The following is a 105374-nucleotide window of genomic DNA, read 5'->3' as shown; positions in this document are numbered from 1 at the left end:
GTGGCACTGTATGGGTTTTAAGGGCAGCGACCTTCTCCCTAATAGATGACCACTCAAACAGTCATCACTCACCGAATACACATCATTATCTGTGAATGAATCATTGGTTTATTCATTAAGGACACTTTCACCAGGGAAAGAGGTGACAAATTCAGCCAAAGGTCACCACTGTCTCTCACAAATTGACTTCTGGTTTTGCAACATCTGGTCAAGTTGATATCTTATACCTGGCATCTTTAATTATTAGGTGGTGTGATGTAGTGGACAAAACTGGTAACTGGAAGGTTGTTAGTTTGAGCACTGCAAAAAGAAAGCTAGAGCCATAACCATCATGCATTTGAGGAAGGTAACTCAAGGGAAATTGTAGGAATGCCTACAATTAAAAAAATTTATCAACAACATAACTGAATGAAACTTACAGTACATACAATCAAGAACAGTTTGTCGCCTATTTGTTGCATCTTTTCAGAGTGTTTTTCCTTTCATTTGTTCACTAGTTGAATGGCACAGTTTTCTCCAAACCTGCTTTGGAATGATATTTATTGTGAAAAGTTCAAATAGTCTGAATTGAAAAAAATGTCTCTTGTATTGTAGAAAAAAGATACAGTGTTAACACAAAGTAAATATTTTCCACATAATATTTCAATCATTTATTTTGGATTTAGTACAATGACAAATAAAAGTTAATCATTTAATTTAGGAAACATGCAACTATGTACATGAAACTGTCTTTCACAAAGGGATCATCGTGTTTAGAGGTTATTTGGGTTCAAACGTTTAAAAACCTCTATCCTAGGTTACTTACTTGCTTTAAAAACATACTAGAACTAGTGCTTAGAACTTAATAGAAAGGCTTTTTATTATATAGGTTATTGTATAGGTACAATCTTTGTCTCTCTCATATATATATATATATATATATACACACACACAAACATTATAATACATAAATACATTTCAGCTACACTTGAAACATCAGCTTTGACTGCTTTATTAATACTTTTTTACCAATCAACTTAACTATACAACTTATAAAAATGCAAATACTTTTAATACAAAGGTTTTTAAATTGTTTTCAAAATCCACTTGACTCAAAAATCTGAGCACACTTATGGTCTCATAGCCTGTCTCCACTGTCTCCTTCAAAAAGGTTATGTTTCAGTTCTGTCATTCGACTCTTTCGCCTGTCCAAGCAGCTGATAAATTCTTATCACCACTTTACTGGAGGTGCTTATCTGGATGGCTCTTTTAGTCCCTAGGGTCTGGGATGCCCACCCTCCAGGGCCACATCCTCACTCCACTGCCTCCCCAGAGCCTCTCTTGCCTTGTCCAAATCTGTAATTGTGGTCTAATGGCCGTGTTTGAAGCTGATCTAGCACATAAACAGGCGAAGGAAGTCTTTAGAGCCTTAATCACTCAGTCCCTCCCTCTCTCTCTCTCTCTCTTTCTCTCTCTCTTACGTCCTCCCTCCCTCCCTCCCCACTCTCTCCTTCTCTCCTTCCTCGTCTCCCCTTCTCTGGTTCAGCCGATCAGGCCCCTGCTTCCCAGACAACTGCAAACAATTAGGCAAATTAGTGGCTCCGCCATCACCATCAAGAGGCCTGCTTGTTTATATCTTAATTGAAGCGAATGTCAAAACAGTCAAGGTTTGAAAGAAACAAGATGCGTCCATGAGATGAAATTCAAACTGCCAGCCAGCCCAAATATTAAGAGTGTTTGTTTAATAGCGTGCGACCAACTGGGAAAAAGAAGGATATAAGAGAAAAGAGAGAGGCAGTGAGAGAGGGAGAAAGTAGATATAAAGAATACATATGGGGGAAATTCATGCAGACATTTTCCACATCTGTATATAAGATTTCTTTTATCTATTTAGCCCCTCTGCCCTCTCTTTTCGGCGTGTGTGCATGTACTTGCTCTCTCTGAGGGAATGGGAAATTTCAGATGTTGAATCCGTATGGATGCACGCAGTCATTGTGAAAGCTTTTTACTAAATAGAGAGAAAAAAATATGCACTATTCATTGGGCTTGTCCCCTCCCCCTCCTCCCGTACAATACATAAATAAACAGGAATGACCTGATTGAGATGTAAAAGGCAGGGACTCAGCTCTGGGAGCCATTCGTCAGAATGATGCATTAACCATAGTGTTTTCTGCAGGGCCTATGGCACTATGCACGCTAAACAGGGACCGCTTAAACTAATAGGCCTTTCTCATTACTACATATTCATTCGAGAGGCACGACAGAATATATTCATGAGGACTGGCTGTTTCTTGTTTACTTGTGACTTGTTGTGCAAGTACTGATAAGTGGCTTCACCACCTAGTGATGTGCCATATCACTGTAAAAAAAATTCCCTGTTAAATTACAGTAAACAACAGGCAGCTAGAGTTACCTGTACAATGCTGTAATTTTACAGTGTTACAATACTAACACTGTGTACATCTGCAACAACGGTTTATTACTGTAAAAAATATGACAGTACTGTGCTGTAGATATATAAATATAAGCTGTACAGTGGTTGCCATTTTACTGTTATTTTAATGTTCCTACTCTAATCTCCATAAAATCTATTACTATAAAATGTATTAAAGTACTGTAATCACTGCCATTCAAAAATGAAAACGACTAAAAATTGCTTGCAAGCAAATTACCTTAAAACATTATGCTTTTATTAAAGCTAATATTGTATCAAATATATTCATTAAATGACACTATTTCCACTTCACCGGTGAGAATGGACTGAGCAGAACACCATGCTGTGACTTAACATAAGCATCTGGTTGTAGAACAATGCTGTGACTTCAGATGACTAAATAAAGCTCCATTCAAAGTCCATTGGTTTTTTTTACATGGGGATTCACAGTTGCTGCCTTTTCTGCACAAGCTTCCCTGTGTTTTGGACACAACATTCACTAGCTAGCCTTTCTCCCCCATCTCAAGAGTTTACACTGATGAGCCTAAAATGCAATAATAGAGAAATATAAGATACTAGTTGAGGTAAGATTAATTGCACTTAAGACAGAAAAAAAAAAAAACTTACATTCACCATTGTTGCATTATACAATTATCTGAGTCATCTTCATCTTTAACTTCAACTTCGATTTGAGGCATTAGGAGACGTTAGTATCTTTGAGTAATGTAGACGGCAACATATTTCTTTGTCAGTAGTGTTAAGCAGACAGACATTTAGGACTATGGCCTGTAAACTTGAAGATAAAAATATCTGTTACAATGCTATCCTTAAATAAATTCAGAACAGTATTTTGAATGTGAAATAAAATTCTCTGTCTTTACCTCACTCTCTCACCTCTCTCTCTTTATTTCTCCCAAACACACAAGTGCCTTAAAGCAATGAACTATGTTAGTTGATTGGATTGTTCAGAATGGTCATGCTGTAGCATAGAGCTCTACACATGGCTGGTGCAATGATAGTTTAATTTTAATAGCAAGAACAGATCTGCCAGTGACAGAACCATGCAGACTATTGTCTACCAAACCCGTAAGACTTTTGTTCATCTTCGGAACAAAAATTTAAATATTTTTGGTGAAATCAGAGATTTCTGACCCTCCACTGACAGATGACAGCTACACTTTGGCGCTTCAAAATGTTAATAAGGAGATTGTAAAACTAATCCATATGAATTGAGTGGTTTAGTCCAAATTTTCTAAAGAGACTCGATCTCTTTATATGATGAACATTGAATTCAGTCTTTTATTCATATGGATTAGTTCTATGATCACTTTATGAACTTTTGGAAGCGTCAAATTGGAAGTTGCATAGCTGTCAATGGAGAGTGCAGAAAACTCTCAGATTTCATCAAAAAGATCTTCATTTATGTTCCCAAGATGAACGAAAGTCTGATGGGTTTTGAACGACATGAGGGTGAGTAATTAATAACAGAATTGTAATTTTTGGGTGAACTATCCCTAAAATGAAATGGCACAGCTTATAGTAATGACAATTCTAAATTCCTGAACAGAGCTGGGAAGAGGGGCAAAATATCCCAATAATGATATTTAATGATTAGCAGGGTTTAGGATTTACCTTTGAACAAAATTCAGATTTACCTTTGAACAAAATTCAATGTCCTTGAAGCTTCCTCTTGTATTGTAAGTTGAACACATAGTAGGTGGCAAGATGGCAAACCCTGTGATGAAGCTTTGCTGGATGCCTTCACAGATGATGTGGCTTTCAATACTGATGAAGACAACAAATACAGTTAATGAAAAAGAAAAATCTCTAAAGAAATATATTAATTAGACGGTTTGTTCAATACTGTTTTATATGTTCTATACTCCGCCTTGCTTATCTGACACTTACCCAGCATTATCAGTTGTGGACTGCAGGGTGGGCTCAATCTGATCTGTGCAGTGGCAGACATCTGTAGAACATGGACAATGGAATACTGTTTAAGAATTAAATTGTGCATACAGTCATAGCAGGCATAAAAATAACACACAAAAAAAAAAAAAAAAAAAAAAGAGTTTGCGTGAAACTATGAAAACTATGAGTTTGCATGTGCCTGACATATACAAAGTGTGTTGTTACAGTTCTTAGCACATATGTTACAAGTTATCATTTTTATACTGCAGCCTACAGACCTTAACAGCAAAATAATCTTACTAGTCCAACTCAATATTGAAGGTACTCTCTCACAGAATAATAAATTACTTGAAAACAGAGACAGCCAGTTGAGTAACTGTGAGCTACATAGTGCACATTTCTATAAATCACACAACAAATGGTCAAATAAGGCCCAGTCTCTCACGCAGATTTGACAACAAATCGAGATGAAAACATATACCTCAGACATTTGATTAGATTGCAAATAAATGCTAACGAACAAGCTATCTAACATAGTTTGCCGATTTGTTTACCATAAAGACCTATGGATATAAAATATAAAAATCTTCTCCTTTAATTATGCTTTGTATTCTTTCTTCTCTCTTTAATAAAATAGATCTGCAATTTTAAACATATCAGACTTAAGGCCTGTTGACTGTTGATGGGACTTGATGTTGTGATTTTCCTCAGATGAGTTATGAGCGTGCTAAGCAACAGCGTGCGCATGCCTGACTAAATGATAAAATACTGTATTATACCGTAAAGACTTAACAGTAGCTTGCTGTTAATAGTTTGTTCATGAAAGGTAATTGTATTCAACAGTATTTGAATATAACAGTATTCAACTCTATTTATGAAGAACGGCAAATTACTGTACAAAATGTCCTGTTATTTTACAGCATTTTTTACAGCACCTCTGAAGCTACACTTTGCCTTTCTGTGAGTAACTCAATACAGCAGTTTGCTCATATACATGAAACAAAAGCAATGGCACAATTCAGAGTCACTATAAACAACTAAAAAATGGCAAAAATCATAAGCAGATGTGATGGCAAAAGAAAGTGCCTTCAATGCTGTGCTTTATAAAAAACAAGATTGATATGTTGTAGGAATGCTGATAAAATACTATTATAATAAGAATATATATCTGTTTTAACAACAGTGAACACAATAAAGCAGAGGTCTAAAATTCAAATGCCAAACTCACATACTGTACATTAACAATGGCGCAAAAATATACAGTTAATGTAACTTATATTGTACATCTTTCTAACGTTTTTTTAGTTTTTTTGTCAGGTATACACATATATATTATACATACAATATATACAGGCTTGTTATATTATATATAAATACTAATATATTTTAATATATATATTTTAATAAAACAATCTCTATATACACTACTATTCAAAAGTTTGGGGTCTGTAAGATTGCTTAATGTTTTTGAAAGATGAGTTTTATGCTCACTAAGGCTGCATGTATTTGATCAAAAATACAGTAAACACAGTAATACTGTGACATATTACAATATTATTTAAAATAACCGATTTCTATTTGAATATAATATTATTTTCAAATGTAATTTATGACAAAGCTGAATTTTCAGCATCATTACTCCAGTCTTCAGTGTCACATGATCCTTCAAAAATCATTCTAATCTGCTGATTTGTTGGTCAATAAACATTTCTTATTATTATTATTATTATTTTATTAAATTCATAGCCTATAATTTCAATTATTTTATATATATATATATCGTTATATATCTAATTTAGTTCAACCTTTATTTCTAATTTCTATATTATATAAAAATGTACTTGTTTGACAGATTTAAGAATAAATTATTTTTCCACTTAGGCCTATACTTTGACTTGGCCTTTAGGTGGTAATAATTTATTTGATAATAACAACAATAAAGTGACACCCTAATCAGAAAAACAGTAAAATAAACTTACAAATAAGCCTAAAATGCTTTATTATCTTTTATTTACACTTAATTTTTATGTTTGTCTTTGATTAAAAGAAAACACAGCCTCGGAAGGGAACATATAGTCGAGTTGTGTTCAGTAAGTGGATTGATGTTTATGGAGCAGGTGAGCTCAGAAGTTTGGCTCCAGCATTAGGGGCCAAACAGACATATAGACTCTACCTATCAGGCACCGGTCTGCACAGAGCCCACGAGTATCAGCGCTCTAATTGGATCAGTGGCACGAATGTGATTACCGCTGGCGTATTTATTTACATAATAATTATTATTGCCAGCCCTGTGGTGCCAGTGGATGTGGAGGGGGGAGGGCCAGAAATACGGCTTATCCGTGTGTGTGTGTGTGCGTGTGTGTGTAAGAGAGAGAGAGGTCGCAGAACGTGCCTCCCCCTTCAGTGCAGAGCTGATATGATGGCATTATTCTATTAGTGCTCCAGTGTGAAGTTTGAAATGAGCTCTGATTGGATTAGTTAACGGCGAGGACTAGATATTGTGGAATGAGGTTAGTGGCAGCACACGCAGGCGGCCTCAGCTCGGGCGGCCGTAATTAGGAGTCTGTCCAGGGAGTGCGTTTGGAACTGTGCCAACACGCATCAATGACTCCTCCTACCGCAAAAATACTAGATTATAGCAGAATGTATTTAAAGCATCATTTTTCATTGTTATTAACTATTGTTATTTATTGTTTAGCTCTCTCTGTTCCAATTAGTACATACTATTTACATATTCATTCACTTACTTAGCCAGCTGTCTGTCCATCATTCAATTGATCGGTCTGTTCATCCATCCTTCCTTTTGTTTTGAAGCGTCATTGTTTTCTAACCCAGTTCTGTTGAGTGTAGTTAAAGAGTTTAGTAAGCATGTAATGGTGTTTAATCACAGTGTTCCTCAAACAGCTCATTACAGCAGTGTTGAGTGGCAGTATTACATGGCGCCTGCGGGGTCTGAACAAACCACCTTTTGTTAATAAGGCTCCATTAATCAGACCCATTACAGAAGCCACTGGACCACAGGGCCATGCCGTGCATCATAAATATCCTCCAAACAGAAACAATTTACCCACCCTGTCTAAACAAACCTCTATTATGTGTGTGTGTGTGAGCACGCAATAATACATGTGGCAATTGTTTCCGTGATGTTTGTTCCTCTCTATGAATATACTAATTACATTCTCCTTAAAACACACCAACTGTCCGTTTATGTGCCTATGAACCAGAACAATGCTTCATTGGCGTGTGTGTGTTTGTGTGTATGTGTGAACAGTGATCGGCACAGGGCGGAACAGGAACCACGCACTCTGGCTAAAGTGACCCTAAGGAGCAGTTGAGGTTGAATGTTGGAGGGCTGCCTGTGGGCCGACGTGTCTGCAGACGCGGCCGTGTCTCATTCAGTGCCGAGCGTGCGCTGTTCCCTGTCATTACCGCAACTCCTCCAGGACAAAACACTGTCCACCCAAACCAGGACTAATAGATTATGTGAAAAATGCAGCCTGCCCTTAATGGTTTGGTCCCTTTATTCATGTAAATCTGCTTTTTTGACAAATAGACTAATTGATTTATACATGCAGGCTGAAAAAAAAGTAACCTTTTACAATAAGGTTCAATTTGTTAAGTTATTGCATTATGTATCATAAACTAACAATGAAGAATAGGCTTTTACAGCTTTAATTAATATAGATACATTTTAATTTGAAAAAAAAATCTTAATTTTATATATTTATATATATATATATATATATATATATATATATATATATATATATATATATATATATATATATATTGTTCAAATTAACTTCCAATCATGAAATAACAATGAACAATAGAATATGTATACATTTATAAATTAATAAATAATAACTTAAATTAAAATGTTTCTCAATATTTCTAATAACTAATGCATTAACTAATGCTAGTAACTTAAACCGTATTTGAAATGTGTTACCGATAAACTGCAATGGTTCTTAAAATTGTTAATAATAACAATAATAATACAAAAATTATAAATATTTTTTTCAATTTACCTTTTTTTGTGAAAGAAATAGTTTTAGATTTTTAACATGATAAAGACTGGTAAAACAGTAGTTTTGTTTTGAAACTGGATTTATTAGTGATATATATATATATATATATATCAATTGGCATATACCTCACTTTAAAGTGTTACCTATTGTGCTCTATAATTCTTTTGCTATTTAATCTGTTTGAAAATCAGTTTACTTTATACATTTTTGTGAATTGTTTCTTTTTGTTATTTGAAAAAGGTATTAAACCTGTTAGGAGGACAAATTTCAATACTGTGATAAAAGCTATCATTATATGAAAATATGATACCGTCACATGCCATGAATTTGATATGATGTGATATGTGATATGCTATAGATATGATATTTAATTCTAATGCAACTTATAGAAGATTCAAAACAAAACAACACAAGAAATTAATTGTTTATTTGACCTCTAAAAGATTTAAACTACACGTTTTCTATTAAAGATCAACTCCTGAATAACTATGCATTACTATTATTGATACTAACAAATACAAAAAATATATATAATCATTTTGGAGCTATTCAACGTCCATAAACATATTTAAGCTGTTCCAAAAATGAATGGCCAATGGGGTCTCTGGAATGTACAAAATAAAGTACAGGGGAATTTTTGGAGCAGAAAAAAAAAATCTAAAAGCTGTGAGACGCTGGTTGAGTTTCTGACCGTTGTGTTAACATACACAATGCATAGTTACACTTTGTGTGTTCTAAATTTTAAAATGTCTAATTTCTCCACTGCTAAAGATGGCTTTGTCCTATGTCCTTTGTTATTTTTGTCCTTCTTGCCATGATGGAGACTCATTTGTTCTGTCAACTCCACTTTTCCTCTATTCCTTTTCCTCATTAGTGGCATTCTGTTCATTTTGGTATCCCACATTCTCAACCACCATCCCTTCTCCTGCCTTTTCTCCCTCTCTCTTTCTGCAGAGTGTCTAATTCCAGAGCTGGGATCTTCACAACAGATAACAGCGCTAATTTCATTAATTATAAGCCAATATGTTACTGGAAGCCTCCGGAGACTCCTGGCCAACACTGGCATCTGGTCCGCAGTGCGGGGGGGAATCGAAGAGGTTAGACATGAGAGTACACAAGGAGTGAGAAAAGAAAGAGAAAGATAGAGGGATTAGGGAGCGCTGCCCTTGTCATTAGTGGATGAGAGAGGCCGACTATGAGATCACGTCCCATTCTTTGTCTAAAAGTGGCGTATGGTTGATATTACTGTCTGTCACCATAAAACCATAAAACCCAACTCAGAACAGCTCATTGTCTGAGACTATCCACAGACTAAAGATCAGGATTCAAATCAAAAACAGTTGTGACAATTCTCTGACTGGTCAGGCCTTTTTTTTTTATGGTAGAAAGCCTTATCAAAGCAATAAGCTAATATTTTACCACAGAGTGCCTTAAAACGTATTTAAAATTGCACAGTATAGACAGACAGACAGACAGAATGACATATAGATAGAACGATAGATGGATAAGACAGAAGGACGGACGGACAGACAAGATAGATAGATTTACAGACCGATAGATAGATGGATAGATAGGTGGATTAATGGACAGATAAGTAGAATGACAGAACGACAGACAGATAGATAGATAGATAGATAGATAGATAGATAGATAGATAGATAGATAGATAGATAGATAGTCAGACAGAATGACAGACAGATAGATAGATAGATAGATAGATAGATAGATAGATAGATAGATAGATAGATAGATAGATAGATAGATAGATAGATAGATAGTCAGACAGAATGACAGACAGATAGATAGATGGATGGACGGATAGATAAAAATCTACGTGGATAAATGGATAGATCTGTAGAACGACAGACAGACAGATAGACAGATAGATAGATAGATAGATAGATAGATAGATAGACAGACAGACAGACAGACAGACAGATAGACAGATAGATAGATAATTAGAACGAGATAGTCAGATAGATAGATAGATGGATGGACAGATATAGAAATCTAGGTGGATAAATGGATAGATCGTTAGAACGACAGACGGACGGACGGACAGACAGATAGATAGATGGATGGACGGATAGATAAAAATCTACGTGGATAAATGGATAGATCTGTAGAACGACAGACAGACAGATAGATAGATAGATAGATAGATAGATAGATAGATAGACAGACAGACAGACAGACAGACAGATAGACAGATAGATAGATAATTAGAACGAGATAGTCAGATAGATAGATAGATGGATGGACAGATATAGAAATCTAGGTGGATAAATGGATAGATCGTTAGAACGACAGACGGACGGACGGACGGACAGATAGATAGATAGATAGATAGATAGATAGATAGATAGATAGATAGATAGATAGATAGATAGATGGAGATAGACAGACAGACAGATAGACAGATAGATAGATAGATAGATAGATAGATAGATAGATAGATAGATAGATAGATAGATAGATAGATAATTAGAACGAGATAGTCAGATAGATAGATGGATGGACGGATATAGAAATCTAGGTGGATAAATGGATAGATCTGTAGAACGACAGACAGACAGACAGACAGACAGATAGATAGATAGATAGATAGATAGATAGATAGATAGACAGACAGACAGACAGACAGACAGACAGACAGACAGACAGACAGATAGATAGATAGATAGATAATTAGAACGAGATAGTCAGATAGATAGATAGATGGATGGACGGATATAGAAATCTAGGTGGATAAATGGATAGATCGTTAGAACGACAGACGGACGGACGGACAGATAGATAGATAGATGGATAGATGGAGATAGATAGACAGACAGACAGACAGACAGATAGATAGATAGATAGATAGATAGACAGACAGACAGACAGACAGACAGACAGACAGACAGACAGACAGACAGACAGACAGATAGATAGATAGATAGATAGATAGATAGATAGATAGATAGATAGATAGAGGAACAGAAGTGAAGCAGCTCTTGATGAGAGGTGTACACTAACAGGTGTGTCCCTCACGGTTTGCTGCCTCCTGCTGCACACAACAGCACACAATCAGTCGCGCTTCACGTCCAAACAACGGCATTGTGGGAGATAAATAAATAAAGGAGCCCCTCGAGTCTTGGACATTAATAGCAATTGTGTGAGTGTAAACTGCTTCACATCGTCCTCTCCACTCACAGCTGCCCCATAATCACTGTTGGGCCATGCAGCTGATGAGATGTGTGTGAAACAGAATGAAAGAGAGAAAGACAGCATATGGGACGAAGCCATGTCGGTTGGTGAAGTTTCAATAGTGCTGAGAAAATTATTTCAAATCTGACAACATCTTGGGAGCAGCACATCTGGCCCACTCAACGTCAAATGATTTTCCCACCTGCTTTCAGTTAGGCAAATTATGATACAGCACAATGAGGGTGAGAGGAAAGAAAGCAAGGTGGAGACTAGAGAGAGAGAGAGAGAGAGGGATGGGAGGGAACATCAGGGGGGAAAATGTGGCCATTGATGGTGAGAACAGAGACGTTGTGACCTTGGAGGTTGAAGATGATGACATGACATGATGGCCACACCAAGCCACTAACAAGCAGTTTGTACAGAACAAGCGCCAGAGTGACTATAATCTGTAGTTCCAACATTCATTAACTACCTCTCAATCTACTACCATCTTGCCAAGAGCAGGGATAATTGTAACGCTCAATAAATGTAACATTGGTATTAACTTAATTCACAATGCACTGACTCACAGTAGCACAATTTTAAGGTCATATTTTTTTATATCATAGATCATTTTAAACAGCATTTCAGTAAATTCACATTTCATTAATTCTTGTCAGTATGAATGTAACAGCTGTCGCTAGGCCAGCAGAGATGACTGTCCATCGCATGAAGATAGATTCTGTTAATATAAAGTGTGGATGAGAAACAACTGTTTATTTCACTGTAGATTGTTTGTCATTTAAAAGCATCTCTTTGGGGTTTAAAATTGATTATAAATGTATTTTCAATAAACTTGTTTTTCCTGCTAGCTGTGTGTTTATTTAAATATATTACATGACTGTTCTTCATAAACAGAGGATGTGTGTTTTGTATTGATTAACAGTGTGTGTGTGTGTGTGTGTGTGTGTGTGTGTGTGTGTGTGTGTGTTGCCCCCAGAGGCACTTAACAGAACTGCAGAAGAAAATTCATGTGAACTTCTGTGCTGTTTCTTGCCATACATGTTGGTTGTTTCATGATTGACACTTTTGCTTTAGTTGCCAAATATTTATAATGAACGAGGGGAACATTCTGTATTTGCTTCTCTTTCATTATGATTGTTTATATTGTAAAATATTTTATGCATGTGCCAATTCCATTGTTTATGATCATTTCAGCTAAAGATCACCACACGCAAATTTACCTTTGCGGATTACCTGCGTCACTATCTGAGTGAGTGTATAATGCCCTGTCTCAATGACTGTAAATTATCTTTTAAAAGCCATTCAAATAAATTATCAGATAATATTTGATGCTTTACTGTTTTTATTCCAACTAGAAAACACAATAATATTTCTGATAATCATGTAGGTAATAGAACCAGACCTAAACAACTATTGAGTGTTTTCTAACTGATGATCCCTTTGGCTTTGCAGGGTGATGAACCAGTGGAGATGAAACTTAGAGACAGCAGTCATGGTGCCCTTTGGACTTCTGGATAATCCCTCGTCATAAACATCTCCATCTAACCCACGCCCACACACACACACACACACACACACACACACACACACACACACACACACACAGAGAGAGAGAGAGAGAGAGAGATTGCAAGACAGATAACGTTTTTAAAGCGATCAATAAACAGCAGCTTATCACACCTCAAACTGATAAAAAAATACTGATTGCTGAATAAATGCAACCTCATATCTAAATATATACAAGACATTTTAGGACAATCAAATTCGAATCATGAAAAAACAAGGGAATATCATTATTTACTGTCAGACATTTACCACTGGGTCTGACATTCTGGTGTAGTGTTTCATGGGATATAGGGCTCTCTCAATATGTTTGTGCATATCACGCTCTGTTTGTCAAAAGGTACCACATGTTTTTTGGTTGTTGTGAAGGGTGTGAGTTTGTGCGTATAGTTACCTCTAGATTGACTCTTTAACCTAAACGTCACATAGTTTTGATGGCAACATTATGTTTTTCATATCATGCACATACAGATCAACATTTAAATATCCACTCACATGATTTACACTACTGTTCAAAAGTTTGGGGTCAGCAGGAATGTTTTATGTTTTTGAAAGAAGTCTCTCATCCTCAGCAAGGCTGCATTTATTTGATCAAAAATACAGTACAGCAGTAATTTTGTGAAATATTATTACAAATTTAAAGTCACTTTTCTATTTGAATATGTTTTAAAAATCTAATTTATTCATGTGATGGCACGGTTAAGCAGACATTACTCCAGTTTTCAGTGTCAGAAATCATTTCTTTCTCGTTATCAATGTTGAAAACAGTTGTGCAACCTAATATTTTTGTTTAAACGTTTTTTTTTCTTTTTCTTAGGTTTCTTTGATAAAATTCTAAAAGAACAGCATTTCTATATTTGAAATATAAATATTTTGTAATATAAATGTCTTTAGTCACTTTTGATTAAATTAACGTAACCTTTCTAGGTAAAAATATAAATTTCTTTCTTTCTTTTTCCATTTTTCTGCATTGAAGGAATTATGGGGGGAAAATAGCCACACAAATTTATTTCTGACTTCTGATTTTCAGTGTATCCTGTCCGATTAGTCCTCTATAACATAAGACGGGCCAGATAGTTGAGGTCGTGGGAGGTTTGGTGGTTTCCAGGGTGGGCCAAGTTCATGATTAGGTGGGCCAGGCCCCATGGAGCCAGACCTAGTCTAGTATGTGTCATCATGGGCAAATGTAATAAATAGTAATGTAATTGTAGGGTTGAAAACTAAAACTACCGAAACTATTAAAACAAACTAAAACTAAAGTAAAATTGAAATTCAAAATCCTCAAAACTATAATACCTCCCTCTCTCTCTCTCTCTCTCTCTCTCACACACACACACCCAACCCGCCACTCTGTGATCGTGTCTGTTTTTTTCCTCTCTCATGTATTTTGTGTTTATGCTTTGTTTGTGTGCCTCAGTGCAGAAATATTTCACTGGAATCGACAGTGTTTGCAATGTAGGGCAGCAACACCCAATTATTACCCCAAGAGGAGCCTTCTATTTAGGTTTATTCTATGGCTGCTAAATTTATCCAGGCATGCCTTGATGGCGGCCGAGCCAAAAGCCTGACTTTACAGTTCAAAGATCCTGCACCCTTACACATTCCTCTCTGCCCATAATGGAGGACTGGAGCTTGCCAAGGGATGCACTGACTCCAACAATCAGCGTGAGGGCCGGCGTGAATGACTACGAACCGAGCTAAAACAACTGATTTGTATCACAACAATACTGTTTGATCAGCTGCTGCTGCTCATTTTGAATGGTAGCAGCTGAAATTAAAATAAATATGGAAAATGAAAAGTATCTCGACTACAACTTGGGTCATGGCAGAATATCCGTCATTGTAAAGAGCGCCGATGTGACCCAAAACAAAATCATCTAAGTTTGCTCTTTATTGCTAAATACTTGAGAGGAAACATACGTGCTGTCAAAGTGCTTGACAAAGCAGAACCAAATAAACCCTTGTTTAGTGTTGTTGGCGGTCACCGTGTCCTAAATAATGCAAAACACCTTGATGAGTGAAGCTTTATCGTCAGAAAGAGAGGACAGGACATTAGCACACACACGGAAAGAAGCAGAGAGGGATGAGTCAAGAAATTTATCATTTGGGCTTAAAATGCACTCATTCCTGGCTTATGAATAATTTGGCAACACAACACTAATTTTGCATTAGACCACCGATTCACAGCTCAGAAACACTCTCACAAACTCTCCAGGGCTGTTTACCCATGTGTCTGTATTTTTCCCGCCTTTTTTTCCCAGTTAGTAATGCTTTTTCCACCGGATGATCCTCAAAGTGACCTATATTCACCTCGAGAAGCATTTGATGTAAAAGCATTACTAACTAAAAAAAAGGGCAAAAATACCAAGGCACAGCTAAACAGTTCAGCGGCAGGGAATGGCGATGATGCTCTGCGGGTCTCCAAACGACCGTACGGGGAGTCCCGGTTGCATTGGTTGGCGCTCAGACAGGACGGCTTCTTGCTGCGCCACTATTAGTACAGCCTCCACTGGTTTAATATTTAATTGCGCTGATGGACTGCATCTGTGCTGCTCTGTGATGCAAACATTATTATACATACTAAGTGGCTTAATTGTAATTAGAGCTGAAAATTTAATTAAACCCAACAATAAAAGAGACCGTAGCTAGTTTTTCATTTGCTTTTCCCCACTCGGTCACTAATGGCTTGATTTAGTTAACTCTTGCCTCTCTCCGTGGGGAATCTATATTTCTCTTTTTTTACGACACGCGGTAATTTTTTATTTGCCATGTCTTTAAAATGCAAGAAACTGTTTTAAAAATGCTAGCTGATTTAGTTTGAGCATGAAAGGCAATGCTGTATGTATTTTAGTTCTGTGCAGGCGCTGGATATATTGGAGCACTGGTGCATTAATCTGCTTCATATGACAGTCAATGACAAGCATGTTTTAGGTTCTCTTAACAACACAGTGAAAAAAAAAAAAGATAAAAGAAAATAACCATCAATTAATTAATTTAAAAGTATTAAATAATTTTAAAAAACATTCTTTAAATTGTAATACATTTTTTTAATTAAATTATTTAAAATAGCATACTGCAGTGTTTCCCAAAACGCTCTTAAAACAATAAAAAAGTACAACGTTCATGTCTGTTTGTTTTTTGTTTTTTTGAGATCACAATCATGGTTAGGTTTAGGAGTTGGACCAAGTCATGTGATTTCTTACGGTTTCATCATCTCATATAAATGATTACACCTTTTCAAGTAACACAGCTTCATCAGTAAGACTCAAGTACCCTTTATCAACATAAACCAGACATTTATTCAAATGAACTCATATTACAGGCCTAATCATTTAACATTATGATAAATATAAAAAAAGTTACTTTTTTAAAAAAAATTTAAGAAAACCTACATTTCCTTAAAATTCCTTTTCCTTATTAAACAATTCAAACAAAATAACAAACACACAGGAGAACAGGAGAAACATAACCAACTTAACATAGACGAGATGAAACTACAACTAAGGGCTATAAATACACAGAGTAACACAAGAGCTAAACAAGGAGCAGGTGCACCAAATCAATTAAACTGAGTTGCCATGACAACAAATGAGAACATACTAGAAACCATGGAAACAAAAAGGAAACACCAGAAACAAAGGCTGAATCCGAAATCGCATACTTCCCTACTATATAGTATACAAAAAAACAGTATGCCAAAAGACTAGAATGTGCGAATAGCCTACGTATTTAAAAAACAGTAGGCAAAAAGTCCCCGGATGACATACTTTTTCTGCCGAGATTCTGAAGTGCACATTCGATGGACATTTTACTATCCCATGAGGCCACGAGAGAGGATTTATGAATGAAAGTAAAGCAACGCAACGCAACTAACGCTGGTAGTTCACGTGACAGTAACAACATGGTGGATGTAGTACGTCCGAATAAAATTTTCATTCATAGCCTACTACCCATATTCATACTATGTAGAGCATACTTTTTTAACGGTCACGGAACGTTACACATAATGAGCTACTTTCCCCCTTGTTTTATAGGCTTAACAAAGCAGTAAAGATCTTTCCAAGTCCACCTGAGTGAATCACGCTGTTAAAAGATGGTCCTAATTTCCAGTAGAGCAGGATCTTACTCACTGACCAGACAACTTACTTTCTTATTTATTCATGAATTCAAAATGACAGCCTGCACGTGAACACCATTAGTGTTGCATTTTGAATCTTCCCAAATAAATAGACACTCGGCTCTTCCAAACCCATTCCTACTTCTTTATTTACACACAAACACTGGTGGCCTCCCCCACCCGTCTGTTGCTCTGTATTATTTATTAGATGTTCGGCGTGTTAGCAGGGCTGCTGGTGGGCCGGGCAGTAAACAGCACTGTGTTAGGCAACATGATTTTGCACTCTGCTAGCAGACCCTGAGAGACTGATCAGGGCCAAGCAAGGCGACAAGCTGCCAAACGTCAAGTCTGTCCCTCGTAGCTGGCCTGACAGCCACAAATAAAGGCTATTCCATTAAAAAGTGGCTGCCAAATGAGATTCAACAGCACCGATCTCTTAAGATTAGATAAAAACCAATGTGTCGAAGGCTCTCTCGGTATCAATGAGTGGTTACTTCAATCTACCCATGGGCCTTTGAGAGAGGATACGTATGCACCTCTTTCCTGCCATCTGTTTGTTTGTCTGTGTCTCATCAATCAGGAAGCCTTCAGTCACTCAAAACAAGAATCAAAGTTAAACATTTCAACCCCACTAGAATAAACATTCAGCATTACACTGAGGATAAAAAAGACAAATGCATATCAATGAATATCTGTCAGACTACACTCCATTTCTTGCTGTATAGGAGGATTATGCTACAGTACTTTTTCTCTGACTAAGTAACAGAAAACCAGAGGCAAACAATTAATTATTATGGGGAGAACAAAAACATGTTCCAGTTTTTCATTGTCCAATTACAGATTATCAGATACAGATTCAACAGTAAATTTACTTGCTTTACTCTTTATCATAACTCCAAATGAAATATCAAACACATTATTTTTATATAAATTAAATACAAAATAATAATAAAAATTACAATAATAATTTTTTTTTTATACAATTAAGTTTATTCATTTGGCATTTTTACGCTCACCCAAACACTTACTGTTTGTAATTTATTTTCATCAAATGGAACTTAAAAGATTCTCAGCTTTTCCAAACACTCCATGAACATGCCTGCCATTGGTTACAGCTTTAACTGTATCAGTTATTATCTAGTACTGTAAATCAAAAAGTATCATTGTTCTGTGACTGTGTGAATGACTCTGAGCAGTCTTGCTTTAGTGTGCCCATACATTGTTTTAATAGTTTTATGCCCATCACAAAACATTATTATTGCCACATGATAGTATCTCAAAATGAGTTTAAGGTCAAATAGACAAACTCATTTGTGTGTATTGGATACAAAAGGTCAGTGCGACAAAGAACAAGCAATTCAAGAAGCCAAATATAAAGTGATGAGTAAAGTTTGTTCGCCAAATAGGTAATGCCGATTTTACTACCTTATTTACCGAAAGACTCAAACAGAGAGCTTATCTATAAAATATGAAACAAGCACATAAATGGTGTTCAAAATAACAGCCAGAGCTGAAGGATTTTAAACATAACAGCTTGAATGTGCCATTTTGGTGGCAGAACTGTGTACGACTGGAACGGGGCATCAGGGCACAGGGTAGCACATCTGTTTGCAAGCTGTGGCTTCATGAACCGCTCCTAACCGTGTCTGCACCTCTGAGCTGCCCGCATTAACCTGGGCAAAGAGAGAATAGCAATAGAACCTCACATAGGTTAGTTTACCTCGACTACTTAGAGAGATCCATCACTGAAGCCTTGTTCTCTCCCTGCCTCCATCCATAAAGCATATTATATTTCCTCTGCTTTGTATTGTCTTTTGGTAAACCAGAGTTCCAAAAAGGTTTTCTGCTTAGATACAAGGGACATGATTGTTCCTGTCTTAACCATAAATGTGCATTCACCCTGTCACCCCAGTCGCCATCCCCCCAACCATTATAAACCATCAGCAGATAGAAGAACAGACTTACACACCCAGAGAGACTTAAAGATGTGGGGGGTCTGGCCCACAGACAGTTCGAGAAGGCGGTAGGATGCGGTTGGGTGTCACCAGGTTGTCATTAGTTCAGCATCTGTTCCCATCACACATTCCACCACGTGACTCAATGGTGTGGGGGCGCCACATTTACAGGGTTCTTAATTAAACCGCTCCGGCAATCAGCACGGACACCCCCGCCGCCGGGACCATAGGGGCATCATCTAACGGAAGGTGATGGTCGTGTCTTTATATCTGCCTGTGGTTTCTTAATTGTTCCCATTTCCTCTTGCTTAGGTGACTTCTGATACTAGTTTAAAGCTCATTCAATTAGCAATGGTACGTGCACTTGCAAAACAACTGCACGAGTATGTACACAAGAGACGAGAATTAGGGCTCAAATTCCCAGTAGACATTTTTTCCCTTTGGGAAAAGTGCCTTTTGTTTAAAGTAGGACTGATTTTTCTTGATTCATCTATGGACATAAAATGGATTTTAAACTACATCAAAAAGGACCAATTGACGATAATGATGGTCTTGTGTGGAGCAACTAGCATTCACTTTTGAGAAGCAAAGCTATTTTCTACACATTCGCTGTGGCTTTACGTTTAATATTCTCCGATTTACTGTGATATTTGCTGGATCAAGCATACCACAGGGCATGGTTTGCCACAGAAAGAAGTTAAAATAGCATCCTTTAAATGTGATTTCCCATCATGCAAAAGGGTGTGATTGGTTTTGTTAATTTTAATACATTTGGACTCATAGTCTGTGGTGTAAATGTTGTTTTTATTGTACTCCATGTGGAAATCCTACTGATTGTACCCCATTAATTTGGAGTGCCTGTAATGAGTAGCTGTATTGTAGCTAGTCGCTCTTGCTGTGGTCACTAATCAAACATTTAAATGAGGGTGTGCTCTTTGAGTGGTGTCAATGATATATTTAGTTTTTTTTATGTTTTAGATTATTTTAGATACAGCATATGAAAGCACGCAGCAGATGTTGATAGAGTCAAGATAAACCTTGTTAAAATAACTAAACTACAGCAATGGTAGTAATAGTCAGAAAGACATTGTAATATATAATGCCTACAAAATATTGCCTGAACATAACCCTGTGTGCAGATGACCACAATACTGGCAGGGCAATATAGTGATTTGTTATGTATTTTTGTGTGTGCATGTCTGCCTATACTTAAATACCAGCTACTTATGATGGGTGAACTCAGTCATTGTGTGTTTTTTTGTCTAAAACAAACCTTCAAACCACACAAGGGCTCCAAAAGGGGATATTTATCTTACTGGTCACACTGAGTTTAACCCACTACACACGAGTACAAAGCGTTTAGAAGAAAAAGTAGCCTACATTAAATTACCTCTAATGTCTTCACTAAGCTCTGCCCAGACAGTTGAGCGCATGAATGCAGCAATCTCGTCATCGTCACTCGATTTCTGCACACTTACGAATGATTTTATCATAACTAACAGTACAAACACAATGTACACTGAACAAAGTTATAAACGCAACACTTTTGTTTTAGCCCCCATTTTTCATGAGCTGAACTCAAAGATCTAAAACTTTTTCTATGTACACAAAAGGCCTATTTCTCTCAAATATTGTTCACAAATCTGTCTAAATCTGTGTTAGTGAGCACTTCTACTTTGCCGAGATCATCCATCCACCTCACAGGTGTGGCATATCAAGATGCTGATTAGACAGCATGATTATTGCACAGGTGTGCCTTAGGCTGGCCACAATAAAAGGCCACTCTAAAATGTGCAGTTTTACTGTATTGGGGGGGTCCGTGGGGAACTCCCCCGTAAAAAAAAAAAGGTTGTTGATTATGGCCTGTGGAATGTTGGTCAACTCCTCTTCAATGGCTGTGCGAAGTTTGGTTGACAGTTCCAGTGATTGTTAAGGAAGTGTTATTTGATTGTTTTCTATGTATCATTTAATCACAGTTTAAATAACAGATTATTTTCATCCTACTAAGAGAAACAATGTGAATTTGACCATTTAGTCACTGCTTTGACTGTAGGCCTACATGAACCATTACATATCAGAAATTACTGGTCACTGGTGATTTTGTTTAGACATAATCTGTACATATCAAACAATCTGTAACAAAGCAATAGTGACACAGTAAAAATGTTTTACTCGCATAAGTGTGTTGCGCCGTTCCTGTTGGATCCAATATAGAAGGCACGGCATAGTTTTTTTTATTTCAGGCTCTCTGCAAATCCAATGCAGCTACTGTGTTTTTTTACAACTTGGCACTGCACAACATTTTGCACTCTTCAAATGCATGTTTATCACTTAGTTGCCCGATCCAGTGTTAGCGTCACGTCTGTTTACCTACTACTACTTGTCGTGCTCGAATCAGTGGGTGGGGCTACTGAACTGTCCATGATGTCACCAACCCGGGAAGAAGCTTGTTGTAGTCCCTACCTGTCGTTTGTTGTAGACCTTAAAAATAAATTTCTGTAAAAAGAAAATATCTCCCTTTGCATTGAACTTTGAGCGTTGTAACTTTGCAGATGTTGTTTATGCTCAAACAGCAAAATTACACTAACTAAAAGTTAAAAAAGTGAAATCATAATCAAGGACCCCTTTAAGTTAGTGACTTGCACTTGAGCAAATGTACTGTAGATTTTTTACGTGGAATGAGGGGTTAATCTACAGCATGCACTGCGCGACATTTGTTTAAAGATTTGTCAACTTGCATCCTCTCCAACAATGCTAAGGCAATTCTTCTTCTTTTTTCATGTAAATTTGCATTCAAATCCATCCAATAACACAGATCATCTTTGAAAAAGAAAAAGCTTGCCAGAGAAAATATTGAACAATAACAGTATCTAAGGTGGGAGTAGTCAGTAACATATTAAAGCGGGGCTTTGCAAAGATCAGCTGCAGAAAGAGAGATCTCAGATTTGAGAGTTCATTAAACAGCATCTCTTGTCATTGATTGGGTGTTGACATAATAATACAGTCCAGCTGGCAAAGGTCAAATGAAAACATCCATTGGCCATCCAGTTTGAGTGAGGCCAGAGAAGCCAGAGACACCCAGTACCACATGCCACTGGAATACATGTAGAGTTTAGCCACAGTCCTCACCACTGGTGGAAATGGTTTTCCCATCAGTAATATAGTGAGAAATAATATAGTTCCCATGTTCCACAGAGCCTGAACACCCTGTGGTTTGCCTGCGAACCTGCTGCACCATATAACCACAGAAACATTAAATTAGAATTGATTCAGGAGGGCAAACGTTGTGCTATTTGTCTAAATAATGAATGCCATGGCTATGTATTAATTTAACTCAATTTGTACCCTACGCAAAAAAAAAAAAAATCAATTAATATGATTCAAACCGCAAAATACACAGAAATGCATAATTTCATTTTATTTTAATAGGACTGTGATGGACAATGTTTTAAGTGTCCTGAAGTGCAATCAAAGGTCAGTCTGTTTAAGGTGCACCTAGCTTGAGTTAATGAGAACAAAGTATGACTTTGGAAAAGGATTTTTATTAGACATACTGGGTGTAAAATCATGTTTAAAAAATGCTGATAGCATTTGTAGCTCCTCAATGTTTATTGGGTGTTCAAAGTTTACCTGTACATAATAAGTGCATGTATGGTTTTATTACCATATGGAGCAACGTAATGAAGTTCGTCTCACTTAATAAACATCCTGTTTTATTGGCAGTGTCTCTGACTGGCATTTTGACCTCAGTCATCCCATGATAACAGCATCAAAATGATTCCAGCAAATACTTTATGATGTCATCATGCATTCAAATAATTTTTTCCAAACGCCTGATGACCCTGAATCAATATAACAAATAAACTTTGTCGAATCAATATAACAAATATGCCTTTCTCGACAATGTTTTCTAGCTGCCAGGCTGCCTAGAGTTAATGCTCGAGCATTAAATCACTTCCTTATGCACGTAGACAACATAATAAATGTATTTTATGTATTTTTACAACACTGATTCCACGTCTTGTGTGTACTTCATACATCTACTGCAAACATTTGTAGAGTCTCCATCAGTGTGGGATCATGGAATGCTATGATTGATAAATGATTACTGGGATATTGTGTTTTTAGGGCCTGCAATTTCATAAAGTGTAAATTATTATGGTCAGGCTGTAAAAACAGAGTCTTTTGGATGTCCATCTTCATCAGGTGCTACCGCAATGATCAAGCTGAGGTCAGTCACTGTCCTACAAAATTATATATACAAATCTACTTCCACAAACGTCTTTCGCATCAAATTAAACATGTTTCTATGTAATGTAACTACTCCAGTCCCCATATAGAAGCGGACAATGAGCTATCATAACCGTTAAGCACATTATTAAGACAAACCACATCACCTGTTATTACACAAGTCATATATATAATTGGATAAACAATGACCAGACCTCCCTCATAGTCCTCAATTAGCCATTTGTTTTAGCATGAAAGTCAATGAGGAAACAAGGCAATGAAAATCGATGGCTTTGCAGTGTGGTGCCTGTTGGCCTGTTGCGCTACCTGCTTGTTGTTTAATTCTCTATTAAAGCTGTAATGTGTGGGAGAGCATCATGTGCACTATCCACCCCATCTATTGATGACAGTCATACGTCTCATCACAATAAAACAACGGCATCATTAAGACTGAGAGACTGGGCTGTCTTGTCTTTTTACCGCAGCTTTTTTACTGCGACCGTAAACCTAACGAGTGCTTTATACGGCATTATTGTTTTTAAACAGACCCTGAAAAGAGGTAATGCTAAAGGTGAACCGACTATTTTATGGATGTCATTTTTGAGATGATGGGGTAAGAAAAGTCATTCTCACGCTAGGGCTGTCAAAAAGTGCTGATGAGTTGTGCTTTTAATGATTTTAACGACCTGTTAAAGCGATCAAGGACAAGCTACGCTGCCTGATGAGGAACAGCGTTTAATCCACCCCCTCCGTGTACAAGGCTTAACAAACATTAACGTCCAACCTCTGTCCTCACCTGCCATGGCCTTGGGTCTGATGGTCATAAAATAGTGGGACTGATGACAGAGCTCAAACGTCAATATCACAAATATTGTGATATGTCTCCAAAATAACCTTCACGATCGACGTCTTCATCATTAGAGTCTCCTAAATAAAACCACTATCCACTATTTCACAATCGACATGATCTTCAAAGCAAGGATGGAAATTAATTTAATAGTCTGTGGGGTCTGCCTTGAAGACAAAGAATTATTTATCAGTGTTTACTATTACTATATTTATAGTATCAAATATGATAAGTGCATTTATTAATATGTCACTTACGTCCACGATTTAGTGATTGATTGGTCTCATATTCAAAAGGAATAAATTAGAAGACACTTGTGCACGAAAAGGCGCATATTAAAACTCACATGAATAAATCACCAGCACCAGTGATCAAAAGCTAAATTCATAAGGAATGTATTAATAGCTATTAAGTTATTCATAACCATTTAAATTATTAAAAGGCATTTTAAAAACAACCAATATTCGTGTGAGAACGAGTCAAACAACAGGCGCAGACAGACGAGTAGCTGAGCCAATGAATGGATGGTCTGATAGATAAAGTGGAATAGCGCGCAGATAGGAGAGATAGAGGCTGGCCATCAGACCAAATAAAACCGGGACAAGCATTCATCCATTTAACAGCTGCTCACAGCTTTACACATTTGATGTTTTCTTAGAGACCTGGTGCAAAGGCCATCATTAATGGCCATGGTTATCTTCATCGCTCTGTTCCTCATCATCCTCACACAATTGCTTATCTTCAGGGATCAGAACAAGTATTTATGACATCATAAAACTCCCATAAGTCCTCCCCCTTCTTCAGCAGCATTTTACACGCACACACTTTCCGTTTGTTGAGTTTACTTGAATTGTTTATGGAAACCACTTTACCTTGGCTCGTTCAAGTCGCAAGAGTTAATTTATTTTTGCCTTGTTTACTCGAAACACAAGGCCCATAATATAACATACACAACTAAATTAAGTTAAGTATCGAGTCGAGGCAATCATTTTTCCCAAACTTTTGCAGCACAACAGGTTTTCCTATACCACACACGACTGCACACAAATGTTCCTTTCTTTCTCTCTTAAACACAACAACATGCATGCACATACTTAAAAATATTAATCTCAAAACTTCTTCGATACAATGTCACTTTTTTTTTTTGTGGCACTAGGGTGGAGTCGCCATATTCATAGCAACATGCCAGATCACCTGATTCGCTCACCTTTTACACTATGATCATACAGACAGGTGTCTTAGATGGTCCCGCCTCAAAAGAGACGCACAAGGCAGCCACCATTTTCCGGCACATTTGGATCATGACAGAACACATACATCCTCTCTCACACACACATTTTGCAGCTGGGAGTGAACTGTAACTGCTTAAAAAGATTTAGAGCCACAAGCATCTCTGTCACGCTTGCATTAATTAAGGAATGATATAGTGCTGTCGCTCTCACCCTACGCCAAACTCAGCACTAACACTACTCTATGAAACCTTACAATTTTTCAAAAATGTTTCAACTGGTGGTCAACTTAGTTTTTTTTATTTTTTTTTTTTTATAATGAAAGTCAAACAGCATGGGACCAAATATACTTTCATTTCATGGACATTGAGAAAATGTTCTTAATGAATAAATTATTTGAGATTTTTTTATTTTTGGATGAAATATTTTTTTAAATATTGCAGTCAGCAAAATGCATCTAAAAAAGGCTTTTTATATACACACACACACACACACACTACTGGTCAAAATCTTTATTAATTTCATCAAATTATTTATTTTAAATTTTTTTGGAAGTAGTCTTTTATGCTCATCAAGGTTTCATTTATTTGATCGAAAGTACAGTAAAAACAGGAATGTTGTGAAATTTTTATTACAATTAAGTTTTTTCTATTTTAACACATTTTAAATGCAATTTATTCCTGTGATGGCCAAGCTGTATCATTACTCCAGTGTTCAGTGTCACATGATCCTTCAAAAATCATTTTAATATGCAGATTTGATGCTCAAGAAACATTTCTTACTATTATAAATGTTTACAATGCTTAATATTAAGTGGAAACCATAATACACTACAATTGAAAAGTTTAGGGTATTTTTGATCAAATAAATGCAGCCTTAGTGAATTTAATATCCTTTTTTTTTTTTTTTTTTTTTTTAATGATTCCAAACTTTGGACCAGTAGTGTAAATATGTATTTTACATTTAACATATAATTATATATTATGAACGTATTAAAAATCAATATTTTATATATTACGTTTTTGCAAGCATGATAAGCAAATGCAAGTGTCCGTGGGAATGTGTTTTCCCTGTGGGCACCGAGCAAAACGTGCCAACTCTTTATGTGGTCAGAAAGATCCATTCTCTGTCTTGTGTCCTTCGTGGGCCCTGCTCTGTCCACTGTTTATGACCTCAGCTGGCCCGGAGAGCAGGCGCCTGTGAGGCCAGCGTGAACTCGGCGTGGTCACTATGGCCCACAGCGCCTGCCCTGCCCCTCTGAGACCAGACAATCAGGGGCCACTTGTCACCAGGGCGTGTAGACCACACGGGCCAAGGAGGCACATGCCTGAGGAAAAACAGCTCACCGCCATTATTTCTTTGCAACTTCTCTGGATTCTAATCTATTTCCAGAAGACCAAAAGGTAATGATTTTTTGTCAAGATTGCGTGAAATGGTCGGCCAGCCCAATTATTTGTGGCCGCTAATTTGATTTCTTTCACTGTCTTCTCTTCCCTTCAACCTTGCTGTAATCATGGGGATTGTGTTGTTTATATAGAGGCAGAAGCTCTTGGATGAGCGTTTAGGATGTTCGCTCAACTCTGTAATGGAGTGGAACTGGAAAAGCCAGGCTGGATTGTGCGAGGCTGGAGGTTTTTTTAGGGGAAGTGCACCATTACGGCGACTGTACACTCCCTGCGCCTAACCGCAGACTCCAGATCAGCTCTCTGCGCGATGTGTTCGTCCGTGGTTCTTGTAACCATGGTGGCCAAACTGGCCTAGGGTCAGCATAACAGGTTAGGGTTTGCTTTAGTGTGGAGCGTTCATGGTTTTTGCGGTGTTCTGATTATGGTCACAAAGTGTCACCTTCAATGTCTTTCCCACTTTCTCTCACAAGCCACACATGCAGACCGACCAAAACACACACACACACACACACACTGCGGAAACACTTTTTCAACACATCTGTGTACTCATAAAAACGCATTCCAAAAGGTTCCCCTATACTTAAGATAGCAATTACTGCTGCTATTTTACATGGATACAGAGTGTATTTTGATTAGTCTATAATTTGACGGGTTGCTGTTCTTGCGTGGCTGTGACAGGGCTGAGAGATAGTAGAAAACAACATAACCCACACTGGGTTTCACTTATTGTAACTTTACTTAAATATGAACGCCTCTGAAGATGATTGCATTTATCGAAACGTGTGATTTCCTGTTCATCACACTGAAATAAAATGAACAAATTGACACCAACGAAGACCACTCAAAAGCCTCTATCTGTAATATTTTATAATAGCCCAATTCTGATTGATGAAATAAGCAGAAACAAGCTTTTATCCTCAATTTTTTAGAGTGCAGCAGATACGCAAAGCAGGTGGCACAGAGTAATTTCAGACTCAGTTTCATCTCTTCTCTTTCTCTGCATTAAACACACACACACACATATGCAGCTATGTCAGTGGTGTGTGTCTGTCAGGGCTGGTTTCCTGAGCAGCGTTCGGCACACTGATGGATCCTTCACAGTACAACACCTCATGCTCTGCCAGTAAAAATAGCCGCAGACTCAAACACACACAGTCTGTAACCCACACAAATTTGCATGCACCTCTACATCTTCATATTCATGTTAGTGTCCAAACCAAGGACAAATTCATAAACACTCAACCCAAACCCAACCTGCTTGCATATATACAGTAGAGTCCAAAAGTCTGAGACCAGTAATGATTTTTTTCATTCCCACAAATTATATAATCAACAATTTAAATGAAAATTTGAGTTGAGATTCTTAGTATTTTTAGAATAGAATTATTATGTTATCCATCACAATTTGGGAATGATCCAAACGCAAAATATAAATAATAAGATTACTACTAAATAATTGTAAATGATAATAAATGTAAAATGTATATAAAAAGTATAGGCTAATTATATATATTACTTAATTACATAATATATAATGTGATTAATTACATGTATTTTAAAAGTGTGTGTGTGTGTGCATATATATATATATGACACACACACATATGCATATTAGTATTAAACACTCCACCATACAGTACTGAAGATGTTAATGTTTTGTAAAGTATCCTTTAGCTAAGTCTCTAGCTCCCTCTAGAGGTTACAAACAAAACAGCCATAATAAAGAGCACTGACTGATCCAGACCACATAACTTATCTCAAAGACTTGGATGTGAGGCTTTGATAAACCAAACGAGATCTCATCTGTTTGCTGTTTATGCTGTTGTGTACTCAGTTTGCTAAGATTACAGCGCACTCCATCCACCCACCATCAGCCCAATACAAACACACAATTCACTTCACACATATAATTACTATTGTCTTTCTTGGTTAAGATAAACTAGAGCCTTGAACTTGTAAACAGGCAAGCTTTCTCTGAAGTGTGCAGCACATAAATGAAAGACTTCCAACGGGGTGGCAAAGACGAGGATCAAAAGAAGACAGGATCTAGTGGTGATATTAATCACTTCAAGACACTCTGCTATACAAAGGTAATAGCAAAGTGCTGTTCTACAAATATTTGAGCGTGCAGTCATACATAAGCAGAGAACACAGTGTAGCCATGCATTCAAGGACAAAACAAGAGGTCCACATACAGAGCCTTGTGGAATCCCATGATGGCTTAAGCAATAAGCACTAACAACGGAATATACACTGTAACCAAAGTGTATAAGCATAAACACACTATTAGTGTTTGAATTTAAAAGATTGCGCCAGTGCCCGGTGCAGGGTTGTTGTTTTTTTGGGGGGTCTTGTGGTCCACTCCCTTTCTCCAGTGTCAGTCTGATTCAAATCAAGAAAAGCTTTATTAGCATGACGGTGGTGCCAGCCGTGTGAGGTCACTCTACATAGCTCCAAATAATGGTCACAGGCAGAAGAAACATAAGCTGCACTCAGTCAGCTGCTCACATAGCCTTTTCATTAGAGGCCTGTGTCAGTCTTTTGGAGGAGCACATTAAGGTTGAAAGGACAGTAAGGGTTAATGTGCTTCCTTACAGAGACTCAAGGATCAAATCGGAGAAAGATGTACCAGCCTGATAAATCAAGTATATAACATAATCCAACCTTCTCCTGATATACCGTATAGTTTAAGATCAGGCCTGGAACGTTCTGCTGTGGTGCGCAAAGGGTTAACTCAGAGTGTCTGATTAAGACACATGGGATTGGGTAGCACAGAGTGGGTTAATGCAGTCTTTTTGAATGAGACACTGGTGTGAGCAGTGTGGCGTGCAGCGCTACACAAACATATGAACATGGACTGCTTTCTTATCTGCATCTCTATCTGTGTGATCAGAGAAGAGGGAAAGAGAGGGATGGAACGAATGACACATACACAGGCCTTAACCCCTCTAACGAAGGGTTCTGTTACCAATGAGAGGAGGCAAAGCATAGCAGGCTGAGTGGAAGCAGGTATGTGTGTGCGTCTGTTTGAACGCATACAGTACATGCATATAGAAATCCAAGTGCATTAAAGGAAATGTAAGTGACTCTGTTTGTTTGTTTGTTGGTGATCTATGTATTCTCTCCCCAGTGGTGACATTTTCTCCATGTCTACTTTTCATCGCAGTGCAACTGGGTCAAAGTATGGGTAAAGTATATGTATGCTAACTTGTCAAATGAAAGGACTATTTCTGGTAAAATACAAGTAAGGCTCAATCGAAAGCATTTGTAGCAAAAATGTATTTTGACATCTCTCGTTTACTTAAAAAAGGGACATTTTTTAAAATGAATATAATGGAAGTGAATGGAGCCAATTTCTGGAAATGTGAAGTTTGTTTTATAAAAGCACTATTGATATATACATAAGTCCTAGTTATGCTTAATAGTGAGAATTGGAGCCTAAATTAAAGTGTGACATATATACATACAGCATATATATATATATATATATATATATATATATATATATATATATATATGAAGAGTTCAGATGCAAAAGCCTCTAAATGCCATCTGAAATTTTCTCATAGAATGATCATTTTTATCAAGCTCGTATATTTAAATTCAATAATTTCACTTAAATGGCAATGAAGATTACCTATTAACTGTCAATTAAGTGAAATTACTTAACTTAAATATACAAGCTTGATAAAAATGATCATTATATGAGAAAATTTCAGATGGCATTTAGAGGCTTTTGCATCTGAACTCTTCATATATCACACTTAAATTTAGGCTCCAATTCTCACTATTAAGCATAACTAGGACTTTTGCCTCAATAAACTCCTAATTACTCCTTATTAAAAGTTAGTAAAGTAGTTGTTAAGTTCAGGATTTGGGTAGAATTGAGGGATGTAAAATATTATCATGCAAAATAAGGCATTAATGTGTGTTTTATAAGAACTAATATAGTAGTATCCTATACCAATATCCTAGTAATACGCATGCTAATAAGCATTTGTTTGGCAGTGAGAATTGGACCCTAAACTAAAGTGTTGCCATACATAAATAACACAATTTCCACTCGTATTTAAAAGAGAGATCAGTGAGATCAGTGGGAAAATGTATCATGGATTCCACAAAAATAATAAGCAGCACAAAATTGATGATAATAATAAGAAATGTTTCTTGAGCACCAAATTAACCTATTAGAATGATTTCTAAAGGATAATGTGACAATGTATATTGGAATAATGGCCACTGAAAAATATATTAAAATAGAAAACGGTGATATTGTAAATGTAACAATACATGCCTTGTTGAGCATAAAGGGCTTCTTTCAAAAACAATAAAAACATCTTAACGATAGTGTAGAACGGTAGTGTAATTTTTACCATTATAACACAAAGGCTGTTGATTGAGCTTAAGTTCTACTGAACCCAGAATATTCCTTTAAGGATCACTACGCTGTTCGTTTTGTGTAAAACATAGTGACTCACAAACTGTATAACCGCAACTCAAAGTCAGAAAGAATTCAAAGGATGGTCACTGAAAAAAATGGTGGTAAAAAGGTAGAGAAAAAATAAGAAAACAGTGGTAAAGCAAGAGAGATGGACAGAAAAAAAGAGAGAGAGGAAGAGACACATGTGTTATTTATTTCCCGGGTAAACAGAATTCAAGGCAGACATAATCAATAGGAAACTCCAGATTGTAAATAGGCAGCTCTAATAGCCTAAACACTGGGTGCTATGGTTACACAGGCACATCAGCAGCGGTTAACGTCAGGAGAAACCAGCCGGGCAGCCTAGTACCCTTATTTACCAATAAAGAGCTCTGATGATAAGATAAACATATTGGAGACAGAAGCAAGGGGAGGGAGGGAGAGAGGAAAAGAGAAAGGGCAGAGCTTTCATCCTCTATTTGGGGCTGCAGAAGTGAGCTAGGAGTGAGGAGGCCCGTGTCAGAAGCCATCAGGGTGATGGTGCACGGTGAACTGGCGACCCCACACGCAGTCGCTAACACGTGGATATGAGCGGCGCACACACACACTGCTCGTAGGATGTCGTATGGCTGACTGGGCTGACTGGCTTAGCATTAAGACCAGAGCCCAGCGCTGTTGGTGGTCAAACTGTTGTCAAGAATCTGCTAAGAAAGGTGTCCGTCTCAGCCAAACAACACACACAGTGATTAAATGGACAATCTAAACAGATAAACAACTTGATTTATAATCGAAACAGCCTGGACAGGGTCTGGTATGACATGCACTATAAAGCCATATTTAATGCAAGTGAAGCACTATTTACAACTATGCATTTACAATGAAAGCTTATTGCGTACAATGGATGCCCCATTGACTTTATCGTACTGTAAATGCACTTTTGTTCAAGGGACAATCCTGTCACGCAGACCCTTAAGAAGTTTTAAACAATGAATATGCTTGTGTTTGTGTAATTTATGGAAGTATTCATAATTTAAATTACACATTTTTAATGTATTAATTATATGTTATTTACAACCTACCATTTAATAGTAAATAACGAGCTAAAGTTAACCAATGTTCAGTGAGGGATTGAGAGTAGCTTACCTCATGGTGTCCATTTGAGGTTCATTGTGATATTTTGTGATCTGCATTTTATATAAGTGGATGGAATATTTTAGAGTAAGTCCAACCTGTTAATAGCACAAAAACATCAAGTTAAATCAAGTTATACAATTAATTCTTGCTGAGCTCCTCTCCATTGGACACGCACCATAAGCGATTTAAAAGCGAGATGGCAAGAAAATGTGTTGTTGTTTTTTTACGTTTTGATTCGAAAAAGATGGTTAAAGAAAAAAATATTTTTTTTCTTTAAATATTGCCAGTTTTTCATGTTATTAGTGCACAGACCCTGGGTCCCAAAATTATAAAAGTCATTAAAATTCACTGAATGATCACTTCAGTTTTTAGCAAAAAATTAAATAAATAAGGCTACAATGTAACCTTTGGCCCTCTAGCGGTTAAAAAAGAAAACTGCATTTTGCGAAAGAACATTGTTTTGGTTGTGCTTCGGCTCTGCAGGACTGTGCGGATGAATTTGGTCAACCGTAGCCTACTGCTCATTAAACATTCACTATTATGCTTAATGTATGTAATGATGTAACTAGTTTAGATATAAAGGATCTCAAGTTGACCAGTTGAAGACATGTAGCTATAGACACGCTTCCTTGAAAATAAATTCTAGCACTTTCTAGCAATGACTCTTCACAATAGATAGCCAAAAGCTTTACAATGAGAGCTACATATGGCAATCTGTTTAAATAAAATACCTTACTCGCCTGTTGAGCAATAAAAACTCCATCTCTGCGTAGCTTTTACAACATTTCAAATCCCTAATTTCTTGCCATCTCCGAAAAGCCAAGCCAGTGTTGATTCTCGTGTTATTACGAGTTCTGTCGTTCTCTTTTTGCCAGCAGAATCTCTGTTCGGCAGAGGGCATTTTTTTTGCAACTTGTGGCAATTGCCACTTCCACACCATACACGTGTCAAAGTAGCCGGGGCAAAGTAACATGATCGACATCGGCTGCGGCTGGATGTAGGCTAACCGATCGGCGAGAGTTCGCCGTGTGCACTGCAGGCGCGCGGAAGGAGCTGAAAACGGAAACGCGAAGTCGGACACTTTCTGCTTCCCGCAATGTCCACCGCTCACGTGGTGTTTGCATACTTTATCACAGCTAAAATGAAATAATTGCACGTTCGGATACGTTTCCATTTAATACACGGACCTGCCTGATTGTAGCCTACAAGAATAAGGTTCAAGCCTGATACTATTTAAATACCAATGAAGTGGGGTAGTTTTTTTATCCGTTTTATTTTAATAAACATGACATCATGCAATATAACATCGCGACTACATGAAAATAGCTTTTACTGTTAGGCTATACAAAAACATCATTCGTGTATCATTCGTTCAGTCGGTTTTTGATTAAATATTGAAAGTAGAAAAATAAGAAAACAGTTCTAAATGACCCATATTCTAAATGAACCACCTTTTTTTCAAACTGAAAATTATTTTCTGTGGTAACACTGTATTTAACCCAGGAATTTCTTTTTGAGAGACAAGAATGGGTAAATTAATGGATTCCGATTGAAAGATGAGAAAACAGTAGACGCTGGGAGGAGGTCAAAGGGCCAATGCCTGGGTCCGGCCTAGTCATTTGTCTCTGTACAGACTGTTGACTGCAACCATTAATTGCTGGTGTTGTGTTTGTTCAACCCGCCACTTATTTTGCCCTTCGTGCCGTGGAATGCAGGGCCGCGCTGGAGTGAGAGAGAGGGAGAATGCAGCCACGTCTGAGGGGATGAAGATGGAGAGAGGAACGGTGGTGGAGAGGTAATGACAGGGCCATGAAAAGCCAGTGTTTAGCAGGCCAACCACACGAGGCAGTGCTCCTTAACACCAGACACTCCGTCTGCGCGCAACCCAAACCAGTCAGTCAGGGATACACTTGCACCTGAGCTTCAATGTTTGTGCATGTGCTGACAACAAGATGCCTTACTAATAACCTCACAGCTGCATTCAAAATGAATGACATGAGTTCCTAGTATCTCAGTTTAGATATTGTCTCCAATTTTTCTGATTTTTGACAAGGACTATAAAATTATTGTGGAATATTATATGAGAAAATATCTCTTCTGTAACTCTTGAGGAGATATATTCCTTCTAAAGGAAGTGACTAAATCTCTATTTGTCTTCCCTTAATCTCATTTCTGTCTGGGAGAAACAATTGAGGTAGGAAAACAATTCTTTCCTATGCGAGTCTTCAAAAATGATTCACAGACAATTTGTAATGAATATGCAGTTGCCAATTTGAAGATCGCAAAAGATGCCAAGAGCGAACGAGCTGAGAAGTGTGCGGCTTTCCAGTTTTTTAAGCACTTGTTTGTCCTCCCATTTTAAAAATCACTCTCATTTTACCTTAAGAACACATAAGCGAGCCTCTTTCCACAATTGTTTTTTCCCTCTCTCGTCTCTCAATCTTTGTAAGGTGAAATGGAGACATGGAGCTAAAAGCTCCAGTAGGAGAGAGTGATCTAGCCTACTAAACAATTCAACACAGCGCGGGCACAGCAGGAGGCCTCTGTCATTCACTCCCCTGCGCCTGTGTCTACGTTCAGACGTGTGTATATGTGATGTACTGTTTCAAATGCCTCTGTACGCCACAACAAATAGGCATTCTAAAAGTAATATTCAACAAATGACCTTTATGTCAATAAAAATGCTAAATTAAACTAAAACACAATTTCGTTCTTAGTCTTGAATTTTGTCACACAGCTCAGAAAAAAACGAATAAAAACAATTATGTTAATTGTAACTGTAGTCGAATGATATAGGACTTTATGAATGCTCTGTGTTCAGTATAGCATACTAGTATTATACTGTATCTGCAGTATGTACTGTACTCTGTACTCATGTACTGTATGTACTGTGCACTAGAATAGCCAAACTTTGCGAAAGTGTGCAGTATACACTGCAGAATGCACAAATTACAGTCTCCCACAATGCAATGCATCCAATTTGGCCTTTTATTTTATGGCAACACTTTACAATAATACAATAATCATTTTGTTGATATTAGTTCATTCATTAGTTAAAATGAACTAACAATGAAAAACACGTATAAATCATTTATTTATCTTAATGTTAATTTCAAAAGTTGTCTTTGTTATTAATATTGGTAAAGATTTACAATAATAGGGTCTCATTTTTGAAAACGCTAAATTGACTTAACAGTGAACAATATATATTTTTTAAACATTTATTAATATTTGTTAATGTTAGTTAATAAAAGTACAATTGTTCATGTTAGTTCACAGAGCATTCACTAATGTTAAAAAACTTTTGATTTAAAAAATGTATAAGCAAATGTTAATATTAACTAAGATTAATAAATGCAGAAGTATTCAGCAGTCTGTGTATTAAGTTCATTCTTAGTATTGTTGGTAACTTATGTCAACAAATGAAACCATGTTGTAAAGTGTAACCACATATTATTTTTATGGACCTCAGCTAACATGAACAATGAACAGTAGCATTTATATGAACTAATGTTAACAAAAATGAATGAATCCTGTATATAAATAAATGTATTGTCTGTTGTTAGTTAATGTTAGTTAATGCATTAACTAATGTTAACTAATGAGACCTTATTGTAAAGTGTTACCTATTTTCCTCATGATGGACAAACCATGAAGAAACATCAATAATTTTTTTAATGATAAAGTATACATTTATAATTATATAAATGTTTAACTATTATTTATAATGAAATATTATGAATTTAAACAAAAAATCATAAATGTATAATTTATAACTAATCTCTTTTGTAATTATTACATTTGTCTGCCAAAAGTTAACATATATTTACAAAAACATGGATAAAAAAATGCAAAAGGGCCTCTTTTATTTCAAAATATCTGCCTGCATTGTAGAAACATGTCAAAGTGCTTATACCTACATACAGATCTGCGGTTCTATTGCATTGTACAGAGAAATGCCATAGCAATGCAGTAAACCCTGCCAATTAGCCGAACCTTTCCCTGCGTCTCTCAAAACGTCCTGTGTTTAGAACGAAAAGCGCTGGCTGGCCCCTCTCCCATGTATTCGCTGACTGCTCCGATACAACATCATGTACACATAAACATTCATATTTCCCCCCTGAACACACACACACACACATAAACACAGTATGGCAGTTATATTTGGGTGCTTCACATTGTCCAGACGGCACACTGTCAGAGAGTGAAATGAATGGCTGTTTATATTAGAGCCTTGGTTTAATGAATTAACCAGCTGCCTGGCCGTGTCAAACCAGGGGCTCATACAGAACAGACACCCTCCGCCGAGCCCCTTTAACTCTCCTTGCTCTCCCTGCAGACAGTAGCGCACCGTGATTGCATCCTCAGGGACCGGCGAGAACAAGATGCCCAACGCCCCTTCGAGGACTTACGTTCATTTAGAAAAAGGCATCTGGCAATGTGTCGCCCCACTCTTAGCCCCATCACTGCCGCAGTTTTCGGACTCTCTCTCTCTCTCTGTTTGCCTGTACGTCTGCCTCCATTTTTCAGAAATTGGCACGTTTAAACAAATGTATACAAGCAGCGGAAGTCCCAAGGCTGGCGCTGCTATTTTCACACATTTTAAGGTGTTCTCCATTTCTGACACCTTCTCTTTCTTAGTGGACTTTGCCACACTAATGGGATCTCTACCTCATCCCTGAGTAACTCACTTGTCTTCTCTCCATAAAAAATCCATGAAAAATATCCCTGGTTGGGGCGTGTGTGCACAGTGGCTGTTGTGGTTGCGACATACGGCCGTAGGGAGCAGAACTTCACTCATTGCCTGAAGACAGACAGGAGAAAACAGATGGAGGGAGAACAGAAGGGACCCACTGAAATGGAGAGATGTTTCGGAGAAGAGAATGTGAAGTTTTCACAAATGGTGCGGGACGAGTTAGACACCAAAGTTTTAATACTTCTTTTCTGCTAAGAACATACACAAAAAGTTATTTTCATAAAAAAAAAAAGCTCAGGATCTGTAGAATTGAACGTTTTAGTGAAGTGTCCATGTTTTATCTCTAGCATGAACACACTTGTGTACCAAATGCATCTCCAGCATTTACACTCTCCAGTGTCTTGAGCATTTATCTAAATGACCGATAATAGCCAGTTACTACATTTAAATCTCTCTGTTCAGTCTCCTTTGTTTTCCTGTTCAGTTTTTCTCTATATTCCTGCCCTTTCTTTCCACCTCTGCAGACTCCTGCAGGGCTTGGTTCCTCAGTCCTGTTGGGCTTTGTGTTGTCCAGGCTAGCGCGTGAGCATGTGTGTGCGTGTGTGTGTGTGTGTGTGTGTGTGTGTGTGTGTGTGTTTGAGAGGGGGCTGAGATTGCTGTAATTACCCAGTCATACCTGTTCATTAAGCGCACAGTTGGACCCTCGCTCATAAGCATTTAGAAACCAATTGAAGCAACACGGGCCATTAACAACTCCTGTGCTATAAGAGACGGAGAGCGGGGAAGAAAGAACGTTGAGGAGTCACCATAATGATGAAAGATAAATGGCAGAAAGGCATTGTGTGTTAATCACACAGGCTTCTTCTTTATCCCAGCAAGTGATGCTGAGATGCAAAAGAGCAAGAAAAGACAGAACTACGCAGAGGAGGGGAGGAGAACGGGGAATGGTATGGAGAAAAAGAGAAGAGAAGAGAAGAGACAACACGAGAGATTAGACAAAACAAGCTGAAAGGAGACAACAGATGAGCGCGAAGAGACAGAAGTGAGAAGGGGAGATAAGTGGAAATGAGATGGGAAAGGAAGAGAAGGGAAGGGAAGTGAATAAACAGGAGGAGATAAGAGACTAGACGAGGAGACGAGACCAAACAAGAAGAAAAGAGATGAGACGAAAGAAGAGAAGAGTCAAAATGAGAAGAGACAAAAAGAGAAAAAATTAAACAAAAGAAGAGATAAGAGACGAAACAAGACAAAAAGGGAAGAGAGTAGGAAGGGAAGGGAAGAGCGTGGGAAGGGCATGGAAGGGAAGGGCATGGAAAGGAAGGGAAGAGAGTGGGAAGAGGAGGGAAGCGAAGAGAAGGGAAGAGAGTGGGAAGAGAAGGGAAGGGGAGAGAAGGGAAGGGAAGAGAGTGGGAAGAGAAGGGAAGGGAAGGGAAGAGAAAGAGAAGAGAAGGGGAGAAACAGTCAGAAACAACAACAGAGTAACTGAGACCCATGAGAGGTAACTAAGTGAAGGGCCAGAAAAGAAGAAAAGGTAAATGACTTTGACAGGAGGATAATGAATCATGAGGATGAAAGCTAAAGTGTGTGAATGAGAGTGATTATGATACAATGGCTCTCAGTGTGTCGTCTGATTGCACAGGTATCCTCTCATCAGTAGGGGGTGGTGCTCAGTCCACTCTCACACATATGATACTGAGAGACAATTACACATACCAAACAACTCAACTCTGCCGTACGCTTAAACAATAGGCAATGATTTCCGATCATCAGGCATTGTCTCTCTTTAAAAGCTGAGGGAGGAAATGAAGCTCTTTAAATCTGACTGCTGTTTTATGAAGGTCAGAGCTTGACCCATCAGTCAGCTCTCAACTTCACCATAAAGTAACACAGAACGTGTCTGGATTTCTTACAGGAATGGACTATAGGACTGAATTATCTATATATTACTGTATGTTACTATACTGTATATTCATATATATAAATATAGTATTTTTGAAATAGCCATTTTAACAGTGCAAAGTCAGCATAATTAACTGAAAAATAAACAATAAATCTCTGTGAAAGAGACAGTTAGTCCAAAAATGAAAATTCTGTCAAAATCATGCTGAAGAAAATACATTCTGAAGATCGTTTCCCTTGCAATTACAATCAACATTGACTGAAGCTTTTAAAGCTAAAAGTATCCATATGAAATATGCTATTTATTGCACGTTTTCTGAAGACGTGTACAAAGTACAATAACTTTGTGTGAAAAAAATCTAAAGTTAAGCCATTACTTGTTGTAAATCTTGATATCTGTCTTTAGCCCCAATGTCAGATTTGTGAATGAATCATTCTTATGAGACAGATCTTTTTAATGAATCAATTGACTTGCTTTACAAAATTGGTACAAAATGATTTGTTCATGAATCAGACTGATCCGGTCCTCGAGTTCAACTCACTGATTCAATCCGGTCCAATATTTAAAGACTTAGCATCAGTGTAAAAAAATTATAATTAACATCTTCACAACTGATTTTAAGGGGCATTTTTATCTGAAGACCTTTTTCTTCTTTCACACATAGTGTATTTGATCTCTATCAATTCAATCAGAAGCAAATAATCGAATGTCTCTACAGTGTCTAAACTCAAATAGATAGGCCTACGATAGAATATAAGGAAATATATAAAATGTTAGATGACAATTCTTCACATTTTTCATTGTCTTTCTGTTAAGATTTTGAGATTCTGAGCAAACCTGCCTGTCACATGACAGATCATTCAAAATGATAATTCAAAACCAGATCACAATGGGTTTAGATATTACACATTGTAGTAAGATGCTAAGTAAATTTCAGATATTCCAATCCTGAAACATGCCATGAAGTGAGGACAGGAGTGCATTTCTGAATTCAATAAAGCATTCTGAGAGGATAGTTTTGAAAGGAACCTGATCTAGTGTATGGTGGAAAGCTAGGCAGTTAATAATGTGCCGTATCTCAGAGAGGAAACGTAAAATGCTGGAAAGAAACTTTATATGACAAACTTTTCAATCATGCCTCATCAGTCCTCCTGTGCCATCTTTAATACAGCACAGATAATGGCGTTGGTAATTGGTCACAGCGCGCTAGATTGGGAGGAAACATGCCGCGCTATTGTGCCCGTCCCTTTTGTTGTGGTTAAAAAGAGGGAAAAATAAGATGCAATTTAGACACTTTTAAGAGGTGATCATTTCTCGCGTTTTTTTCCCCTCTTCTCCGCCAAAATCATAGTGAAATTGCTGCCTCAGGAAGACTGTAATTAAACTCAAAGTGGCTCTCCTCTGAGACGCACGCCAGGCTAAAATTAACAGGGCCCTATTAGCGTTGGGAAGCACAGCGTCATCGTTGGTGAGCGCCTTTGCCAAAAAAATCGTCCCGGCGATGTGACTTACTGTGAGAATCTTGACAAAAACAAGAAGAGCTCCAGCTGCTAATGGTTAGCCGTTTTAACGCTAGCTGTGTCAAGGATTTGATTGCTCTCACTGCTGTTAAGTAAAAGTCACGCCAGCGTTACTTAAACTTTTCGACGTTTAAATTAACTGTGCTACTGTAGGCTACATCAATATAAACTACACCTCTCAAAAATTGTTTGCAACATTATAAAGCACAAATAAACTTCTCTGTAGATCTAAGGTTCATGGTAAACATCTAAAATCAGTGTTTCCCAAACCTTTTCCTGGAGGCACACCGACAGTAAACATTTTAGATGTCTCTCTTATCTGACCCAATAGTTTCAGGCCTACTAATGAGCTTATGAGTTGAATCAGGTGTTTGATTAGGACCAGTTTGAAAATGTATACTGTTGGTGTGCCTTCAGGAACAGGCTTGGTCTAAAATGCTGTTTTCAAAAATAAAAAGTCACTTTTGACCCCACTTTGGGCATTATAGAACCTCAGTGTCTTAAAAGTGTTTTAGGAGTGAGGAAGGTCTTCATAGCAGCACTCTTGACTGTCATGGCCTCAGGCGGGAAACGGAGGGGAGATCTGCGCATGCTCTTGACACAAACCAAAAACAGACAGATGTTTGCTGCATTAGAGGCTGTCAGCATGTCATTTCACCTGGCTGTCCGCTTAGCACAATGTCACATCTTCTTACATCTGCTCCTGTGGGACGTGCGTCTATAAAACCCAGTGCCATGTGTAACGGCAGAAACTCCGCAGCCGGGCTTTATTCTCACTGTGAGGGTCGAAATCGAACCATGTTATGACAGCTTAAATGAAAAAGTGAATTTTTAACCATGACAAAAACAAACAAATAAATGAAAAATGTCACTGAACGCATAAACTATATAAAATAAAATAAATAGAAAAGAAACCCGAAAAATATATATTTATAAATTATTTATTTCCCCAAAATAAATGCTTTCATTTTTTTTTTCAAATGCGTTTTTTTGCTTTCAGCCTTTTTAAATGAGGAGCCTACCAGAGAGTGATGTGGATTTTCATTTCGCACCATTATTCTGTGTCACTGTCTCCACCAAGAGGTAATTCTGCTAACAACAAAATACAGCAGAAGACAAAATGTGCTTCCCAGTTCATAGCAGCCAGCCTATATGAGAAATCAGATTTACATTTACATTAATAACTATAATCATTTTTTTTTTATAAAATAGTGATTGCATTCAGCTAGGCAAAACTAGACTATAGTTTACTTTAATCTTAGTTCATTCATCATAATTGCATAGGTAAAAATTAAGTAGTTAAAATGTACTTAAAAGTCCAAGTATCAAATTAAACAAGTAAAAGTAAAAAAAAAAAAGTAAAAAAAAGCCTTTCTACTTAATTATATAAAAGAAAATGTACCTTTAATTATTAGGTACCTTTTGAGTGATGAAATCCAAAAATAAGAGGTTTGATGCACAGGAACCATATTGTAATTGTTTTACATTCGTTTCTTAGACTGAACGTTAACCATATTCACAATACTCAGATAAGTAGTCCATTTCAGTTATGGATATTATTGTCAATTAGCCTAAAAAAGCACAAGGCTTTAGATCAAATACAGTGTTGTGGTGACTGATGATACATTTAATAATAACGGAGGTCAATTACACTTAACTCTGAAATAGATTTCATAAATCTAAATGTCAAAATTTGTGGCAGCGTAACTTAATTGGCATGTTTGTTTTTTTCAGCAAGATGAACAAAGAATGAAATATTTACCTGAGATATATATAATTTGTTCTTGGAAGATCTAAAATCAATTGCAAGGAATTAAAATAAAGATTTTTTGCTTGGGAAATGTAACTCACAATGTAATTCACAAGTAGCTTGAATAGAGTACAATTTCTGAAGTAGGCCTACTTCAAATCCCTGTATAGATGCTATAGTGCAATTAGGTAAAAATAAGCCTCTGGTACACATCTGAAATAGTTTTAATGAATAATGACAATAGGTTTTCGGCAGGATATAACTCCTGTAATAGCAATGCCTACAAGAATCCTCTGATTTTAAAGACTGGAAACAACTCCACCTGCTGGCTAATCCTGATATTTTTCCATGGTCATTATTGATAGATGTAGCTACCGTTTCCCTACTAAATAATGTTAAGTGGTCCGGATAGGCATCCCAAACACAAGTCATTAAATGACTAAATAGCTCCAGGAGTACTGATAAGACAAAACAGTTATGGGTAACAGAAAAGACAGCAGTCAGTAAAAGATAGCTTTATTTAGTCTGGGGCACATCTGTGTTACATCAGCTTGTTAATGTTATAAAATACAAACCATCATTTCAAAATAAAAGCAACGTTGCTTTGAAGTTTACTTTGTTTAATGCACGCTTGTCACCTTTAATAAATACTCTCCATTTATACAAGGACAATAACTGCTAACAAGAATGTGACAAAACAATATTTGAAACAATATATTTCATTGTTAAGAGTCAGAGGAAATGCAGACACAACAAACGCATGGTAACCACACACGGAAAAAAGCAGAAACAGGAAATTAAGACAGCTGGATTAATGCTCCTCATTAGACTAGTCATTATGTTTAACGTCAAACAGCAGAGTAATATTGCACAGTCTGAGATGTTAACCACTACCTAATACTGCAGGAATCATAGACCGGTCCAAATGGATTGCTCTGTTTAGTTTAAAGTGCACCTCAATGGGGTTCGTTTTGCTTGTCATGGACTCTTACGGACAGTGACACGTTGTATTTGTATCAGATTGCTCATAAGAGTAATTGTACCCGTCTAAAGTGAGACAACTCACTTCACATGTCTGATTGGTCTCGAGCGCCATCTAAACTGGAACGGAAAGCTAATACTGTAAATGGGTATTCATTATTTAGATTTTGGCCCTTTTGCAGGTACACATATCCTCAGGGTGCAGGTCCAAAGGCCGGAGGAACAAGGGTCACGTGTTACAAAAGCACGTGCGCGCATTGACATTATAAAGGGGACAACTATGTTTGAAGCTTAAAGATATTACTATCTACAATTCTCTTATATAATTCACAAAATGTTTTTGTTCACTCTTTAGCAAACAATTAGTTTTTTAAGGAACACTTTAGGAGTCAGTACACATTCAGTTCAGACATGTACACGAACAAACAGTCACAGGACAAGCGTGGAACGCTCACCCCTCAGTCAGAAAGAGAGAACAGGAAGAGAACAAGGGCATGGATAAAGGGAGAGAAAATTAAATACATAAAAGTAGTAGAGAAGAGTACAAAGTAGTTTAAAAAGGAGAGTAAAAGACTTGTGGAAACAAAACAGGGCAACAGGAAGAAGTCTGCTTGTGTGGAAATGTTATGCCTTTTCTTGTTCAATTCTTTATCGATTCCCACACACATTCACTGTTGCTCATTTGGTCTTCTAAAATCAAATGTTTGACATCAACCAACAGTCAGGTTTTCGTTTAAAAACCACCGCCCGAATCGATCGGGCACCAGATTGGTCACATTCAGAACATGTGCCACTGAAACGTCTCATACACATTTACATTAGCACCCTTGCACACATACATTCACATACGCACACAATGTACGGACACTTCTACATGTCTACCATAAGAAAAATAATATATATAGTTTTTTTTATATACCTCACATATCTAATTTCTGTTATTCTGTTAATATACGGAAATTACATTTTAAAACCTAGTCTATTGTAAATGTCTGATGGCAGTGGACAAAATCCTGCCAACGTGTTCCTTGTCTATCACACAACACTGTCAAATGTTACACAATGAAAGTTTTAAAACAGTTTATACTTTTGATTTTTTTAATCTATTTTAGTCCTCTCAGTGCTTAAAGCCATTTATAATAATATATATATATATATTTATTTTTTTAAATCAAACATCCGGAAGTAATCCTCCATGTTTAGTAGCATTTTTAACTTCGTTATGAAAAAAAAAAAAGAAATGAAAAAAACCTGCCAGTAGACTCAGTTTGTCTTCATTCTTCTTCATTCATTCAAGCCAAGGAATGTACGTTGTGAATAAAGTCGCTTTTGACACAAAATGTACAGTTATTCACTGATTTGTTACCAACATTGTTCCAATCCCAGGTGCTGAGCTGTGCACGGATTACAGGGAAATGTGATGTAATCGGTACAGGTCGTCCCATTGAGCAACCGGCTCAGTTAACACTGTTAGGGAGCAATGAGCAGTATTTTAACAAAGCCTTCTTGAGTTCATTCTGCATTGTTAATAAGTTGAAAACGATCCGTGTCACTGGTGAAGATGGAAGATGAGGATATGGTTCCCTCCAACGGAGAGGCACCAGATACATCCCCATCCATGCTGGGCTGGATCGGGCTTATTCTTAGGGGCAGAAACAGTGCAGTCCTGCTGGTGGACGTCACCTGTCAATCAGTTTGAGTGACAGCACAGAGGGAGATAAAGCCCTGGAGGTGATGCAGACCGACCCTCGGTAGACCCTCCAAAAATTGCTTCTGAGATGTGTTTGTGCTAACCTGAGTAAACAAACCTCACACTTTGGTGGTTTAGTCATGAACTAGGGGAACCACTAAGTTTTAGGTTTATACATTTTTCTAAAATGCTCGAAATAATGTTTATCTATCTTTAGCCTGTGAACTACAAGTCCAACACTAAAGTCCTCTTAAATATTGCAGGAACGATATTCATTCCAGCGAAATCTATGTTTTTGACATTTTATATCGCTGAGGAATTCGTTTTAATTCCTCTTACGTCCTTCATTCAGTAGGTCTTGATAAGAACATTCCTTATTTTGTCCTCAAATAACTTCTGGTCAATGCTGTGCTAAAAACAAGCAGCCATTGCAATTAAGGACAAATGTCTCTACTTGCATCTTCCCATTCTAACATTCAACCATTCATTCACCTACGAATAAATGCTCTCTCAATCCCTCTGCGTGTCTCTGAGGCTCAGATGCGACCGTTGCCATGGCTACTGCCGCGTCTGGAGGACAGGCCGTGAGGGGTGTACTGACCGTCAGAGGTCAAGATCAGGCCGGATGCCTCACAGGCCAACGCCAGCTGCCTCAACGTATCCAAAGCATCCATCTTAGCACTGCGCAGGAGGTCACACTGACCCTAAAAAAGAGAAAGACGGATTATATGAACCAGGTTATAAAGTTATTCAATAGTTAGTTCTGGTGCATGAATCTGATTTGTTGCTCCACACAGTCTAATTATTTCAGGAAACAAGTTACTGAATCATTCACTTAACTGATTTGTTCAACAACACTGATTCATTCAGGAATGAAAAAACGTTGTTTAGCTCAGAGGTGCGTGACTTTTGGTTTTTGATATTGGCTTCACTTGGCAATATTGTTGAAATGTGAGTTACTTAATTTAAACTTCTCGTTTAATGAACTGTTGTATAAAGCAAAACACTTGCAAACGAAAACAATTATCCACATCACCTTAAAAATGTTAACAACATTAATAACTAGGCTCTTTTTTTTTCATGAGGAGACAAGAGAAGCAGCGTCACTGAAGTATGAAGAAGTTAAAAAATTTATATTAAAGTTGGCATTGGCATGAAATGGAAATCAATATATCCTATCTATTTCTAATATGCATGTTACAGATCTTATTGTGAATTATTTATCCATGTAAATGTTTAATTTTTAGACCTCATAAGTTTTAAACAATCGATCTGAAGAGAACCAATCCCACCTCAAATTTGTAATTTTACGATAATCTGTTAGACTCGTATGTACGTCACAATATGGAAGAAAAGATCTGTCGCTATCTCCATTTCATCATGACTTTAAACCCAAAAGCAAACCAGCACTTTTTGTGCAATCGCTGAATGCTGATGTTGTTTATCCCACATACAAGCCTTCAGTCACAGCAGCAAAAATCAGGAAATTGGGGAATGATCATGAAAACAAATTTTTTTTTAGAACAAGACCTCAAGAAAAAACTAAACTAAAAGTAAGTCCCCTTTAAAGGACATGGAAAATGTATTGACTAAAGCTCTAATAAGACAGCAATAATTAATAATAGCTTCAAGACTTTGAAGAGACTTGTTTTAGTATGTTCACATACACATACAAAATAACCATTCTGGTATTGTTTATAGTCCCAAGTGTGAGGCAAATGTTGTTGCATAATCTTTTAAGCCATAAACATCAAATGGAATTGGAACATCAATTTACATTTAACTAAAAGTCCCCCAAACCCCGAGAGAGGATTTTTGCCTTCTCATTTTGAAAGTCCGCCGCACACACTGTATTTTATAAGGTCAAACAAATTACATTTGGGAGATAGAATTTCAAAACAACAAAAGCCCTTCTCCCTTTCATCTAGAAGCAGAGCGAAAACATCATCCAAAAATTCAAGGCTATTTGAGGGAGAGAAGCAAAAGCTCACAGTATTTACCTTCAGCACAGTGATGTTCCAAGTGAAACTTTCCACAGCTTTACTCTGTTTACGGCCTTTCAGATTTTCCTTTTCTCCTAACCTGGGCAGGTCTTCATGAAGCACCATTCCTGAGAGGACAAAAAAAACAAACACATATGCAACATATGTGTCATTTTTTCTTTTTTGTTCTTGTTTGAGATTTTCAAAATGCCATTTATGGTGTGAACATGCTTCTGCAGGAACCGAACTGCCAAATAATGGATGCTATGTAGTATGTATTCATTCATCCTCTGGTTAGGCAATAGTGTTTCCCTGGATGAATTTTGGCATGGCCTCGGTCAATTGCCCTTTCACTCTTAATCTGCTGTGTTTTCTGTACTCACTCTCTCTCATTTCATCAATATACCCTCATAAGGACATGAAAACACAGTATTTTGACCTAAGTGCCTCAGGTGTGTGTAATTGGGGGTAAATAATATGTGTGTGTGAGATAATGAGGCTAGGAACAGAGAGAGGATATTCTTGTCCTTGCAGAAACCATTTAAACTAAAGTCTTCAGTGGTCCCACTTAAATGATCAACGTAACCATAGTTTCTTCCAAAATACCATAAGATACTGCATTAAATACATGGTAACATGGTATTAGCCACTAATGCCAACACTTCTTGAATAGAAACAATAGTAAGTGTTCATATAATTTAATCTAATCAGCAAATCTGAAACTGTAGTCTAACTTGTAAAACTATCAGAATTTAAGTAGTTCAACTATAATCAAGATACTATTTTGAAAAAGCAGTTACTGTAGCTAGCTACAGTCCAAGCTAAAAAAAAGTAACTAAACACATGCTCATTTAGGCGAGCCAATCTTTATATTTTCTAATAAAAAGTTTATTATTATTATTATTATTATTATTATTATATTTTAATATAATTATAATTTACTAAGAGTTTACTAAGATTTTTTAGCCCCAAAACATTAAGGGTTTTTAAATGAATGAATGTCAATTCGGATAACAGATTAGATTACACTTGAATAGTACTTAATTTAGATGAATTAAACTGAATTAAACATTTTAAAAAGTATAATGTATCCCAGTTTATAAAACTGGGTTGCAACCATAGTGATCAAAAGCAACATTTAAGTAAATTGTGATTTGTTTATTTACATGATACTGGCAGATTAAAAAGAGTCACTCAAACAAATCAGACTTCTTAAGCGTCGACTAACTTGGTTATAAAGCTGCATGTCCAATACAATATCACATAACGGTGTTGTGGTTTGTCATGCTACACAAACAAACGTGCTTTGGAAAAAAGCTTGTGGCTTGTGGCTAGGAAAGCTACGCTATTTTAAAAATAGTAGTGTCGCACAGGGCCATCACTTGTGGCGTGAAAGTTGGTGTGACAATACTTGGGGCCACCAGCAAGTAGAGTGCTATAACCCAAGCAATGGCCCTGCTCTTACACTAAGAACAAATTTAGTTAATAGCATCACTAGTTAGTAACTCATCAACACTGGGCACTGGGTGGATTTTGTGAAATAAACCTTAAAAAAAACTAAAAAACACTTTGTTAATGGTATTTTGAGGATAAAAGCCAATGGCAGGGGACTGTGAGTGTTGTAGATAACAGGATCTACTCTAAATCTGTGAATTGTTTCTCAAGATTTTCACACATCCTCTGGGGCCTAACTGACACATCATTCTGTGGAAAGAAAAGACAAAAATGATTCATCTTCCTGTCATCTTCTCCCCCCACACCTCTACTCACCTTCCTTTTGCACTTGTGCAATTCTCTCCTGCACTCCATCTGCATTTTCAATCAGCTGTTTGTTAGCAGAGACCATCTAAGGGGATGCAAAGAGGAACTAAGTTATGATATGTATGATTGAGATTTGATTGATTGAGATATGAGAATTTTTTTAAGTAATAAATAAATTAATACTATCAGTACTTTAATTCTGCAAGGATGCACTAAATCGATCAAAAGTGACAGTAAAGACATTTACATTGTTACAAATTATTTCCATTTCAATAAATGCGTTTCTTTTGAACTTTCTATTTATCAAAGAATACTGAGAAGAAAAGAAAAAAAACTTGATAATAATCAGAAATCTTTCTTTAAGAACAAAAGTAGCACATTAGACTGATGTCTGAAGGATCATGTGACACTGATGACTTGCAAAATTTCCTGCTGAAAAATGAGATTTGCCATCACAGGAATAAATTACATATTAAAATATATTCAAAAAGAAAACAGTTGTAATAATATTTCACAATGTTACTGTTTTTATTGTATTTCCGATCAAATACTTGCAGCCTTGGTGGGCATAAGAGACTTCTTCAAAAACATTTCAAAAATGTATCGACCCCAAATTACTAAACGATAGAACACACACACAGAGTTTATGAATATGGCTAACAGCATGTGGGCCCAAAGGACAAATTTTCTCCAAAAATTATTCCCAGACTTATCTGTGCTTTAAAATTATACGTTCATTTTATAGCTCTGTATGCTAACTATTGTATAATTCTTTAGACAAAGCTGATGCTCAATCATAACACACATCTGAGAACTCCATCATGAACTATGAAAAAGTAATCTTTAAGCTATAAAACTCTTCTGAGAAGAGAAGACCCTTGCTGCCCTCTCCCACAGTTAAGATATTTATAAAATGCAGTCCTGCCAGTCAGTGCTGTCTGACTCTCCCGGTCTCAAACACACAACAGGACCCAGAGTCAACCCACAGGGAGAGACAGAGAAACAGTGAACCTATGAAAGGAGAGGAGGAGGATGGTGACTAAAAGCCTCAAATGTCTTACTCACTCCGATTTGCCTGTTCTTACTCCAACACATTTATATGTGGGATGGCTAAAAGGACAAATGCCATTGTAATGGCAGGTAATGCAGAGAGGAGGATAGCTGATATATTAAGATATTATCATTAGACACCAATATGATACTGTTCATATTTACAGCAGTAAAATACCATGTTTTAAATATGGCTTTTTCAGCGAAAAAAGAGAGGTCTCTCCATCCTAAGTTTTATCAGCACATTAGTAATATCTGAGGAATTTAGCATAAGCATAAAGTTGGCCTATTATCATCTATTAAATGGAACCACCATTACAACCGGACCAAAAAAATGCATGGCAATGACGCGTGACATTAAAACGGCATACATAAATGTGTCTCTCTTACCGTCTCATAACCATTTAACAGTTTACGGGTGGCGTCAGTCAAGTTGCCCACAGGTTCCAGGCATGGGTAACCTTCCTTCAGAGTGAGTGTGGCTCCTGGGGGCCCGTCTGGAGTCTGCAACCGCGTGGCCAAGCTCTGGATGCACTGCTTCGGTGTGGCCATCGGGGGGAGCCCACACTGCTCTTTAAAAGCCACTGTAACGCTCTAAAGAAAGAGAAAACGCACTTGGTTACCACACATATTTCAGTAAGCCCAAGTTACAGAGATAAAGACAAGTAAAAAGGCAAAAATAATTGGCATGTTAATAAACAGGAAATAAATCTGAAATGTCCTAACTTGGTTTGGGGTTGGAAAGATTTTTGAAAGTCTCTTATGGTCACCAAGGGTGTATTTATTTGATAAAAAATAATAATTTGATCAATAATGTAATGTCCTTGCAGAATATAAGTATTAATTACTTTAAAATAATCGTACAGACCCCAAACTTTTGAAGGGCCGCATACACTCAAAGTATATGATCGCAAAACACATTATATGAGAGAAAAGGTAAGTCACTGAAAACTGATGACATTTATATTATTTAAAAAATGCTAGACATTGAATGTTATGCAGAGCTACTTTCATGAGGCGAAATCAAAATAATGAACTGCTTTCCTTTATAAAGACCGATAAACCTGTGTAATTTAACTGTTTTCTGTGTCTGCATGACTCTCAAAGGCCTCAGCTTTGAGTCTAATTGCATTTCAGCTTTTTATCATACATTTCCCTTCATTACGGTGTGGCGGATAGAGAGCCTGTTTCTATTTTCCACCTGACAGGATCACACACCCACAGCCGTGATTACCAAAGCTATTTGGAGATGTATGTGTGTTCAGGGGAATTAATGCAGGTGATCAGTCTGTATAACGGTGTTTATTTGTATGAGTCCATAGGGTGTGAATAAAGTGGACATTGTTGTGGCTCAGCAATAATAGCAGATGGAAAAAATACAGGCATGGAAGGACAAAAAGGGGCCAGTGTTTATGTACAGTGGCCCCATAAAGTATTTGGAGACTAAAAAATGATGAATGTCACTGCATTAGATAAGAAATATCAAACAAAGTGACATTTAACTTAATGAAAGATAACAAGTACATATTTTGGGCTAAATATTACAAAAATGTAACAAAAAAGTCTGATATGTTTTAAATGGCAAGGCAAGAGATACATGGTGTGTGAAGTAACAGATTCATGAATCTCTGGCCTTGGGACCAGATGGTTAACAGTAATTGCAAAGATAACACTAAAGCAATGGTTCAAATAGTTTTTGGGGTCACTGTCTGGTTGTATGTGTGTATCTCTGGGATCAGCAGGTTTTTGTGAACACAGTAATTATGAACGTGGAGTAACTCCTATCCCTCAACACACAACACACTGCGGTGGCATCTGATCCCTGTCCTGTCACCTGACCCCCCCCACTGATACTCTACCCTCCATCCTTCCTCCCCTTACCATCACCAATCATACAATGACTCTGCAGAGTCTGGGCCAGCTAAACTGTTGTTTTTTGCTTGGTTTTATTTCTAGGGCTTGCTTGAAAACTCAGATTAACGCATCAAGATGCTAAAAATGTGTGAGTGAGCGTGTTGATTACTTACTCAAGACAAACCCCAGAAATGGCAAGTAAACCGAGCTTTGCTTTCACAATGGATGGCCAAACTCCAGTGTGGAGGTGTGGTGGTGTCTGGTTTTTACATGTTCAGAACTGAGATCTAAATTAGGCCGGAAATTCATGTCAGCTGTATCGGCTGATTACTAAATAAAAGCATCAGAATCAGTCAGAGACTCTGCATCAAAGGTTTGCAACAAGTAAAGAGGTCAAAATCTTCAGGTGAGAGAATTTAGAATGTGGAACCTATTACTTGTGAGCCAAGCAAATGTTTAATAAAAAGAAAACTATTACAATAATCCACCTAATGTCTCACTATAATACATGTTTTCAGTGTCTGACATGGCCATGTTATTAGTGAACGAGACATATTTAATCAAACAAGACCAATTAACTGCATGATGCACTGATAGCACTCACAAAAAGCAACTTCATTGTTTTGCTCATCATTTCCATTTCCATTACATTCAGAAAGTTTTGACTGGGTAAGTCATCTGTCAATCTGGGCGGACCAGTGCTACCCTGACCCTAATGTGGCCTCGTCCAATCACAGCTACATCCATTTAAACAGACAAATGTAAGCTGCCCTCGTGCAGCGTTATAGAAAGAATATGAAATGAATATTGAAATATTTATAAATAAAATAAAATATTTTAATATGATCCATCATAGATGTAAATTAAAGCCTAAATTTAAATCTGGTCATCATTTTAAAGCTATCATATGTCTTCACAAGACTTGGATTAAACGGCCCAGTTCAGATGGATTTGTTTGACAACCTTTTTGGATCAATTTGTGTTATAGGATTGGAAAGACATGCTAGTGAGAAAATTATGAAATGAAAAAATGAATTTGTATTTTTTGGTGAACTATCCCTTTAACCAGCAGGATTTCCTTGACCACACAGCATCACATGGCAAAACCATGCAGGCCGACCAACACCAAACCACACTAATCAACATAAACCAACCGGAACTAGAATGGAAATTGTAACCTGGTCTTTTCAGCAGGGTGTGGCTGCCAAGTATTGAAGAAGTTCAATTGCTAGTATTACTGTTGTCTGAACATGCACCACCTCCCTTACCAGCGCATCCTCTCGCAGGTCTGTAGCTTCTCGCAGAGGTCCGCCGGCAGGGCGGAAAGTGTCATCCAGCACTTTGATGCCCGTGTTACGCAGGGTGACATACTCTCGTCCACGCCGCACTCCTCTCCTAACGGACAGACCCCGTCTCTGGGCCTTTCCCCCACCTCTGCGGTTAGTGATGGCGACGTGTACAAACAAGCTGGCATGGAGCAAAGGGTCTCCAGCGAGGCCTAGAAGGGGCACATTGCGGTAACCAGGCTGTAGACACTCAAAGGCGATGGTGTACTGGCCAATGAAGTCATCGCCTATATAATCATCATCCAAAACTACGAAACGCAGCAGGGCTAGTTCAGGCATGTTCACCTAAAAAAGAGAAAACAGTGCGTGTATTATTCAGCCTCTTCAGGTGTGCAACATTTTTTAGAACAAAAATTTCTACAGATGAAATATCTAGGATATGTAAACAGACACTTAACACATGACCAATCCCTTTAAAATATGAAGCATGCAAAATTTAGTGCAGACCACTGAGCCAAATGTGCAACTTCAACACCGCAGAATAAGGTAGTTCAAAGATAATTTGCATTAAGCGCATTTCCCACAGTCTCATCTATTTAAATATGGAAATATTTAGCATGCACACACAACATCACCTGGGCATCTGGCTATGTAGGACAAACACGCATACATAAGCAAGGACGCAATTAAACAAAACCATACATCTTGCATATCATAAATAATTGAGGGACTGTTACAGGTCGAAACAAAGTACAAAAATGATTGTGTAACTATTGGTTTGTATAAGCATACTTGTATTAGCATGTAAAGGACACAGTGAGAATAAAAGGAAGACTGCATTTCATTGCTTCCTTTGTGAAAAATGGCACCTGGAAGTAATGTGTGTGTGTGTGTGTGTGTGTGTGTGTGTGTGTGTGTGTGTGTGTGTGTGTGTGTGTGTGTGTGTGTGTGTGTGTGTGTGTGTGTGTGTGTGTGTGTGTGTGTGTGTGTGTGTGTGTGTGTGTGTGTGTGTGTGTGTGTGTGTGTGTGTGTGTGTGTGTGTGTGTGTGTGTGTGTGTGTGTGTTTCATGTATACCCTATGTTATGGGGACAACGTTGGCAATAAGTGGACATTTGTAAGTGAACACACAAAACAAATGAGACACAAAAGAGTTATGTCACGCTGAATATGCATATTCATACTAAGGAAAGAAAAGAAAAAAAGAGAGAAATCTGGCAGGAAACACAGACAACAAAGATAAAACGCCTCAGCTGGCAGAAGACACCCACACAGATTCCTGAACAACTCTAAACAAGAGAAAATAGTTCAAGTCAGGTGTGCAACATCCACTGATAAAAATGATTGTGGTGAAGTAAATACTACAGAAGAAAGAAAACAATGTAATTTCTACATGAAAAAGTTAGTTCAGGCAAGAATAAAAAGAACTAAGTAAATTCTATATAAGTACTCAATTCAAGCGTTTAGAAATTAAAGCGTAAATATCAACGTTATAAAATTAAGTAAAATTACTAAATGTTTCTGATATTGGCGTTCCCATCATGCACTGGGCCTTGAATAATTAATGAGGTTGATTTTTCAATGTTTTCCAGCTGTATTTACACAGTTTTATCACTGCTTTTGTTGTTAGGATTAGTATCTTGCCATTTTGTGACATTTGGAGCTCATTTTCTACTCAAAATGACACATTCAAACAAAAACAATCCATCAAATGTTACCGTCATTGTGTATTGTCTACCAAGTACTGAGGTCTCTGCGTTCACATGCAGTGTAGTTTCTGAAATGTAGATATGATGTCTGAAATGTAGATATGGTGTCTCACATATTTATTGTATTATTAACTTAGTATGGTTTAATTCAATGTTATATTGTTTGAGTGAAATGTATTGCAAAGGAAACTTCAACTAAAAAGATATTACTCAACCTTATACTACCCAAGTTAAAATTACTTATTTTCTTTGTTAATTTCACTTAATTTAGTTAAGTAGAGTTTACTTAATTCCATATGTGAAATTTACTTAAAAAAATATGCGTGCAAAAACTTGCCAAAGAAAAATTAAGTAAGTTTTACTTATTGTTTTTTTCACCGTACTTCACGCTTCAGAAATCACATTTGTATTCATGGGCGCACAAATTTCATGAACTCCACAGACAAAACATTACCATGATATTACCATGTTTTCAGACATGTACCATGGTAATACCATGTTAAAACAATGGTAGCATGTTTACACATATTACATACCAAAAGAGACATTATCAGCCAGCTCTTTATATTAAGTTATATAAGTATATCCAACTTTATCTGCATACATACAGTATGCTCGCAAAAAGTGATGTATAGCAAATCTTAATTGCTTGGATTTGGATTGTCACAAAAGGTGAACTATATTATCACCCAGCTATGATCTATTAAATGTGACTATAAGGCATGATAATAAAATATTATAAACCTTATGAAAATCATGAAAGCTGCTTTGAGACGATTTGTATTGAGAAAAGCTCAAAACAAATAAATTTGACTTTACTTGACAGTGAGACTGGCATCCTTAGGGGCATAGAGCTCTCAGTGACTTATGCGTTTAGTGGAAAAGGCCACAGGAAGAGATGCAAAAGCATTCTATTAGATCCCATCAGGGGATGCACACTTGCTCCTGTGCGTGTGTGCGTGTGCGCATGTGTGTGTGTTCATGTGTGTGTTTGTTAGTGGGACTCTGATAGGTGTACACCATCCCATGACTTATAATTGTATGACGTCCTCGAGCTCCAAGCAACAAGAAACAAACAAATTCAAACAAGAGGCACAATCCCCCAGGACAGAATAACTGTGTGCGTGAGAGATATATTTGTGATTTCACTGGATCCCTCACAAAACCTCCTCTTCAAATAACCATATGGCACAGTCTTTGGTTTAAATCACAATAGCAGGGATTTAAATTTATAAGCACCAAGGGCAAGTCTCACCCACACTTTTTTTATCACTGTCTACTTACAGAACAGTATTTCTACTGTGTAAAAAACAATTCAAAAGGTTTTTACTGAACATGGAAGTAAAGTAGCTGGAGATACATACTGTAAGACTATTGCTGTTATCTTGTGAGAGTGTTTTATATTAACGTTGCTTTACGTTCTATTAGCCAAAAAAGATAATAGATTATTCATTTCATAGAAATAAAGTGCTTAATTAAACTTCTAGTTTTTTTGCAGTCTATGAGTCTATTGTTTCTTTAAGAGCAGTGGTGCAGAGCATTTAACAGGTTTGAACATGACAAACAAACATTGACCCAGAGTAAACACATGCAATAAATACAGAAATATATATTCTCTTTCCCTGAACTTTCCTGTCAAAGTCTCTACTGTCCAATCTAACAAAAAGCTAATCAATAATAATAACAACAAAAACTTTATATATTAAATGTATTAAAGGATATCTTAATTTTAAAGCATCAAATGTCCTCTAGCTTCGGCATGAAAGTCAAGGTACAGTGCTGGTCAGAATTATTTGCCCCCTTGGAAAATATGATCAAAGATGGCTGTAAAAAATAAATCTGCATTGATAATCCCTTTGATATTTTATTTTAAAAAATGAGCAAAAATCTAACCTGGGGGGGGGGGATCACATTATTAAATGAATGTTTTTCTCCAAAACACGTTGGGAACAATTATTTGCCCCCTTTTATTAAATACTTTTTGCAACCTCCATTTTCCAATTCTCCTATAATGCCTGATGAGTTTGGAGAACACCTGACAAGAGATCAGAGACCTTTCCTCCATACAGAATCTCTCCAGATCCTTCAGATTCCCAGATACATGTTGGCGCTTCTTCTCTTCAGTTCAGCCCACTCATCTTCTAGGGTTCAGGTCAGGGACTGGGATGGCCATTGCAGATGCTTGGTTTTGTGCTCAGTGACCCATTTTTGTTTTGATTTTAATGTTTGTTTTTGGATCACTGTCCTGTTGGAAGATCCAAACATGGCCCATTATAAGATTTTTATCAGAGGTTGTCAGGTTTAGATTTTTTATCTGTTGGTATTTGATCGAATCCATGATGCCATGTATCTGAACAAGATGTCCAGGACCTCTTTGCCCAGGAAAATTAGGCCCACAGCATTAAATATCCAGCAGAGTATTTCATTTTACACATGAGGTACTTTTTTATCCCTGTGTGCACCAAACCCATATTAAGTGTTTGCTGCCAAAAAAGCTATTTTTTTGTTTCATCTGACCATAGACCATTTGAAGTTCCAGTAGTGTCAGTTACTTTTCAAATGTTTAATGGACAGATGAAACTGATTTTTGGCAGCAAACACTTAATATGGATTTGGTTCATACAGGGATAAAAAAAGTACCCCATGTGTAAAATGAAATACTGGAAAATGAAGGTCCTGGACATCTTGTTCAGGTACATGGCATCATGGATTCGATCAAATACCAACAGATTAAAAAAATCGAAACCTGACAACCTCTGTTAGAAATCTTATAATGGGCCATGATGGGATCTTTCAACAGGGCAGTGATCCAAAACAAACATCAAAATCAAAACAAAAATGGGTCACTGAGCACAAAATCAAGCATCTGCAATGGCCATCCCAGTCCCTGACCTGAACCCTATAGAAAATTAGTGGGCTGAACTGAAGAGAATCTGGAGAGATTCTGTATGGAGGAACAGTCTCTGATCTCTTGTCAGGTGTTCTCCAAACTCATCAGGCATTATAGGAGAAGACTCAGAGCTGTTATCTTGGAGGTTGCAAAAAGTATTTAATAAGCATTTAATAAAAAGCTAATAATTGTTCCAAATGCGTTTTGGAGAAAAACATTTATTTCATAATGTGATTTCCCCCCCCACTTTCAATTATTTTACTTAAATAAAAGGCTATATTTTTGCATTTTTAAAAATTAAAATATCAAAAGGATAAACAATGCAGATTTATTTTTTACAGCCATCTTTGATAGTATTTACCAAGGGGGCAAATAATTCTGACCAGCACTGTATATGGAGATTTGCTCAAAAATCATATTTTTGTGACAATCAAAATCAGAACATGTTTACATTTAACTCTGATTAACACGGAACTCATTAACTTTATAATGAGAACAGTTCTGGGCTGTGTTTCCTTAAAAGCATTGTAAGCCTAAGTAGGTCGTATTTCCACCAATGGTCTCTCTTCTAATAACTTAGCTCATGATGCTTTTAGGAAACGCAGCCCTGGTTTGTTGTGTGTGTGTGCGTAGTTTCTACAAGGATTTTTTATGTGACCAAAAAGGGACAAGAGACAAACAGAGCTGTCATGCCTGTGCACATTGCTTTTTTAAGAAACTTGTGGCTAACATGATGAAAAATTACATGATGACAGCATGTTTATGGAGTGCTTGAATGTGTCTGTACTTGATGACATAAACTAGTATTCTTGACAAAAACTCAAACACACTCAAACACACTAACTCTCCTCAGACGAACTATGTCAAATTTACGGATTTGGTTCAAGCAATCTTGCTTCACACCCAGAGCTCTGAGCCTGAATGTTTGTGTCCACTTCTTTGCGCTGGATTTCATAGGTAAAACAAACCCTCACCTGCGCCAAGAAGCTACCTTGATCTGCATCTTTAAAGCTGTCTAAATTTGGCATGCAAGTGTAATTAGGCCCTGCTAAAAGAAAGGTCACATCATTGAAAAATAATTATGCTGGAAGAAACTGGCCCCCACTTATACAGCAGTGCAATGAGTTATCTAGACCATAGGTTTGAACTACAATCCAGGGCAGGAGCTTTTGTGTTAGCAGGCTATTAAGTTTTGATGGAGATCTTCCCTAATTACCGATCTAAGAAGAGTTGTGTTAAGTTGCACACACTTACGTCATCCTTGTGCAACCATGAGGACAGACTGCATCCATTAACCTCGTTCTTGTTGTGGATGACAGGTCAGTCCTCAATACATTCATGTTATTCATATACGTGACATTTCTGTTATAGTTGTCAGGTCAGGCTAATGCATGCTAAGAAATGAAAGCAAGTGTAGCAACCAGTGAGAGCTAACATTTTAACTCATCACCACATACTATCAGGATAATGTTTGTCTTAATACATAGAGAGAAAATCTGATTGACATTTTTTTTTTTTTTTAACACACACACACAACCCCCCCCCCCCCCCCCACAAAAACAGTGACAATAACATTTTTGTAACAGAAACAAAAGTCAGTGAGATTTTTACCTAACGGCAGTAAAAATATACCATGCATTAAAATCACCTTGTCAAATGCATCATTACAACCTGCTGAAGGAGGTCAGTGTGTACATATGTTATGTTATATGATATGGCATAGCTGAGCTCAGTCGGAACTGTGTCAATTTTGCATGCAGAAGGTAATTAGTGAGACATGGCTCAGTTGCTGCCTCATTGACTGGATAATTCTAATTTCTGCCCTCAAGACACACAGAGAAGCTCACCTTTGCATGCCAGTGACCACACCACAGAACACAGGGTAAAAAAACACACTGGGCAAGGTATCATGTAATACATCCCATGTCTCAACTATCAATCTCTTTCTTATGCAATCTTTTCACTAACCCAGACAAACATCAAACGACAGACCCTAAGTCCTTCATCTCAATCATATTCGTATGTGAAATTTTTGTTTTTAAAAACACGATTTCTGTAAAATGGGCGGTTATAAATAATTATGTCAGTAATAATTATTTTAGAATTGTTTAATAATTATTTACATTGATTACTCGTAGAAAATCTACTATGTTTTTCTTTTGGATGCATTGCCGGTCATTTGTTTTGTCTGGATATATTTATATATCTCAGAAGGTCATGGCTGCAGAGGGTAAACAGCTGCTTCACAACCAATCTGAAAGTTCAATGTAACTGCCACTAGGGGGCAAAATCAAAAATCGTATGTGAATCTCAGAGATAGTGAAAAGGAGGCTTTAGTTTTATAAAGACTTCCAAAATCATGGAAGACTGATTTTTTCATGAATGTCAAAATCATTGACATTCATGAGGTGGTAGTATTTCTCTCTCACCTGGAACTCGAATGTTTCGTCAAACAGTGGGTCATCCTGGTTCTGGGCAGCAGTGCGAGTTCTCTGCTCTGTGCAGTCTGAAGGCACACCATGCAGTTCCAGCACCACATATGGGTCGATGACCTCTCCTTTGGCACCAGAGCCTTGTGGTTTGGGTAGACTATGGGCACTAATAACCTTCACCCTGAGTGTTTGCGGTGGTACACCAGGCACGCAGCCTTGTGACTGGGCACTGAAGTAGGAAACCTCCTCTCGCATGACTGCTGGACGGAGCACATACCCACACCCACCGTTTTGCATAAAACGGCCACGGGTCAGGTCTAGCATGGCACCTGGCGTCTGTTGGTTGAGCGCAACCAGTTGCACTCCTCCTTTCCAGTAGCCTTGAGGATTTGGGTTACTAGAGTCAAGCCTTACTGAACTTGGCCGCACACGGGTTAGATTGCGCTTGGTAAAGCTCACAAGCTCCTCTGGGCTCTCGCTAGCAAGCCGTCCAGCCTCCCCTTCCCCGAGAGAGCACAGGGTCCAGTAGGGTGGGTCAAGTGTCATAGGTGTACCTGGTGTAGAAGGAGTAGAAGGGGGAGAATGCTGCTGGGACTGCTGAGTACTCGCCCGGTGAGCATAAAAGTTGCGACTTCCAGTACGAGCAACGGCAACGAGATCTGACAATTCACGCCGCAAACGGAGGCGCCTTGGCTGTGGGGGTGGGGGGACAACAAGGACCACCCCTAGTTCCTCTTCCCCAGGGATAGTCATTCTTCGCCCAGCCAGAGGACCACCGCCACCAATCTCCTCATCCTCCTCAGATACCTCTCCTTCAGAACCTTCCTCTTCTGGGGGCAGCTTCTTTCCAACAAGAAGCACCTTTCCCTTTAGCTGCTCTGGAGAGGGCAAAGTGGATGCGCGACCTCCCAGACTGACAGGCAGAGATTCAGGGGTATAGAGCTTGGATCCAAAAACCTTTTTTAGGTGTTGCGCAAGAGTACATTGCTGGGAAGGTGAGCAACGCTGACATAGATGCAGCAGCAGAGGATACTGGGAGGTGAGAAAAGCATATTTGTTGACTACTTCTAGGGCACTGCGCAGAGTAACAGAACCATGATGGTGGTGATGGTGGTGATGGTGGTGGTGATGATGTTTTCCATCTGTACCATAGTCTACACCCAATAGTGGCTCCCCTTCTGGCCCATCTGTAACCCCCAGCTCCAGACACCGACAGCCAGCCTGCAGGGCTCGAGTGAGCCCCCCAAGATCAGCCCGGCCATGTACTTGGTCATCTAGCAGGTAGGAGCGGTAGGAGGCACTGATGAAATAATGAGACAGGGGCATCTTCATATCGTGGCACACATTCTGATGCTCAGGGTCTAACAACTGGCACTCAGTTGACTGTAGGTAGCGGGTGAAGCCATCCAATCCCAGTAAACCTCGCTCACGTCCAGCTGCAGAGGGCTCAAAGCGGCGAATAAGCTCTAAACAGCCCTCACTGGTGGCCAATGACAGACCTTGCTCCGTCTCCAGGAAAAGACGCAGGTCCTGAGCGTCAAGGCACTCTCTGTCTTTAGAGAGTTGCACTAGCAGGAAATAGACATCAGGTCGTGTACACAACTCGCAGTAGGCCTCCTGGAACTCTTCCAGCGTAACATGAGACGTTAGCTTTTCTTTGCTCCTCTGAATTTCCTTAAAGCGCAAACGCACCTGATAAAAAGAAAATAAAGAGAGAGTTATTAATGTATTTAAGTTTTAGATAATTTATGGATAACAATTTGAGCTAGTAACCCAAATCCTGTTGTTTTAAAGTGTGATTAGGAAAGGATCAATTTACAAACTATGACCATTGTGCTACTGCTCAAGGGGGGATGCTTTGCTTTGAATTTGAAAGTATATACTGAATAAATTAATACAAGGACTGCTGTCAAGTGAGAGATGATCACTGATGACCAAGGCCTTGAGAGTTCTGCAGTCTACTGTAATTATCATCTGTTTATGTTGCAAGCCTGTCTCATCACTTTTTCAGGTTTTGTTACTTGAATAAAAAATGCTGGGGGTTAATTTCTTCCAATTAATGAGCAATCACAATTACACACTATTGCACAGACAAGAAGCACATCAAATAAGCAGCTCGCAGCATATAGTGATTTGAATCTTGAGAGACAAATTGTCACAAGTCAAACAAATTCAGGGACAGTAGCTCTTCACAGGGCCTATATAGTGTCCAGCATTTTTTTTTAAGATTAGGACACGGCCAGAAGCAAAGCGAGTCATTCCTATTCAGCCCTGTTTGCCTTTTTGCCTTTACTTGTCTCTCTAGACACATGAAGCAGATGCCTCACACCCGCTGTCACAAAGACTTGGCCCTGTGGCTTCGGTCTGTCTTCCTCCTGTCCCCAGCTGTCCATTTCACACACAAACACACGTATGAATCTACTGCCATATTCAAAACCCAACAATTGCTGTGCGCCTCAGCAAGGTTGACTAAGGGTGTACTCACACTAGGCGATCTGAACTGTGCCCGAGGGTGTTTGACCCCCAAAGTCTGGTTCGTTTGACTAGTGTGATCGCTACTTACCGTGCCCAGGCACGGTTTGCTTAACCGTCCCTGGCCTGCTTGGAAGAGGTGGGCCAGAGCACGGTTCAGTTAGGCTTGGGAGTGGAATGCATGTAGTGTGAGCGCTAACCGCGCCAGAGCACGGAACAGCTGTGCGCCACTGCCATCATTAAGACAGCAAACATCTTCTATTACTACTTTGACAGTACACTTTTCAATTAATTTAATTAAACTGAGTATATTTAGGTTTATAACGGGTCTGGTTCTCACCTTATTGATGAACAAGAATTGTAGTTTGCGAATAAAGCTGCAAATTCCTCCACTAACGTCAGCTGCCTCCATAATAATCTTCTGATACGTGCAGCACAATTCAAGTGAAAATAGCTGCGCAGCATAAATTATAAATCTATTACGAGGTCTATTAGTGCAAGGTACAAGACAACCGTGCCTAGTGGGAGTACACCCTAAGAAGTCAAGCTAAGAGAGACAAGCTCTGGAAGAGCCATCTAAATTCTCCACTAATCATATTGCTGTTCAAATTTATGGCTCTCTCAGCACTCGTTTTTTCATTTCTCACTGCTTTAGGACAGTACTATGATTCTTATTTGATGGGTCCTACATAGAAACTGTTGCAGTATATATATTCCTGATTGCTTTCAATTTGGGGAGTCACATATTCAGTATTGTTTGGATTTTTTTGAAACCCTTTAGTCATGAAATGCAAGATTTTGTGGTTGATAAACTGAACAATAAGGAAATGTGTTACCTTTGCCTCCTTAATTCCAGGACAGAGTTTACAGATGGTGGCCACTGCTATATCTTCAGACACGATTTCGTGTCCATCCTCATCAACCAGAGCAAACTCTGCCGCCAACCAGTTCCGCCTCATCTTGCTTCCAATGCTGGACTCTCCCATCCCTCCATCCCCTCCACTCCCTCCTCCAATGGCCCCAGGGTGAGACAATAGGTACCGCAACCCTGTCACCCAGATGTTGGCCACATCAGCAGAGAGAGCAACCAGGTCCAGGGACTGATACTCATCACCATGAATGATGGAGAAGGCTGCTTCTTCAGCCAGGTGATCTGATGGGCCGTTATGGAGGAAGGTCTCTGTGCTTTTCCCAGTGCGGACCTCCCGAATAGTGGAGATGTCAAGTCGGGCTCGGTCACCATCTTTCTTGGAGGGTTCCCAACGAAGGCAGGCCAGTTCAGGGTCCAAAGTGTAGAATCGCGAGTAGATGCGCGAGTTGGGACGCACCTTCTTTAGCTCACAGCCACCCTGCATGAAGGCAAGGCAATCTGCAGCACTGCTCACCTTCTTTTCTGATGGAATACTGCTAAAGGAAACCGTTTTCTTCCTCCCACCACTGACCTTGGCCACTGAAGGATCCTTGGGGGAAAAAAAAGAAAAACATTAAGCACCATGTGAACCACAAATGAAGAAAACTTCTATGTCATTCTAAAAAGAGCTGTTCTAGTAAAGCATCTTTGCAACATAGCAAGATGGAAATTAACTCATTCATCACAGAAAGCTTTGTGTTCAAGCATGTCTCTAGGATCAAGTCCAAACAAATGTGGCATGTTTCAGCATGAAATGACTTTTTCACAAAACCACTGAGGCAAAATTTGGACATTAATGGAGCTTCATGCCATCTAAGGGAAATGAACAGTGCTATGAACTATGGCCTATTCAGAATAAACCAACCACATTCTACATTACATCACTGACCAGCAGGACTGGACTGTGTATTGCCATTGTCAGATGCTAAAATATCCCAGTTTTTTCCCCCTCTATTATCCTAAATTTTGCTAGCTTTGAATTTGACTTAGCTATATTTCAGTATCCAAGTTACTTTTATGTAGCAAGCTTAAAATCTTGGCCTTCATAATGAACAAAAAAAAAAAAAAAATGCTGTGCAAATATTCAAGTTTTAATGAATTCCCAAATACAATGATGTGGTAACATTGATTAGCAATTGTGCCTATTAACATTTGAAAAACAGTTGTCAAGAATTTCACCCCAAAGGTTCAGAGTGATGAAATGATCATGAAACTCAATAGAGTAGAAAACACCATAAGCTAAATTATGGTGGAACTGTCACCTTGCCTGACCTACTGGAAGGAAAGGAGATAAAAGGTGTATGCTTGCTGGGGCTGTTGCTGGTTAAAAAAAAAAAAAAAAAAAGTCAGCTTGCAGTACTGGACTATTTATGTCCTAATACCTAAAATCGAATCCACAACAAAGGCTCCTGATGGAAACACATTATGTCACTGCAGTAGTTAGAATGTGTAATCTAGGATTTCCACCCAAAGCCATTTGGCACTAATCAGACTGGCTTTTAGATGCAGGGAGTATTCATGCAGAAGCTAATGAACTTCAGGCATACCAAATTTCAAAGATGGGCTTAATACCATTAAGACATGAATGGTCCCATTGGAATGTCTTCAGTTACTCTGTGTGTCATAACTATTCAACTATTCAAGTCAATTAGACATATAATTTGTATCTGGTGGACATTAAAATCAACCAAAGACTCAACCATATCTGTCTACTAGGGACCAGAATATCAAGTAAACTCTTGTGACTTGGGCCAGTAAGCAACTACCTAGCAACCACCCCCAACACCCTAGCAACAAACTAGAAATGACTAGCAACATTCACCCAGAACACAATGACAATCACACACAACACATGGCATCAGTGGCGCAAAATGTGGGTAGGCGCATGGGGCACCAAAGCAATGGTAACAAATAAAATAAAATAAAAAAACTCTCTTTTTGGTCTTTTCTATATGTAGCTGCTGTTGTGCGTTTCTAAATCATTTCTGCATTTCCTCAATGTTATATAACATTTTAGAGGACTAACAGGCTAGAGTAGGCGCCCTCATAAGATTCCATCATAGAATTTTAACATAGAAGAGGGGGGGGGGGGGTGAGCGCTGGGCGAGCAGGTACGAGTAGTGAGTTGTCGTCGAAAAAGATGGATAAAGAAAAAAAGCTGTTGGGGGCTAAAAATAGAAAAAGAAAGAGGGAAAGGGAGATGGCATGTCAAGGGATGCGACAGCAGCTAAATAAGTGGATGGTGAAAGGCAACAGTTCGGATTTAAAGTTTGACATCTGTGCTTGGAGGCTTGCAAATATTCATGTTAACATACATTAGCGCTCCAAAGTGCTCTAAAGTGTGGCTGAAAAAGCCAGGTTAAACTTTAAATAACCATTGAATCAAAATAAAATTTTACTCTCATCTGTGAAATTAAGCATGTGACCCGTTTCAACTCCACCACTCAAAGAATCGGAATCGAGAATCGATAAGAACCGGAATCAAAAGGAAGAATCTGAATTGGAATCAGAATTGTTACAATCAAAACGATGCCCAACCCTAATTGTTACATAAACTACATTATAGTTAACAGAGAGGGTTCTAAAGGATCTTTGTAGGCTTACTTTTGCATTTTAAGGCATTATGTTGCCATAATTATACGGTATATTATGTACATGTGATAATATAAATATATATATATATATATTTATATTATCACATGTACATATAAACCGTATAATTATGGTAGGCCTACAGTGGCTGATATACTTTAAAATAAACCTTTATTATTTAAAGCTAAAATAATAAATAAAATTGTTGCTGCATACCCCTCTGACACTGGGTAGTTACGCCCCTGCATGGCATGTCAGCAAGTTTGTTGCACAAGGAAGAACAACTGACATTTTGCTGACAAAAAATGTAGTTAATAAAAATACAATAAAAATACAGTGTTCATTTAAAGGAGTTTTCTCTATTGATCTTTCACAGGTGTTTTTCCTGTATTCTGAATTACGCATTTCATTCTGTTAAGTTTGAGGGTTGAAGAAAATGTCTGTAAACTTAACGGAAAACGTTCAAGTAATTTTCTACCAGGACATTCTTTTTTCAACAGATTTTTTTCTTACACTGTAGTTTCACATTCACATGCTAATATTTCTGCTTCTTTATTATCACAATTGATATACTTTTTAAATCAGATAAAACAAGCATCCCCAGAGCAAAAACAACAATTCTGGAGTTCTTCCGCTGAGCAAAACCTCCTTGACATTCAGACCAGAGACGCAGTGAATCAGGTAAGGTCAGAGAGTACAGTGTGCAGCCACTGAGCACTCTGACATGCTCATTTGTCTTAGTTTATCTGTTTTTTTATGCAGCTGGCAGACTCCATTCCTCAAAGCTGCCGTGCTTCTGGATCAGAACCTGCCGACGAGCCGACAGCCTGCCGCTGTGAATCCAGGTCAGCAGGTGTTTGAGCAGACTGGGTGATAGCGGGACTGAAGCAATCGGGGTGAGCCATGCAGTACAGTCACGCAGGTTAGCAGCCGTGACCACGCAAGGCTAAAATGCAACTTTAGTGGTTAGACTGCCAAGGGCACCATGAGAAAGAGGCAAAAATAAGCAGGTCGCTCATCTGTCCATCCATCCATGCCACCTACCCATCAGGGTTCTCCAGGAAACTATGACGACAAGTCTGCAAAGCTTTTAATGTATCGTTCTGGCCTAAAAGGGCATGTATCAGACTTAATCCCCCTAAGCGCACTTCACTTTGCATTGTTTTTTTGAAACATAAATGTTTTTTTGTTTTTTTTGTCTTTTCCAACCTAAGAATGGAGAGGATGACAGTATGGAAAGGATTGTAAGTGAGTGAGTGTTGGAAGAACAGCCGAGGAATATGAATAAAAGGGTGAGGCACATAGCAAGGGTAGTAAAAAAAAAAGAGAGATGGAGGGAGGAGTGCAACAAAACACACAAAAACACTGCTGGAAAAACTAGGTAGTAGGTAAAATACCATGTTTCCTCAATATAAAAATTACACTGACATTATAAGCAATTTCCCACCATTACTCTGAGAGGGATAAGAGTATCAGACACAGCAAGGGGAGCTAGGAGATGAAGTGTGGTTAAATTTAGATGTGCTCCCATCTCCACTTAATCAAGGAAAAGAGGAGGAGAATAGAAAGGGAGCACAGGCACTAGAAAAGGAGGAGATAATAATTGGAGGTTGGGTGGACAGAGGAGAAAATGAAGAGTGGCAAGGGAAAAAAATAATAGTACTAAAACGCAAACCCTTGGTCTATTCCTACAAGAGCTGACTGGCTTTAATAACAGTCACGTCCCTGCCCTTTAAGGGCCATTTTCAAGCTCATCAATGATTTGGCAGCTAAAACCTACAATGACATCAGCCTTCACTACTACCGAGTCCTCACTGAACCTTTCCAATGCTTCCTGAGGCTAAACTGTTTCACACAGCACAGTGTTTACTACTGTCATCTGCTTGAAGCCAATTCAAACACTCAAGACTGAAAGGAAGACAACAGAGTGATTCAAAAAATATTTAAGGCTGTGCAAGAAGATTTCAAATCAGCATATCTGAATGATTTATGACTGGAGTAATGGCTGCTGAAAATGCATCTTTGCCATCACGGAAATCAATTATATTTTAAAATATATTGATAGAAAAATAATTACAATAGTATTTCAAACTTTTAAATTGCAATAATATTTCACAATATTACTGTTGTATTGTTTTTTTGATCAAATAAATGCAGCCATGGTGCAGGTCCATAACATAGACAGTATATAAACTGGACACAGGTTAGGTTTCACACATAGGTTTCAACGGAGAAAAGTGAAGTCAATTAGAAGCTCTCACTTCCTGATGGCTGAGCGTACTGCGCAGACTCAAACTGAGCTTGACGACGTGGATGTGACGTGTAAAACCCGTCTGTCTTCTAGTAGCTGTGCCAAGAGAAATCTGAATCATTCCCTTCCGAAACTTGCAGAGACGGAGAGTGTGAGTAGGAGGTGTCCATGAGCTAGGAGCAGGAGCAACTTTTGCTAAGTATTCTGATTAATTACTTTGTCATTTTGCCTCCACGTCCCCCCGATTGCCCACGAGCTTCTCCTCCTGTCCACACGGTAATTTCTCTACTGTGCGACAGAGAGTCGCGTGGTTATGACGCAATCGTTAGCCTATTTTTACAAAAACTGCATCTGCGGGGCCATAACGTAAGATACGAGGTAATGGAGCCTTTTATACATTTTCGTGTTTCTTTAGAAATAAATAATGGACAAATGGAGTCTTTAAACGCCTCAGATGTAAAGTTATTCGCTGTCAAAGTGACGCCAAAATGAATGGGAGTCAATGGAATGCTAACAGCAGGGGGGGGTCTGCTAATCAATGGCGGCGCCCGGGGAAGCTTCAATGTTTTCCCGAAACACTGCCCCCCTGGGCCATAACCACCATAGGCACTCCATTATGCATCACTCTGTATGTTGTTAGGATGACACATTTTTTGTCTGATCTGCTTCAGCAGTCAAACAGCGCTCGTCAATGTCAAAATGATTGAGATGGCCAATCAAATCAAAGTAGGCAGGGTTTACTGTTCACAGAAGCAAAACGTAAATTCAAGCGCAAAGCGTCAGTTTCATGTTGAAAGAGAGTGAGGTAAAATGTAAATAGTGAACCATTAAATACATGTCAACTGTTTTGCATTCGAAATTTTAAACGACCGACAGTAACATCCAGTGAGGCAAACTACTTGACTTTTTTTCTTTAATATGGCCTTTTTGAATTGAAAATATGCATTTACATGATTGATGCAGTTGAGTTCCTAACTAAGTGCGAGGAGACAAGAAACGTTTTACATTTTCGACATATAAGGCATTCAAATAAATGTAGGCTACATGTGTGCAAATTTTAATGGCAATTTATGCAAAAAAATGTTTGTAAATAGTTCAAAATGATAATTTCTCAACTAGAATTAGACCCAGAATTCCCTTCACTGTTATATTTCTTAATGCTTTATAAAAAAAAGTTACGACAAAAAAAGACATAGTTAATAAATGAAAATGTAAGTGTAATTCTTTTTTGTCCATAGAATGAAAGTCATTGGAGTTCAAAGTGGTTCTTTTGTGTTCAGCAGAGGAAAGAAACTACATGAGAACATGAGAGTGAGTAAATGATTACTGTAAACTATCCCTTTGGCACACAGCATATCCACCCATCAGCTCATTAACCCACTCACAACACAGTCCACTAACCCCACCCCAAAATACCACCCCGTACCACTGACTTCATCAGCTGGGACAACACCTGGTGCTGTAATCCACTCCAGCCAAACCACGGAACAGAACTCCAATCCAGCTAATGATCCCAGCTCTGAGAAAGCAGTAGATTAGTGCAGCCGCAGCGCTCCCACCCCATGAGACTTGAGGGGTAATCCGTGCCGGATGGAGAGCCAGTGATTTAGTAGGGTTAGAGGGGAACACTCATGGATTAACTGACAATGGGTTTAGCAAGCCGTCAATCCTGCTGTCCAACTAATTGAAAATGCTGATGTGTGGATCAAAATAGAATTATGTCATGCAGAAATGTGAGGCAGAGTTGCTCTCCTGACATTGAGCTTGTCTATAAACAGCTTGAAGGATGAAATGTGTTGTTAAAGCAAAAGAGAGATTATCAAACACCTGTTCTTCTCAGGAGCAAATTATAGAGGATGGTAGGCAAGGTTGTGCATAAAGACTACATTAAATTTTCTAGGTAGCCTACCCTTCACTTTTCTTAGTAATACTGATAAGTAATTTAAGAAAGTATAGTGGAGTGTGAAAAAAATAATAATTATTCCAGCAGAATGTGAATAACTCCTGCCTAATAACAACTGGCGGCTATGGAGAATTCAATGCACCTACTCATCACTTGGAAATTGCTTTATAATTAAATGCATGCTGTAAAACTTAAACAGGACTTTGATATGATTACACTCGCTGAACCTTCTGTTATACCTGTCTGTCCTGGAATGAAGATATAGTTTTATTACTTCACACAGATGCATCATTGCCCTAATCTAATCTATGTCGACTCATAAACATAACATTTTCTGGGTGTAAAAGTACTGGTAACTATTTGTAGAAGGTAGAAATGTTAGACCATATGAGACTGGCAATCAATAAATTGATTTACGAACCGTTTTATTCTGCATTCAATACTTCAATGATTTCTATTAGCCTTGCAACAACAACTAAGAGACAAATCTAGTAATTTCCAGGTTGTATTATCCAAATTGCTTTACTATCTATCTAGCATATGGGTTTTCTGCGAGCCAACTAGAAGCTCTGGAATAGAGAAAAGCAGCTCACGTCGATGAGCATGATTGCAAACTAGCATGGCTGGTCTCACACGATCAAGTAATTGCAGACCATTCCCACAATCAGGCTCCTCTTATCACAGTTTTTCACAGCCTACACATTCATCAGCCTACACCGCTTCACAGGTTCCATTCTGAAAACAATCAGTCCTCAGGCAGTCTTCAAAGCTACCCCAAACAAGCAGAGAAAAGCTCAGATATGCCACTTACTCACACGTCTGCCAAGAGTGATTTTCAGGCACTATTTGTTTTCTAAAAAGCTCCTCAGCACTTCCTTTTACCGAAGAGAGAAAGACTTAACTAGTTAGCTAAACCAGAGGATCTCAACCGGAAAGCTGTGAAACTGGGTCACGCAGGCCTATGCTAAAATGTAAATAAAAAATGCAACTAAACATTAAATAGGCAAAGAAGGTCAAAATTGTGAGTCCAAACAAACTACAGTATTGTGGTGCATTCATGTGTCACTTAGTAATATGATTAATACTAATAAAATATTTGGCCCAGTGTCTTCCATCTGTTAGGCTAGTAAATCACACTTCTGTTGTTTATGCATTTACAGAATTGTCAATCAGAATTTCTAATTGGATGAGCCAAATTTTAAAGGCACCTATTAAAGTGCAACCATAAACAGCTTACAGTTAGTTTAAGGAATATATTACTTGGCAGATTAATTCTTTACGATGATATTCAATCATGATGATTATAATAATAAATGTAACTATTTATTGAACATTTTTGTCATGTGGTTCCAAACCTGTATGACCTTCTCTCTCCCGCAAAACACAAGATTTTTTGAAGAATGTTAAACAGTTTTGTCCATACAATGAAAGTCGATGGGGTCCAATGTTGTTTTAATCTGAACCACTGCTTAGACATAACAGTTTAACAGTTAAGAAAAAGTAGTCATAGTTTTCAAACAACATGAAGGGGAGTAAATTCTGAAAGTTTCATTTTTGAACTAGGACCTGCCCCATGAAAAAAAAAAAAATCATGCTTGATCTAAAGGATAATGTGTCCGTTTTGCACGCCCATGTCCAATTGATGTACCATTGAACTTGCTGTCTCCCCTTGCCACCCTACTTCAAAGAACCTCAAAGTCACGTCCAGACCCTGCTGAGAGTCTTCACCCAGAGCAAGCGAGGGCTGAAAGCAGACTTATAAAAGGGTCTGTCGTTACATATTAACATTTCTACTCCACTCCAAGCTGGCACAGGAGTCTGCCAAGAGATCCATGCTCTCTAAAATTCCAGCACATCTGAATGGTTTTCCATGCAGTAAAACAAGAGAGGGAAAACTCTGGATGCACACAGCCAACACAGTAGAACTGATGGAAGAGTACAAATAAGTTTATGCATCTTTTACTATTCACCCCCACGGATTTAGACATGGAACTAGGAACTTTTAATAATTGACTGTATGGCAAAAGCTAAGGCACCCATCAGAGAAAAAAAACTTCAGCCAGAAGACAGTTAAACAATTGAAGGCAAGACAGTTTCATAAAATGTTTAGCGGTACAAAAAGAATAAGCTATTTGACTATCTCTCCGCTGCCTAGCAACTCAAGGTGAAAAACATGCAACTGGATAATACATAAGTAATGACTGCATTTTCCGCTGCATAACCTTGGTAGAAAATGCCTTCCAGGATGAATTTGCAATCACCTGGGCTGACATTGTTTATTCAAGTTAAAGTGCGCAGTGCGCACACCTGTCTTCGGAAGCAGCTGCTGTTTTAGTGGACCGATTGGCCCAAGGATTGTTGTTGGGATGTGGTTCAGTGGCTAAAAAGCGGCGCTCTGAGTGCCTCAAACTCTGAGGAGCTGTTCCAGGCTGTTAATTAGAAAAGCTTTTCCCAATCCCTCGGGTTAATTACAGCAGACATGGGGGAGGAGGCTAGGCCAAGCCTGGAGAACTGATCAACCCATGGAAGGAGATTAACACCACTTGTGTAGTTATCCACCTTTTTTTCAATTTAAGAGCGGGTGCGGCCATTTTTAAACTGAACATGCAAGGCTTCCAGGTCTACCAATTCCTGATCGATCGGTTGATTGATTGATTTCCAAATCAATACACTACTCATTTCTTTCCATTTTTATTTCTGTATTTTGTTATTTTTCTCCAATCACCCATACTTTAGGAAAAAAATACATATATACAGTACATAATTGATATTCATATGTACATTGTGTAAATACATACATAAATTCTTAATATATACACTACACCTATACAATTAATACATATACCATGTAATTCATTTGAATATTTCTTATTGATTGGCAGGCCTAATGAAAATAAATTCTGAAGCAGTTCACAAGGGACCCCTTGTAATGTGTCATCTCATCATAAATAACAATTATCCACAATACTGTGCAATCCGTTTGACTGCGTGGCTGTTTTTTTAATCAACTTACACCCAAATGTGGTAACACCTATTTCCTGTTAGATTTGTTTTTTGCACCAAATGAAATGCTAGCCTGGAAGCAATCTTATCTCTGTTGAAAGTGCAAGTGAAGGGATCCAGGCCATCACAGCATGCCAAACAAGGCAGCAAAGCAAGTGCAAAGAGAAGCTATAGGGGCTGGGAATGAGAGAGAGAAAGGGGGGGAATTAACTGTCCGGCTGGCACTTACTCATGCATAAGAAACACGCTTGGATCTATGAATTCAGCTGCGCACCATGACTATGAGTATGAAGTATAGTGAATAGTACAAGAGAGAGGCAAGAGAGGAGAGAGAGGCGAAGTTTGGGGTAAAACATATTTGATCATGGAAATCTAAATGTGACACTCCAGACTCCATCCATAAGCAGCAATGTAAAAAAAAAAAAAAAAGAAACAATGTATGAAAAAGCAGAAGTAATTTACTGCTAATCATTTCCTAGTCAAAGTACATGTACGAAAAAGCAGAGGTAATTTACTGCTAATCATTTCCTAGTCAACACAGACCAAGATAAAATCCTTCACTATTTTTTATCATTATTTAATTTTTTCACTGTGGTTCACATATAATACAAGTTATTACTGTTCTGGCACATGAAATACATTTTCAATGTTTAGTAATAATTTTAAGTATTCTACCTCCTACTTATAATACTTCTCCATGATTGGACCTATATACTGCACCCTTTTGTAACTTTTTTTTTTATCTCAATTTCTTTCTTGTCAAAACTGACAAGAGTTTCCCACTTCCCGAGGATCTCTATTTTAGAGAAGTAAAATTTATTTTTCAGCGGGTCTGCTCTTTTTGTCATTTTTTGAAAGCCACCCACACTACTGGAGAGAAAACCACATCATAACACAAAACAAACAGCAGCAGTGATCTATAAAATGACCCGTATGAACTTGTGGAGGTGTAAAGTGATTTAACCAGGTCCACTGGTGCTTTCCCTCAAGGCTGTACCTTCTTTTGTTTGTTGCAGTACATCTCTTTACCTCTGTCCCTTTAATAATGTTCAGTCAGGCCACTGGATACCTCAAATGTCAAAATCTGCCAGAACCTCAAAACAGCCCTGAATATTTTTTGAAAAAACAACAACATTTGTTTAGGTACAATGTTAGTCTTTACATTTTGGGCTTTCAATCAAATTAAATTATTCACATTTGCACACTGCATGTAAAAAACAACAACACTTCTTTACATTTTTCCTGAGGACAAGGAGACCAGCCATAACCTGTCAAACAAATAAATACATTATCAAGCTAAATATGCTAAATTAACAGGAAGTCATGATGCCATAGCTTAAAAACCTCTTATATTAATCCTCAAGCCAACCATAAGCAAGTAAGGGAAGAAAGGAAAGACCACAAGAGAGAAGCAGATAAAAGAGAGAGAGAATTAGACAAGCAATGAGGACACTTAAAATGCAACTTGAAAGCCACACAGAAAGGTCATTCAATGAAGGAGGCTGGTCCCCAATGATGCACAGTATCTCCTATGGGATGGAGAGCTCTCAGGCATCATAATTGATCTTTTGCTTATTCGTAAACAAAGGGGAAATAATAACACTGAACAATAAACAGTCCAGAGGGAAAAAGGCAGTCACAAAGAACTAAAGCAACATAAAAGTAATGCAGAGAGGGGAAGAGGATGAGGTCTGGATAGCAAATCTTCCCGATCGAAAGAGAAGATGGCCTTGGAAAAGGCATAAGACATGAAGCCCAGTGGAGGGAGAGTGGGGTGATAGCTACAGATAGAAGGATGTAAGTGTATTATGCAAATAGCTTGTGTTGAGTATGTTAATATAATGGCATAGTGTGCATCAAAACATTGTGCTATCACAGATCTGTGTGTGAAAGTCAATGTGTACTTTAGCTGGGCACATTTTAGCCGTGTTTTTCTCTCTGCTCTTGTGTTTGGAAATGTCTGTCCACTGGCAGCTGTGTGTGAATGGCCGGGTGCCAGCAGGAATGGGGCGGCACAGAGGGAGGGCACCTAAAGACCACCGTGGGCCTCAGCTGAGGGGGTTAAATGCTAACAGCATGACTCATGGAGAACGCAAGGATGGTAAGCAATGATGCTTCCAGTGGAGTCTTGTTTTTTTTTTATTAAAATTATTTCTTCATTAACTCACCCTCATGTTGTTCCAAACATTTCATTTCTTCATTGGAACACAAAACAAGATAATTATGCTGAAGAATGTTTTTGCCTTTGCAAGGAAAGTCAATGGGGTCCAAAATACCATTGTACGGACAAAAGAAAAACCCAGGCATTTTTCTAAATATCTTATGTTTTGCAGAAGAAAAATCATACAGGTTCAAAAAAAGATTGATGGTAATTAGACTACTGATGAGTTGCCATGTAATTGAAATATTGGCCTATTATTCGAGGCAACTTTTTATAAAAAGCACTTTGGAGATAAAAGATAAAGAGAAGGGACAAAAAAAAGCTAGGTTGATTGAAAAGCAGATGTACAGAGTCACAAAAAGAGAAAGAAAATGGAGTGGCGAGGGGAATAACAGAGATTATGACTGATGTCATTATTTTCCAGCTTTGGCAAGAATCAATATAAAAATCGAGGGCAGAAGGATCACCTAAGGGAAGAGGTCAGCAGAGCATGCAAGGTTCAGAGAAACACTCATCATCAGGACATTGCTAAAGGACAGGGCAGTGTGTCAAAATATACACTATAAGCTCAAAAATACCGGTGATTTCATCTGACGAATTATAATGCAAAACATACACGAAATCCACTGGTGGACGTTTCTGAGACTATGGGCACTTTTGGTCCTGTAGACTTTTACAAAATACACACTTTTCACATTCTTATAGATTCATTTGTCTACTAACCATATCCAACAGTTGATATACACTACTGTTCGGAAAAAAAAGAAAGTATACTGAATACTGCATGTATTCCATCGATCAGTGGGAACAAAGCAAGTGAAAGGTGAGGGAAACTCTGTGGATGAGTACTGAAGAACACGAGGGTGGAATATCTAGGGCTATGTATAGAGGAGTGGGACGTAAGCAGATATCTGCAGCTCAATATAGCCTGCTATACACCGCCACGCATGTAGTCCTCAGTGGATGTTAAATAACATTACTGCAAGGTAGGATTGAAGAGATGGAGAGCGACAGAGCATTAGTTAGCTGTGGAACACAAACCTATGCTTTCTGACAGAGCATAGAGAATTATTCAGATACACACAGACAGCACAAACAACAAAGAATTATTTTATTTTTTTAATGAATACTTTCATTCAGAAAGGATGCATTAAAAATTAACATACGTGACAGTAAAGTTCTTTATAATGTTACAAAAAATGCTGTTCTTATGAATTGATATTCAAAGAATCCTGAAAAAAAATGCATTACAGTTTTCACAAAAATATTAAGTAGCTGTTTTCAACACTCATAATAATAATAAGAAATGTATCTTATTACATTTGAAGAGTAGATTATTTACTTGTTGAAATTTTTTTGTTAATTATGGTCAAATAAATAAATAAAATACAACTAACTAAACCAACCAAACAACCGAATGAATAAAAGGGAATACAAATTCCAAATGCCAAAAAACATGGTGAGTAGCAGCATTTAAAATACTTTGCAGGGAAAAAGTGAATTTTTATTTATTAAGTTAATTAAATGAAATGTCCAATAATTTTATTTATTTTTTTACAAAAAAAGACTTCCCAATATTATATTTAAGAGAGGGCAGTTTAGGAGATTCAATTACTGACTCAGCTCAGTCAGCTAAAAAGCTGTTTACCCAATTCAACAGTGATGTAGCATTTTGTCACGCCACAATGCAACTTGTTGGCAAATGAAGCTTGCTTCTGTAAAAGCCCAACTATTTTTAGCAGCTGAGCTACTGACAGGCTACTGAAAAATGTAGTTACATTAGCAGCATTTATGCTTTTAGTTAGCTACTCCCCAACACTAGTACATACAGATGAATTCTGGGAACTGGAGGGTGTGTGGGGGTACTGGGGCAGAAAGTCAGGATGGTGGAAGGAGCCAACCCACAAACTAAAGCAAAAGCGTTTGCCTGCCCCCCTTTGGGGCAAAAAAAATAAAAAACTCTTACATAATATAATCTGCTTATGCAACATATGAGAGAGCACAGCATCCTTCCCCACCCTCCACTCCTGTTCTCTTTGCCTCTCGCTCCTCTGAGAGATGACCTCCTCTGCACACGTCATTCACACAACCTCACACATACACATAAACAAATGAATGACAGAACAGCTCTGGGGGGGCCGTCAGAGACAAACATATACAGACGCTGACAAACTATTCCATTCTCACACACCAGCCATCACGTATTACAGACTAGAGTATAAACAGACAAACAATGTGCACAACTATTTAATACGCAATCATTTAGGCCCCCTGTGAAACCATAACAAAACAGATTGAAAATGAAAAAGCTTCACTAATTTGAGTCCAAGAGCTATGCACTACACACTAAATAATTACGGGTTGTTTCAACCCATGTTTTGGTCAAATACGGACAAACCCAGTTATTACACAGTCTTAACATTATTAATTTCGTGATCATGAAAATAAACTTCCTAATGCATACATAAACATCCTGTGCCCCTCTATCCTCCCTTATCGCTTCCTGTCTCTACTTGACTGTCCTTTCCTATAAAGGCAAAAATTCCCAAAATATAAAACACCATGGTACTTTTATGTTGTTCTATTGTGATAGGTGTGCATGCAACGGAGGCATGCACACAAACAAACCTCCACAATAAACGCACATGCAAACATTCAGTAAGCCCATGTTGAGTAAATAAACACTGTGCTATTTTCTAAAAAGACTGGTTTTCAACAGATCGGGGGTAATGTTAGCTACCAAAATATGAATATGCCTCTTCACGCCTACATGCTGTGCATGCTCTGAAAATCCTCTAACTCTCTTTCACACACACATAATAGCCCAATGCTTAGCTGAGGGCCAAAGCCAGATGTGCATCTATGAGTGTGTGGTGTGTGTTTATGGGAGCAGTGCTCAAAGATCGACGTGGGAACAGGGCAGAGGGAGAGACACTGCATCGAGTTCCCACACTGTGTCAACTAAACTACGGCAACCCGGATGGCTCTTCAAACCCGCACAGGCCATGTGCTTCAGGGCAAGTTGCAAACGTCAACAGCGTGTCACACACAATGGGTCACAGCCAAGGGTTAAACTGGGCACAACGTTCTGGCACCTTCCATTCAAAGGAAAAAAATATTCCGTCTGATGACACACACACACATCTTGAGCACAAGTACCTTTGTACGAGTCTGTAATTCCCTCTCGTATGTTCTTCCACATGATCTCACAGGTCCAACAAAGCGTGATCTGAACTAATCCAGTTCAAATAGCCAGCATGGAGCTTTCCCTGCGCAGTTTCCTGCTAATAAACCCACCGGACCAATCAGCCAGATCGGCGAAACGGTTCAAGAAACAGAAACACACATGTGGACATATAAACTCGTCCCTGTCCTCAGAGACCAGTCCAATCATATTAAATTGGAACGGTCCATAACCACTCAGACTGAAGGGCTTCTTGTTCAGCGAGTTTATAATAACGTTCAATTGTCTCTTGTTTGTCCTGTTGATTACAGTGACAGCGTGAGGTCATCACTGTAACCATATCGACCCAAGATGACAACTGTCGCCGAGGGATGTATGATTGGCTAACAAGCCATTGTCTCTGCAGCACAGATGAAACAAGTATCAAAACAAAGTAATAAGCACACAGGCCAATGGGTGAGTTAAAAGGAGGCGGAATTGAGTTTATTTCGTTGAGTCTGTTGTGGTTTCAGGGATTAGCTCAATAGATTGATTGTCACTGTAGTGAATTTTAAAGTGCCAAATAATATATCAATGATCTCCCGGTGCTTTTGCTATGCAAAATGGTTCTCTCCAGACTTATGCAAAGCAATACAAGAGGTGTTAGACCAGCACACATAAAACACATACAGTAGAGACAGTTCATCAGGTGACAGGTGTTATTTACTTTTGTATATCTATAATGTCTGCCTTACGCCTCAAACTGCAGCACATAAAACCACATGAGGCAAGAGGCGTCATAAATATCCCATAATAAACCCCTATAAAAGCTTTCTGATGTCAATTCGATTTCCTTTGCTTGCATAAAAACCACAGTGTTCATAGTTTGACAAAATCTGATTTATTTGGGTGAATAGTGACTATAAGAATTCCTGCATAACGAAAAATATCAGGTGATAAAACATCTCTTTCATGTTATTTTTTATTCTTTTTGTTTGTAAAAGAGATAATGCACATCAATTAACAGGAGCACTTAAGTCCATCATGTAAATGTGCCCGATTTAGCCATTCAGGCTAATTTTCATCTGTAATCCCTGTGTGTTTTCGTCCTAAAAAAGGACACGACGCTGAATGTCTAAAGTGGATTATCGAAATTGTTACCATTTTTAGTACTTTATCTTAAAAAAAAACTGGAAACTAACTGAAATAAGTTGAAGTTTTTCCATGTACTATTTATATTTTATTTTATTTTAACTTTTTTTCAATTAATGGATGAGGTGTAATGTGGGATAAATTAGTTGATTTAAAAATAAGTAAATAAATGACAGACATAGGTCAATCAGATATAACAGATATAACAAAGCAGAAAAAACAGGTGTATCCAAGGATATTTTGTTTACTTGCTTACATTTTTTACTTATAATTCAGATAATACTGAAGTATTACTTACTGGATCAAAAACCTGTACACAGAAGCTCTTAGAATACAATTTGCATCTATTAGGATGTACTGTTTCTTCATCCTCTACAGTTAAAGACCTGAGGGTTATATTAGACAGCAACTTCATATCGAAAAATCATATTTTATTTGTTACAAAAACAGCTTTCCTCCACCTCAGAAACATCACTAAGCTACAGAACAGAACATGCTATCCGTTTCTGATGCAGAAAAGTTAGATCATGTATTCATGACCTCTAGACTAGATTACTGTAATGCATTACTAGCTGGCTGTCCTGCGTCCTCAAAAAACAAGCTGCAGTTAGTCCAAAATGAAGCTGCTTGAGTTCTTACAAGGTCAAGAAAATATTATGATCTTATAATAACACCAATTTTTTCATCTCTACACTGGTACCTATTAAGTTCCATATCGATTACAAAGTATTGCTAATGACCTATAAGGCCCTAAATGGTTCAGCTCCAGTGTGTTTAACTGATCTTCTATCGCTTACCATCCATCACGCTCTTTAAGGTCACCAAACTCTGGACTTTTGGTTGTACCAAGAATATCCAAGTCCACTAAAGGAGGGAGAGAGTTTTTGCATTTGGCTCCTAAATTCTGAAATAGCCTTCCTGATAATGTTTGGAACTCAGAGACACTATACCAGTATAAATCAAGATTTAAGACATCTCTTTAGCCAAGCATTCACATTCATCTCTCATAATCTTGTACACCAGTCATATCAGATCAAATGCACATGATTATCTTTGATCGAAATGTTATGAACAGCATTTGCTTTTCTGTTTTATCTCGGGATGTGAGACTAGAGACAACGCCAGATCCTGTTTGGATCCATCCTCTTACGAAGCCTTCAGATGCCCCAACACCTCTGAAGAGATGACGTCAACTCCTGGACTTCAGATGATGCCAACTCTGAGTGCCACTGCCAAATTTTCTATATATTGTAATCATTATGTTCACAACTTATAATAATTACTTTAATGAGCAATTTTTTTCTTCCTTAAATTAATATATGTTAGCTATTTAGCATGATTTGTACTATCTTCGAACTGTACATTTCTGAAATATGGACCTTACTTGGACACAGTCACCTCTGATGTAATTGTAATGTAGACGCATGCATTTTCTGCAAAGCTGCTTTGAAACAGTATGTATAGTGAAAAGCGCTATACAAATAAATGTGAATTGAATTGAACTGAAACGTGGACTTACTGTAATGCATTACTAGCTGGCTGTCCTGCGTCCTCAAAAAACAAGCTGCAGTTAGTCCAAAATGAAGCTGCTTGAGTTCTTACAAGGTCAAGAAAAGAACTCAAACAAAGTTGTGTCTCAAACAAAATTGGTAAAACGACAGTTCTGTCAGGACCACTATCGTCAAATACGATTGGCAATTGCATACAGTTTGGATTGGCGGTATGGTTCTGTTCTGGGCAAGAACTCCCTGTGCATCCATGCAGCCTAGCATGGATAAGAGCAGGGAGAGCAGCAATAACCCCCCTTAGGGTAAACAGAACCAACATGAATGTATTGCAGATATCATTAATTCAAGATTTTAAAGTACAACATAATTCGAGAAGTTATTCTGATTCAAGGCGAATCAGAATGCCATACTGACTGGACGAGAGGAGGAGCTGGGGATGGAGGAGGGTGATTAGCTCCTCAGAAACGCGATAGTTGCTGATAACTGAAGGAGCTTATATATGTATACAGTGATAGGCGTCGTATTCTTATAGGTAGACGTGGATCAGCTGAGAGACAGCTGATGCGAGCTTGACTAATGTGACCTGCCAGAACTGATGCTACGCTTAATATTCAATCCCATGAACCCTGCAAACCAAAAACCACTTGTAAACATGACTTTGCTTTCTAGCATGCTGATGAAAATCTGTCTACCCTGACACCCAGAAATTGTATTCAGTCAATAAAGTCAGTCAATCAGACTGGAGCTTGCCGTTAAAAAAAGCTTTTGCCATTTTGATGTGTAAAATATGCATCAGATGCTACCTGAGCTGAACATGGGCGGTCTGTCAGTGTGACATCTGAGGCAATTAAAGAAATGATTAAATACCAACTGAGAGAGAAGAAAGGAATGCTTTGAGTCCTCCTCCTTCCTGTTGCTGTCCATTTCTGTTCATGTTCAAACATACTTTGCAGGCAAGAACAATTTTACACAGATCAGATCAGCTAAATATGAACGGATGATTGACAGCTGAGTAATTACATGCGAACAAAATGTACACATTGCTTAAAGAGAAATAATAACCCTGAGTGCAGGCACGTTTTTCTTTTAAAATTCTATCTTGATTAAGAAGGCATAACGCTCTATAATAAAATCCCTCTATTTCCCTTCTGGTCTTCTAAACGCAATAAATATTCCTAATCTTTTTTCTCTGTTTTCACCTCGTTCTCTCTCTCTCACACATAGACATTCTCACTCACACTCTCCCTGTTGGTGGCAGACACACATGGTGAGGTAATGAGGACCTATAGAGGCGTCTGCAGGAGACATGCTTTCATCAGTGCTGCTGGGTAATGGTTACCATGGCAATGGGGGCAACGGCACATGGGTGCGCAGATGCTCCGGTCGGCCTAAATGAAACACAAAGAGCAAATTTATTCCGTTTCAAATGATTATCAACTTATAATAAAGACCATGCCGCAGAACAGATGACCTGCGGTGGCCTACTCGCATAGCATGCGCTATGAAAATCAATATGGATCTAATGCCACGCAGCCAAATATCACATTCAAATTATTGCACACACCTGCGGCCAGCGATCATTTTTGTATGATGGCAAAAGTAGATGGTGGAGGCAGTGTAACAACAAGCTCCTTAAAAAAGTCCTAACATGCCCCTCTCTCTATAAATCCGTAAACAGCCAGCCATGACCCGCTGCTCAGGTGTGAAGGTCAGCTGACTGTTTGACATAGAATAAATAAGGTTCTCAGTCAGGGTGTGAAATCGGTGAGAAAGTGCTAGAAGATCTCAGGAAACAAGCTCAACAGGATGACTGAAAACAAAGGCTCTGTTCCAAACCTGTCCACAGTTTCTACTATCCACATATGCAGCTACTGTTCAATCAGGATGCGTTCTTGTGTTTAAATCAAGCTTGAGGGAACACAACATAATACAACAATGAGGATGAAAAAAAACAATAAGATATGCTATAACGGTCAAAGCCATCTATCTAGTGCGTTTGTAAAACACTTTAAAAATGGGACGCAACAATGCTTTCTGTGTGAACGCAGCGGTCCCTTAAAATTGCTCCACATAGGCAGAAACTCAATTAAAGTGTTAAAATTGCATTAATTCACGGGCCATGCCCCCCCATCTTTTGCACTATCCTCTCCAAAAGTTTAGCGTCAGTAAGATTTTCATTTTTAAGAAATTAATACTTCTGGAACAGCTTGATATTTAAAATGCTGTCTAGGTAGGCAGCTCCCTAGGGTTCGGAAGAAAGCCAATAAGGCACTTCCATGGCTGAAAACAGCCGATTATTGAGATGGAATAGATGGAAGAGAACAAGGAGGACAGAAAAATGGAAGAAAAGGAGTGATTGCTTTTAGGGCATGCTGACATGATAGGATGCTGTTTGAGGAAAAAAAGAATGACATCTCTGAAATAGAAAAGATGATGATCTAGATTCTAGAAGAAAATGGAAGAAGAAAAGTGACAGATTATTTTTGACCATGATAAGAAGTGTTCTAGTGTGATGCCTGGGTAGAAATCAACACTGCTCCTCATTTAATGGCTCATTTAACATGGTGAAGAATGGAACGATACAGGTAGGATGATCTATTAACTAAGGAATTATAGATATTCTTTCCCACCATTGTGCTTATGGGTAAGACACTCAACTGAAGGTCAAAACTCCAAAGACTGACCCTACAATAAGTGAACTGTAAGCTGCAGCCTATAAAACGGTCTTCTAAGGCTGCGACACTGAACTTCTCTTTGAAATGATATAGGATAGGAAAGACCTTTTCAGTGTGCTTCATTGGATCATTGGGGGTTCAGATGGCACAACTACAGTGAAATTAACATGCTGATAAAGGGCACAGTTCAATCTGACTGCTTTCAAGCACTCTTCTGCATGTAATGTGTTACTCTAACACTGATTTTGCATTCATACAATGTTGGCAAAGAGGGAAATAAACAAATGAGCATCTGCATGTAAAGTCACGGTGCTATTTGTATTGTCAAGCTCCGGTGCTAAACTCTGCTTACAAACAAAACCTGCCTCTCAGTCAATAGCCATTTATTTGCATTTGCACACACACACACACACACGTATGTACATACTAAAGTAGACTGCATTCATGACAAGCTAACCTGAACATACATGAGCGTACACTTAAGCTTAGTGTACATGTGTGCATATAATGTTCTAGAAAAAAGCAATGCATACAGAACCTCCAAGAACAAATGATGACCTACTATTGGCCGATGCTCCAGGCTCATTTTAGTATCGTTGGCAGCACAGTCTAACTGACATTAATAAGAAGTCTAGACACAGTCAGGGGATAGCTAAGGAATGGAGAGAGGGGCAAGGGCAGAGCTGAGACAAAAGATAGGAGGAGAGAGAGGTTATATTCATTTTTTGTTCCTTCGAAAAAATCACAAATCTTTTTATCTTTTGTCCCATTTTGTGCACAAGTTTAGACTACATATGAAAATATAAAGATAAAATATATGAATAAAACATTAAAGTAGTCCAAACAACTTAATAAATAAAATGAATGTGGTGCACACTTTGTTTAAACTACTTTTATGGTGCATTTATGGGGACCTTTATGAAGCCTCATGAAAGTCTCAGTCAACATTCATTGCATTATTATTATAATATAGTATGGAAAAGAGCCTAGCAGCATAATTTCTCCTTTTGTGCTTCACATTAGAAAGTCATACATAGATTTGAAATGACATGAGGGTGAGTAAATGATGACAGGATTATCATTTTTGGGATTAACTATACTTTTAACACCAAAGCAAAAAAAAATAAAAAAATCTTCACCTTTAAGTTTTATTAGCTTGTGTAACCAGAAGATAAGGTTGGAAAAGGTTGTGAGGAGAATTTCTCAGACTTCACTAATGGAGGAGCCAGCAGGATTAATGACTGAGTATTGAAACTGTGACAAGCAATGAGGCCAAGGAAAGAAAGAATGGTGGGAGTGGGTGAGAAATAGAGAGAAAGTGAGAGAAAACCAGAGCGAGAGTGAAGGATGGACAGGTGGGAGACAGCTTAATGACATTAAGCAAGCAGGAAGAGGAGGAGGAAGGACACATCAAAGAGAACTCAGAGAAATAGAGGAGTGGGAATGGCAGATGGGGACGTGGTGACAAGAGAAAGTGTAATAGAAAGAGAGATGGATGACAGGAGGACGCAGACTCACTCGAGGATTGAAGACTCAAGTTAAGTGTGACAAAACGTTTTTCAACGGAAGTGATGGGCGGATGTTGAAGGAGATCTGGAAGAAGGAGGGGACACGTGAACACAGGCGTAAATATGATGAATCGAGAGCGGTAAACAGGACAGCCAGGCTGTAAGATGACTCAAAGGGGTGGACGGATGGACTGGGGAAGGAGAGAAGGGGAGAGACTGGAGTGTGCAGACACATTAAATAAGATAGTGACAGGCGGAGCAGGACGATTAGAGAGCAGACGGATGCACAGGAACATGTAATAAATCAGCCAGCACTGTGACTAAGTATGACTAAAATGTTTATGATACGTCGACATCATTGGAGATTGAGAAAGCGATTGTGAGGAAGTGATAGACCATCCAACTTTGGCAGAAGGGATGAAAACGTAATTATGATCATTTTATGCACTATATGTCAATATTCAGGATATTATATAATAGAATTCAGGGGAAAAGAGTGAAAATGCAAAATGCAGAATCTACAAAATTACAAAATGGCATATACAAACAACAAGTAAACTGGTGATAGCTCAATAAAACAGGAAACCAAGTAAATAGTTGCTGCAAATGTTTTTAATTTAATATACACTCTCATTCAAAAGTTTGAGGTACGTAACATGTTATTTTAAACTCACCAAGGCTGCATTTAGGCTATTTGATGAAAAAATACAGTAAAAACAGTAATAACTATTGTTTAGAGTCCAATTCTCACTATTAACTAGCTGCTTATTAGAATGCATATTACTAGGATATTGGCTGTTTATTAGTACTTATAAAGCACATATTAATGCCTTATTTTTGCAATACCATATTCTACATCCCTTAATCCTAGCCAATTCCTACCCAATACCTAAACGTAACTTTTCCTGTGAATTTGTTTTTATTCATGCCTTAAAATAGCTTGAATGTAACTCTACACCCTTGCTTCATTTAGTATATGTGGAACCATGAATATGCAAATTAGCAACTCACACCAGCTCGGATTATCTGATCCACTTGGTCAACTTTACTCTAGTAAACGCTGCACAATGGTATCGCTCTCTGAAAATCAGCATCCTTATACACTTTGAACAACTTATAGGCATAAAAAATGCATATAGTTCATCATAACATTGCAATATACATCATATACATTATTCACCCGCTATATTGCTAAATGTACACGATTTTTCATATCAACAGAAAAATATAGACTCCCCGGCTTCGCAGCATAGTTAATGATATGCTAAAGCACACACACACACACACACACACGTTGACGTGATTGGTTACAAGGTAACCAAACACCAGCGATTTCAAACCGCGTTTTTGAGACTTTTTCCACTGCAGTTTTAAGGAGAAAATACTCAGCAATGGTGTTGACTTATGAAATTGCACATGATTTGTCATAAAGCATATTAAAAACACCACATAGACATATAAACATTAAAAACTTGATTTTCACCACAGGGAGTCTTTAATATATTTTAAAATGTACTGTAATTTGTTCCTGTGATGTTTTTTGTAATTGTTTGTGCTACCACTTGTCATTGCTGAATTACTGTAAATCCATATAAATGAGAACTATTTTTTAAACAATCAAATAAATGCTGTTTTAATTATACCAAGCACACAGAGCAAAATAATAGACTTGGCCACATACTTTATAATTATTCCTTGCAGTTACAGAAGGAACATATGGTTGATTACGCTTTCCAGAAGGCTCCTGTCTGGACCTGAAACTCCACACCAGACCCATCAGGAAGAGCCAATGTCATCACCACATGACCTACTTTTTTAACCTTGAGCTCTTCCGGCAATTCTACCCCTGTGTGGAGGCTCATAGTAAGAATGTGAGTGACAGCTAGGGTAACCATAGATACAGAGAGGATACTCTTTCAGAGACTGTGTACGTGACTTTGAATGACAAACTGGGTAACTATAGAAACACTGAGATGTGTGGGTAGGGGGTCCTTTGCAAATACATATAACACTTATTTTGAAGGAGTCACAGATTCATATATAGAGACCTGAACATCATAGAGACAACCACTCAAAACATCATGGCTACGGTTTTTGCACTGGCAAGTCACTCAGAAAATGTAAGAAATATTTGTAAAAAGTAAAGAGGTTATTTCTTCTCTCTGGGAGGCCTTCTCATTTGCACAACTAGGGTTAGGGCAGCTAAACTAGGGCGAAAGATTACTGCAGTAGATGCATTAGGAAGTCCTCAATGGAAGGCTGTAATGGTAATCAGATTTGAGATCAGTGGAGGGCAGGTGAAAGGTGAAGCACAAGGCCCTGCTGTGTTTATTTACAGGTCAGCTCATTAGCACTCACTCAAAGCCACTTCCAGCAAATCACTTTCAATCTACTGTGGCATGACGGAAAAATGAGATTAAAATATGATGCTGGTGATGGTGGTTTACAAACATCTTTTTTTCCTTGCATGCTTTCTTTTAAGATGGGTTATTAGGGAGAACTGGGATGCAAAGCATGTTAATTAATATAAATAAATGTAAAAGTGTACAACAAATATTTAAGATTATGGGAAACAAATTCCATCAAGTGAGGACAAAATTAAATATATAGTTCGTACGAAATAAATAAATAATACATGCCTAAATAAATAAATGTATATGTAGTGTGTAAAATAAGTAAATAAATATGCATGTCTACCGGTATATATATATTAAGTTGTTCAAACATAAAACTGTTGGGCAAATATTTAGGACTATGGGAGACAAATTCAGTCCTTGTGATCAAACATTTGATAGTGTGTTATGTATAATAAATAAATAAATAAATAAATAAATACATACAGGTCAACTTAATGAAGACTTAAAAAAATAAAGATACATTTTGCGCAATGTGTATATGTGTATAGTCGTGTATATAAATATTTACTTACACAGCAATATTCAAACTATAACAAGTCTCTGCTCTGTGGTTTGCTCTAATGCTAGTGCTAATCTCTCTTTGTTGTAGTGCTTTGGCTGGATTATAAATAATGAGATTAGAATTATATCATTAGCTCAGGATTAATCTCCAGCACTACACTATTTTAATTGGGTGGTTTTTTTTTCTCTTCTGGACAAATTTTCTTTTTCTTTTTTTAACTTTGTACATTTCTGTGTTAGCGCGCTGACAAATAGCGCAACTGCTATATATGTGAAGTATAGCTCAAAATACCCCACAGATATTTTTAAATAGCATGTTAAAATTGTCACTTTTTGAGGGTGAGCAAAATCGCAGCGCAACGAGCTTGCACTCACACGGACAGGCACTGAAAATTTCAAAAACTTTTAGCCTTTTATGTTCAAATATCTTCCTTTGCTTTGAACTTTAAGCATTGTAACTTTGCAGATGTTGTTTATGCTCAAACAGCCACATTACACAATAACTAAAATTAAAAAAGTGAAATCATAATCAACCACCCCTTTAAAAAAAAAAAAAGAAAAAGAAAAGCCACACATTTAAATTGCAGTAAATTGCAGACAGCAGCCACGTTCTGCATTAAAAGGCAGATTTATTACAGTGCATTCAAAGAACAGTATAGATTTGATCAGTTTGCATGTTTCCTGAGAACACCACATGTATGGTGTATGTTTTGGTAAATCAGCTCTACAGACTGAAGCAGGACAATGAGGGATTTTACACAAACACACAGAAATCTGTTTGAGGAAAAACTACAAAGTAAATATCAAATTTATATATCATTATAAAAAATATATATATATAAAAAAAAATGAAATGAAGCATGCGTTTTACATTTTACGGAGAGGGAAGAGGTATGACAGCAGACTGGACCTCTAATGGTTCGCCCACTCCAACAAAGTAATAAAGTTGAAGTGGTCCGTAAGAGCCTGGGGTGCAAACGGAAAAAAGCCACAGCAGCAAAACCACAGCACCGAATAGATCTCTTTACACTACTAAAACACTAATTAGCTTAATTAGTCCCACTTTGTATTTGAATGCAGGCCCAGAGTTGTTTTAGTTTCGCTGCATGTTTGCGGTGTACAGGCACGTGTATGTCGCTGTGTTTGTGTATATTTGTGTTTTGGCCAGCAGCTCAGAGTCTGTTACAGAGGGGGGGGTGTCATCTATACATCCTGAACAGAAAAACTAAAGCTACTGTTCCTGTGGGAATTCATGGGCTTTTCATACTTCCACATTGTTCATTATAACCTGAGTAAGTAATTCTCACACTCTCTCAGGGTCAGAAATTAACCTGATTTTGTTCTGATTTTGTGAAATTTTCACCATTTTAATCAAATTTTTGCCTTCACTAAAGTTAAATGGTCCTGCTGAGTAATATGTTTTTTTTTTTTTTATTACAAATATTCCAAGTAGTCACACAATTTTATAATTAACTGCCATTCAGATTGCCATTTAAATGGACAATGTGCTTTATATGGTATGTTTTTCATGGTAAAAAAAGGTTAAAAATGTCCCTGGAAATCAATTCTAGGGGGAAATTTTATTGAAAATCTGGCATTTTTAGCTTAAAGGGTTAGTTCACCAAAAATGAAATTCCTGTCATTAATGAATTACTCACCCATATGTAGTTACAAACTCATAAGACCTTCGGAACACAAATTAAGATATTTTTGATGAAATCCGAAAGGTTTCTGAACATCATTGCAACGTTCAAGGCCCAGAAAGGTAGTAAAGACATTGATGTAATTGTCCATGTGACTACAGTAGTTCAACCTTAAAGCTGCAGTCCATAGTTTTTCCACTTTGTTGCCATCTCTGTTCGAAATCTGCAATTGCAGTTATTCACAGAATTATCAACTTTACGTGGGTTGTGCCTCGGCACGGCGCGGATGAATCCAATGTTTTGAGGAGAACGTGCAGCTGTCAGTCACCGCGCCGGTGTGGATACTGTCATTCGGAATCACAGATTCTACTTTTTGGAAGTATGACCAACATAAGAATTTTCACCGGAAAATGTCATCTGAACAAGCAAGTAACATCCACTTTTGTTCTGGCCAACTAAGGGGAAAAAAGCATTGCAGTAAATCGCGCTAATTAAATCTAACGATCACTTATCATATCACGTCAAACCATGCAAACCATGCAAAATACAAACCATGAGACCGACAACACTTGAAAACACAGAATAGTTGAGATTTATGACAAGCACTGAGTGCGTCTATCTCTGGATCAGCTCCAGCCAAAGTGCGAAAGCACATTTGAATTTAGCAGTTGATCACGTGATGCACTAAACGTTCTAATCGGTGTGATCACACGCTCCAGGAACAAGCCTAGACAGATCACACCAGTGTGATCGCAGACGTCGAAGGGTTAATGATGCAAAACTGTCTGTCTCCATCATCCGGCTTTCTCCATCACTCTCTAGTTTATCTGATAAATCGCTGCCTGTCTGCAGGCCTGATCCTCTCTGCCATGTCTGTTTTGGTTTCATCCTGTTTGTCTGTTTGTCTACGTCCCTCCCTGAAAAAAACTATAGGGATCAGATAAATCAGAGCGAGAGATGGCGAAACGGAGGCCAAAAGAGAGAGATAAGCCTGTGTTCTTGGCAGTGGTGATTTGTAAAGTGTCGAACTGCAGTTCTCACAGGAGCGTTCTTGGACAGCAGGGAGCAAGCAGAGATGGAGATAAGGCAATAGAGACAGAGAGTCGCGAAGGGAGAGACGGGTAAATCTGAAAAAGCCGATATTTCCTATTTATTACTATGGAAACCGCCTAACCTGCCTCTTTTAAGAGTCAAAGATCACAGGGTCACTGGCACTTTCAATCCTAGTGTGGCAGAGGAAATGTCTACTCTGTGACTGCCAAGCATCACTGATAAAGAAGAAGAAATGTGAAAGAGAACGAATGAATCTCAGCCGAAACAACAAAAGAGCAAATAATTGGAAAATGAGGGGAGAACAACTGCCTGAAGACTAAAAACTGCCAAAATCAGACATGCATGAGTATAGTGGCATTAGGGGTAATCAGATATAATAGTCAACAAAGTTTTGTTTTGGATACAAGAACAGATTTGTAACAGGGTTCGGTTTGAGGTTTTGAACTGGAAGAGTCTGGAAAGAAATGGAAAAAATTAGAAACCAAAAAGATACATATAAGGAGTGTGATTACAACACACTTTCTGAATTCAAGATGTACTTTTGTCTTCCCAAATTTTCCATCTATTTCACTGTCTTTTAGTTATTTTGTCAGTTCCCCCAGCTAAGACAATGGCTAGCTTTACATGCACAAAATGAAGCAAAACACAAATTTTACATTTAACTCATTTAAACCAACAAACTATTCCTTCCATCTGCTCACCTTAAGGAATATTCCAGGATAAATGCAACCGGTCTGTGGCCTGCTGTCGTTATTTAGCCGAATAAACACATTACTGTTGTTATGGGGGGAAAAGTTTATCACAACAAATGTGCATTTTGATTTATGCACAATTCCAGAAAATCCACCTCAACCCAAGCACATATAATTATATCCAGGTATTTGTGTGTTTTAAGCATTTCACATTGAAATTTTATGTGATTTAAAATTTGCCTAAAACAGTTGGAAACCCTGTGATGGTCATGAAATGATTTAAATACTCAATATACCTTCAAACAGACGAGTTAAGTTAACAAATGGTATCACTAGAGATGTCGCAATATACTGCTTTTAATGATAACCGTGATTTTTTTTTTTTAGATAGATAGATAGATAGATAGATATCATGTTAATACTACACATAATAATATCGTAAATAATCCATGACCAGTAACTTTCTGGTTGACCCTCCAGTATAAGTAGGTGGCAGTATTTCACCTTTCACGCATGGTTGCCATGCGTCATAAAAATAAAATAAAATAAAAAAATAGAAGAAGAGGCAGCAAGATACAACTGCCAAACAAAATCATGTAGGAGGAGATGACAAATGAAAACAAGACACTCTACCCACACCTGAGAAAAGTCACCAGTGTAGAGCTGCACAATAGATAAATTGAGAATCACGATTCTTTTTTTTTTTTTGGTTTTGGTTTAATGTAGAGATCACAATTCTGAACAGTCAACTTAACAAAATAACATGTAATTTCTTACCAATTCTGACAAAATGTTAATTGCTATAGTCTATTTAATTAATTTGAATTAATTGTTTAAAGAATCTGTTTGAATGAATGATTCAATGACTCATAAAGGCTTCACTTCTTTCATTACTAGATTTTTGAATGAATCTCTTGAATGATTCAGTGACAAATACATTTTTAACAGTTACTTGTCGCCACCTACTGGTTTAACAATGCAATTGATACAATATATTTGAAGCGTGAAGTTACTTGCAAAAGGTACTCTATTTTGATTGCTAGTGTTTATATCCAAACTATAAACTTTTATCCCAGCACCTCTGGGATGATTTGAATGATTGTAGCACAGAAATAACGATACTGTGTGGTTGAAAAGACTGTTTGTTAAGCTGTTCCATACCTATACATGACAACTGCTCTCTCTGGCGCAGCGGCAGCACCAAAGCAGATCTGAATGTTTGTCATTTAGAAATAAGATCGCGTGTGTGTTTGAATCGAGATCCCAATCTTTTAACGATTAATTGTGCAGCTCTACAGTGTAGGCCAAAAACAGAAAACACAAGGGTGAATTTGACTGATAGCATTTTTTCTAAATTTCCATAGATTCCTTAGATTATCAAAAAATAAACCCAAACAGGGTGAACAGGAACTTTTTTGTACCGGTAATAATAAATTACTGTTTATTCCCAAGCTATGTCCTTCCCAAACATTGTAAGAGCATTACTGTACACACAATGATTGTATGTTTTTAAAGATTGAGGGACAAACTAGGGTAATCCACTGCATGCCAAATTGTATTAAATTGTATTTAACCTGGAATATATTCTAATTTGAATGCTTTAATGTCTGCCTCTGGTTGTCCACCTTTTCCTCTCGTTTCCCCTTTCACTGCTGCTTAGAGACGGTGAGTAGATGAGGAGACGATTAGAAATGTAATCATGTTACAGGAACTGCGTTCAGGATTCACCTCTCTTAGCAAGCCTCAATTGTACCTAAACACACTCTCTCAAACTGTCAAAGGACCAAAAGCTGCTTTTATCTGTGGAAGGAGGAATGAAAATAAGAATTTCAAGTAGGAAATTAGTGCTTGTGCATGGAGAATCTCTCTGTCTGTTGTTATTCACAGGAAGAGGACAGACCTTTTGATGGAGTGCATATGGGTGAAACTCTGCGGAACTCTTAAGTGTTCCTTGTAATTCTTCCAAAGTGAAGTATCACATTCCCACAGAGACACACGCCAGACCGTGCTTAAAAGAGAGGAACAAGAACATGAGTGCATGTTGTGTAGACCTCATCTGACACAGTTGTGACCACACCCCAGACTATAAAACCGCTTTCTGCATGTCAATGAACACTGAGGTGGATTGTGTCAGGGCCATCGGTTGCCATGGTAGCCCAACTGCGTGCCAGTGATTTCCATGGCGGGTTGGAATGAAATCATCGCAATTCAGAATTCAATATCACATTCTTGCTGGCCTGCCCTTAATATTCTTGGACACACTCTTGCTGAAAGATTGTAGAACGCCTGCACTAGACACAACAATCGGTTTAATTAACAACTTACATTTGTTTTGGTATAAGTCACCTTCAAAATATTATATTTATTTAGGCAATTATGTCAACAACAAAATCATACAACAACAAAACGAGCATGAATTTGACTGTAAAGCACTTATAATAGAAGTCTAGGGCCAAGATAGAAAATAAAATACACATTTCAAAAGTATAGATATATTACAAATGTTACCATGAGATAGGTGTGATAGAACTACATGCATTGCATTGTTATTGAATCCATTTTTTTAAATCTCCAGACAAGACCATGTAAAGCCTATACATTCTGCAACTTTCACAATGATACATGCAGAATATTTTATACACTACCATTCAAATGTTTTGGGGTCAGCAAGATTTTCTTTTGAATTAAAACTTGCATTTAAATAATCTAAAATGACAGTAAAGACACTTCTAATGATTGGATGATTTCTATTTCAAAGAAATGTCTTTTATTAACTTTGTCATTTGTGATAAAACGCTTCCCCGCAATTGCCGAATTTTTTTTACGGCTTTCCGTGTTTTCACTGTTATAGGGGGGTATTATTCACGGTAGGGGGCGCTATTAGGCATCTTCTGAAAGAGTACAGAATTTCCTGATCAAAACACAGGTGAAAAAGAAGCAGAAACAAATGATATCATATGTAAGCAGATGCATATGCATAATAATGCGATCATCAATATTAAACAGCATATAAATAATAATAAAATGTGTTGTTGTTGTTGTTTTAAAACTCCACCCACACACTGTTCTATCTTTTGACATATTGCATGTTCAGACATTCATACAACAAAATATTCTGGGGGCCTGATTTTTGACAATGTATAATTCACCTCAGATCTTGAAAATAAATTAAAGGAAACAAGAACGTTCATACTGTCAACTCCATGTGAACATGCAAGCCTATGCTGTGACAAAGATTGCTTCAGTCACTCAGTACACATTTTCAATAATGTTAAAATGGTGTAATATTTATGAATTTAATTATGTTTCATTGAGAGTGCATTGGCTTGCAGAGAGACTCCGCCCACACACTCTTCTTATTGGATGTGATTATTGATTGATTTTGTCGCATCTCGTAGTCATGTCGCATCTGGTGTGGACAGAAAAATTGCGTGTTGCTGGAATCTCATCGCACTGTGATTCGTGTCTGGTTAGGACACAGTGTTTGAATGATTCCTGAAGGATCATGTGGCACTGAAAAAGTAATGATGCTGAAAATTCAGCTTTGCCATGACAGGAATAAATGACTTAATAAAATATATTGAAATAGAAAACGTTTATTTTAGTATTTCTCAAGATTACTGTTTTACTGTGTTTTTAATAAAAAAAATGCGACCTAGGTGAGCAAAGGTCTCCAAAAACGTGTGAACGGTTGTGTATACTAATAGCGGTTTGAAAACTCTGACTTTAATGCGATTTTTTTTTTTTTTTTTTGCTGAATTCTAATTTGTTAAAAACTCCTACATGCTTCAGTGACTAAAAACACTGAACATTTGATGAGCATGTCATCTAGCATGCTGAGAACATTTGTCTCTAGGGTCTCAGTCAGTCTTCTCAGATTCTTGCTTGTGCCCTGTGTGCCAGGCCCAGGGAGGGCTGGGAAACTTCAATGACAAACTGCAGACTGGAATAACAGAGTAAATTTCACCCTGACAGGGTGAGAACTTCATCCAAGATTTGAATGCACAACAATGTAAGAACCTGAATAGATATACTTGTCTTTTTCAAGTCACCTCATCCCTCATTTGTTTACCATGCATCACGGAAGACAGCGTGTTTGTGAACATATCTCAGTGTCCCAGCCCCAAACATCTAACAGTAGCCAAAGATCACTTTCCTGTGGGCTGTGGTTGACCAGGGGAGAAGTTCTAATTCGGCTGCTCTCAGTTGAGTGCCCAAATGCCGAGCTCCACCCTAAAGTAAAACTTGCTCTAGTGATGAAATTTACCAAACATCTATTTCAACACCCCTCCGTCTCATTCAGCTTGCTCATATTTTCATGCTATCATACAATCTGTTGTACTGTACTTCCTGTCTACGGCTAAGCACGCATGGCTTTCCCTTTTCACTGCTGTTCAGAGTCACGCTCTTACATTAGTATGCCTCTGCCTTCCATCCCCTAAAGTCCCCTCTTTGAATACCATTGTTATTGTGATGGGAACATACAGTAAAGTACAGTGCAGAACGCAGATGTACTCTGAGATAGGTGATCATAAGTAAAAGTGTGCACCAGATAGGGTTGCACGAATTTGGATAAATTGAGAATCATATTTTTTTGTTTCTAACAGAGATCACGATTCTGAACCGACAACTAAACAAAATAACATGTAATAAAATGCTGCAGTCTATTTAAAATGTTTAATTAATGGTTTGAATGAATGATTCAATGACTCACTCATAAAGGCCCTGTCCCAAATTGCACACTTCTTAGGCACTTTTGGTCTTGTGGACTTAAAATGGCTGCTGCGTGCGAGTGTCTAAATCCATGAGACCGTAGGGAGTCCCATTTGTCATTTTAGGTTTCAGAAGGGTGCTCGCGAGTGGTCGATACGCACCCTCAAGGGTACTTTTGCAGAGCCCGTACTGACGCGAGCTTTGCAGCAGACTTCTTCCCGACAGTCAAAGCGGCGTTACGTCATGAAAGTGCGGACTCGTAGGAAGACCGCGAGTGCTTAGGGTGCCATTTGGGACAGGGCCAAAGATTTGGTTTCATTATTGGATGAATCATCATTTAACAAATCTCTGTAAATGAATGATTCAATGACAAATACATTTTTTAAACACCCACTCGTCACCTGGTGGCATAACAATGTAATCGATACAATAGTTATTTGAGGCGCCAAGTTACTTTTAAAAGCTGATTTGCTCTATTTTGATCATTACTGTATAGACATCAGTGTTTATATCCAAACTATAAACTTTTATCAGAGTACTTCTGTGATAATCTGAAGTGATCTAACGCAGAAATAACAATACTGTGTGGTTGAAAAGACTGTTTGTGAAGCTAAATCATACACATGATAACTGATTTCTCTGAATCAGTGGCAGCGCCAACGCAGATTTAAATGTTTCGGTATGATTTTTTCGAAAGGTTTAATAGATGCAGGCGAATCATTGTCATTTAGGAATGAAATCGCGTGGGTGTTTGAATCGAGATCACAATCTTTTAATTAGTCGTGCAGCTCTAGCACCAGACAAGCTCAACATCAGCTGTGGTTTGGGTGTTACTAAACAGGAAACTATAAGCTTATAGTTCCTTCAGCTATCACACTCCTTTACCTCAGAGCTTCTCTCTATTTCTTTCTGTATCTCCTCCTGACTTCTTTGCATTCCAGCTGTCTTCACACAAAGAAGTGATGATAACAGTAAAATGCTACTTGAATGATCAAATGCTGACACAACCAAGGGCAGCTAGCTAAAATATTTGGGTAATGATGTTTTGAACTTCACAATAGTCTTCAGCTTTTGGCAATTTGTCTAAAAACTAAGTTTGGCATTAGTTTGCCTTTTCTTCACAAGCCTCGACTCACACAAAGTGGCCAAACAAGGCAAACTTTCTGTCCAGTATTCATCTAGCACTGAAAAGCTAGAAAAAAGTTAATGAGAGTGTCTTCAGGATGTAGGCACCTGAGGTACTACTAGGAAACAGAGCCAAATTCACTGAAATACACACAGGAAAAGGGCTGTGAAATGTCAAAATTTGCATCTTCTTATAAAAGACTGTGTATACTTCCCAATTGACACGCAGACTGAGAGCGATAAAACACCTAGTGGTCGCCACCCACCCCACGTAGATTTGGATCATAAACCAACTTATATAATACAGACACATAAAAACACATACTAGACCGTGTGATCACAAGAGAGGACCCAGAGACATAGATGAGTGTTTGTGTCAGATAGGAAGGATAACAGCATCCAGTGGATTGTGGCACCAGTATCTGAGTGACACTAGAGGACAGAGGGTCCAGTCTGCCTTCAGGACAACGTCAAACTCACATACTCAGGCCAACTTAACCACAAAGTCAGTCACACAAAGTTACACAGTGTCATAGCAGCTACATTGTCATTGATCTTGACTAGCAGCCAGTGACGCTTTCTAAACAATCACTGTCCAGAACAGAGCACAACACTGTAGAACAAAGTTTACTGTGATCAAAAAGATCAAAAAGCATGTCAAACTGGTGAACAACAATGCATAATGGATCCTAAGATGGGGCCTGTGGGTTTCTTCACAGCTTTTTCAAAGTGTTTAATATCTATATAATTTAGATTGTTAAAGCAGCACTCAGTAGCTTCGGGATTTCTTCGCTGTATTCTCGCTTTTTGCTCGCAGGTTTCTCTCTAGAGCTCCCCCCACAGCTTCGGAATAGATATTTGACAACACTGTTGTAAAAACTCGTTGGTGATTCTCAGACACCAGAGGCTATAGATCAACGACATCAAAGCAGATGGGACATTCTTTAAAACGTCTTCTTCATTCGGGTTCGGACAGCGTGAGGGAGCGCAATAATGACAGCATTTTAGCAGATTTCTTTTGGCCGTAAAGCAATTGTTTACATCGCGAGACCTGATATCACGCGAGACTTCCTGACGCAGAGGCTCAAAGTTGCAAGTGCGTATTTTCCGCTCACGGGCACCAGGGGGGTGCGAAACGACCACCATTCAACCCGAAATAAGTAATATAACCATTCCAATGACTCCGAAGCTGTTCAGTTAAGGTAAAAAAAAGTTACTTAGTTCACCTTTAAATTCAATGACTAGTTAATTCTTCAAAACGTCTCATTTTGAGTTCCACGGAAGAAAAAAGTAATTCTGTTTTGGAACAACATGAGGGGGGAAGTGATGACAGAATACATTTTTTTTTAATTAACCCATCTTTAATGAGTGAGATTTTATTTTTTATTTTTTTCATGAGAAAACTGTGAGGGGAGAGAAAAACATTGGACGGAGTTTGGCAGAAAATGGCAAATAAGAACAAAAAGGAAATGAGAGAATCTTGAATTGCAGCAAATAAGGTGAAATGGGAGGTAGAGATTGTGTGGAAGACTGTAATGGATACACAATACTAAGCTGTGGTCGAGACAGTATTGATTAAACGAAAAGCGCTTATGAGGCTGAGAAAACAAGCAAGGTGTTCCCCAGGGCTCTGTACTTAAACTTCCCCAAGTTTGTTTTTCTGCTCAACTGTCAAAACTCACTAAAGCTTCACTGTCAAATTCACAGAGTGGTTTCCTATTTCCTCATAAAAACGCAGTGGTTTTCACTTATCGGTAACGTAGTAACTGTACTTCATTACTATACTTAAGTTATATTATATAGTTTTGTGAAATTTCCTTTACTCAAGTACCACAGAATATGTATATTTTATTTGTACTTGTAAATTTCCAACAAAATTTTTTCATTTTATAGAGATAATCAAATCTAATGAATAACAGGTTACTTAAAAAATGTGCATCAAACTTACCTCTAAAAGAAACTCTAAACTCCAGAATATCTACACTCTAGATTAGAAGATCTAGAAAATCTGTTGATTGATTTCAAGAGCTAACAAAAACATTTTCATTTTAAATAATTAAGTACAAATCATTTTTGCATTCACTTATGTTTTTGCATGGATACTTTTAATGGACTTATATTGAGTAAAATTTGGACACAGTACTACTCACACTCCTACTCAACACCTCTTCCATTGTCCACACAAAATGAAATGTAGGCCTCTTATTTCTTTTATTCAACCATGAGAGCACAAGTACCTTCCAAAACAGCAGGTCAACAAGTGGCTATTATCCAGATTGTCTCCTGAGAACCACACTAATATACTGTCAACAAATGCAAACTCTTAATATGATTAATCTGGGAAACTTTATCAATTAGTTACATCACAAATCTATTTGTTTTTACTCATCTCAGTCAAGTGCATTGGGGGGGGGGGGACCTCTTGCGCATGCACTACTTTACAGAGAGAGCAACAAGCAACAAGTTCTGTATTAAATAGGTGTAAGCAACAAGTTCTGCATCCATTTAAAAAACAATGATGGCTCTGGACATTGTCTTAGAGGGCTGTGTACTTTGGCCGAGGACAGGGAACATTACTCACATACTGGATCTGAAACAAACTGAACCAAGAACCCGGGCTGGGCTGAGTCACATGAACGCTGCCCCCTCTCTCTGCTCTATCGACAGTGCCTGTCACTGACATCATCAGCTTCTTTGCCATCTGTCAATTACCCAGTGCCACTTCCTGCTCACTGAACTAAGACAGTCTATTCAAGACCTGCGAGTACACTCTTTACTGGTTCTATGGTTCCATGAAGAGCCTTTAAGATCCATAGAACCTGTCTATTACACAAAAGGTTCTTAATCGTGGGAAAAGGTTCTTTAAAATGTTTAAATGTGCTTCACACCAAGTAAAAATACCCTAACCCAAAGGGTTAACCCTAACCCTTTACTTTGAGGAAACAAAAAATGGTTTTTCTATGGCACTGCTGTGAAAAACCTCTTTTGGAACCTTTATTTTTTAAGAGTGTTCTGAACTTGGGTTATGGGCTGCACCCAAATATGAAGTACAGTCGTGTGACGTAGAGTGGCACCATCTTTGTCACAAATGCAAAATCTAATGTCTAAACAACTAAATTACATCATACATATGAGAAAGACACTCAAACACAATGTCTCAATGTTCAGTGTCTCAAACACAATGTGCAGGGTTAACATTTTGTGTCACAATGTGGCAACAGTCACTGGTACGTATGCAGTGTCTCATAGCTGGAGGTCCCTCAGTCAGTCACTGGCCCCGTTGGCTTGCTCCGTAATCCTTCTACCTAATCATGCTGAAGATAATTGGCTGACCTTCATTGCAAAGCACTGATGGAGAGTCATTGCTGCGTTACTCCACAACACTGGATCAATGATTATCTAAAGCATTAGTAAACCCAAGACCCTAAGGGCATTTGTGTGTTTCAAAAATGTCTGGCTGTTGATCTGACCTGTTGACGTCATTTTCTCTTTAGGGATGATTATAAATGCTGAGTCCCCTTTCATGTACCTCTTTTTAGTCATTGTCTGGTTTATTCGTGCAAAAATGCAATTGTTTCAGGTCAATCTTTAGGTCACAATGGCCTTGCAGTTTACATACTGTAACAACCATTCTGTGGAAAACGGCCTCTGGCACGTTTCGTTTCACTGCTTTTGTGTCAAAGGGGACACAAATGCTTCCATCCAAGTAAAGCAGACCAAATGTCTATGGTTATATGTAATTTAATGACTAGTGATTTAGTGACTTGTAAAATCATACCTGCACAAAAAAGTTTTAACCCTATGTAAAGGATAGACAAGTAAATGATAGGACTATCGGAACATCAACTCATTGCAATATCACTATTACTCTAAAGGCATGACAGCATTTCCCTTGTAGTTTTTTTACTATCATGTGATTTCACAGGTAAGAATGTGTGAATTCAGCAAGAAATTAAATATCAAGTTAAAGGTTCAACTTCAAGGATTCAAGGCACAGCGGAAAGATCTGTAATGCTGACCAATGGGCTCAGAGTTATATTTATGGACATTGTCAACATAATTTCCATTCATAAGGAATGCTTATCTCAGAATTCTGAGATGAATCTACACCAATGGTTGTGAAATGGGTTACAAGTCTGTTCTAGATTACAGCGGGGGGAAAACAATACTAAATAAAATGTGATTAACCATATAATTTCATAGTTAGTTATATAATTTTCAAAATAAATAGCATAATTTCTTCTTCTAAAATGGACCAGAAAATGTTGTTAATATCAAATGCTATACATTTATTCAAACTATTTAGCCAGAAATAACTTTTTACCTGAGGATGGCCAAATGTCAACATGGACAGGTTGTAGGCTATAACATGCCCTCGTCCTCAAAACGTAATTAAACATTTCAGTGTTTGACTTTAAGAACATTTTTGTTTACGTTTACACTAGACAGTTTTGGTACCGAGTCTGAGAAATGTGACGTCTGGTTCCTAAAGCAAACCCAGTTGAGAACTACTGGGCTACATCATCCTGTACTCTAGTCTGGTAACTAAAATGTTGTAGGTTCAAACCCCAAAAGTTTTAACATTGCGTCCTTGATCAAGTCACAAACCTTTAAAGGCAAGAGAACTGAACCTGTCATAACTTGTATGAACTGCAAGGATACAGGCTGTTGTTTACATGTTGAGGGTTACTCGCTTCACTCTATTCCACAATATGAATTCTCATTTAAACTGACATGATCGTGTACGATTCACACTACCAAACTATTGACAACTCATAGGCGTGTTTTTCTGCTATTACCTTAATGATGCTGCTCCTCCTCGGTGCCATTTTCACCGACTCCAGGAGAGCCGCCTCATCGCGCTCCACCAGCGGCACGGTGACTCCACTCCGCCGGCCTGATCGAATCGCTCTCGATGGGATGAAGTCCGGAGCTCCATCTCCACACACCCCGTCCTCGTAAGACATCTCCAAGATTAGTTGGTTAGGAAATCAATATAATTTTACTCTAAAGGTGCACGTATTAGGACCCAAGAACGTCCACATCCAACTCTTGATTTGCGTCTTTGGGTAGCTCTGGTAGTCCACTTTAACTTAATTGCGCAGACTGTACGGCAGGTTGAGAATGGATCTCGTCCCTTGAGCCCATTCTAAAGCAACTTTTGCCCGTCAAATAGCTCGAAGAATAAATTATATGTATAATAACTGACTCATGAATCATTCTCTTGCGCAATAGGACACTTGCATCACCGCGCAACAAGTTAAAAAGCACCGCCAGGACCTAACTTCTCTCATTGATCCAGCGTGCGTCAAACTATCTGAATCTGACACGTGCAAAAATGCACTTTTGTTAACAGATATGCTGTAGAGCGGAAGGATTGCGGGTCACCAGATACTAACGGGCATCAAAACAACCCCCAAATGTGCGAATTCTGTGTCAGCATGATGGAAGAGAAACGCCGGAGTTGTGGATGTTGATCGCCTCACCTCACTGTGTGTTGTTAGGTTAGTCAAGAATAAGGAACGCCCCTGATACTGGTACAACCTCCGCTAAACCCGCCCCTCGCGTCCGTAAGCTCTTGATTGACTGGTGTCGTGGCCAATCAGGCACTCTCAAATCTCCACAAAATATAATCGCTCTTTTTTCAAAGAGGAGGAGCTATGCGTATGAGCCTCAGGAATGTTACTCATTTGAGTTTACCAGATGTTTGGAAGAAAAGAAGCTTGGGGTATCACTTTTCCGATGTAGAAAAACGGGGATAGTCCGATACTATTGATTGACAATCTGTGTTGTGTATCAAAGGGATATGTAATATGCGTGTTTTTCTAGGGCAGCGTTCCATAATATACTTTATAGTAGGCTAGCTACATCTTCACTTACTATTTGGCAGTCATTGAATTAACACATGCTCTGTTGTTTATAACATTTGATTTCTAAGTGAAAGATCTGATAAAGTTCAACAAACCTTGAGTTTCTAATTTTGACACTTGCTCTAATTTGACAAACAATTAACAATTTTTCCAAAAATGTTTGCAATGTTTGGAAATGTATGCATAGATGCATATTATAAATGTCAAAAACATACTACATTAAAATGGAAATATAAAAACAAATATAAAATATCAATTAAAAGAATAGTATCTCAATGATAGGCTACTAAAATAACACTGCTGAGCAGATACATGAAAAATAACATAAAATAATAAGTAAATGTAAAGTAAGTTACATAAAAAGAATTATTCAAAGCAAAAATGCTGTAATTTCAAGGTTTTCTAGTGATTAAAAGCAATTAAATGACATTTATTCTTCATAAATATTGAGCTAAAACTCCACTTCATAAAAAAATTGCTTATTTTTTCTTATGTATAAATATTTTTTTAAGGATATAATATTATATAATATTATATAATCTTTATACAAGAAAATCAAGCATACTGGTGGTCCCTAAGTCTGAAGTGAGATTTTATTGTTTCTCAAGGACCGTCCCTGACAAAATTAGTCTCTTTCAAATGCCTTTACAGCAAAAATAGCAGGTTTTTGCTATGTTAATATTCTCCATTATTAGACATTGTCTATATGCTAAAAATAGACAGCAGAACCACACTGAGATGAGGCTTTTAACACTTAAATGATGAATGTTATCCTAAATGATATCTGGACTGCCCTCTATGTGCCTGATGTGTGTGCAGAACTCATGACAGAAGTGTGTGAATTTAGTTCATAAAACTCACACAGAAATGCAGAGTAAAAGAACATTGTGAAACCCTGGTGACGAGCCAACTGATGTACCAGACGAATGAGAGGTTGCTCGAGATGCAAGCCCAATGTGAAAAGTAGACAGAACCCGAGGGCCATTAGCAGGGCTAAAAACTCTAACACCTCTCTGCAGATTTTCCCCTGGCATCAAGTTGCCTTGGTAAAACTAAACCCTCTCTATGAGAACAGTGTCATTAAAGAGAGCTCTAATATACACTTTAAGACTGATTCGTGTTTTTAACATCATACTTTGCTTTGCCACACCTTAAACGTTTAGGTCATTGGGTGGAACCGGGGGGGTATGAAAATTCCATTAATGTTCTCAAAATGAAAAAGAAAAACAACTGTGTAAGATTGGGGTCCGTTTTAGTCAGCCCGTTCAGCCAAAAGTAGGCAGTTGGTGTAAGATGTTGAATGTGTGTGTTTGAGTTAACAGTTTATGAGGGAAAGAGGTTTGAAAACTAGATCTTCTCACAGCGAAGTTCAACTCCACAACAGTTGCCACTTTATGTTTCTGTTACTTCTTAGAAAATCTGGTAGTGTCCACTAAATATGAATTATATGAGCAATATATGGAGGAATTCTGTGCACAATATTGATTTAGTCTTATATTCTTTGAATATCACCTACAAGATTAGTAGGCCTATCTGTTTTCTTTCATATGTTTATATTTTAGAAACAGGTTAAAACTTAACTCAGCAAACTACATAAATAACCTAACAATTATGTCCACTATAATAATTTAAATTAGTGTGCATTCATTCCTTGAAATATATTAAAAAACATACAGCAGTTTTCACGGAAGTGTAATTATAAATGTGGATTTTCACTAAACTAGCAACAGCGCCCTCAAGTGTAGGCTACTACAACGATTTGAGAACTTTAACGGGATAGTTCTCCCAAAAATGAAAATTCTATCATCATTTACTCACCCTCAAGGTGTTCCAAACCTCTATGAATTTCGTTCTTCTGCTGAACACAAAAGAAGATGTTTTGAAGAATATGTGTAACCAAAAAAGTTGATGGGCCACATTGACTTCCATAGTATGGAAACGAAAACGTCACATTTGATATACCTCAAACAATTATAACAACAAATATAGAGCTTACTTTGAAAATATGGTACATATTATATGCTTTATGCATTATATGAACCCTGAACGATCGTTTACCTAGCTAAACTAGCTGTAAAAATGTTGCTAAAATGTTTCTGCTTTATGTAATGCACT

The 105374-nt window shown here is 37.9% G+C and overlaps 1 protein-coding gene across 1 annotated transcript; it reads right to left on the bottom strand.

Moving 5' to 3' along the window:
* Positions 1–42814: 42814 nt before the first annotated feature.
* Positions 42815–102907, bottom strand: plcl1 (phospholipase C like 1). The gene is made up of 8 exons (XM_082176526.1): positions 102189–102907; positions 63256–63879; positions 59945–61639; positions 52901–53263; positions 50169–50372; positions 48738–48813; positions 46986–47095; positions 42815–45689 (listed from the first exon to the last, which is right to left on the bottom strand). Exons 1-8 carry the CDS (start codon positions 102354–102356, stop codon positions 45522–45524), a joined length of 3408 nt encoding a protein of 1135 aa, XP_082032652.1. The 5' UTR covers positions 102357–102907; the 3' UTR covers positions 42815–45521.
* Positions 102908–105374: the final 2467 nt, after the last annotated feature.

The sequence above is a fragment of the Leuciscus leuciscus genome (assembly GCF_965113295.1).
Source record: "Leuciscus leuciscus genome assembly, chromosome: 7".
NCBI lineage: Eukaryota > Metazoa > Chordata > Actinopteri > Cypriniformes > Leuciscidae > Leuciscus > Leuciscus leuciscus.
Note: the sequence above shows the minus strand (reverse complement) of the source record. Positions and strands in the feature narration are given on the sequence as shown.

Bases quoted from the DNA above. Each gene is read 5' to 3' on its own strand.
- plcl1 (XM_082176526.1), bottom strand. From the start codon at position 102,356: ATGTCTTACGAGGACGGGGTGTGTGGAGATGGAGCTCCGGACTTCATC. The intron at 61,640-63,255 runs GTAACACATTTC...TCTTTTTATCAG, and splicing joins CTGGAATTAAGGAGGCAAAG to GTGCGTTTGCGCTTTAAGGA. The intron at 53,264-59,944 runs GTGAGAGAGAAA...TCTCTTTTTTAG, and splicing joins ACGAAACATTCGAGTTCCAG to GTGAACATGCCTGAACTAGC.